The 110,699-nt window shown below is 41.0% G+C and overlaps 5 protein-coding genes across 5 annotated transcripts in view; 2 read left to right on the top strand and 3 right to left on the bottom strand.

The window, feature by feature from the left end:
- Positions 1-21,549: 21,549 nt before the first annotated feature.
- LOC139453880 (protein starmaker-like) lies at positions 21,550-27,588 on the top strand. Its single transcript, XM_071235329.1, has 6 exons — positions 21,550-21,648; positions 21,984-22,088; positions 22,133-22,485; positions 22,544-22,600; positions 22,811-22,937; positions 27,517-27,588. Exons 1-6 carry the CDS (start codon positions 21,550-21,552, stop codon positions 27,586-27,588), a joined length of 813 nt encoding a protein of 270 aa, XP_071091430.1.
- Positions 27,589-37,524: 9,936 nt separating this feature from the next.
- On the bottom strand, positions 37,525-68,376 carry LOC139452113 (PSME3-interacting protein-like). Its single transcript, XM_071233440.1, has 7 exons — positions 68,323-68,376; positions 65,589-65,730; positions 64,412-64,504; positions 62,398-62,518; positions 60,729-60,875; positions 47,835-47,875; positions 37,525-39,220 (listed from the first exon to the last, which is right to left on the bottom strand). Exons 2-7 carry the CDS (start codon positions 65,719-65,721, stop codon positions 39,003-39,005), a joined length of 753 nt encoding a protein of 250 aa, XP_071089541.1. The 5' UTR covers positions 65,722-65,730; positions 68,323-68,376; the 3' UTR covers positions 37,525-39,002.
- A 290-nt stretch (positions 68,377-68,666) lies between these two features.
- On the top strand, positions 68,667-71,260 carry LOC139454502 (guanine nucleotide exchange factor MSS4-like). The gene is made up of 2 exons (XM_071236248.1): positions 68,667-68,878; positions 70,936-71,260. Exons 1-2 carry the CDS (start codon positions 68,741-68,743, stop codon positions 71,173-71,175), a joined length of 378 nt encoding a protein of 125 aa, XP_071092349.1. The 5' UTR covers positions 68,667-68,740; the 3' UTR covers positions 71,176-71,260.
- Positions 71,261-77,689: 6,429 nt separating this feature from the next.
- Positions 77,690-87,970, bottom strand: LOC139454500 (uncharacterized). The gene is made up of 16 exons (XM_071236247.1): positions 87,855-87,970; positions 86,231-86,358; positions 85,549-85,601; positions 85,022-85,069; positions 84,710-84,826; positions 84,143-84,332; positions 83,763-83,889; positions 83,064-83,243; positions 82,592-82,660; positions 82,243-82,297; positions 81,704-81,823; positions 81,466-81,545; positions 80,854-81,034; positions 80,207-80,310; positions 79,834-79,940; positions 77,690-79,479 (listed from the first exon to the last, which is right to left on the bottom strand). Exons 2-16 carry the CDS (start codon positions 86,346-86,348, stop codon positions 79,421-79,423), a joined length of 1,608 nt encoding a protein of 535 aa, XP_071092348.1. The 5' UTR covers positions 86,349-86,358; positions 87,855-87,970; the 3' UTR covers positions 77,690-79,420.
- A 13,108-nt stretch (positions 87,971-101,078) lies between these two features.
- The window catches only part of LOC139452104 (uncharacterized), an 11,970-nt gene continuing 2,349 nt past the window's right edge, over positions 101,079-110,699 (bottom strand). The window contains exon 2 of the mRNA XM_071233426.1: positions 101,079-102,737. Within this exon, the coding sequence (XP_071089527.1) occupies positions 101,747-102,730 (984 nt within the window). The 5' untranslated portion in view covers positions 102,731-102,737 and the 3' untranslated portion in view covers positions 101,079-101,746. The remainder of the gene's footprint in view (positions 102,738-110,699) is intronic.

Here is a 110,699-nt window from a genome sequence, read left to right as displayed (position 1 = left end):
GGCATATACAGAGGTGACGCTTGGACATTGTTCGAATTTGAGACAAGAAGAGGTCAGGTAAAATGGGGTTATGGCATATTCAGAGGTGACGTTTGGACATTGGTCGAATTCGAGACAAGAAGAGGTCAGGTAAAATGGGCTTATGGCATATACTGAGGTGACGTTTGGACACTGGTCGAATTCGAGACAAGAAGAGGTCAGGTAAAATGGGGTTATGGCATATACTGAGGTGACGTTTGGACATTGGTCGAATTCGAGACAAGAAGAGGTCAGGTAAAATGGGGTTATGGCATATACAGAGGTGACGTTTGGACATTGGTCGAATTCAAGACAAGAGGAGGTCAGGTAAAATGGGCTTATGGCATATACAGAGGTGACGTTTGGACATTGGTCGAATTCGAGACAAGAAGAAGTCAGGTAAAATGGGGTTATGGCATATACTGAGGTGACGTTTAGACATTGGTCGAATTCGAGACAAGAAGAGGTCAGGTAAAGTGGGGTTATGGCATATTCAGAGGTGACGTTTGGACATTGGTCGAATTTGAGACAAGAGGAGGTCAGGTAAAATGGGATTATGGCATATACAGAGGTGACGTTTGGACATTGTTCGAATTTGAGACAAGAATAGGTCAGGTAAAATGGGGTTATGGCATATTCAGAGGTGACGTTTGGACATTGGTCGAATTCGAGACAAGAAGAGGTCAGGTAAAGTGGGGTTATGGCATATACAGAGATGATGTTTATACATTGGTCCAAATTCGAGACAAGAAGAGGTCAGGTAAAATGGGCTTATGGCATATACTGAGGTGACGTTTGGACACTGGTCGAATTCGAGACAAGAAGAGGTCAGGTAAAATGGGGTTATGGCATATACTGAGGTGACGTTTGGACATTGGTCGAATTCGAGACAAGAAGAGGTCAGGTAAAATGGGGTTATGGCATATACTGAGGTGACGTTTGGACACTGGTCGAATTCGAGACAAGAAGAGGTCAGGTAAAATGGGCTTATGGCATATACAGAGGTGACGCTTGGACATTGTTCGAATTTGAGACAAGAAGAGGTCAGGTAAAATGGGGTTATGGCATATTCAGAGGTGACGTTTGGACATTGGTCGAATTCGAGACAAGAAGAGGTCAGGTAAAGTGGGGTTATGGCATATACAGAGATGATGTTTATACATTGGTCCAAATTCGAGACAAGAAGAGGTCAGGTAAAATGGGCTTATGGCATATACTGAGGTGACGTTTGGACACTGGTCGAATTCGAGACAAGAAGAGGTCAGGTAAAATGGGGTTATGGCATATACTGAGGTGACGTTTAGACATTGGTCGAATTCGAGACAAGAAGAGGTCAGGTAAAATGGGGTTATGGCATATACTGAGGTGACGTTTGGACACTGGTCGAATTCGAGACAAGAAGAGGTCAGGTAAAATGGGATTATGGCATATACAGAGGTGACGCTTGGACATTGTTCGAATTTGAGACAAGAAGAGGTCAGGTAAAATGGGGTTATGGCATATTCAGAGGTGACGTTTGGACATTGGTCGAATTCGAGACAAGAAGAGGTCAGGTAAAATGGGCTTATGGCATATACTGAGGTGACGTTTAGACATCGGTCGAACTCGAGACAAGAAGAGGTCAGGTAAAATGGGCTTATGGCATATACAGAGATGATGTTTATACATTGGTCCAAATTCGAGACAAGAAGAGGTCAGGTAAAATGGGCTTATGGCATATACTGAGGTGACGTTTGGACACTGGTCGAATTCGAGACAAGAAGAGGTCAGGTAAAATGGGGTTATGGCATATACTGAGGTGACGTTTGGACATTGGTCGAATTCGAGACAAGAAGAGGTCATGTAAAATGGGGTTATGGCATATACTGAGGTGACGTTTGGACACTGGTCGAATTCGAGACAAGAAGAGGTCAGGTAAAATGGGATTATGGCATATACAGAGGTGACGCTTGGACATTGTTCGAATTTGAGACAAGAAGAGGTCAGGTAAAATGGGGTTATGGCATATTCAGAGGTGACGTTTGGACATTGGTCGAATTCGAGACAAGAAGAGGTCAGGTAAAATGGGCTTATGGCATATACTGAGGTGACGTTTGGACATTGGTCGAATTCGAGACAAAAAGAGGTCAGGTAAAATGGGCTTATGGCATATACTGAGGTGACGTTTGGACACTGGTCGAATTCGAGACAAGAAGAGGTCAGGTAAAATGGGGTTATGGCATATACTGAGGTGACGTTTGGACATTGGTCGAATTCGAGACAAGAAGAGGTCAGGTAAAATGGGGTTATGGCATATTCAGAGGTGACGTTTGGACATTGGTCGAATTCAAGACAAGAGGAGGTCAGGTAAAATGGGCTTATGGCATATACAGAGGTGACGTTTGGACACTGGTCGAATTCGAGACAAGAAGAAGTCAGGTAAAATGGGGTTATGGCATATACTGAGGTGACGTTTAGACATTGGTCGAATTCGAGACAAGAAGAGGTCAGGTAAAGTGGGGTTATGGCATATTCAGAGGTGACGTTTGGACATTGGTCGAATTCAAGACAAGAGGAGGTCAGGTAAAATGGGATTATGGCATATACAGAGGTGACGTTTGGACATTGTTCGAATTTGAGACAAGAATAGGTCAGGTAAAATGGGGTTATGGCATATTCAGAGGTGACGTTTGGACATTGGTCGAATTCGAGACAAGAAGAGGTCAGGTAAAGTGGGGTTATGGCATATACAGAGATGATGTTTATACATTGGTCCAAATTCGAGACAAGAAGAGGTCAGGTAAAATGGGCTTATGGCATATACTGAGGTGACGTTTGGACACTGGTCGAATTCGAGACAAGAAGAGGTCAGGTAAAATGGGGTTATGGCATATACTGAGGTGACGTTTGGACATTGGTCGAATTCGAGACAAGAAGAGGTCAGGTAAAATGGGGTTATGGCATATACTGAGGTGACGTTTGGACACTGGTCGAATTCGAGACAAGAAGAGGTCAGGTAAAATGGGCTTATGGCATATACAGAGGTGACGCTTGGACATTGTTCGAATTTGAGACAAGAAGAGGTCAGGTAAAATGGGGTTATGGCATATTCAGAGGTGACGTTTGGACATTGGTCGAATTCGAGACAAGAAGAGGTCAGGTAAAGTGGGGTTATGGCATATACAGAGATGATGTTTATACATTGGTCCAAATTCGAGACAAGAAGAGGTCAGGTAAAATGGGCTTATGGCATATACTGAGGTGACGTTTGGACACTGGTCGAATTCGAGACAAGAAGAGGTCAGGTAAAATGGGGTTATGGCATATACTGAGGTGACGTTTAGACATTGGTCGAATTCGAGACAAGAAGAGGTCAGGTAAAATGGGGTTATGGCATATACTGAGGTGACGTTTGGACACTGGTCGAATTCGAGACAAGAAGAGGTCAGGTAAAATGGGATTATGGCATATACAGAGGTGACGCTTGGACATTGTTCGAATTTGAGACAAGAAGAGGTCAGGTAAAATGGGGTTATGGCATATTCAGAGGTGACGTTTGGACATTGGTCGAATTCGAGACAAGAAGAGGTCAGGTAAAATGGGCTTATGGCATATACTGAGGTGACGTTTAGACATCGGTCGAACTCGAGACAAGAAGAGGTCAGGTAAAATGGGCTTATGGCATATACAGAGATGATGTTTATACATTGGTCCAAATTCGAGACAAGAAGAGGTCAGGTAAAATGGGCTTATGGCATATACTGAGGTGACGTTTGGACACTGGTCGAATTCGAGACAAGAAGAGGTCAGGTAAAATGGGGTTATGGCATATACTGAGGTGACGTTTGGACACTGGTCGAATTCGAGACAAGAAGAGGTCAGGTAAAATGGGATTATGGCATATACAGAGGTGACGCTTGGACATTGTTCGAATTTGAGACAAGAAGAGGTCAGGTAAAATGGGGTTATGGCATATACTGAGGTGACGTTTGGACACTGGTCGAATTCGAGACAAGAAGAGGTCAGGTAAAATGGGATTATGGCATATACAGAGGTGACGTTTGGACATTGGTCGAATTCGAGACAAGAAGAGGTCAGGTAAAATGGGGTTATGGCATATACTGAGGTGACGTTTGGACACTGGTCGAATTCGAGACAAGAAGAGGTCAGGTAAAATGGGATTATGGCATATACTGAGGTGACGCTTGGACATTGTTCGAATTTGAGACAAGAAGAGGTCAGGTAAAATGGGGTTATGGCATATTCAGAGGTGACGTTTGGACATTGGTCGAATTCGAGACAAGAAGAGGTCAGGTAAAATGGGCTTATGGCATATACTGAGGTGACGTTTAGACATCGGTCGAACTCGAGACAAGAAGAGGTCAGGTAAAATGGGGTTATGGCATATACAGAGATGATGTTTAGACATTGGTCCAAATTCGAGACAAGAAGAGGTCAGGTAAAATGGGCTTATGGCATATACTGAGGTGACGTTTGGACACTGGTCGAATTCGAGATAAGAAGATGTCAGGTAAAATGGGCTTATGGCGTATACTGAGGTGACGTTTGGACATTGGTCGAATTCGAGACATGAGGATTTCAAGTAAAAGGGGGTTATGGCATATTCAGAGGTGGCATTTGGATATTTAATTGACTTCGAGATTTGTTTTCTAAATTTATTTCATTGAAACTTGAAAGAACTGTTGTTAAATTTGATACCTTCACTCATTCCTGCAACAGTTTTTTAAAAGTTATCTGTGGCTGGCTAATATTCTGAAAAAGTAACTGGTTCAATGGAGACCTGTTAAAAAAATGCATTTGCAACCATTCGACTCCTGCCATGTTTAAAATGTGGTAGATTTCTGCCGAAAAAAAGCAAATTTATTGATTTTCAAAGATAAGATGTTTTTGCTGCCGTTGTGTATTATGGCAAAAAAAACTTTTTAATTTTGAATGGTTTTAAATCAAAATATATAATAAAAAAATAGAACCTATTTATTTTGATTTTATTATTTCACTAACTTAAGATATTTTCGATTTGAAATTAAACATATGATAAAATCAACTCAGAGGTATAGTTTCCTTTGCTAATCAGTTTATATAGTACATTTGGGTGAAGAGGTAAGGTGTTTGGAAATAGTTTCAGAATCAGTAACACCACTTCCGCAAAACAAACCAAACTCCTTGACAGTGCTTGACGGCAGTGTGGAGATACTGATAACAAACGTGGCATCGAAAACTCTTTGCAGTGTCAGCTTCGGCGTTAGGCATGACACGAGTGCATTCAACAATGGATGAGGCAGGCTTTTATCTAATTACTCTGCGGAATCTAATCCGTCGAGGTGCAGTGTTTACATGTGTATCGTCGAAATACCAACATCCGCGTCAAAAAACCCGAGGTGAATCTGTTGGTTTGTCGATTCTGTCGATCAGAGAAGACATTTGAACTGAGGGTTAACAGAAAAAGAAAAAAAACATGGAAAAAAGTGTTTAAGGGGATCGAATGATGTTCCACAACGGGTGGTCTTTGAGGGTTTAAAGAATAACGTACAAACATTGGCATTAAGTGACATGGTGTTACATGTTCTTAAAGCCCCGCGTGTTTGGACATGCGCCTCGTCGCGGCAATGCGTATTGCATAGCATCAGATTTTGTTTATTTTAAATGTTAAAATGTTTATCTTTGAAATATCATACAACTGGATTCTGTTTTTGTTTCAAATCAGAAGAGTGTATATATGTTGAGATAGAATTTCCCGCTTCACTGACATAAGCTAATTGCTGCGGTTTCAAAGAACAACGTGAGAAAAAAATCTTTGAATTGAACAATAATTATGTTTTTTGGTGTATATGTAACATGAAAAAGTTGTGTTGCCTATCATACCCACGTAGTTATTGGAATACGTCAGTTGCCAAGCAACGGTCTTCAAGACAATGGATCAAGTCAATAGCAATGTGTTAAAGTGAGTGAGTATTGTTTTACGCAATATTCCAGCAATATTACGACGGGGGACACCAGAAATGGGCTTCACAAATTGTACCCATGTTGGGAATCAAACCCGGATCTTCGGCGTGACGAGCTAACGCTTTAACCGCTAGGTTACCCCACCACCCCTCAATGAGTTTAAAAGTTTTTGAGGTTGAGGTACAAGGTTTATATCTGTTTACGTCTCTGTGGGGATTCCAGGTCAAGATAGGTTCCCCGTACCACCCAATAAAACGAGGGGCAAAAGAAAGTACGGACAACTACGTTTAAAATGAACACGCTTAAAACGAACTGAACGATATAACGAACTTTTTTTTTTGTCCCAGCCATATATATGCCGTATATATGCTTATAACAAACTGCAGTTATTACAAACTAAAATTAGTGATCCCTTTGAGTTACTGTATATATCTCAGCTGATTTTATCCTATGTTTGATTTTCAATTATGAATATCATAAGTTAGCGATATCATATCCTAAAAATGAACTGTACTGGCGCTTATTCAGAACTCAGAAAAATACTTCTAATGATCTTTTTTTAAAAACGATTTTATAACTTTTACAAATTAGAAAAAACTTTCGTAATACATAACAGCTGATGGGTGTCTTACTCATCTTGTCTTTTAAAATCAATAAATTTGCTTTTTTTCGGCCTATATTTACAGTTAATACGGCAGCAAAAGGCTAAAACGTTGTTAAAGTGCATAGCATAACGTGATTATGATACAACATTCACATTTTGTTTTCGTTTGCACATTATCAACTAGATACAGCTTGAATTTTATTATAGCTAGTTCGTCAGACCATCATGAATAAAACTAAACTGGCCCCCCGGGGTTGAATGATAAATGGTTAGATAATCATCCCTAATATCTGAAGCCGATTTCCTGAGGCGTGATTTTAAATATGAATAATAATCACGATTTATAAGAAAATGTTACCCAACCTTCCCTTTAATTCATATACATACACTGTGATGTAAGGGTGTAACAGGTTTAGAATATCTTACAATTTCAATTTTTAGAGGGAGAGTTCCTGACCTAACCTCAGCTAGAATACTTGATTTCGGTATCAACGTTTGATTTACGGTATCTCAGAGGCAAACATGTTATTATACGTATAGTTCTGCGGGAGATTAGAATTAAACCGTTTCCAAAAGCAGATACAGTAAACTACGGTTATAACGAACACGCTTATAACGAACTGACCGATATAACGAACTTATTTTTTAGTCCCGGCCTTTTGTTGTATATCTGTTTATAACGAACTACGGTTATAACGAACTAAAATTAGTGGTCCCTTTGAGTTCGTTATAACCGTAGTTTACTGTAGTTTCAATTTATTATTTAGTCAGACAAGAGAGCCGGCCCTTATCTCCACGAATTGTCAAATTATGTTCTTATTGCCTTCCCCGAGAAAGACGCTAAAGCTTTATTTTGGATCATATGAATAAAACTGAATTCTCTCCCTCCCCATATCGCAGAGCCATATATGGACATTCCCCCAACTACTTTGAATTTACTGGTAATTGTACAATGTGCTCGACTCGCAGAATAACAAAGACGACCACGTCCATTTGTCATGGTCAAGTTAATCTTTTGGTCAATTTCACAGCGGCTTGATCAAAAGTAGAAAAGTTTGAATCGCTGGAAGTATGACGAGCAGTCAATGAGGTTATTTGAAAGTTCCACACCACGGCAATAGGGTGACCGGTTAAAACACCATTGTGACCCCATGAGGCGGAACAGTGATAGAGAGCGTCATGGGGTCGTGTACTCGGGATTTTAATTGATTTGGACATCTTGTTTAGCTGCATTGCATCCCATATCTTGACAACTGGTCCTCAATACAATTGACTACTTCGCTCGGACACACTCGGCTTATTCCGTTACGTTGGTGAGATCCAGGCGATCCGAGTGTTGCACTGGCAATGATAATGAGATAGCTGTAGCGAAATAGAGGAGTTCGTTGATTTGGCACCATTTTTGCCGAATGTCTACCTTTAAATTTACCCCAAATCGGTCCAGACGATCCACAAATAAAATTATAGCATGAGGATTTAAAAAGATAATTACTGTGTAATAAATGATTTCCTAGTTTGGTGTTCGCAAGTTAAGTTTTTGCAAGAGGCGGGGTGTGTGAGGGGGTGGGGGATGGGGGGTGGGGGATGGGGGGTGGGGGTGATGTTACAAATGGTCCAAGCAGAACCCCCCATTTTTTTTTTAAATGCTGGATCCTCCCCTGACGAGTGTACATTCGGACAACAATCAGGTTGAAAAAAAGAAAAGGTCGATCCCTAACAAATGGAACGTATATAGTGTTTTAGAAAGTCCCAGTGTGACCTTGCCCTTGTCGTGTCCCAGCAGACTGGTGCGACCTTGTTGACAGTGATTTATGTCTGCGGTCCTCCATCATGTTGTCACAAACATCTGTTTCTGTCAAAGTAAGAAGAAGTGTGGGACGAGTTCGCCTTCATGTGTTTTACGATTGGTTTGTAACTGTCTCCGGAAGCTCAATTCAACAAACCCTCAACAAAGAGGGGTTGCCATAACACGCATATCTATACTGCGTTTAGTCGTGAACATACGGCCATAATAATTCATTATTCTTATGATTTACAGATACAAATAAAAAAATGCAGCAAAGATGGTTTGGATGATCATGGCACAGTCAGGTTTGTTAGGCTCATCATCAGCTCAGGGCCCCTGCCCCCTCTACACGCAGCCCAGACAGCGAATGGGACTTCTCCCAGGAAGCGCTGCCTTGTCAAACCCACCCAGAACTTTTCGGAGAGTGTGAAGACTCCCCAACACTGCAGCTTTCTGCATTACCCAGATTGTCAGAATGGTTGCATTCCTGGTAGCAAACCCGGATACTCTCCCAATGTCAGTCAACTTAGTACTTGTGATGCAAGCGTGACATTTCGAAAGCCAGGTCCGCATGCTGCATTACACTAAATCCGTGCTGCATCCGACTAAACCCGTGCTGCATTAAACTGAACCCATTCTGCATTAAATTGAGCCCATGCTGCGTCAAACTAAACCCATGCTGCATTAAACTAAACCCGTGCTGCATTAAACTAAACCCTTGCTGAATCCCACTAAACCCATGCTGCATTAAACTAAACCCGTACTGCATTAAAATAAACCCGTGCTGCATTAAACTGAGCCCGTGCTGCATTAAACTAGACCCGTGCTGCATTAAACTAGACCCGTGCTGCATTAAACTAAACCCGTGCTGCATTAAACTGAGCCCGTGCTGCATTAAACTGAGCCCGTGCTGCATTAAATTGAACCCGTGCTGCATTAAACTGAACCCATGCTGCATTAAACTAAACCCGTGCTGCATTAAACTAAACCCGTGCTGCATTAAACTGAGCCCGTGCTGCATTAAATTGAACCCATGCTGCATTAAACTGAACCCATGCTGCATTAGACTAAACCCGTGCTGCATCCCACTAAACCCATCTTGCATTAAACTGAACCCATGCTGCATTCCACTAAATCCGTGTTGCATCCCTCTAAACCGTGCTGCATCTCACTATTCCCCTGCTACATCCCCTAAAGCTGTGCAGCGTTCTATTAAACACCTGCTCAATCATTCTAAACCCCTGCTGCATCCTCTGTACCCGAGCAGCATCACTCTAAACTCGTGCTGCACCCCTCTAAACCCTTGCTGCATCCCTCTAAACCCTTGCTGCCCCCCCCCCCCGAAAACGTTCGGTATCCTCCTAAACGCCACAGGTTCTTGTTTAATACTCACAGTAGGCGGCAGTGATTTGACGACACGCATTTGCTATGATAACAAATCTTTAAAATATGTGAAATAATGATATATCATTCCAATATTTATTTCAATATGAAATCAACTTAACAATACACGAACCAGTGTTTATTTTAGATCTTTATTAACATTTCATACTTGTAAATAAATGTTGACGTTTATCTTGAAAAACCTTTTTCTCTTTTTACTATAATAACCAGTTTATAAGATCAGACAAAGTTAAAATGATTGATGGGATTATGACAGATATAATTTAACACAATAATAAAAAGTAAAACTGTTTAAACCAAATATTGGAAAAACGCTTATATCCGCCATCAAATGGCCGCAGCGCCAAATAACAGGCGGACAATCGTGGGTTTCCGTTACCGTGCTGCGATCATATAAATATACATCTTCTGAAAAATTGACAAAGAAAAATGTTATAAAAGTAGTGTGTTTATAGGTTGAACACATAATCAAAGAATTTGGTGTCAGTTTCCTTTTAAATATTTCAGTTTAACCAAGTGCGCCACGTGACGCTCTCCGTCCTTCTCAATGAAACATACATAGGAAACTACACATCTATTCACACTATAAATAAACAATTTCAATATGCCACGAATCAACGTTAAACATACAAACTTCTGGTTTTCTAGTTTTTAGCGGTGGTTTATTAACATTTTAGATCCGATTTCATTCTGTATTATTTCTTTACAATGTGCTCGGCTCGGATGGAAAGCACACTCCATGTTATTTTAAATACAGTCTTGATGGACATATTTATACATTTCTCTCGAGTCGTGGCAGCATCTGTGATAGTTCACTGTACGGATCGGAGAATAACGTCATTGGTGCCTCAGTAGGGGCCAGTTGTGATTGTGACGAGCCCTGACCATGGGTATGAAAATAGGCTTTAAACTTCAATAATTATACGTGCATTTTACAATGACGGCATGTAATGTAATTTGAGTTAATGTGTCGGACTTTGGTTTTGATGAAAACCAGATATTTGGTGTATTGGAAAGGTCGCGAAGGTCGAACAATTCCACAGCATTTGTTTAACGTTAGAGGAGCAATTGGATGGTGATCTCAAATTTCCATTTCAATAAAGTGCACAGCTACGTATTGCTATCAAAGTGAACGTATTTGATTTAAGTTACAAATGTATTCCATGTGAATATGCGCTGGAAGTGTAGTATTTTATAGACATGTTCGGGGCTCAATGAGGAACAGCTGCGTGCAGAGAACTGTATAAAGTGCGGGGAATGATGGCCCTGGTGAGAAGGGTTTTATGGACAGGATTAGTGTTGTAGGTTGTCAGTGCGTGTGTAAAGTCATGGTTTCAACAAAATGTAATCTTTTGGATGGAAACGTTTAAGTAAGTACGCGTGGGCTGATTGCCTCAACTTTGTCATAGCCCTATCTGTTCAAGTAGAATGATGAAAAAGGACATAATATGATTAATTGAAATTGCATTTCACACAATCTCATTAAAATCAGACCTTAGTTCTCGCTACCGCTGAACAAAGATCTTAAGACATCCAATTAGGGGTCACATCAGAACGACCTTTCATCCGACCAATCAGAGCGTCGCTTACCAGATTATGAAAGTGACTGTCGAAATGTTATTTCTAATCATGCATCCTTGAAAACTTTAACATAGGGTATTCCGAAAGATAGTTACGGGTTTAACGACTGAATCTTTACAATCTAGCCATACGAAGCATAGTCGCCAATTAGAAATTAGTGCCTAAAAGCACAATAAAGCTGCTTTCTGATTGGTCATGCCATTGGTCGGTCAAAGTTCGCGCAAGGTCGGTCTAACGTGACCCGTAATTAGATGTCCACAGATCTTTGTTTAGCGGGAGCGAGGACTAAGGTCTGATTTTAATGAGATTGCATTTCACAGAACAGACAGAATTTGCACGACTTTTAATCAGATGGGCGTTCTTTAGTGACCTATTAGCGATCGGTGTTTAAACTTTTCTCCGGACAACGTGTCACTGACACATCACCTGGACAACGTGTCACTGACACACCACCCGGACAACGTGTCACTGACATACCACCTGGACAACGTGTCACTGACATATCACCCGGACAACGTGTCACTGACATATCACCTGGACAACGTGTCACTGACATATCACCCGGACAACGTGTCACTGACATATCACCTGGACAACGTGTCACTGACATATCACCTGGACAACGTGTCACTAACATATCACCTGGACAACGTGTCACTGGCATACCACCCGGACAACGTGTCACTGGCATATCACCTGGACAACGTGTCACTGACATATCACCTGGACAACGTGTCACTGACATAACACCCGGACAACGTGTCACTGACATATCACCTGGACAACGTGTCACTGACACACCACCCGGACAACGTGTCACTGACATACCACCTGGACAACGTGTCACTGACATATCACCCGGACAACGTGTCACTGACATATCACCTGGACAACGTGTCACTGACATATCACCCGGACAACGTGTCACTGACATATCACCTGGACAACGTGTCACTAACATATCACCTGGACAACGTGTCACTGGCATACCACCCGGACAACGTGTCACTGGCATATCACCTGGACAACGTGTCACTGACATATCACCTGGACAACGTGTCACTGACATAACACCCGGACAACGTGTCACTGACATATCACCTGGACAACGTGTCACTGACATACCACCTGGACAACGTGTCACTGGCATATCACCTCGACAACGTGTCACTGACATACCACCCGGACAACGTGTCACTGACATACCACCCGGACGTGTCACTGACATACCACCCGGACAACGTGTCACTGGCATACCACGTGGACAACGTGTCACTGACATACCACCCGGACAACGTGTCACTGACATATCACCTGGACAACGTGTCTCTGACATATCACCTGGACAACGTGTCACTGACATACCACCTGGACAACGTGTCACTGACATACCACCTGGACAACGTGTCTCTGACACACCACCTGGACAACGTGTCACTGACATACCACCTGGACAACGTGTCACTGACATATAACCTGGACAACGTGTCTCTGACATATAACCTGGACAACGTGTCTCTGACATATAACCTGGACAACGTGTCACTGGCATACCACCTGGACAACGTGTCTCTGACATACCACCTGGACAACGTGTCACTGACATATCACCTGGACAACGTGTCTCTGACATACCACCTGGACAACGTGTCACTGACATATCACCTGGACAACGTGTCACTGGCATACCACCTGGACAACGTGTCACTGACATATCACCTGGACACCGTGTCTCTGACTTATCACCTGGACAACGTGTCACTGACATATAACCTGGACAACGTGTCACTGACATAACCACCTGGAAAACGTGTCACTGACATAACCACCTGGACAACGTGTCTCTGACATATCACCTGGACAACGTGTCTCTGACGTATCACCTGGACAACGTGTCTCTGACATATAACCTGGACAACGTGTCACTGGCATACCACCTGGACAACGTGTCTCTGACATAACCACCTGGACAACGTGTCACTGACATAACCACCTGGAAAACGTGTCACTGACATAACCACCTGGACAACGTGTCTCTGACATATCACCTGGACAACGTGTCTCTGACATATCACCTGGACAACGTGTCACTGACATATCACCTGGACAATAGGAAAAGGAAACACGTAGTAAGTAAACCAACCTCATCTACAGTCCCCATAGTCATACTGTCCACAAACGCAGTGACACTGAAGCGCCCGTATCGTATGTATAATTTGCCGACGGTCGTGTCAGAGAGCTATAGATCCACGCATGTGCACCTGAACCATTCTGAATGGGCCTGTACACAGTGTTTGTGGTGTGTGTGTGTGTGTGTGTGTGTGTGTGTGTGTGTGTGTGTGTGCGTGCGTGTGTGTGTGGAGGTACACAGCCTCCTCCACACCCACACCCACACCCACACCTCAACCCCTGCCAACCCCACCCCACACTGGATCAGCTAGTGAATATTACAACAAATAAATGTGTTGTCACTTATAAGTTCACCTCTTGAAAACACGAACCAATACATTTTCAAAAAACTCTAATTACGCTTCCGATATGTTCAAAGGAAAATGTCCCCATAGTAACAAAGACAAGTTGTCCCCAAAGGAGGGACATCTGTTTCGATTCACAAGCACACGTCTAGCAAAATTAAATGAGGTGTTTACTCAAAATTACCTCAAAGCTACAACAGACTCGTTAGTTTAATGACTTAGGTAACCCCCTTACATGTAACAAGCGCATCAGACATAACGTAACGAACTGCTGTATACACTGAGTGGCGCGTGCGATAGAGCTATGAATTCGGAGGCTAATTTGAAAAACGTTATGGTCCTAAGGGTAATGGAGTCCACAGAGTTATCTCCCTTTACCAACTGTTTCAATTCAAATTCATGGTCAGTGAGAAAAGAAAAAACGACATTTTCCCCCAAACTTGGATGCTTTTTGACAACCGGGAGTGACATATATCTTTTTACAACTAAGAACCCTATTACATATTTATCAGATTAGAAATGTTCGAAAGCAACTGAATCTTTTGTTATCAACTCACTTGTGGTACATACCTAGCGTCAGCAATTAAATGTTTGGTGTTTAGATATATATCTTCTAAAAACGAAACACGTATTACCTTTGAAAGATGGAATTCCATGGCAACACATTTCCTTAAAATCAAAGGAGTCATGCCGATCACGCTCCAGGAGTCGCAACCCCAGAGATCAAACTGTTTGCATATTTTGACAAAAAGATGCCAAAACCAAGCGCACCTTCCTAAAGATCAAAGAAAACCTATGTTAACAATACGACTGTTGTTAGGAGAGAAACGCCTTTGACAGTGCATCTTGAAATAGTATTCTCAGGCGATTGCGCACACACTCGCGGTGGGTAAACAATATGGTAAATTGCAAGAAAGGCACAGAACATAGAATACACACGCTATTACATACATATGTCTTTGTAAAGACACGCTCAAGGTCAGCAAGCTACGGACAAGGCTTAATTGTTCATCTTCGGCACACAGGGGCACGTTGTTTTTAAGGTTCGACTTAAATACTATGGTTATACAACGTGCTTTTTTAAATTGAAAGTTGACGAACTGAACACAAACTTAAGGTCTTAGTAACGTAATTCAACAAACGTGTGTTTTAATTTGAGGTTGCTAACGAACCCCAACGTGAAGACATAGATAGACAATGTGTGACTGTCACCTTTCTAAATAAGTGTCCCTTGACCTGATTTACATTTAAAATTATATATATATATACCTTCAGGCTTCAAACAGTTCCAGTTCGTCACAAACTTTCCGATCATCGCCATATATGTAAATTTCGGTGGTGTATGGAAGACTGTAAAGGACATTCTCGAGAACTTGACCTCGCGAGAATGTCCTGTACAGTGTCCCATAGTGGAGCGATATTAGTGAGTGAGTGAGTAAGTATGATTTTACGCGGCTTTTAGCAATATTCCAGCAATATCACGGCGGGGGACGCCAGAAATGGGCTTCACACATTTTACCCATGCCGGGAATCGAACCCAGGTCTTCGGCGTGACGAGCGAACGCTTTAACCACTAGGCTACCCCACCGCCCCCAGTGAAGAAGGAAGAATGCCTCTATATATACATATTTATATCAAAATGGTCTCCTTTGGGGCCAAATTGACAACTGGAAAAATTCGAAGCTATCTTGTCTTCTCTCTAATGTCTTTCATGGTACCTCTAAAGATAACACAAAAACATGAAGAACCCTAATAGATTTCTTGCATTTATGACAGTTTAATTACGACGGGCGGTAATAACATCCGGACTGACCAATTCTATCCAGACAGTAATTGGCTTCATCATAAAATAAAGAATACTCTAACAGAGCTATATAATTCACAGATGGAACTCTGACCTGGAAACATCGAGTAAGAGCAGAATCTACGAGACAGTTAAAGAAAATACTGAATGGAATTTTATCTGCAACATCTAATATAACTAGTTTATTTCCTTTCAGACATTCTTGTCCCCGTCGACCTGGTGGTGGCAGAACATTCCTCCTTTGGAAAGAAAGTGTAATTATTCACATCAAACGATACTGCAGATGAATACCATCATTTGTTTAATTCTGTGTATTTTAATGAAAAAAAGAAGGTTCTTATCTCCTTATTACATTAATCGACCGTCAGTTTTCAAAATGTCCAAGACATTTCAACGTAAAACATATCTACTCTAAGGAAACTGTCTGATTTCTTGTTCCACATTCATTGTACATTAAAATAGAATAGCTAATGTATATTTTGCCGCTATGTCAGATAACAATAGTCCTCTGTAAACTGCTCATTATGCTTTGTTCATAGCCTCAAGTGAATAAAGTTCCGTTCTGAATTTGGTTATAGAGGAGTGGGATTAGGAAATTATCACACTCAATTGGGTTATAGTTAGGTGAGGTTAGGAAATTCTCAAACTAAATTGGGTTACAGTGGAGTGGGGTTAGGAAATTCTCACACTCAATTGGGTTATAGAGGAGTGGAATTAGGAAATTATCACACTCAATTGGGTTATAGTTAGGTGAGGTTAGGAAATTCTCAAACTAAATTGGGTTACAGTGGAGTGGGGTTAGGAAATTCTCACACTCAATTGGGTTATAGAGGAGTGGAATTAGGAAATTATCACACTCAATTGGGTTATAGTTAGGTGAGGTTAGGAAATTCTCACACTAAATTGGGTTACAGTGGAGTGGGGTTCGGAAATTATCACACTGAATTGGGTTATAGTGGAGTGGGGTTAGGAAATCCTCACAATGAATTGGCTTATAGTGGAATGGGGTTAGGAAATCCTTACATTGAATTGGGTTATAGTTGAGTGAGGTTAGGAAATCATTACATTGAATTGGGTTATAGTGGAGTGGGGTTAGGAAATCCTCCCACTGAACTGGCTTATAGAGGAGTGGGGTAAGGACATCCTCCCATTGAACTGGCTAATATAGGGGGGGGGGGGGGGGGGGGGGGGAAGGGAAATCCCCCCATTGAATTGGCTTATAGAGGAGTGGAGTTGGGAAATCCTCCCACTGAATAGGCTTATAGAGGAGTGGGGTAAGGAAATCCTCCCATTGAATTGGCTTATAGAGGAGTGGGGTTAGGAAATCCTCCCATTGAACTGGCTTATAGAGGAGTGGGGTAAGGAAATCCTCCCATTGAATTGGCTTATAGAGGAGTGGGGTAAGGACATTCTCCCATTGAACTGGCTTATAGAGGAGTGGGGTTAGTAAATCCTCCCACTGAATTGGCTTATAGAGGAGTGGGGTTAGTAAATCCCCCCCTTGAATTGGCTTATAGAGGAGTGGAGTTGGGAAATCCTCCCACTGAATAGGCTTATAGAGGAGCCGGGTAAGGAAATCCTCCCATTGAATTGGCTTATAGAGGAGTGGGGTAAGGAAATCCTCCCATTGAATTGGCTTATAGAGGAGTGGGGTAAGGAAATCCTCCCATTGAACTGGCTTATAGAGGAGTGGGGTAAGGAAATCCTCCCATTGAATTGGCTTATAGAGGAGTGGGGTCTTGAATTGGATACTCAATACATTTGTAACCTGTTAAGTGTATTTAGGTTAAAAAGACACTTTATTTCACACACTTTCTTCCAATTCAAAACAACAGGTTGTGAGGTTTATTAAAATTGGTTACAAATCTATTAAAGTAAAAGTAATGCTAATGTACCGTGTGGCCTCTGTTGGCCACGCCCCCTACAGTTTGACGTGAGGAGAGTGAGATGGACACGAGACAGGCTTCCTCTGCGAATCTGATACACTATCAATGACACTGCGTCAGGAAAGAGCTGGAATTGGCAAAAACGAAATTTGAGTTGAACAATCTGTTTCTTAAAAGTACTTAAGAATTAACAAGTTATTTAGGGCGGGACAATTTCATGGGTGGATGGATGGGTCAAGAAACTAATACGATATTTATTTTAATAAACCGGATCATGGAATTATATTTTCAATACGTAAGGTGAATATATCGTCGACCACATCCTCACCACGCAGGTAAAACCATTTGTGGGTCATCTTGCAACACTGACACATATCTTAGATCCGTCAGTTATCACCAATCTTCATATTATCATTAAACTGTAACCATGGTTACATACTGGTGTCTACATGGAGTCAGATTCCAGCAAACAAACAAACATGATAAAGAACCCGTATGGAGGGAACATGTTTTTTAGAAATACGAATAACACTAAAAGTACTTATTCGTATACTGGCGATTTAGGAGGAATGGCGCTACAATTATTTACAACCCTGCAATTTCCCTATGGTTCTCAGAGTTAACGCTTTAGTGAAGCCTCATATTTTCTGGTATTTTCGGGAACAGATTTTATTTGTAGATCACCCACTCACTTACCCCCCCCCCCCCCCCCCCCCCCCCCCCAACACACTTTCTCACTGGAATACTGGTGAAAGCGGTATACATACACTGATATCCACACTCATTCATTCACACACTCCTACTCACTCTAACTCACCCTCACTTACTGGAATACTGGTGAAAGCGGTATACACACACTGATACCCACACTCACTCATTCACTCACTCACCCACTAACTCACCCAGTCTATCACTCACACACCCTCCCACTCACCCACTAACTCACCCTCACTTACTGGAATACTGGTGAAAGCGGTATACACACACTGATACCCACACTCACTCACTCCCACTAACTCACCCAGTCTATCACTCACACACACTCACACTCACTCACTCACTCTCCCACTAACTCACCCAGTCTATCACTCACACACACTCACACTCATTCACTCACTCACCCACTAACTCACCCAGTCTATCACTCACACACCCTCCCACTCACTCACTCACTCTCCCACTAACTCACCCAGTCTATCACTCACACACACTCACACTCACCCACTAACTCACCCTCACTTACTGGAATACTGGTGAAAGCGGTATATACACACTGATACCCACACTCACTCACTCCCACTAACTCACCCAGTCTATCACTCACACACCCTCCCACTCACTCACTCACTCTCCCACTAACTCACCCAGTCTATCACTCACACACACTCACACTCACCCACTAACTCACCCTCACTTACTGGAATACTGGTGAAAGCGGTATACACACACTGATACCCACACTCACTCACTCCCACTAACTCACCCAGTCTATCACTCACACACACTCACACTCACCCACTAACTCACCCTCACTTACTGGAATACTGGTGAAAGCGGTATACACACACTGATACCCACACTCACTCACTCCCACTAACTCACCCAGTCTATGACTCACACACCCTCCCACTCACTCACTCACTCACCCACTTACTCATCCACTCAGTCACCCTCCCACCTACTGGAATATTAGTTAAGGCGGCATAAACCACTACTAGCGTCTACAATAATTCATGACACATCGTTCTCCTAAACCGGTGTTTATGAGGAGACTCCTGTCTAATTCGAGTTAAGCTTTCCTTAAATAATCATGTACGCAGCAGCCCGTTTGCGTGTGGGATGGCTTTATTCCGAACTACGAGAACATACACAATTGAAGGTACATACACTGTAGATCAACCAGGTGGAGCAAGAACTGATCGCCCGGATAACTGTTTAAACAGGCAGTTCTCATATCAGTGACTCCATCCATCGAGGTAGCTTCCCATCCAAATAATACTTTTGTAAACGTATTATGTATGTGCAGTCTGGTGTACCATACTCCATGAAATAGGTAAAAGAGTGTCCAAAGCCACAATTATTTATGTTTTTCTTCTTTTACACTCGAAGGGGTGATACAACAAAAACTATACGACAGGGAGATCCATGTCTGTTTTTACGACAGACACTTTTTAATTATGTTGATATTCAAGTTGGTTCTCGACGTTGAAGGTCACAGCAGCGCGACTTTTACGCTTAAAGGGGGGTTTTGCTAGGGCTAATTGGCAGGCTAGTCAGTTTCAGGGTAAGTTTTACTCGTCTGCTAGTTTTATGACTTAGATGAGTTTAGCAATTACAGTTTGACAATGACATATAGAACGCCAACATCGGAGAATAACCAGTCTCGATTATCCAACGATACGGATTCAAATGGGCGTAAAAGGCAAAATAGCGGTGAAAATGATATGAATGACATTCATATTTTTGTGTGTTTAACGCATCACTCAGAAATATTCTAGCCAGATGACGGCGACTTGTAAATTGTTTGTTGTCTAACGCATCTCTTAGCAATGGTACAACTATATGACGGCGGTATGTATATAAATAATCGAGTCTGGACCAGACAATCAAACGATTGATATCATGGGCATTGATCGCCTTGTAATTAATTGAGTCTGGACCAGACAACGAATGATTGACATGGAGAGCACTGCTCGTCTTGTAATTAATCGAGTCTGGACCAAATATACCAGTGGAATCGAACCAAGAATTTGATAAGAGCGAACACACTAGCTACTTGGTTCCAGAACACCCATGTTGATTCATGGCTCAATGTACATATATTCGTGTAGCTTTCGCATACCAGTGTATACAGTATCCATGTATGGCGTCATTGTAATCTCATTCTCAGAGAATGAACAATTTATTAAAAAAGATTATAAGATCAACCGGATAAGATGTCTTTCACTGTTTACCTCTGTCGCGAAACTGTAAGGAAACACAGACTATTTGATATCGAACAAAAACTACATTTTATAAACCGTGAACATGACGATGTGTGGTAGGCCGGAGAGTCCCCTTATATCAACATCGTGGATGTTGTGCTTGTAATACCTCGTCTTTATCACCCTGGCTTTCTATACATATGACATGAGTGTGAACCAAAGCAAAACAAGTTCCCTTCTCATGTGCATACTTTATGTGTCAGGGTATTATCAGGCTTTTGATCTCAAAGGAAACGAAAGTAATACCGCGTTTACTGATATCGCTCCAGTCTGCACGTGTCTGGGTTTATATTATCTACCTTATCCAAAAAAATCTAATTTATTGTAATGTTGTAAAGAATTTATATGCTGCGAATTCAATTTTGTCACATTTGTAAACAAGTATGTTATTGATATGCAAGTTTAATTAACAATATAGGCAAAGGAGATCGCCCTTGGCGTACACCTTGACTGAAATGTATAGGGCGGAATACATCTGTATGCTGTAAATATTATTTTTCATATTGCTGGAATCTAACGATTGAGGCAATAGTTAAAGGTATGCATCTCTCTATCTTACTGACCTTCGATACACATGCATTGGCTGCAATAGATATTCTGTCGCATCATACGATAAAGCATTCTATAGTTGCTCATAAGTGTGAGCGATATGGTTGATGTTGCATTCATGCGAGATAACGGACATCACGAAAAACAAAAATGAAACTTACAGCGTACGCTCTGTTTGCCGTTTCCGTCAACATCTAGTAAAGGGTGGCTGACCTATGTAAGGGAGTTGATTAAAGCGTTGTTGATTTGGGTTTAACACCGCTTTGATCTATTAAAGGGACTCTAGATGTGTCGTTAAAAACATTGTTCCTACATTGGTGTATTTGAACTATCACTCATGTTCACTCTTGCGCTATATTGCGATCTTGTGGTTTAGTGTTGCTGTTATTGATGACTTGATTAAGAGAGTCCACTCGACGAACCCATTTGAGGTGGCATATGTTTTGTCATTCATTTGTGCAAAGGAGGGTCATTCAATGCATACTTGGGGGGCTAATAACAACACTTTAGATCACGATGATACTGACGGTGATGATGATAAGAAGGAGGACAGTGATGATGAAGATGAGGAGGAGGAGGACGCAGACAGTGATGATGATGGTGATGATGAGGACAGTAATGATGGTGATGATAATGATATGAAACTGTTTGTTTGTTTGTTTGTTGTTTTACGCCGCACTCAGCACTATTCCAGCTATATGACGGCGGTCTGTAAAATAATCGAGTCTGGACCAGACAATCCAGTGATTGACATCATGAGCATCGACTCACGCAATTGGGATCGATGGCATGTATCAACCAAGTCAGCGAGCCTGACCACCCGATCCCGTTAGTCGCCTTTTACGACAAGCATAGTCGCCTTTTACGGCAAGTATGGGTTGCTGAAGACCTATCCTACCCCGGAATCTTCACGGGTCTGATATGATAATGGCGATTTTGATGATGATGAGGACAGTGATGATGATGAGGAGGAGGAGGAGGACGACGACGCGGACAGTGATGATGATGGTGATGATGAGGACAGTAATGATGGTGATGTTGATGATATGATAATGGTGATTTTGATCAGGAGGGGGAGGAGGACAGTGATGATGATTAGGAGGACAGTGATGATGATGATGATGACAGTGATGATGATGAGGAGGAGGAGGACAGTGATGATGATGATCAGGAGGATAGTGATGATGATGATGAGGAGGAGGAGGACGACGACCCGGACAGTGATGATGATGGTGATGATGATGATGAGGACAGTGATGATGGTGATGATGATGATGATGAGGAGGAGGAGGAGGAGGAGGAGGAGGACGACGCGGACAGTGATGATGATGAGGAGGAGGAGGAGAAGGACAGTGATGCTGATGAGGAGGAGGAGGGGGAGGAGGGGGGGCACAGTGAGGAGGAGGAGGAGGAGAAGGAGAAGGGGGGGGGGGGGGGAGGAGGAGGAGGACAGTGATGGTGATGATGATGAGGACAATAATGATGATGATGGTGATTTTGATTAGGACAGTGATGATGATGATGATGAGGAGGAGGAGCAGGAGGACAGTGATGATGATGATGATGAGTGAGTATGGTTTTACGCCGCTTTTAGCAATATTTCGGCAATATCACGGCGGGGGACATCAGAAATGGGCTTCACACATTGTACCCATGTCGGGAATCGAACCAGGGTCTTCGGCGTGACGAGCGAATGTTTTAGCCACTAGGATGATGATGGTGATGAGGAGGAGGGGGAGGAGGAGGACAGTGATGCTGCTGATTTTCATGAGAACAGTGATGAAGATGATGATGATGATGAGGAGGAGGTGCAGGGGGACTGTGATGATGATGAAGAGGACAGTGATGATTATGATGATGATGGTGATTTTGATGAGGAGGACTGTGATGACGATGATGAGGAGGTGATGATGATGATGATGATGATGATGATGATATATAGACACGCAACAAAACAATTAAACAGGCGACGAGACGTATTTCATCGTCAATACGTCTACCATCTCCTGTCTGAATATGGAGAGTCGACATTTGGTGACCAGAGCATCTCGATAAACATTATGCACAACTGAACGCTGCTAAGTATTTGACGAGTATTTGACGATCTACTCATCCACGATATTGTATGTACGAGTGTAGCAACTACATATGTCTTTACTTACCTGAGTTTTTGGAGCCAGAGTGACAACGTACCTTAATTGCTCATGTATAACCGTGCGGTAATGTCTATCAATGAGACGGAAGGTAGCTCTTGTGTTACCCGACTAACGAAAACCGCAGCCCCCTCACACCTGCCCTATCGAGTGATACCTACTTCGCTATAACGCCATATACGTTTATATAAGGATATTTTATTATACATAATATAACCGAACACATACGATCCAGATGTATGATATCTATCCGATCCAAATAAAAAAGTAAGTGGTTTAGGACGTGTTGAGAAATAAACGGCGTTATATCGAGGGTGATATGGACAATTATACCATGTCTGAATCTACCTCTTTCCGTCCATTGTTTGGTTAACGTGCTACAAATACTGATTTTATTCTCAACGATAAGGAAGCTTAGCTGGAACGTCCCGCCAACATGACATGGCCGTTGCATTACTTAGACTCGACCCATGCATCATCGTCTTCCAAACGTGCACGAGGAATATTTAGAAATTCAAAAACGTGGAAACAATTTTACATCAAAAGCCTTCGACTGACCGGACGAAAATAACATCTAGCCTATAATCACATCTGAGGGGAATTCTGAACGAGTATGTCGGTAAATATGAAGTATTTAACAATTCTTCATTGTTAAAAATTTCACTAACCAAAACCAAATGTAAAAATAATCACGTTTTTATTCCGTGTTACGATATGACAATATGCACATATTGTGTTTATTACGTATAATAAATATACACTCGTGACATTAATGTACCTCCATTATAGGTAGGATATACATACAAAACATTTGTACACATATGGTTCGATGCACAGTTGAATACACATCAGGAAATTAATTTGAGGTGAAATGAAAAAAAATACCTGAGGACAAAATGAGATCCTCCTTAAGTTAAAATAAATATTTTCAGAGGCCGGAAATCCAGGAAGAATCAAGCTTTCGGGAAATAACTCGAAATGAAAGCAAATTTTAAAGATCGTACACCATACTCGCAAATGTCAGCACCTGTAACATTTATAAAAGGATCCTTCTAATTAGCAAAGCCGAGTTGGTCAACAAAAACTTTGAAAGAATACTTCCAAGTCAGTGTGAGACTAGAGGTAGGTAAACAATGTACGGAAATACCTGGATCTTTGACATTGCGGGTTTAGTTTACAACACTTAGGCGGCGCTTTTTAATTGAAAGTGAGAGAAATGAATAAAAGATATACTGAGCTACACAAATTTATTTCTTTTTCTCGAGAGAGGGAGAGAGAGAGAGAGAGGGAGAGAGAGAGGGAGAGAGAGAGAGAGAGAGAGAGAGAGAGAGAGAGAGAGAGAGAGAGAGGGGGGTTTGCTGGGTGAATGTACAAGTTGTGAGTTAGTTGACCCCGATCCATTGTAATTCATGCACAGGCAGTGTTTGACATGCTTTGAATCGTGTATGACTTAGCAAATTTGCGTGTATTTTTCAATGATAAAAAATGTGCGTGTGTGTGTGCGTATGTGTGCGCGTGCGCGTGCGCGTGTGTGTGTGAGCACGGATCCCGATACCGCCTTTGTGATGCAGGTCTCAGAGCCTGATGGTGTCGGAGGAGTTGCTTGACGCCACATTAACGTCAACCATGACGTCAGTGCCATCGAGCACGCAGAGAATGGATACAGATAGAGGACTATCTGATCAGCAACGATTTAGAGTTTATGCTGCATCGATCTGATGAGAGAACCAAGGTGTGCCGACGTCGCCATAGAGTTTTGACACCAACTGCAACTGCAAAGATAGGTCAATTCCACTGTTGTCCTGTTTACAATACGTTCAAACTCATCATGTGTTGGGGGGGGGGGGGGGGTGCGTGTCTCTCAAGATTGTGATTCTATACAATCTACAACATGTAAAGTTGCAACGAGATCATAGTTTAAAACTATCAATAAATGTCCTTTCGCTTTAAAACCATGCTTATAAATCTTCACAATCAATTGTATTTTTTTCACGAAACATTCGGTTACAGAAACTGTTCTGATGAAGTGACGTGCATAAGTAAGGGGGGTATTTCTAATATAGGGTTACTGATCGGCCGGCCGAATTTTACAAATGCGGAATAAAATCTGTTGACTCAATTTGGCACTGATGAAGAGTTCACATACAAAATACCGGGAGGCCAACATGGGACATAGGTGTACCTATAGAACCTTAAAGAAAAAAATATTAGAAACAAACAAACAACGTTTCAAAAACAAATACGTAAAACAAGTAACTAAAACAAATACCCCTTAGTGTCTGACAGTAATCTATCTTTAGCTCTTCGAAGTTGCGTTCCATAGATGTGCCAGAAATCTATGAATGACCTGGCCATGTTTCTTGGTCTGTCAGAACCATTGTCACAGAGTGACTTAACTGCACTCTGGAGAACGCAATGTTAAAGAATTGTAGCTTCTGAAAAACATCCCTTTTTGTACAGTATCGTTTAGGAAATCTGAACTATTTTAACATGATGTAATCCATGCGTAACGGCGGTCAGTTGAACCATTGTCTAACACAGCATTTCACATTATGACATTTATAGCCTTAATCCATTTTCCCCGGGCCGTGTCTGTAACCACATCCATAAGCCCCATATCAAGGGCAACGCCATTGTTTCATTGTCTGTCTATTGTTGTCCTATAGTGTATATATATGTTTTCATCTTTACTGTTAGTCAGTCTGGTATTCCGACAGCACCTGTATGTACAGCCGCGAGTAGGATACGCCTGCTTGCTGGACTTCACTTGTACTTGTTGAGTTGGAATTTCCGCTCGACATATTTCTAATTGTATTTTGTTTTATTGCCGACTAAAAAAAGTTTGGACTCAACGTATTCTTCGTCTTCAATCTGAGCTAATTTCCCCGTCAACACATGCGCGTTGACACCATACCCGTGCTGGCTGGTTTCACCAAAGCATCATCACATTGGGTTTTCATGATGACTTGAGGGGATGTAACTGAAAATCGACGTTAAACAAAAAAACACCCTCTCACCTACCAAAAAGAAACCTCGTTTGTATCTCACTGCGCCTCGCTTTGGCTTAGAATCGAGCCGAGTAGTTGACAGAACCGGATGTAGACGACAAAACGTCCTTTCCGGCACACTGCAGTACTGGAGTTGAAGAATCTCTTAGAGTTAAAATCCAATCGTGAAACGGGGCTATGTACTTTAGCGGCAATAACTGTATCCGAACCTTATCTGAATAACGACTTTAGGGTCATATAGCCAGCACTTGTAAGCCGAATCGTAATGTTTTATTAGTGTCATATTAGAACAATTCTCATTACGTGCTTCCACTAAGTCCATCCCGCTCTGTGTATAAATACACGGATATCCGTGGGAAGACCCATTGTAAAACCACCACGTTTTCCAAATTGCAAGCCTCCTAAAAACAGAATAGCGAAGGGTTACACCATGAAATATTCACAGAATTTCCCGACATATGGAAGCTACAACATTGGAATAAAAGAAACGTACTACGATTTAGGTCATTATGAAACTTGAAAAAAAAGAATATGTAAATTGATATTTTGTTAAAGGACGGACATACAGATTGAGTTGAGTCTGGTTCAAACAAGTTGCAGAGCTGCCCCGTGAAGATCCGGGATAGACTTGGTTATTAGCAGCCCATGCTAGTCTTAAGAGATCTTAACTAGAAATGCATTGCAGTTCTCCATGGGTTTATACATCAATAAAGTAGGAGTTTCAATAGGTATAACCAACCATGCCCTTCTACACTACCAGGCCGTGGGGTAGCCTAGCTGTGAAGATTCGGGGTAGAATAGGTCTTCAGCATCCCAGGCTTGCCGTGAAAGGCGACTTTGCTTGTCATAAGAGGCGACTAACGGTATCGGGTGGTCACTCTCGCTGACTTGAATTGATGCATGTCATCGATGCCAATTGCGTGGATCAATGTCCATGATGTCAATCACTGGATTGTCTGGTCCAGACTCGATTGTTTACAGACCGCCGTCACATAGCTGGAATATTGCTGAGTGCGGCGCTAAACAACAAACAAACAAACAAAAGATGCAGGTCTTGTTGAATACCTCTCCGGAAATAACGAGATGTCAATTTGATTATACATCAAGTATTATCAACATTTTTTCTTTTCTCGTTTCCTTTGCCAAGTTCTGTCTGGAATGAAGAGATCACAAACACGCCAAGCTTATCTCACGAGCCGACTGAAATATATGTGTCTTCTTTCTTTCAACAATGGAACAGTTTCGAGGCGAGGGGAATGATCACCACCTCAGAAGAGTTACCCAAGGTAGGTAATTGATTGTGCCTCTATTTTTCCCCTCAGAGACTTGACTCCGCGGGGTTTCCCCAGCATCCCGTGCCTCGCAAGAGACTAACATTCTACTCAATAGAGTGAGTGTGAGTGAGTTGGGGTTAACGCCGCTTTTTACAGTATTCCAGTCATATCACGCCGTGTCAGCTTAATGTTGGAGGAAAGCCCCAAGTGATGCAGGTCTTAGACGTTTACCACTTCGGTGAAACCGACGAGCACGGGTATGGTGCTGACAAACCTAGAAACATAATCGGTGCGAACCGGGATTCGAGCCCACAATCATAGGTTTCTGGCATGCCCAAGGGACGCAACTCTGCACAGCGAATCGCGGCGCCTTAGACGACTGGACCACCCGTGCCCCCTACTCAATAGAGACCCTTGAGTTGTATATAAAGCGGATCGGGTTGTTAGGCTCGGTGACTTGTTGAATTCATCGTACCCAGACCACGTTGAACGTTCCTTACAACACCAACCCCTAGTCTGTGCCATCAACTCGAAGGGGCGGTCGGGTAGCTATAGCCTAGTGGTTAAAGCGTTCGCTCGTCACGCCGAAGACCCAGGTTCGATTCCCGACATGGGTACAATGTGTGAAGCCCATTTCTGGTGTCCCCCGCCGTGATATTGCTGGAATATTGCTAAAAGCGGCGTAAAACCAAACTCACTCACTCATCAACTCGAAAATTTTAAAAATGAGTGAGTATGGTCGCTTTGTCGTCGTCCATAGGTTCATATCACTTCAGAATTATGTAGGGGCATGGCTGGCCCAGTCGTCTAAGGCGCCGCAATTCGCTGTGCATAGTTGCGTCCCTTGGGCACGCCAGAAACCTCTCGTGGGTTCGAAGATGTTCGAATCCCGATCCGCCCCGATCATGTTCCTAGGTTTGTCAGCACTATAACCGTATCACCAGATTTTAAAGGTCTGAGACCTGCATCACATCGGGCTTTTCTCCACATTAAGCTGACATGCCGTAATATAACTGGAATACTGTTCAACGCCGCGTTAAAATCAACTCACTCACTCAGTCATACTTATGCTTCTTGGGTCGCATTTTGGAATTCTCGAAGACTAAATCTGTCACCAGGTGGCCACTTGCACAGCATGAGATCGCTGCCCCTACACGACCCCAGGTATTTTTTGCGTGCAGGAATACATCCTGGGTGCGCCAACAGGAAGCATCATATTAGGATGGGCTTCGTGTTTTAAGTTATCGACGCACACAAAGAGCTGGGAACCAGTTTCAACTTCAGTTTCTCGATCTGCGTGCAAAATCGTATCCTTCGGAAGCTCTCACAATACACACACATTATATCTATGTATTTAAGAAATAAACGAGTGGGACTTGTTTATTGTACAAAAAAGTTGATAGCGCATGTTCGAATCTCCAGAAATGACGTCATGATAGAACAATCTGTGTTCGTGAAATAAACCAAAGTTCGTTCTTCATTGTTCTTTGCGATTTATCTTTAGCTGTCTCATATATATCAAATATGTGAATGGCAATCCTAGTGAATTCACATAAGAGAGAGAATATATGGATGTCAACTTCTTTTTTAAGAGGAACACAACGTTTCGGATAATATGGTTTTATGTATATTAAGAAGAGGTTTTCCGGATTTAACCGAAAGTGAATATGTAGCGGAATATGTGGAATTCATAAAATATATAAACTGATAAGCTACATAACTTGGACTCTGAGTCTATCGCGAGTAAACAAATATAAGGCTATCTTTGGGCCACAGACAACACATTCTATTGCATGACAAGTTGAGATGGGGAGGGTGGACTTTATCTTGTATTTCTTTACTTTAAAAAGAATTATTATTTCTAAACTATACACGGGTGTAGCAGTAAGTTGAAGCATGAGTAGTGTTGTTTTCCTAGTTACATGTGGAATGCGGGTCCAGCGGGCCACTAAAATACCAGGCTTTGACGTTGATGAGAATCCCCTTCTATAAAGCGATCGCGGCACTTCGACTATTGTAAGTCTTTGTGAAAGTATGGTATGACTGTCGTAGCGCTATCGTAAGTCTATGAGAAAGTATGATTCGATTGTCCTTGCCCTGCGACTATTGTAAGTCAATCTGAAAGTATGGCGCGACTGTCGTAGCGCTATCGTAAGTCTATGTGAAAGTATGATTCGATTGTCGTTGCCCTGCGACTACCGCAAGTCTACTTGAAAGAACGTTACGATTGTCGCTATCTTAGATGTATGTGAAAGAATGTTACGATTGGCGCTATCGCAGGTGTAAGTGAAAGTATGGTACGATTGTCGCTATCGTAGGTGTAAGTGAAAGTATGGTACGATTGTCGATATCGTAGGTGTAACTGAAAGTATGGTACGATTGTCGCTATCGTAGGTGTAACTGAAAGTATGGTACGATTGTCGCTATCGTAGGTGTAACTGAAAGTATGGTACGATTGACACTATCGTAGGTGTAAGTGAAAGTATGGTACGATTGACACTATCGTAGGTGTAACTGAAAGTATGGTACGATTGTCGCTATAGTAGGTGTAACTGAAAGTATGGTACGATTGACACTATCGTAGGTGTAAGTGAAAGTATGGTACGATTGTCGCTATCGTAGGTGTAACTGAAAGTATGGTACGATTGTCGCTATCGTAGGTGTAACTGAAATATGGTACGATTGTCGCTATCGTAGGTGTAAGTGAAAGTATGGTACGATTGACGCTATCGTAGGTGTAACTGAAAGTAAGGTACGATTGTCACTATCGTAGGTGTAACTGAAAGTATGGTACGATTGACACTATCGTAGGTGTAACTGAAAGTATGGTACGATTGTCGCTATCGTAGGTGTAACTGAAAGTATGGTACGATTGTCGCTATCGTAGGTGTAACTGAAAGTATGGTACGATTGTCGCTATCGTAGGTGTAACTGAAAGTATGGTACGATTGTCGCTATCGTAGGTGTAACTGAAAGTATGGTACGATTGTCGCTATCGTAGGTGTAACTGAAAGTATGGTACGATTGTCGCTATCGTAGGTGTAACTGAAAGTATGGTACGATTGTCGCTATAGTAGGTGTAACTGTAAGTATGGTACGATTGACACTATCGTAGGTGTAACTGAAAGTATGGTACGATTGACGCTATCGTAGGAGTAACTGAAAGTATGGTACGATTGTCGCTATCGTAGGTGTAACTGAAAGTATGGTACGATTGACACTATCGTAGGTGTAACTGAAAGTATGGTACGATTGACACTATCGTAGGTGTAACTGAAAGTATGGTACGATTGACGCTATCGTAGGAGTAACTGAAAGTATGGTACGATTGTCGCTATCGTAGGTGTAACTGAAAGTATGGTACGATTGACACTATCGTAGGTGTAACTGAAAGTATGGTACGATTGTCGCTATCGTAGGTGTAAGTGAAAGTATGGTACGATTGACACTATCGTAGGTGTAACTGAAAGTATGGTACGATTGACACTATCGTAGGTGTAACTGAAAGTATGGTACGATTGTCGCTATCGTAGGTGTAACTGAAATATGGTACGATTGTCGCTATCGTAGGTGTAAGTGAAAGTATGGTACGATTGACGCTATCGTAGGTGTAACTGAAAGTAAGGTACGATTGTCGCTATCGTAGGTGTAACTGAAAGTATGGTACGATTGACGCTATAGTAGCTGTAAGAGAAGGTATGGTAGATTGTCGCTATCGTAGGTGTAAGAGATGGTATGGTACGGTTGTCGCTATCGTAGGTGTATGTGAAAGTATGTTACGATTGTCGCTAGCATAGGGGCAAGTGAAAGTATGTTACGATTGACGTATCGTAGCTGTAAGAGAAGGTATGGTAGATTGTCGCTATCATAGGTGTAAGTGAAAGTATGTTACGATTGACGCTATCGTAGCTGTAAGAGAAGGTATGGTACAGCTGTCGCTAGCGTAGGGGTAAGTGAAAGTATGTTACGATTGACGCTATCGTAGCTGTAAGAGAAGGTATGGTAGATTGTCGCTATCGTAGGTGTAAGAGATGGTATGGTACGGTTGTCGCTATCGTAGGTGTATGTGAAAGTATGTTACGATTGTCGCTAGCATAGGTGTAAGTGAAAGTATGTTACGATTGACGCTATCGTAGCTGTAAGAGAAGGTATGGTACAGCTGTCGCTAGCGTAGGGGTAAGTGAAAGTATGTTACGATTGACGCTATCGTAGCTGTAAGAGAAGGTATGTTAGATTGTCGCTATCGTAGGTGTATGTGAAAGTATGTTACGATTGACACTATCGTAGGAGTAAGTGAAAGTATGGTACGATTGACGCTATCGAAGGGGTAAGTGGAAGTATGTTACGATTGACGCTATCGTAGCTGTAAGAGAAGGTATGGTACAGCTGTCGCTAGCGTAGGGGTAAGTGAAAGTATAGTACGATTGACGCTATCGTAGCTGTAAGAGAAGGTATGGTAGATTGTTGCTATCGTAGGTGTATGTGAAAGTATGTTACGATTGACGCTATCGTAGGGGTAAGTGAAAGTATGGTACGATTGACGCTATCGTAGGTGTATGTGAAAGTATGTTACGGTTGTCGCTATCGTAGGTGTAACTGAAAGTATGTTACGATTGACGCTATCGTAGGAGTAACTGAAAGTATGGTACGATTGTCGCTATCGTAGGAGTAAGAGAAGGTATGGTTGGATTGTCGTAGAGCTAATACAGCTTTGTGATAAAGGGCCTCATACGCAGTGCTTTTCGCAAGAACCAACTGACTGAGTGGTTACATAGGTGGGTGGTTCTGTGTCATCGAGGCGCAAACGGTCGTTGCTCATGTAGTCAATCACTGGTTTGCCTCGCTCATATCCGCGATACAGACAGACGTGATATAACAGGAATATAGATGCTTCAATATTTACTCACGCTGTCAGCTTCAGGGTTTAGGGGAGTTGATAAACATATATGATCTAAATATGGCTTCCTCAGGAGATATATCGCTTATGTCGTGTGATATAAAGAGATGTATGTTATACTGACTGAGTTTTTCTGAATTTGAGAAAAGGAATATTTTCATTGCATTGAACATAACGCTTGATATTTCACAACACAACGGTTTGAGGGAGTTATTGTCATACAAGAGTTACTCCCCACCCTCAAATTGTCTCCCTTTATCGTAAATGTCCAGCCCGTACATTTAACTGTTGACGTCCCTGTTACGTTAGTTTCACATTGACAAGGCAAAATAATGACAGATAGTCATTTATGAACTTGCTATTGCTTCTCACCGTTTGTTACTCTCTTGAAAATCTTTTTAACTCGTCAATCGAGACTGTTCGTTTCGCACAGCGCCGTTTTTGTCACTTGACCAGCATATTTTCTTTAGCTTCCAACAGCGGTCCCGTAGTTTTCAAGAATATCTTTTGTTAAAGTTGATTTTGTATACAATACTATCAAAATGTATGATAAAGAAGTTTCGGGACCCTAAATATTTTGTGATACATTTGTCTATATGTTTTAAGATTTTACAAACACGAAACTACTTTTTAAGTCTCAAATACAAGGTGTATATATATCATATAATGGGTAGGTTTCTCGGCAGGATAAAGCCAACGGATAAAAACGATATCCGTTAGGGTCATATGCGGATAAATATCAAAGGTCAAGTAGGGACTACTTTTAGTGTTTATAAACAAACATGGCGTCGCCCTTGTCATTCGGCGATCAAGTCAGAATTACCATCGGGAATCTGGATAAACTACAGGGATATTTGCTACCATTATCAAAAGAACAGTCTAATATATTGAAAATCAGTGTCTAACTGTGACGTAGCTAAGGCATTTTATAAGTTTTGGCAACTTTGGAGGTATAAATTTCGAAACAATTTTGCGAGTGCACTAGGCCCAGCCAAGCGGGATCAGTAGCCACATCTGTGCTTGTAGACCTCTGCCGCTTGAAACCTTTTCAACAAATTCAAATAGCTGGATTTAGCCGAAATATGTTTGAATTGTTACCTTGTTTCGTTTTGTCGCTGTGTGTACATCTGACTGCACTTCTTAACGTTATGACGGGACAGGCCGACTGTCAACAACGTCTGAACGTGGCCGTGACGTCTCACAGACTAGGGTTAGAGTAGCTTCCCTTTGAAAAAGGGCAGTTACTCTAGCAGACAGACCGATGGATTTTCGCGAAAGGAAAGTAAAAACAATTATTGTTTTGCGTATATGTTGCTTCGCCACTGTATAAGAAACAGATTTCAGTTGGAACTATATTGGCTACTGTCACTGTCCAACTGACACATCACTTACCCTGTGACGTAATAAATATTAATGCGAGCATGCCAGGAAAATGTTTCGGTAATGTTTGAGAGAGCGATTTTCAAGCACAGAATTAAAGAATGACATTATATGATAATGTTTATTCTTGATGCAGGATATTTACCATTCCCAAACACATCCGCGTGATAACCTCTCTCTCTCTCTCTCTCTCTCTCTCTCTCTCTCTCTCTCTCTCTCTCTCTCTCTATATATATATATATATATATATGAGAGAAACATGATATTTCCCTCGACACATGAAATATCCTCTATATCTCCTTGTATTGGAGATATCGCTACAATGATATTGAATCAAAATGCTTTGTTGACCTTTGTGACGACACCGTTACCTCGACGTCACAATTAATTGACATCATTAATCTCTCTGCCACTGAAGCTGGTCAGTTCTACCTTGCACACTCAAGACACTGGTCATTACTGTCTATTACAAACTGTAAACGTTGGAAGAATGATTTTGGATGATAAACATAATCTCATCTCAGGGCGAACCGGGATTCGAACCACACCTAACTCCTTACAGCACATTCCGACCTAGGCTTGACTGCCCCAGGTGTGGTTCGGAGTGACTGAGATGCCATGCCCCTGACATTGAAAAAGAATCCCATCAACTCACACATGCTAAGTAAGTCTTGTCTCCAGCGATGACCTCTTCACAGTTACCTCTGGCAGAACACAGAGGATCTGACAGGAATCTATAGAATTTCGTATTTTAAGGAATATGTGGGCGATTAATACAACACCACACACAATAGTTGCTGAATGTCAGTCCCCGACGATGTTATCAGAGACAAGCTCATCACTGCACGTAACAAGTGACAGTGCACTATGTGGACACACTGTACAACACGTAACTGGGAAAAAGGTTTTAAAAGTGGGGTCGTTATTTTTAAGCTTGTTTAACACCAAGTATTCGTAACGCAGCTCCGACATAGCGCTTCTAGACAGGGACATGCCAACTTCAGATTCATGTGTGTAAAGAAGTCGGTCTAAGGAGGCTTGAGATGTTTTCACAACGTACAGAGAAATGTTGAATGTGCTTAATCCGAACAATGTTAACTTAGTTCCGAAAAAAAGGATTTTCTGGTCGCAAACATATTCCTTACTTCAAGACGAGGCATGTGTTAGATATCAAATCTATAGTGAGTGAGTATTAGATTATTTAAGAAATAAACGACGAGTGGGAGTTGTTTATTGTACAATAAAACACTGAAAGGAGAATGAACCATGTGGGACGCAGCCTCTTAAAGGGATTTAAAAAAAATGTACAAGGTTTAAAAATATTTAACCCAATTGTAATAATGATGACTCCCTGAACAGAATCCGACCTCGGAAATGTTGGACAAGTCCATTTTACGAACAGGTGGGTTAAGTTTGATATTTCCTACATATTCTCACAATCCTCGCGTCCATTATCTGTACCTTTTCTCCTCATACCGATTGTCACATCTCTGCCACTTTTGAGTGCGATCGTTCGGCCACTGCGTTTATCTGCATAGCATCTATTGGGAACAACTTAATAGACCCTTCCCTTTAAAAAATAACATCGTCCTATTTACGACGTCATCAAGTTGATAGCGCATGTTCGAATCAAGATAGAACAATGTTGGGGTGGGGTGTGTGGGGGTGTGGGGGGGGGGGGGGGGGGGTGTGTGGGTGTGTGGGGGGGGGGGGGGGGGTGAGGGGTGTGTGTGTGTGTGTTATTTTGGCAAAAGAATTGGCACATAGGCTCTGTAGCTCACTTGAACTATGAAGAAATATAGGAGACCATGTGTGAAGTTGACTGATAACCTGACAGACAACACGCATATAAGCTCACTTGACTTTAAATCTTCTTCAAGTCACTATAAATTATACATACAAACGATGGTAAAACGTAAATTATTTCCTCATAAACAAAGACATTAGTTATATTCTTAGCACAAGGGCTGTCTAAGTTAATGCAGACGAATCCTGTAAAGTAAAGTAAATTATAGTGTGCATGCATTCAACACCTGGTTTTATTTGACCTTCATAGAGTTAGGACAAAACAGAACACGAGTCATATGCATTTCAACATTTCTATCAGTAGGTTAATTCTCAAATGTCAAACTCCGTGTGTTTATTTTGTACCTTGGGGGCATATGGGCCCTGTAAATAGCCAGTTCACATTTGAGAGAACTCTTTTTCTAAATGCATATGACATTGATGGAGAGAGCTGCATGCTGAATCCATCTCTCGGGAGTCCAAAACATCCTTGGCCCTAAATATCAGGATAAATACAGTTATTTCATGGAACCATTCATTACATTTCAGTATTAATCCTTGACAAATAACACTCACTGTGGATTACTACTTGCTGAATAGTATTTCAAAAGTTAAGAATAGATGCACGTGAAATAAATGTTTTCAGGTAACTGCTAACCGCTTGCTTGATTAAAAATTCCTTGCACACATTATCGTAGTGTCCATCCCCTCGGGATCAGTGTCCGTGTTTATCAGGGAAAATTCATGTTTATCAGGTCATGTTCATGTTTATCATGGCGTGTCCGTGTTTATCAGGGAAAATTGATGATTATCAGGTCATGTTCATGTTTAACAGGGCGTGTTCTTGTTTATCAGGGCATGTCCATGTTTATCAGGTCATGTTCATGTTTATCAGGGCGTGTTCATGTTTATCAGGGCTTATTCATGTTTATCAGGGGTTGTTCGTAATTATCAGGGCGTGTCCATGTTTATCAGGGCATGTTCGTGTTTATCAGGGCTTGTTCGTGTTTATCAGGGCTTGTTCATGTTTATCAGGGCTTGTTCATGTTATTAGGCCTTGTTCATGTTTATCAGGTCAGGGCTTGTTCATGTTTATCAGGTCATGTTCATGTTTATCTGTGCTTGTTCGTGTTTATAAGGCCATGTTGGGGTGTATCAGGGCTTGTTTTTGTTTATCAGGGCATGTTCATGTTCCTAAGGGTTTGTTTGAAATGCATCAAGTCACTTAAGTGTGATTCTTCAAGCTCCCCATGATGCCACATCTTTTGTCTAGTGGGTGCGACAAATCTGTCCCTGGATCCTGGCTCTTACCATGTGATACATAACGGTGGGGGTCTCCTAATTGTTAAAAGGTCGTGTCTTGCCATTGGCCTGAGTTTGATTCCCAACATGGGTACAATGTGTGGAGCCCATTTGTGGCGTGTCCTCCCACAATGAAATGGCTGGAATATTACAAAAAGCAGCGTAAAATACATACTCACTCACTCTTACTCTGATATAACCTGTGCATCCCTTAGATGTGTCCGAAACGATGATGAGTTCGAATCCTGGTTCAACCTGATTATGTTTCTAGGTCTGTCAGCACCATACCCATGCTCATAGGTTTCACCAAAGTTAAAAACGTACAAGACCTTCATCACTTTGGACTTTCCTCATCAAGCTGACATGAAGCTGACACGTCCTGAGGCAACCAAAAAACTGTTCAAAGTGATGTTTAATTAAATTCACTCACTCACTATTTTGAATCTTTTTTTTTAGCCTATTCCTGAGCTTAGAATGCCTTTCTTACTGTCTGATTTTACAAAAGTATGATAATTAATTTTAAAAAAGAAAAAAAATCAAAACAAAAACTACCAAGATAAAATAAGAACAAAAAACATTAAAATTAATTTTGATCTTGTAACTTCCGTGCCCAGACCTACTTTCCCTCTTCAGCTCCCCTTTCTTGATTTTCATACAAAGAGTAAAACATGGTAATATAATAATATGCTTTATTCAAGAATGTTTAATAATTTGCAACCTCAACAAAATACAGTTGAATATCAACACAGATTAAATTGAATGAAGATGGTAGCAATGATAATACACCTGTACATGTAATATGAATAGCATGAACAAGCACTGGCACATCCAATCAGCATCTTCAGCATTCCCCTAAATGCCATTATATTTACTGCCAGAACATAAGGCCATGAACATACTTCAATGTACATAATGTGATCAAGATAACGATGACAGTGTGTTAGAGGAGGACCAGGCAAAGTAGCTGTCCTCCTGTGGCTGAATCAAGTCATTCAAACAACACTTTCTTTAAGTTGAATTTAACAGTGTGTGTCAACCTAGTTAATGATAACGGTAATTACAGAGTGACAATGTCAATTACACAAGCAGTACTTACTACAACTAAACCTAGGGCCAGAGTTTTGTTATATCACAGTTTACAGATTGTTTTGTGAAACACCCTGACTGGTAGGTATGGGAAAATAACATTAAAAAACAATGATATTTTTTATTGTAGTCAAAAATGTTATCTGAATATGTGAAACAGCCTGATTGTAGGTATGGGACAAATATAATTACAAACAAGATATTTTTATATGTAGTTCAAAAACTTATGTGAATATGTTGCCACATGGGCAATTTCTTCTAAGTCTCATTGCTCATGAAATTACTGCAGTGTCCTGGGTACCTGAGGGTTGTTGCTATAGTAATTGAGTTTAGGGATCCCCACAATTAACATGACAAGGACCCCGGGTTTTATTCTTAATTTCAAAAACATTTTCCTCTATTGGAATAAAAAAAATATTTTTCCGATTTCATTCTGTGCCCATTTTAAACTTTATTAGAGCTGGTAGTCAATACAGTACTCTTTAATACACTAATGAACATTGGAGCAGGATACTGGATTATTTCATGTTGCTAATAGAGGTCACCAACTGTTGTACTTGAATTGTGTACTTACTTTTATCAACTTTAGATAAAGCAGAACATGCTCCAGTTCCATGGCAACATGGGATACTATTTGTATGACCCCATGTCATAGCAAGCAATCATTCATGTCCAACCTGGAGGGGTGGTTGGGTAGCCTGGAGGTTACAGCACACCGAAGACCCGGGTTTGAGTCCCCACACAGTTAAAATGTGTGAAGCCCATTTCTGGTGTCCCCTGCCATGATATTGCTAAAAGCGGTGTAAAACCAAGTCCAAACTCATTCACTCACTCAAACCTGGACAATCAGAATATCCCTATCAAATATTGAGACGTATATGTTTCAACAGGCTTCCTTACTAACATGGCTTTATTCCATAACTCAGAGCATCATATGCTGTTTTGATCCTATTGTTTACATTGCTCCTTAAAATCTCTGTATAACTAAAATCAACAGTTCTTTCACCCATGGTGACACTTTGTACAATGTTGTCCTGGAACGGATGTTGGGAGATGTGGGCGCAGCACCTGAAGGATGGCCGGACTAACATCCTTCCTTCGTCTGGATAATGATTCTCTTCACTTTTGGCCTTATCATGAACTCATCGAGATCAGAGTCACTATTGGAGGAGTTCGAGTCAGTACTGTCATCAGAGTAGTTGCCTATTCCAGGCAATATGCCGATGACCCTGGCCACACCGTTCACTCTTCTGGGTTGAGGCTGTTCCTCTGTTGAACTGTCCACTGTGGAACTGTCTGCATCTGAAACACACAACACATGATGTTACTTGGCAGTAGGGGCTGATGTAGGTTGTGAGTGGTTGTCAGTGGCAGCAAATGAATGAAGTACTAGTAAAATGTATGCTATCACTGGATTACTGTAATTTGAGTTATCTGCCCCTTGTTGTTTACAACCATCGCAGGGTTGATCATTCAAGAAGTTTTGGGGTTGGGACAGTTTCTAAAAGGTTGGCTGTACCTCCATATTTGCCTCCTATTTGACCTTGTATTGGCTTTTGATTGTAAACCTAAAACTCTGTGTTTGATTATAATTTGTTGATCACTCATTGGCCCTGTGTGGTCATTTACTGATTTCACAATTTAATTCCATACGAACCAGTTTCTGGGTTAACATTGCATGTTTACTTGGAAATCATCATGTGACAAAATTAAATGTTATGTTGGTTGTTTAATATTCAAGTTGTATTGTCCAGACCAGACAAACTAGTGGTTGATATGAGTGAGTGAGTGAGTGAGTGAGTGAGTGAGTATGTTTTGACACCGCTTCTAGCAATATTCCACCAATATCATAGTGAGGGACACCAGAAATGGACTTCTCACATTGTACCCACGTGGGGAAACGAACCCAGGTCTTTGGCGTGACGAGCAAACGCTTCAACACTAGGCTACCCCACCAGCCTGTTTATATGATGAGCAACATCTAATGCCATCAGGTTATGATGACAAAGCCACCGTGTCTGACAACATGGTAAAAAAAGTCACCTTTAATGAGTAGCATAGGTCACTATTGAGAGTAGGATCGAGGTAAACAGTAACACAATGTGCTATTCCCATCTCATTATTCTCTTGTGACAAGCATAAATTACAGGAACCTATTCCAGGCCCCAGTATTACCCCAAGAATTTTCTTTTAAAACTTTATGTTATGCATATTGTAAGTTTATGATGACAAATGACAAATTACATTGATCTTTATTCCAGGAGATCTTTTACTGCTTAACAATTCTTTTCTGTTTTCAAAAGGAGTGAAGAGGTTGATGTATTTGCGATTATGAGCGTGTGAAGTACACTGAAATTTCAGTTTCTGCAGCAGAAGCCATAAATTATTCTTCTGAAACCATAAAAATATTTTTCAGTTGTCATAATCGCAGTATGTTTTTTTAGGCTACAGTGACTTTAAGAGTTAGACTGACTAGTTATGGGGAACATGTCTGAAGTGTGCTCCATAGCAATGTATGTGATACATCAGATTGTGAACAGTTTTGATCTAAACAATGTAAGGAAGCCCATAAGACGTTGTGGTTCAAGTTACGTATTGCAAAATTTTGTAACAGTGTTATGCTAATTAGTGAGAGTGAGTGAGTGAAGAATGGGCTTCACTCATTGTACCTGAATGTCCTACCGAGTGAGTGAGTGAGTGAGTGAGTGAACATACATGCATGCATACAGTTTTTTAGTAATATCTTGGCATCTAGACAAAAAGTCTGTTTTAACCCCAGTCTTGTAAAAAGTATTATAAATATTCTTATATCATGACATGAAAATAAAAAAATAGGTCACAGTGAACTCCATGATGAAAAGCAGGTCAAAGCGATATATATTAGTAAGAAAGTGGGTCACAGTGTCAAAAAGTCAAGATGGAAAGTGTGAACTGGAAATTTGAATAAAGTGAACTAGAAAACATATTGAGGATTATGGTGATAAAAAGCATGTAAGACCTCCTTATGCATGTGTCAGCAAAGCAAAGTGAAAACAAAGTGCAGAGGCAGAATTTATCTCAGTGGGGGGCAAATTCCTACAAAATCCTTCAGCATTCCCAGATACATGTCGGCCTGCGCAGTAAATATCAGCACATTAACAACTAACTACACTCAGTGATTTATTCACATGTTTCAAGTGTTTTTACTGTGTAATATCAAGTGTGAATAGGGGTTTTATTGCAAAGTCAGCAATATCTCGAGAAACACAAACTATTATTTGATGACAGTGTAAAAGAATATTTGAATACATATATTCCTAATTATCGAATGTAAAGTGTGCTAATTTAATCATCATCTGTTTCATGATTTGAAAATCACAAATCCTTAAATACACCATTTCCAACTACACATTCTCCATGCTGGATGTGAAGCCAGTATTATCCCTAGTCTTTGTGAGTATAAATTGAGAAACTCATCCTTGAGACTTTGCATATCAAATATATCAACACAAGTTGGCAAAAGTTTAAATTTCTCAGCAAGCCTTTAAGTTTTATAAACATGACTTCAGAATCGTTATCTTATTGTTCCTTGCAATCGATGACAGAGAAAACCACTCATTGCGAGGTAGTTTCTTGGGTGAAGATTCAGGTTAGAATATGTCGTCAGCAACCCACGTTTGCCTTAAAAGGGGTCTATGCCTGTCACTGACTTGGCTGATGCATGTCATCGATCCCACTTGCGTGCCTTGATGCTCATGATGTCAATTATTTACAGACCACCGTCATATAGCTGTGATATTGCTGAGTGCGGCATTAAACAACAAACAAACAAAAGGTTTCTTGGGTGAACAGTCTATGGTCAAATCATTAGCTACAATTGTTGTACTCAAATGCCACCCTTAAGATGTGCAAAGTTTATGTGTAAATAAATAAATTACTACACTTGTCCCTGTTAGACACCATTTTTATTACAACTTGTGTTTTCATTTGTTAGATATGTTTTGAAATAGACTTGCAGGTCACACAATTTTTATTTTTTGGTTCATGGACCCACTGCCCCTACTTAAAAGCAGATTGTCTAAGAAACAAATTAAACATATTTTTACAAAAGAATTTTACGTCTCTCGCTAGTAATACCGACCCTCTTATACAATATAAAATGTTATATATACCTTCCACGTTTACATCACTATCAGTGATTCAAGAAGCCACCTACGGTTTGAACTCCACAGCAGAATGACTTTCATATAAATAAATAAGTGACATTTATTCTTATTTTCATTTTGACCGGCCTTGTGTGGAAAAGCTGGGAAAAATCTGTGAACATTCTGATTAAAAAAGTGTGGCCTCATCTTGTAACATGTCATGCTGCATGTATAAGGAGGCTGTTGACTATCTTGTTATAAGTCATGCTGAAATAATGCTGATGTGACGTTAAATTTTAACTGCTGCGTGTACAAGGAGGCTGTTGACTGTATCTTGTAATATGTCATGCTGCGTGTACAAGGAGGCTGTTGACTGTATCTTGTAATATGTCATGCTGCGTGTACAAGGAGGCTTTTGACTGTATCTTGTAATATGTCATGCTGCGTGTACAAGGAGGCTGTTGACTGTATCTTGTAATATGTCATGCTGCGTGTACAAGGAGGCTGTTGACTGTATCTTGTAATATGTCATGCTGCGTGTACAAGGAGGCTGTTGACTGTATCTTGTAATATGTCATGCTGCGTGTACAAGGAGGCCGTTGACTGTATCTTGTAATATGTCATGCTGCGTGTACAAGGAGGCTGTTGACTGTATCTTGTAATATGTCATACTGCATGAAAAAGGAGGCTTTTGACTGTATCTTGTAATATGTCATGCTGCGTGTACAAGGAGGCTGTTGACTGTATCTTGTAATATGTCATGCTGCGTGTACAAGGAGGCTGTTGACTGTATCTTGTAATATGTCATGCTGCGTGTACAAGGAGGCTGTTGACTGTATCTTGTAATATGTCATGCTGCGTGTACAAGGAGGCTGTTGACTGTATCTTGTAATATGTCATGCTGCGTGTACAAGGGGGCTATTGACTGTATCTTGTAATATGTCATGCTGCATGTACAAGGAGGCTGTTGACTGTATCTTGTAATATGTCATGCTGCGTGTACAAGGGGGCTATTGACTGTATCTTGTAATATGTCATGCTGCATGAAAAAGGAGGCTTTTGACTGTATCTTGTAATATGTCATGCTGCGTGTACAAGGAGGCTATTGACTGTTTCTTGTAATATGTCATGCTGCTTGTACAAGGAGGCTATTGACTGTATCCTGTAATATGTCATGCAGCATGAAAAAGGAGGCTTTTGACTGTATCTTGTTATATGTCATGCTGTGTGTACAAGGAGGCTGTTGATTGTATCGTGTAATATGTCATGCTGCGTGTACAAGGAGGCTATTGACTGTATCGTGTAATATGTCATGCTTCATGAAAAAGGAGGCTTTTGACTGTATCTTGTAATATGTCATGCTGCATGTACAAGGAGGCTTTTGACTGTATCTTGTAATATGTCATGCTGCGTGTACAAGGAGGCTATTGACTGTATCGTGTAATATGTCATGCTGCATGAAAAAGGAGGCTTTTGACTGTATCTTGTAATATGTCATGCTGCATGTGCAAGGAGGCTGTTGACTGTATCTTGTAATATGTCATGCTGCGTGTACAAGGAGGCTGTTAAATGTATCTTGTAATATGTCATACTGCATGAAAAAGGAGGCTTTTGACTGTATCTTGTAATATGTCATACTGCATGTATAAGGAGGCTGTTGACTGTATCTTGTAATATGTCATACTGCATGTATAAGGAGGCTGTTGACTGTATCTTGTAATATGTCCTGCTACATGTACAAGGAGGCTGTTGACTGTATCTTGTAATATGTCATGCTGCATATATTTGGAGGCTGTTGACTGTATCTTGAAATATGTCATGCTGCGTGTATAAGGAGGCTGTTGACTGGGGTCTTATAATATGTCATGCCGCATGTATTCGGATACTGTTCACTGTATCTTGTAATATGTCATGCTGCATGCACATGACAGGAATAAGAACACATATTGATAACATTTGGTACTTTTAGTTGTCATCAATGTTAAGCATATTTGACAAAATGACAAAGGAAAACAAGTTTAAGATAATTCAATATTTTTTAAATGGTGCCTCAGCCATTAATGAATGGCTGGAATTATAGGAGTAGTGGTTACTACGAAGATACCTGTTGGGAATTGTAATTGAATCTTCTCCCTGGGTTAATAGAGACTCTAAAGTGTAAAACATCTTACACTAGCTGTATCTACAGTTGCTTTGTGCACATGGGTCTCACAGTGTAAACAGGTCATCAAATAACACCCCCAATCCCAGCCCAGGAACAAAACCCCATGCACTATGTGCTGATGCAGCAAATTCCTTATTTCTATAAATTCCACATGCAGGGGATATAATTATAAATATAGGACAAATAGATGATTAGATTTTAACTGAATACTCTATCCCCATGACAGAATTTCAACTCATTATATAACTATTTAAAAAATTACATTCACTTAGTAGCCTTGACAAATTATTTCTGATCATGGACTCATGGATAGAACATGATATTCTCAACTGTGTGAACATGTGGTTCATATTTGCTGAAAACAGTAAAGCATTTGAGTTATTAAATATCAATCATGGCTCAACATTGGTTTCAAATGACAGAAGATTGTTATACAATTTTACCAGTTACCATTTGTGTCACTGGGCATTGTGCCACTGTTGCTACAGGGGGGTGCCCCTGATGTGGTTGCTACAGGAGGGTGGGCACTGTGCCCCATATGTGGTCGCTACAGGAAGGTGGGCACTGTGCCCCTGATGTGGTCGCTACAGGAAGGTGGGCACTGTGCCCCATATGTGGTCGCTACAGGAAGGTGGGCACTGTGCCCCTGATGTGGTCGCTACAGGAAGTCGGGCACTGTGCCCCTGATGTGGTCGCTACAGGAAGGTGGGCATTGTGCCCCATATGTGGTCGCTACAGGAAGGTGGGCACTGTGCCCCTGATGTGGTCGCTACAGGAAGGTGGGCACTGTGCCCCATATGTGGTCGCTACAAGAAGGTGGGCACTGTGCCCCTGATGTGGTTGCTACAAGAAGGTGGGCACTGTGCCCCTGATGTGGTCAATACAGGAAGGTGGGCACTGTGCCCCATATGTGGTCGCTACAGGAAGGTGGGCACTGTGCCCCTGATGTGGTTGCTACAAGAAGGTGGGCACTGTGCCCCTGATGTGGTTGCTACAGGAAGGTGGGCACTGTGCCCTTGATGTGGTGGCTACATGGTGGTGGGCACTGTGCCCAATATGTGGTCACTACAGGAAGGTGGGCACTGTGCCCCATAGGTGGTCGCTACAGGAAGGTGGGCACATCGCCCTTGATGTGGTTGATGGTAAAACAAGCCTTGTAGCGAGTGGGTGATTTAGGTTTACACCACTTCTAACAGTATTTCATTACATAAAGGCATGGAACCTTGATGTGGGAGGAAATCCAACTGTCTGTGAGTGTTACCAATTTGGTGAAACCGACAAGCATGGTGAAGGTGCTAGCAGTTCTAGGATCATAAGGGGTAGCAGTGGGGTAGCCAAGTGATCAAAGCATTTATTCGTGACGCCGAAGGCCTGAGTTCCATTCCCAACATGGGTACAACGTGTGAAGCCAATTTCTGATGTCCCTGTCGTGATATTGCTGGAATATTGCAAAAAGCGGTGTAAAACCATACTCAATCACACACTCACTGGAATCCCCATGGAAGCATGAAAATCAAAGGTGTGGTGAGGTGACATGGGGTTTAACGTCGCGTCCAAGATTATTGCACTTATATAGCGACGTGCATGCACGTGTGTGTGTTTGTGTGGCTGCTTGTACTAGTCCGGACTGATGCCGATTTATAGTGCTAGCTCACTGAGATACCATGCCGCAGTTTAACATGAATACCCCACTCAGACACAGTATACTGACTCCGAGCCGACCAGTCCTTGTTTTAGCCCCTTAATGCCGAGCGCCAGACAGGGTAACAACAAGTACCATCTTTTAACGTCTTTTGGTATGACGCTGCCGGGGATCGAACCGCGGACCTTCCGCTGTCCGGGCGGACGCTCTACCACTAGACCACAGGGGCGGTCTTGAAAATCAAAAATAAGGTGAAAAAATACAGGTGTGTTGTGGAAAAGTCAATATGTGTGTCTATGTGTGTGTCTGTATGTGGGAATTTATGCATGAGTCCTCTTCATAACCTAATCAATGTTAGAAGTTCAGTTTAGTTTTGTGGGTGGGTAGCAGGATTCAAACAATACAGCAGCAAACATAAAGGACCCCTCTTAACTTGTAACGTGTGTTTAAGTGTGTGTTTGTGTGCTGTCTAGCTGAGGACTTAATATGCTTCTCTGAATCTATAAAAAGCATCTTCAGCATTAACCTTGAAAATCCACACTCCTTGGACCCACAGGCTAATTCTTACATACAAAAATATTATTCAACGTACACAAATGGAATATCCATCATTTAACTGTCAGTTGCAGGGGGTTCCCAAAAATGATCTGAGCTATTGAGAATTTACTCACATATCAGGGTCCACACTTACACTGGTTATTGAGTTTTCAATGTTTATTCATTATATTTCTATTGGGTATATTTAAACCAATGAGTAAAGGTTTTACAAATAATTCTGCTTAAAAATGTTGTTTCAGGTGCCTTTACAGCTGCACCTGTTCATCTGCTGCCCCAAGTGTGTCCAATGTCGAAAAGCTCCCAACAGCGATGCACTTATCTACAATGGTCTAAGTTACATATTAATAAAGGAGACTCTTGTACATTATTTACTGCAGTGAGCTCCTGTATGCATGATGCCAGCATTCATCAGTCAATAAAGATCTCAAAAGAAATACAGGAACACAAGGTGAAAGGATACATAAAGGTATATTGGGTAATTACGCACAATGTTGTGATATGTTGGGGTAATTAAAATTGTTCATGTCTATTTGTATGCAAGCAACTCAAAATTAATTGGGAAATGGTGATTTATTTTGCGTATTTTACACTAATATGCAGCTTATCTGGAGGGCTGCAGTTGTTCGTACTTGATAGTGTTTTCATCCCATCTCAAATTATTGTGATGAACAAACTTTACCACTAGAGCTGAGTACCGCCTGTTATCTTGCGATATGATTTTTGTATCACGATATGGACTGAAGATACTACTCGTATCACGATCCACATCAAATAGTAAGAAATGATGAAATCACTGAAATACAGCTCTAAAACCTCTTTCTTCATACTTTTCTTTATTATCTAAAAAAAATGTTAAAGAAAACCACAAGAACAAAACTGTTTTAAATGAACGGATGGTCATTAACTGTAAAAGGTTGTCAGCACGTCCTCAGCTACTAGGTCCTTGTGTTCTGCCATGCTTACAGGTGGCGCTATGCCACTTCTGCCATTATATGGGAGGCAACTCTATTAGTTTCTGTTCTATTTATAGTGTATCGTGATCTCACAAACTGTCGATTCAAGTATCGTGTGTACCTAAGTATCGATGATACCATAGGTATCGGTGAATTGTTACAACCGTGCTACACTCAAGTCATTTTACACACAAGAACAATCAGCAATATAATTTCATCCATATGAACTTTGTGCTTCCTTTAAAATATTCTTTAAAAAAATATATACCAAGTAGCTTTCAATTTGGAGTATCTAAGTGATTTTTACTGTTTTACTGAATTTTTTTAGTTGGAACATGGATGCCTTATTCCCTTGTTTCAGCATTCTCACTACAAAAGACAGATGTACAATGGAGGATGGAGAGGCTACGGCAATATTAACCATAGCTTCTTGTGAAGTGATGACAGCTTCTTTTCACATAAAATGTCAACTCACCGTCTACTCTCTGTTTTTTACTTTCATCCAAAGATTCAGCACTGTAAACAAATATAAATCAAATGTAAATATATGAAGAAAAAGAAATGAAAAGGTGTAAATGTTGAAAGGTCAATAAGACCATTAAAACATGACAGGATGATTGGACTGATGGATAGATGGAAGGGTGGTGTGTGATAGATGGAAAAATTAAAGGATGGGATGAAAGATGGATGCAAATTGGAAAAACTGACGGATGCTGGAAAGATGGATGATAGATGGGTGGATAAATGGAGGATATATGTAAAAAACGATGGATGATGGAAAGATGGATGGTTTGGTATATGGATGATATATGTAAAATATATGATGAGTGAATGGAAAAATGGATGAATGGATGGGTTGAGGAATGGATGGTGATCTAAGAAAAGCGCTACATAACAACCAAGTTTATTGCCTGACATGCCATCAAGCTCCTTCGTACATGAGTTGTTGTTTAATGCTGTGTCAGCTATATCACAGGAAATAAAGTACCAGTGGTTGATATTATGAGCAGCGTAATCCTGTTTGGGTATTAAGGGTGAAACGATACACCGATATTCCGATGCATCGCGATACTTGACCCACGATACGATATACGATACACGTGGGCCCATTTATCGATACGCCACGATACGGAACGCAAATCTCAAGTAAAGCGTTTCCTCGCTATTGTGCCTTTCAATAAACCGCTAACTTGGTTATAGCGCGCGGTAACGCATGGCTCCCCAAAACGTACTAACATTTTTAAAAAGCTCAGGTTTTACACCGACATGTTTTTCCCCATCTCAAAAAACATTATCAGCTGATCCCCGCAAGCACATAACACCGGAAATACCTGTCAGCAAATCCGAACTGAAGTACGCAATTAAATACCATTACTATACTATCTTGTTATTAAAACGTGTTCATTATATATCTGGACTTGTGTTTGTAATATATTTTATTAATTTTATTCAAAATTTCATTTAATATTGTTTTCATTAAGTTATGTGAAATCGTGTGTGAAGAGATACTGCAACCACGGTCAGATTACCGCTTTTGACGTATTGAAACAAACTTTAGTTGCTAGAGAATGGATACATATATTAAAAATGCCATACTTTGACTCCTTAAAAGTCATCTGTGTGGCAATTTGGCGAATATATGTCAACATAACGTTTTCGCAATCGAAATACATGTAGCACGGGAAGTCCCTAGGGTGACTGATCAAATTGTTCCATACGTAAAAATATCCTGCAACAGCAATCACCAGTACCAAAATGCTACACTTGTGGTTCTTATATATAGTAAAAGCTGCAACTAAGGTAAAACGATATTGGAATATATTATTCCTGATAAAATTCTTTGAAGTTGTATCACCCGTGGAGTACATTAATTATTTTCTGGTGTTTGAACTTTGAATTGTTTTTAAGGAAAGTTAGAGAAAGTTCCAACTTCAGTAGTCTTGTTATTATAAAATAATTTTGACTGTTCCAAAATCATGAAAGGTTCAATCTTGAGATGCTTTAAGTCTTGTTTTATTTATCATTGCGTATCGAGATACGTATCGTATGGTGACCAGAATATCGAGATGCGTATCGTATCGTGACCTTCCTGTATCGTTGCAGCCCTATTGGGTATGATGACACACAATCAACCAGTCCCCAAACCGGACACTGATCCAATCATGATGCCTCTTCCAACAAGCAATAGAGTGCTGGGCCTCGTTCCACAAAGGGATCTTAGCGCTAAGTCGATCGTAACTCCCATTCTTTAACACTGACTTACTACAATCGTAGCACTAAGATCTCTTTGTGGAACGGGGCCCTGGGGACCAATTTTAATCAGGAGTCACATTGATGCAAAAACCGACAAGAATCTCTCTACACTGTGATAATAGTGACTGAGAATATCTCAATTATTTGAAAAGTTCATATTGAAAACATACCATTAAACATGTTTTACGAACACACCGTCTATTCATATTTTACATAATACACTTTCTGTTCACTGCAAATCTTCTTGCACAAATCACAGCTAGAATAAAACCAGAGTTTGCATACAACGCCTGTCAAACTGGTACAGTCAAGATTTCAAAGTGGAAACTGTTATTTTATCAACTGATCCATATTTTACTGCATTATCGTAAAACATACATTAAGTTAATACAGAAGTCATTAGAGAAAATAAGCCACTAATCAGTGCAGTCACCTCGAAGTAGGTCTTGCTCCACTTTCTCCACGGGGTAGAATTACAGTTTTTTCAGATATCTGTCATAACTGTTTTTCTTACCACATGTTTCTGATTGTGGGCTTAATGATATCAGTTGATGCTGACGATACTGGGATGCTGCTGCTCTCTGTACACGGACCAGTCAGTACACACAGCTAGGGTGCGTTGCAAGCCAAGAATTGCTTAGAGTAAGCATATTAATCGCTCATCCAGGGGTCTGCAAGGGCTTGAAGCGCTTGCACACTTTTCCAAAATGGCTGCGCAACTACCGCTTGGTTGCCTTGCCCTAATGAAGAACGTAATAGAAGAGGCTCGATGACGAACTGATGAATTTATGACTTTGCAGATGTGGAGGATGATGGGATGTTAGCTGCCCTTGCTCATTTCCCAGTTGATCCAGTCAATTTCTCAAATGTCAAACTCAGACGCCATTTTGGTTTGAGAACAAAGCGACCTCAGTCAGCGATTGGTATGATTGCAAGCGGCTGAAAGTTAGTGCCCCATTGTTAGGCGAATCACTGAACATCGTTTGCAAGTGATTGGCGCACCCCTGACGTCCTTCATCATGTTCATGGGATGGGAGGATTATTTATAGCACTGTAGGCTGGCAGTATTGATCTACTAAATCAGGTCTAATCATTGTTCCACCAGTTCCATATGGTTTACATCTGTGGTAATTGCATATCAGATACAACATGTATAATCAACTTATCCTGTTTTGGGTTTCACAAATTTAATGTGGAATATTTTCAGCTCTCAAAAGAACTTCAAACAGAACTGATAAGCATATGTGCTTTTGCAGAGACTGTAGCTCACATGGAAAGTCAAAAATGTCCACAATGATAGCCACAAAAGTTGCAGACAGCATTGATATTTTCTGTATATATACTGAGGAAATACAAGCACTTAAATCCAATGATCTGAATACAATATGTCATCATCATGATCATAAGGAGAAACATACATATCACAGTTGAGCTGTTGGTTCAGGCATTTTCAGAAGAGAAAAGGATTACAGAATTCATATTCATTTTGAGAGAAACAAGGCCAAAATTATAATTTAAAAAACAACAACCCAAAACAGAACATATGTGTCGAATCCCACAACAAAGTGAACAAATATTTATTTCACTACTTTTTGTACAAAAATGGTTGAATAGTGGCCATAAATAGCTTCATCAACATGGCTGCCATAAGGAAATCGGGATTTGAACCTCTTGAAGAAATTCGGGTGTCATCATTGGTGGGGATAAGCATGAAGTTTCAGTTTGATTGAGTGAAGTGGTTTCTGAGATGATAACATTTACAGTGAGAGGAAATGCAATTTGAAAGAGCATGGCCAAAGTGAAAAGGCCGAATGGAGATCAAAATTAAAAATATGGTGAATTAATGGAACATATGTGTTGAGCCCAACTACACACACACCAAATTTCATTAAATTTTGACCAAGAAAGACTGGAAATCACCATAAGACATTTCCACTTTGGTCGATGAGCGAAGGTCAAATCAAGGGCATAAAAAAAATTAACGAAAAAACGGAACTCATATGTTGAGCCTTAGTACGAACTACACATGTTCCAAATTTAAAAAATGACCAAATAACAGCTCTAGCATGCCATGACAAAAGCTCACTTCAGTCAGGTGAGCTACTAAATGAATGATTCCCTGATTCTTACACATTTGCAAGTTGTAATTTAATTTCAGGGAGCTCATCACTCTTGTAGGTGTGCAGAAACTTGTTCTCTAGCCAAAGGACAAATACATGCCAATTGCCAAACGCAGTAATGTTTAGTGACTAGTCTATCTTAATTTGTGAAAGCTCTGATCCTGGTTACAACAGCTTCCTGTACACATTGTGTGTGAATGTGGGTAAAAATTCTCGACAGCGTGCTGTTCTGCAAAACATTCTAAAATTAACACGATGCACTGCTCTACTTGTATGACATTATGTGTTTGGCAAGATTCATTGCCTTGCAGAACAGTATTTGACATAACATCATTACAGTGGCAATGACTTTCCTTGACATTTAAGTGCTGATATATTTGGGCCAAATTAAACGACTCGCAACAGCGTTCAGATGTACGCACTGCGGTACTTAGGTACTGTATGAAACTTGTGTGTCCCACTGTAGCATGGGATAGTGAGCTGTTGGTTCCATTCAGAATGGGTCGGTGAGTGAGTGAGTGAGTGTGTGGGTGTGTGTGTGAGTGGAGACAAGCGCTGCTTTGGCAGCATTCAGATGTATGCACTGCGTTACTGATGTACTGTATGAAACTTGTGAGTCCCACTGTAGCATGGGATAGTGAGCTGTTGGTTCCATTCAGAGTGAGTGAGTGAGTGAGTGAGTGAGTGAGTGGGTGGGTGGGTGAGTGAGTGAGTGAGTGAGTGAGTGAGTGAGTGAGTGAGTGAGTGAGTGATTGAATGGGTGTGTGTGTGTGAGTGGAGACAAGAGTTGCTTTGGCAGCATTCAGATGTATGCACTGCGTTACTGATGTACTGTATGAAACTTGTGAGTCCCACTGTAGCATGGGATAGTGAGCTGTTGGTTCCATTCAGAGTGAGTGAGTGAGTGAGTGAGTGAGTGAGTGAGTGGGTGGGTGGGTGGGTGGGTGAGTGAGTGAGTGAGTGAGTGAGTGGGTGGGTGGGTGGAGTGAGTGAGTGAGTGAGTGAGTGAGTGAGTGAGTGAGTGGAGACAAGCACTGCTTTGAACAATATTTTAGTTCAACTCAAGTAAACTATTATTACCCCGGACCAGGAACAGTGTAGGAGGAAGGCTTTTAGTGATGCAGGTAGTTACCACTGTGGTGAAACTCAGGGCAAATCTGGCATTCTAAACCATAATCATATGTTTCTTAGGGAAACATTGCACAGTAAATGACAGCTACTCAAGATGACTGGTCACCCTTTCCAAGGCTCTGTATAAAAATATTAGCACTAACAGTGTTTTATTCCTTATCCATTGATTGGCCTGGGAATGGACAAGCCCCCAAAGCACATATTTGAGACCCCTGAGATGTCAAAGAAACACCTACAAGATCTGAGTACATCAAATGTGAAGTAACACCTTTGTTAATTATGCATTGTTTGAAAGAAGGGAAATAGAATGTAATGATTGGTATCATGTGATACTTAATTTCTGGAAGCTTTTCAATGTTGCTTCATAACAACCTTTGGTTCCATATGGGTTGGAAATTGAGTCAATATCTCTGTGTATACCAGTATACCACAATTTCAAATACTAATAAATATTTGTCAAAATATCTGTATACTGTGTTTCCAAATCATGCATGTTTCAAAGTTTACATAAGTTTTGTTTGTTTGTTGTTAAAGGGCGCACCCAGCAATATTCCAGGTGCATGACGGCTGTCTGTTAAAAAAATTAAGTCTGGACCAGACAATCCAGTGATTGACGTCATGATCATCGATCCACGCAATTGGGATCGATGACATTCATCAATCAAGTCAGCGAAAGTGACCACCCGATCCCATTAGTCGCCCCTTATGACAAGCAAAGTCGCCTTTTATGGCAAGCATGGGTCGCTTTACATAAGTGACAATTCAAAGAGAAATCATGAAATTCAGAAATTAGCAACCGAATCCTGTGATCAGAAAAGTGAAACTACTGCGACCAGCTTCCTGTATATAATATGTTCTTACACATGTTTTGCGACTATAGCAACACCCAACAAAATGGCGGACGACTACGAAGTCGTAAAAAATGTGAGGTGAAAGTCTGATGTATGGGACTATTTCAAGCCATCAAGGTTCTTGTTATTAGGTTCATAACAAAACAGAGATGACAGAATGCATGCAGTGTATTGTGGTAGGTATGGCAATATATGAATGATTATGACAATAAATTGCAATACTGAATTAAAGGCCAGTACCAATCACTACCTATCAACAGTACTTTTCAGAGATCACACATAATTAATATGCGTTGACATATTGATTACACTGTGATTTTGAAAGAAACTAAAAACCATAAAAATCTACATATACAACACATGAGCCACTTATGAGATTAACTATAGTAATATGAAAGAATCAGATGATCCTTAACTTCTTTTGAGTAGTATATATAAGTAAGGCCAGTGTTCATCCCCGAGGTTTGAGTAAATGTGCCAGTTTATGCTCTCCATATCTTGCTTGCTCACTGGTGATGTGTGCTAGATGAGGGCACAGATAAACGTGTGTAATGTTAAAACAATTTGGGCATCATAGCTAGCAGCGATGTCAAAGATCTGTGTCATAGCTCTCATTTCCCAAAGGTTCACAATCAAACTGAATTTTGCTTACTGGCAGTGCGGTTTAAATGGAAAGGAAACGTTTTCTTATCAATTTATGAGTGAAGCACCTGTTCACATATTCGCTGATAGATCCATTCCCATTGCAAGAGCATAAACACATCTGGTGCATCAGTTTCAATCACGTCCCATCTCTTTTTTGCACTGTTTGGCATTACCCATAGAGACATCCCAAAGAAACTCAAACCTGTTGGTGATTAAGCAACACTATTTCACAATTTTCAATACATATCGCATGAGCCTCATTATAAACTCTTGGTATTCATTAAAGATTTTTAAATCCATAAATATCTGGTAATCCAGATGGAATCCAATGAACATGAGGAATAAGATTGAAAATAATCCTACTGTTTCAGTTCAGCATATGCAAGTGATTATCTGCTCCCAGCTATGTGAGGGCATTGGTGTCAAATAACAGGCAATGAACAAACAGTCTGAAAATATAATCCCAGTGTTCAAGATCAAGGGGAGCCCTGGTATCCTTGAGCTTGTACTATGGTATTTAAGTCTTAGGACCCCCAATATTGTTAACTCTTTACATTTATATAGGGTAGTGCCAAGGACTACATGCTTTATGTTGAACATTTCCGACAGTGCATTTTGCCTACCTTTTCTTATTTGTCGAGTGCCTACTTTATCTTCTGTGCCTACTATACCTTCTTTAGCTACAGTGCACTTTACCTTCTTGCTGACAGTGCACTTCGCCTCCATTGGACTTGTCTAATGCCTACCTTGCCTGCTTTGCCTACAGTGCACTTGCTGACTTCGCCAACAGCACCTACTCTGCCTTCTGTCTGGAGTGCATACTTTGCCTTTTCTGTCTGCAGTGCCTACTTTGCCATCACTGTCTGGAGTGCATACTTTGCCTCCCTGTCTGCAGTGCCTACTTTGCCTTCTCTGTCTACAGTACCTACTTTGCCTTCTGTCCACTGAGCACTTTGCCTTCTCTGTCTTCAGTGCCTACTTTGCCTTCTCTCTCTACAGTGCCTACTTTGCCTTCTCTGTCTGCAGTGCCTACTTTGCCTTCTCTGTCTACAGTGCCTACTTTGCCTTCTCTGTCTGCAGTGCCTACTTTGCCTTCTCTGTCTACAGTGCCTACTTTGCCTTATCTGTCAACAGTACCTACTTTGCCATCTCTGTCTACAGTGCCTACTTTGCCTTCTCTGTCTGCAGTGCCTACTTTGCCTTCTCTGTCTACAGTGCCTACTTTGCCTTCTCTGTCTACAGTGCCTACTTTGCCTTCTCTGTCTACAGTGCCTACTTTGCCTTCTCTGTCAACAGTACCTACTTTGCCATCTCTGTCTACAGTGCCTACTTTGCCTTCTTTGTCTGCAGTGCCTACTTTGCCTTCTCTGTCTACAGAGCACTTTGCCTTCTCTGTCTACAGGACCTACTTTGCCTTCTCTGTCTACAGTGCCTACTTTGCCTTATCTATCTACTGAGCACTTTGCCTTCTCTGTCTGCAGTGCCTACTTTGCCTTCTCTGTCTACAGTGCCTACTTTGCCTTCTCTGTCTGCAGTGCCTACTTTGCCTTCTCTGTCTACAGTGCCTACTTTGCCTTCTCTGTCTACAGAGCACTTTGCCTTCTCTGTCTACAGGACCTACTTTGCCTTCTCTTTCTACAGAGCACTTTGCCTTCTCTGTCTACAGGACCTACTTTGCCTTCCCTGTCTACAATGCCTACTTTGCCATCTCTGTCTACAGTGCATTCTTTGCCTTCTCTGTCTACAGTACCTACTTTGCCATCTCTGTCTACAGAGCACTTTGCCTTCTCTGTCTACACAGCACTTTGCCTTCTCTGTCTACAGTACCTACATTGTCTTCTGTCTACAGTACCTACTCTGCCTTCTCTGTCTACATTACCTACTTTGCCTTCTCTGTCTGCAGTGCCTACTTTGCCTTCTCTGTCTACAGTGCCTACTTTGCCTTCTCTGTCTGCAGTGCCTACTTTGCCTTTCCTGTCTACAGTGCCTACTTTGCCTTCTCTGTCTACATTACCTACTTTGCCTTCTCTGTCTGCAGTGCCTACAGTACCTTATCTGTCTACAGAGCACTTTGCCTTCTCTGTCTACAGAGCACTTTGTCTTCTCTGTCTACAGAGCACTTTGCCTTCTCTGTCTACAGGACCTACTTTGCCTTCTCTGTCTACAGAGCATGTTGCCTTCTCTGTCTGCAGTGCCTACTTTGCCTTCTGTCTACAGTGCCTACTTTGCCTTCTCTGTCTACATTACCTACTTTGCCTTCTCTGTCTGCAGTGCCTACAGTCCCTTATCTGTCTACAGAGCACTTTGCCATCTCTGTCTACAGTGCCTACTTTGCCTTCTCTGTCTACAGAGCACTTTGCCTTCTCTGTCTACAGAGCACTTTGCCTTCTCTGTCTACAGGACCTACTTTGCCTTCTCTGTCTACAGAGCATGTTGCCTTCTCTGTCTGCAGTGCCTACTTTGCCTTCTCTGTCTACAAAGCACTTTGCCTTCTCTGTCTACATTACCTACTTTGCCATCTCTGTCTACAGTGCCTACAGTACCTTATCTGTCCATGGTGCCTACTTTGCCAACTCTGTCTACAGTGCCTACTTTGCCTATGGTGCACTTTGCATAGTTCCTAGGTTACCTTCCTTGCCTACTGTGCCTTAACTATACTACTTTTCCTACAGTGTACTTTGCTAACAATGCCTACTTTTCCTACAGTGTACTTTGCTAACAATGCCTACTTTTCCTACAGTGTACTTTGCTAGTAATGCCTACTTTTACTACGGTGTACTTTGCTAACAATGCCTACCTTTCCTACAGTGCACTTTCCTAACAATGCCTACCTTTCCTACAGTTTACTTTGCTAACAATGCCTACTTTGCCTACAGTGTACATTGCTAACAATGCCTACTTTCCTATAGTGTACTTTGCTAACAATGCCTACTTTTCCTACAGTGTACTTTGCTAGTAATGCCTACTTTTACTACGGTGTACTTTGCTAACAATGCCTACCTTTCCTACAGTGCACTTTCCTAACAATGCCTACCTTTCCTACAGTGTACTTTGCTAACAATGCCTACTTTGCCTACAGTGTACATTGCTAACAATGCCTACTTTCCTATAGTGTACTTTGCTAACAATGCCTACTTTTACTACAGTGTACTTTGCTAACAATGCCTACTTTTCCTACAGTGTACTTTGCTAGTAATGCCTACTTTTACTACGGTGTACTTTGCTAACAATGCCTACCTTTCCTACAGTGCACTTTCCTAACAATGCCTACCTTTCCTACAGTGTACTTTGCTAACAATGCCTACTTTGCCTACAGTGTACTTTGCTAACAATGCCTACTTTTACTAAAGTGTACTTTGCTAACAATGCCTACTTTTCCTACACGGCACTTTGAATACATTGCCTTCTTTGTCTACAGTGCACTTTGCCAACTATATTGTCTATGTCTACAGTGCCTATGTTACTGTAATTGACTACTGTGCCTACAGTGTATACTTTGCCTACAGACTATTCTAACGTAATGTGTAATGTAAATTATGATCGTAAATATAAAACAAATACATTTTCCAAAATATTTTTTGAAACAGACATAAAATATTTAGTTAGCCCCCAATAATCATGGATTCCTGTGACTATGGATGTCATATCAAACAGTCAGTGGCAAATACTCTTGAGCCTGAACGTGGATCTCAGCATCATGTAGCTTTTAGTGAGATTATAGTCAGCTGTGCAGCTACCCTCAGGCTATGGCAAGGTAGTCACTCATGTTGCGGACTGATCAAGGTTTGTTTGTTTGTTGTTGAATGCCACACTCAGCAATAGTCCAACTATATGACTACTGTCTGTAAATAATCCAGTCTGGACCAGATAATTCAGTGACTGACATGAGAATCAATCTTGGCAATTGGGATACGATGACATGCGTCAACCAAGTCAGTGAGCATGACCACCCGATCCCGTTAGTGGCCTCCTGTGATAAGCATTGTCGCATTTTATGGCATGCATGGGTTGCTAAAGACCTATTCTACCCCGGATCTTCACGGGTTGACTCATCAAGGAGGGAGAACTACTCTAGCGACAGCGGCTGCCATGTAAGGGAGCATTATGAATGCAGGCTGGTAGTTTTAGATTTCTTGATGTATTTTCATAGTGCATTTGTAAATGATATTGCAGGATGAATATATACTACTCAACACTTGTCAAAGGTGTGGCCCTTAGCAAATATGGAGCAGTATATAACAACCATGTGTCTAGCACAAGTTATTTGATTGCTAGGGCACTCTGAATGAGTCCAATAAGTCAGCATGTACAATGTCGGCCTTATTCTCATTAAATAGATATCTTTGGGTACCATACATTCTAGAAAGTCTGTAATCAGTGTCCTTGCTGAAATGTCACACCTATCAGATGTTGACCCACTCTCGGCTTCCTGTGTACAAAGTGGTCTAAGTACGTCTTACACTAGAAGTAAGAATATTGAGCATTCTGAATTTCAACTGATTTGGTTGATAAGATGATATGCATACTCAGCCACCAGCACCCCTCCCCAACTTTTCAGAGCATGCTAAACATTTATACATATGGAAGTTCCAAAGGTGGATGGGTATATTTAGGTTAAATGACAATAAACGTACATCACAACTAAGTCCTTTGGTAAAATGAATTCAACAAAAATGATTCAACTACAAAACACCAAAATATCCACATATCGTGCATATTATCTGGATTAATTCACAGTGATAACACTTTCCAAAACAAGTTGTACCTGTGCTTAGTTTGTTAAGACTTAAAGGACTAGTAAACTCAACAAATAAACTTTGCAGATCTTAAAACTTTAGGGGATACTTAATCTCAAATACTTGACCAAACTTAAGTCTGTAAAAATGGCAATAGGGTAAATCATACGATAAAAAATGATTGGTGAACTCATACCCCATATGAAAATATCATTCATTTAGGAATTCTCCTCCCAGGGCTGACACACTTCGCAATTTCAACAATCATGCCAGGGTCTGTTCTTCCTGCTTCCGCCTGGGATATTTTAATCGCATTACAGGGTTTTTTCGTTCAATGTGTGGAATAGGATCAAGGGAAGAAGTTGTTTTATTTTACCCAGTCATAAAAAGCTACTTTGTTAATTATTATTTTAATTATTCATAATTTCAAGATCAAAGGGGATGTTTCACACATCAACAATGAATGAAACGTTGTTTCTTTTGTGGGATTAACATAAATAGCAGAAACAGTATAGGTCTAGCTAAGAATCACAAGACATATAGTGAGTGAGTATGGTTTTACGCCGCGAGTGGGGACACCATAAATGGGCTTCACACATTGTACCCATGTCGAGAATCGAACCCGGGTCTTTGACGTGACTAGCGAACGCTTTAACCACAAGGCTACCCGACCGCCCCCACAAGACAGATAAGCATGGTATACATGTCTCCATATTAGCCATTAAAGAGATCTGTCGCATCACACCCCAAATAGGTTTGTTTTGGAAGACGATTACTGAGGGTGCAACTTCAGCACATTCAATTGGACATTTAAATACTTTCTGCATATATTATGAATTTTTCTCTCTCGGACATTGACAAAATGTATCGGAGTTACATAGGACAGTGTAACCACAGAGCCAGATGGTCCACACACAGGTCTTATCAGAGCTCCATAGGACAGTGAAACCACAGAGTCAGATGGTCCACACACAGGCCTTATCAGAGCTCCTTAGGACAGTGAAACCATAGAGCCAGATGGTCCACACACAGGCCTTAGCAGAGCTCCTTAGGACAGTGAAACCATAGAGCCAGATGGTCCACACACAGGCCTTAGCAGAGCTCCTTAGGACAGTGAAACCATAGAGCCAGATGGTCCACACACAGGCCTTAGCAGAGCTCCATAGGACAGTGTAACCACAGAGTCAGATGGTCCACACACAGGCCTTATCAGAGCTCCATAGGACAGTGTAACCATAGAGTCAGATGGTCCACACACAGGCCTTATCAGAGCTCCATAGGACAGTGTAACCATAGAGTCATATAGTCCATACACATGCCTTATCAGAGCTCCATAGGACAGTGTAACCATAGAGTCAGATAGTCCATATACATGCCTTATCAGAGCTCCATAGGACAGTGAAACCACAGAGTCAGATGGTCCACCAATAAGCCTTATCGGAGCTCCATAGGACAGTGTAACGACAGAGTCAGATGGTCCACCAATAAGCCTTATCGGAGCTCCATAGGACAGGGGAGCCATAGTCTGATGGTCCACCTATAAGCCTGACAGTGGAATGATAGTGTCTAGGGGATGGAAAGGTGATGATGGGAGGATAAATATTATCAAGAGTTATAAGAGGCCGGAGCGTACCTTTTTCTCTTCACTGCTCCCAGCAGTAAGGACTGTTGTGACTTTCTGCTGGAGGCGGTCGGTGCACTCTTCCCTGCTGCTGCTGCTGTTGACTTCTCTCCATCTTTTGTTGAAGCCTTCTCAGGGAGTTTTGCCACATTTGCATCTTACAGTTGGTCAAGAAATCACAACAATTCTGACGTTAACAATAACAGTGTATGTGAATGTTGTTTTATGCTGCAGTCATCAATATCACAGCAAACCAGTGGAAGTTATGAGTAACAACCAATGCAATAAGGGCAAGATGACACATACGCAGGTCACACATTATTGGGCTCTAACAAGGAACATGGTGTACTGGGGACCTTTCTCCCAGCCAATACAAAAAGTGCTCTTCGATAACAAAAGGACACATACACAAATTGTTTTTTGAACATATGTCATCACTGATTTAAAACTTCTATATATATGTGAAACTGACTGTATTTAATCAGAACAAAATTTAAAGAAGAACAACTGAAGTAATTATAGATCATTAGGCAAAATTATAGATAAATTATATCAACCATGAGTCAGACTCAGGGCTCGTTGATTCTACTTCCGGAATCAACAGATTCTCAAGATATTTCCATATCATATTATACACTCTGTGAACATTGCAAGTCATTAGGTTTCCTCTCCAAAACGTTTTGCCACACATGCTTATATAACCTCGGAACCAAAATGTGGCATTTCTCAAACTACTGTCAGTGATCGAATATGAAACTGCCTCCATCTGTATTCTCCAGTCATGGTACAAATAAGAGTGTCAGTTATTTGGGAACATCCTACACATTTTAATCTTCACCATGCTAATGATTCATTGATTATTGAGATATATAAATTGTTGTGTAACATTTTTGGTATTTGCCGAATAGTTGTGGTGTGACATTTTTTCAATAGATTTGCCATGAACAATAACTGGTTATCAGGAAATATACAGTGTGAAGGCACAGGAGTTTAGTCAAAGGGAAACAACTCTGCATAAACATTGTCTGTGAAACAAAGCTGCTCTGGCAAGAAAAGAAATTCTATACATATGAACAGTGAGGTGAGGTGAAATGGGGTTTAATGTTGTGTCCAACATTATTGCACTCATGTAGTGATGTGCATGCACGTGTGAGGCTGCTTGTACTAGTCCAGACTGATGCCGATTGCATAGTGCCTGCCCACTGAGATGCCATGCTTCAGTTTAACATGAATACCCCACTCAGACACAGCATACTGACTCCGAGCCGACCAGTCCTGGTTTTAGGCCCTTAACATGCTTAATGCTGAACACCAGGCAGTGTAACATCAAGTAGCATCGTTTAACGTCTTTTGCTATGACGCAGCCAGGGATCGATCCCCAGACTTTCCACTCTCCGGGTGAACGTTCTACCACTTGTCCACAATAGCAATACAAGATATACTACTAAGAAAAGGTTAAGGATCACCTAATTCTTTCATATTACTATCGTTAATCTACCATGACAGAATAACTATAGTAATATGAAAGAATCGGGTGATCCTTAACTCTTTTTGAGTAGAATATCTTGTATTGCTACTTTGTTATATTTGTGATTCCATTTTGTTGTTGTTTGTATTCTACATTCTACACATTAAAACATTGTAAATCCTGTGTGAGCTGCTCAGTCTGATCAAGGATATTCTCATCTCTCTGAATATCGAGGTCTCTTCAGTCAGTCTGTCTTTCTCTATCTGCATCTGGCGCCGAGACACTTCATCCAGGAACTCCGCTTCATCGTCCTCCAATCCCTTGACAGCATTACCTATGAAGACATAGTACTCATTGGTGTTTGAAATTAACCAGGAATGTCTAAGTGTTCTTGTCACAACACTAATGTTAACAGTTAAGGATGTAGGGGTCCCTAGATTCAATTACCACAGAATCAATTCTAAAGGACCCCTATATTTTGAACACTGCTCATATATATATTCAATCAGTTTGGATAAGATCAGCACATCTATACACTAGTATCTGGTATTTGAGTGACTTAGGTTTAACACCATTTGAACAGTATTTCAGTTATATCAGGTTATGTCAGCCAATCTGGGAGGAAAGCCAAACTTGATGCAGGTGGTACACCTTAACCAACCTGGTGAAACCCACAAATACAAACATTGATCAGGGTATATCTGAGATTGGAACCAACAATCACAGGTATCCAGCAGTCTTAAGGGATAAAACTTTATTGTGGTGCCAAAGACAACTGGGCCTATACAGCCTGTATCACTTTGGGATACCCATATACATATCTGAGATATCTACGCCATAAATCACAGAGAACAATTAAGAACAAGTATTTCATGATAAAACTTTGTTCTATCATGACAACATTTCTGGAGATTCGAACATGTGCTCGAAACTTGATGACATCATAAATTGGAGGATGTTATTTTTTTAGAGGGAAGTCCCAAGTGAGTTGTTCCCCATAGATGTAGCTGGGCAATGTAGATAAATGAAATGGCCGAATGATCGCATCCAAAAGTGGGAGAAATAAGACAATTGGTATTGGGTGAAAAGGTACAGATAATTAATCGACTTGAAAATTTTGAGAATATGCAGGAAAGACCAAATTCATCCCCCTGTTCATAAATTGGACTTTTCCTACATTGCCAAGATCAGATTCTATTCAGGGAGTCATCATTTTTTAAATATGGGTAAATATTTTTAAAGCTTGTACATTTTGTTAACATTCTTAAAGAGGCTGTACATAATCATGATAATATTGATATCTCATATAAGAAACAAATGACATGGTGGTTGTTTACCGAACAATAAAACACTGCAGGGAGAAAAAAAACACAAGGGGCGCATTTCTTACATATGATATGATGCCGAGCCCCAATAATTCCCTCTACAATACTCTGTAAATTCACTGTACAAGGAGGACAAAGGTATTGTGTTGGCCAAGGATCATAATCAGAATGGACCTGGCAGTAGCACCTATGATCAGCAGATCCTGGCATGCCTAAGGGAACCCAACTCTGCAGAGTGAAGTGTGTTCTCATGTGCCACTTGGTCACTGGTGACCACTGGTATTCAAGTGATTTTATCTTGGAAAACTACCACATTATTAGCCCTTGAGGTGTCTTAAGCCACAGGATCTAATTTATGATCGAGTCTAATTTTAGACTGGAACTTGTCATTGTTAATAAATGATCTAGAAAATCACATATACTACTCAAAAGAAGTTAAGGAACAACCGATTCTTTTATATTCCTTAAAGTTAATCTGTCATGCTATGAGTAATATGAAAGAATAGGGCGTTCTTCAACTTCTTTTGAGCAGTATACTTTAACCTTATCCCTGGCATGCTTGGTGTGTGCACAATACATAAAAACTTCTGGAATAGGAACAATGTTTCACATCATTATTTTGTTGTTGCCTTTTGTTTGGTTGCTTCTTTTAACAAATGTTTAAGGTTATAAAGACATTGTTTCCACTCATTGTAATTGAATGCTGCTGTCTAGTCAAATCCTTGAAGACTAAATTCATCATATTTATTAGGGGCCATATTTGATAAACACAAGATATTTTACTGCTAACCACCAACATTACAAACAATATTCCAGCATATTCAGTTAATATTACAAATACTATTTACAACATGTACAAATACCAACTTACTGTTAGTAATAGTCTGATTAATGGGACATACTAAATTTAAACTGTTCTTCGTAGTCTTGCTGTTTCTTGTCTTTTTGTTCCTGGAGCTTCTCGAACAGTGACCGTGCGTCTTCCTCTGGGCATTCTGGAAACATAAGACACAGTCCTGCACATTTCTTTACCATGTATGGTAGGTAAACACTGCAGCATAGATAATCAGGTAGATTTGTATGTAGCCAGCAGGGCTTGCTCCTCTTAAAAGTTACTGGCCCTTCTCTAAACTAAATGGCCTATAACTAAATGGTGGAGCACTCTGAGACTAAATCTTGGCTCCAGTTTACCTCACTTCAAGACAATTAATGAGCTAATAAAGAAGTTAGGTCTTTGAAAGGCATTTAGAAGTGATACACATAAGGAGGAGAATTTATGGATGTCAACTTCTTTTTTATGAGGAAAACCAGGTGGTTGTTGGACTTAACACTTTTGCTGATGGTCTTGTTGTACTTGTTGATGGATGTGTTCCTCATAATAAAGAAGTTGACATCCATAAATTCTCTTCTTTCAATAAAGAGTGAGTGAGTGAGTTGGGTTTAACGCCGCTTTTAAAAGTATTCCAGTTATATCGCGGCGTGTCAGCTTAATGTGGGAGAAGCCCGAAGAGATGCAGGTCTCAGATGTTAACCACTTTGGTGAAACCCGCGAGCACGGGTATGGTGCTGACAAACCTAGAAACATAATCGGGGCGAACCAGGATTCGAACCCACAATCATATAGGTTTCTGGCGTGCCCAAGGGACACAACTCTGCACAGCCAATCGCGGCGCCTTACATGACTGGACTACCCGTGCCCCCTTCAATAAAGAAGTTGTTGTACACAACATTACAAAATGGCGGCCGGATGTCATTCTACCCCAATTTAAAAGCATTAAACATACACGGAGAAGGGGGGAAACTCTGACTAGCCAGATGGCTATGTATCAGTAAGCCCTTTGTAATTTTAACTGGCCAAAGTCGTAAGGCTACCATCACGATCATCGCTTGAGTGAGTGCATTAATGAGGACCATTTGAGCAATATCAGGGCAGGGGACACCAAGAATGGGCTTCACACAGTGCAACCACATTGGGAATAGAGAATTAGTTTTCAAGGTGGTGAGAGAAAGTTCCACCAAGCTATCTCATGGTTGAGAACCTATCATTTCGACTTTTCAGTTCATGTACATTATGTTTACCTAATGGATCATCAGCTTTGCGAACTTTGTCCCAGTGCTCTTGCCGAATACGCTTTTTCTCCTCCACTTCATCCTCTGTGAGAAACTTCTTCAGCGCAAATCCAGACGATGTACTCTGTCCGCCAAAGCTCATTGTGGAGGTCTTTCCTAAAATGATACAAGAACTTCATCATAACTACAAGTAACCATGGTAATTGTTGACAAAATGAAAATACAGAGCTGTATTAGCATAAGGGATATGTTCATTATTTAGTACATCAATGTACCATGTTTCCCATGTCTACTGAAGTCAGTTTCAGTGTTTGTCTTATACCCCGTTCACATGCACAACATTTATTAACGTAATTTTGTGTAACTATACATACGTGTGTATATGTAAATTCACTATGCGTTCACATGAAAAGCATCTTAGGTGTGTAAATAAAGTATGTAAATTGTGTAAGGCACACATATTCGTCAGTCTGTTCACGACTTTCAACACAAAACAGGTTGTTTTCCAATCAAAGTTGAATGAGAAGAGAGTTACTTCACCGAAAATTTTCATGTTTGAAAATGTGTGTGAATTATTTTGTTCACAAAGTTTCGACTCCTTGAAACCAAATGAAAACACTGTCCATATATCATGATATATACTCATAAAAGTTGGCAACTGTTGACAATTTGTTTGGTGTTGGCAAAAGAACAGATATTAATTAGGTCATCCAACATTCATATTGCAACATATGTGTACACAGCACACATTTACACCTGCTCCAGACATGATGCAAATTTTCTCCTGGTGTAAATATACACACATGAGTAAACGTGTTCAAATGACAAGTATACACACGTATGTATTTCTATACATGTATGCACATATACATACATATGTATAGAAGCGCATGTGAAGGGGGTATTATACTTCTGTTATTGTAATAATTAAACAGATGGTTATTGCATGTTGACAACACAAATGAATATCAGCTAGCAGAAGAATGATAATGAACATACTGACAAGTATCATTTGCTGAGCTAGAAGAATAAATAATTCATTTATGAATTTTTCATAATTTCCACCAAACAAACAAAATAATGTTACAGCACATTGTGCATGTGACAATTTGGTTCTACCCGACATACAAGAGGATGGAGAAGTGCGCATACAGTGATGACATAATTGGCAAGCCACCACTCATCATGGATAGTAGTCTGCAACTTCAGCCACTAGTCCGAAGCTCGAGTCTAATAAAATTCTGTTCAGTCTAGTAACATCAGCTAACATTAGTCCATATGATAACACTAAAATTTACAAAAAAAATAATGCAAATTAAGAGACAAGTTTTGGCTTGTGGGCTCAAAAGTTTTGGCACAGACTGGTAGTATCTGTCAGTTAATATATTTATGTAATAGCAACTGTGGTAGAAACTAACAATTTTAGTCCACTAGTCCTTATAATGATAACATAGCAAAACCCTTAAAAATGGCAAGTTTCTATTAGTCCTTATGATACCTCAACTATTGGGCAGTTTGGCAAGGACTACAGGACTAGTGCCAATTTATAACCTAAACAAGTGATGATTTTTTAGACTTCCTATGTTGTTATGGAGCATGTTCAGGGTAAAATGAAATATCCATAACAAATTGTCATGCGAGTGGTCTGTCCTACTTGCAAAAAAAAAATATAACAATCTAGTGTGTAGGCCCATGTGTGACATAAATACAATCAATCCCATTAAAATAAGACAATATTATCCTAGTATGATATCTCTGTGAATTTGAGCACCATGACATCCAAAAGGAAGAACTATTGAAGACAGATTTGTGTTCTTTCTGAATCAACATGATCAAGTAGGTAAAGAATTGGAGAAGAATTGGCTCAAAAATTCATGTATCCCTCGTTTAGATATGCTGGTCAAGTTTGCCTGACGCTACCTATGGTGTTCTGTGTGGGCGTTCTCTCTGAATCAATCTGAATCATGATCAAGGTGGTAAACAAGTAAAACCAAACAGGGTTAGAAACTAACAGTTTTTTCCACTAGTCCTTATAATGATAACATATAGCAAAACCCTTAAAATGGGCCAAATTTCTACTAGTCCTTAGGATACCTTTACTATTGGGCAGTTTGGTAAGGACTATAGGACTAGTGCCAATTTCTAATGCTGCCAAATTGTGTCAGAACATGTAGAAAGCTGACATCTGATTGGCTCAAAAATTCATGTATCGTTCATTTAGATTTGGTGGTCAAGTTTGCCTGACTCTACCCTTTGCGGTGGCGACGTCAGATTTCAAGGCAGAGTGGGATCATGTCATAAAAAGTAAAAGATCTGATTGACTCATGATAATGAGCAAATTATTGTTATCAAATATCTTTTGTCGTTTTCGTGAATTTGGTGCCGACTTGTCCGGGCCATTTGATACCGCTGTGATGCATGGTCGAAATGGCAAACCAACGTGATCATCTGATAGGAACAGTGCTGGTCAGACCGTAGCAGCCTAGTTAGTAAACATGGTAATGAAGGAGCATTTCAGACGTACGGTATGCTATCCACAGCTAATACCCGCCTTCCTGACCGGGAAGACAGGCAGGCAGTGATTCACAATCACAGACACCATCAGACGACATAATCCTTATCATTCTTATTGCTACCCGTCATCGAAATAGATAATGAGTGAAAGTTTTAAAGATTTCGCGGACCATCACATATGGTTCTCTTCGTTTTTTCTAGGTCATTGGCTAAAGCAGAAAAGTAATACCGGTGAATAGCCCTTCCAAACGATCTGCAAAACGCTGTCGTGTTTACAACAGGAAGTACATTTCGCGCTGTTCCAGTTTCAAAAATTGAAACATGCATCGGACAACGCCGATAATTAAAGAACGTACCTTTTCGGGAAGGAATAACGAATACAAATATAGCCTGTATCCCTCTGACAGACATATACAGTATGCGTTGATCACACAAAGAACATATTCACACAAATTCATTAAACATGTCGATTTTATTACTGAATTCGTTTTAATATTTTGCTCAACTTTAGAGATACCCGAACACTAAGATCGCGTGTAATACTACAAAGAGAATTTCACTTCCGACTTCCGTTTGCGTCAATGAAAAGAAGCGGAATGCATTTGCGATAATAAATTCATACTTTAGTCGTGATCAGAGGATTCATAATGGCAGAAGGGTCTTCCTCTGTCCCTAGCAACAAGGGTGATTTGATTGAAAATGGGAAGAACAAGACAAAGATTTGCTGTAAAAGGTGTCCAAGCTTAGTCCTCTCACCTAATCAAGCAACGTTGACTGAAAAAGAGGTATGCAGTTTTCTCATTCTTAATATGTTCTTGTATGCCACTTTCAAAACATGTGATGACTCTTGTCACTAAAGTCACTATGGGAGGACTTATGCAAGCATTCTCCTTCAGAATCTGAAATCCACATGAGTTTGTTATCATTTTTCAGCTCAGAACAACCACTGAATGAATTTTTAGGTCAAATATTGTAATGACAAAACTATATCCACATACTTATAATTACATCAAATTTGATTGAATATCATGTATATTGTTGGTAATAATGCAGTTTACTAGGTGCAGCTTACTATAGCGTTAATTGGCGCAGACTCCCTTAACAGAACTTGCGTGCCTCTTAGATCCATAGGGTTAGTTGTGTTAATATTAGCGTAGGTCACCCCCTACTCTATCCTCAGCCCTTGGTTCCCTTTTCTGAGCAAGTACCCGTTTACTATCATTAGGGTTGGGCACCACTTGCCAAACAAACACCTCTTTATGATCCTTAGGGTTAGGCACCACTCTAGGGTTACTTGTGATGTAGGGTATGGGTTAGCTGGAGCACCTTTAGAAAACAGCACCACAACTTCTTGTGAGGACGATCTCTGCCGTAGGTCACATGTCACTCAGACAAGCAACCAGTTTTTGTGAGAATCTGTTGGATGTGAACTCGCTTCGGTTTGTTAGTCCGACAGGTTACGAAGTGAGGTACTTCCTCACTGTTAAACATGTAAAGTTAGTGCAAGTTTACCAAGGCATGCCCAAGATTTTAGAAACAGAAAGGGTCAGATAGGTGACGGACACTTGTGAAGGTCATGGGGAGGCATGGTGTCTCATGACTTTAGTATACAGACACTTAAGAGTGATCCCCATGCCATTTGGCACACTCGTCTCATTCCTTAATCTGCAAGATACCAAATGGTGAGGAATGAGCCGAAAGACACAAACTGAAAATGGTGTTAGGTGTCGAGAGGTCAAATTCGCAGGTGTGCATGAATGACATGGTATTTGTAAACCTAATTGATTGTTTGCAAAAGATGTCAAACAGTAGACCCGCAGCATTTAGATGTGTGCAGCGTCAATATAATATTATTTGATACAGTGATAGAAACTAACATTTTTAGTCCCTAGTCCTTATGGTAGCATATAGCAAAACCCTTAAAAATGGCAAATTTGTACTAGCCCTTATGATACTTTAACCGTTGGGTTGTTTTTCAAAGACTAAAGGACTAGTGCCAAATTCTATCACTGATTTACCTGATCAACTGCATTTTCGTGCATAATAATGACAATTAATGGATTGAAAACACAATATAAGTATGTACATATATAATCCTTTTAGCCCATGAATTGAAGACCGCCACACTGGTCTGGTGATAGTGAGTCCGCCCGGAGAGCGGAATGTCCGGGGTTCAGTCCCCAGCTGCGATTCCCTGCTGCGTCATACGAAAAGACGTTAAAAGATGGTACTTGTTGTTACCCTGTCTGGTGCTTGACATTAAGGGGCAAAACAAGAACTGGTCTGCTTGGTGTCAATATACCGTGACTATGTGGGGTATTCATGTTGAAATGCGGCATGGTATCTCAGTGGGCTAGCACAATAAAAACAGCAGGAGTCCGCACTAGTACAAGTAGCCAAACACAAACACACACACACACACACACACACACACACACACACACACACACGTGCATGCACGTGGCTCTATAACTTAAGTGCAATAATGTTGGATGCGACAGTAAACCCCATTTAACCTCACCTCACCATGAATCGAAAGAGATTGCTGACTTTGTGTGCTGGCAATTAAATGCTTACTCTTAGAATATGGGTTCATATTTGTTATATTGTTATATTTGACAACTTTCTAAATGGCATTGTGTATTCATAGCTTTTGGACCCGTGAAGATCCAGGGTAGAAAAGATCTTCAGCAACCCATGCTTGCCATAAAAGGCAACCATACTTGTCGTAAGAGGCGACTGACAGGATCGGGTGGTCAGGCTCGCTGACTTGGTTGATGCTTGTCATCGATCCCAATTGCGTGGGTATGATTAACCTGCTGGTGTCTTGTTTAATTTTCAGTTTTTCCTGCCATACATGTATAAAAAGAACAAGGAAAGCCAGCCTCATGATGGAGAAACCTTGACAGATTACTGGTTGGTAGAGGACATGTTTACGTTCGACAATGTTGGTTTCTCGAACACTGTGGGCTCCATGAAGTATCTTATATGTGCGGACTGTGAGATTGGACCGATAGGCTGGCATGACTTGACCAACAAGAAGGCGTTCTACATCGCAGTGGACCGAGTACAGCATGTTTAACAACAGCTGGGAACTAGGAATATGTATCATAGACTGTTGTTAAATGAGTCCGAATTAACAAGAACGACAACCAGACCATGAAGTCAACTTTGAAGATAAAAATGAAATACATTCCCTAATTTCCATTCATCATCTTATGCAAAATCTGTTGTTATTCATTATAAGGTGTTCACCATATAATGTGGTTTTAGTTCACTGGGCATGTTTTATGACCTTTTTTAGATGAAAAGTTTGAAATCTAGCACTTTCTATCCATATTTAACAACTTACTTGAAAGTCATAATAATGTTAAACCTGCTTTTCTTTTCGGAAGTAAAAGCTATAAAAGGATTTAGCAAACACTTATATCTCAGAATGACTTTAACTTGTATCCTTTGGCATGGAGAGGAATGTAATGTATAGGCATGTCTACTATCATCTTCCTGAGGCAAGGGAGTTAATTGACTATAAAAATCCAGTTTCCACCCTTGCCGAACTAGGCTGGAATTCCTGGGCTCTATCGTAGTGCCACCAGTGGCTATTACGAGTTACGTCCTTTCTAAGCCTCTCCTATGGACCAATCACATTCCACCTCTCGTATCACTTGCATTTGCTTCAAACAAAATGGCGAAGCCCAGTCAAGATGATCTGATCAATAATCTAAGATCTATATTGTAATGTAGCAGGTCTTAAATCACGCAGTGCATCAAATCATGTGAGCACATTGATTAAAAACATGAAAAGATTTGGAAAATAGCTGTTGACAACAAGCTGGCGGTGCAATGCTTTGCAAGTCCTGCAATCGACCGAAATCTGCATGAAAGTTTACGAACCGGATTTCGATTTTATTGCTCGATTTTGATTGGACTATGCATAGACTTGTTAGTCCAGCCAAAATGTAACTCCATAATACCAGCCTAGTTTGGCAAGGGTGGAAACTGGACTTTTGAAGTCACTCTTTTGTCTCGGGAAGATGGTTTACTATCCACCAGTATATTTTTACCAAAGTTATTCCAATATGAATGTTGGAATTCTGGTGTATAGCCGTTGCTATTCAGTATATATTATTCCCTGGAAGACAGATACAGGGTTTTCTTTTCTAGGACGTTAACTGATTGTCATCCAAAATGTCCTCAAGATATTTTTTAAATTTGGAAATGGTATATAAAAAAACTTTAAAATGTCCTGATGCCATTCATCTCGAGCAAAAATACTGCAGATTTGGTTTACCCTGTGGGATTCCGGGTGTGAATAGGTTCCAAGCAACCTGTGCTGGTTGTAAATGGAATGGATTGGATTGGGTGATTAGACGCGGTGACTTGGTTGATAGGGTGTCTTTGTACCTAGACTACATGGATCATAGCTCTCAACATCGATCACTGAATTGTCTGGTTCACATTCGATTGTTTACAGGCCGTTGTCACTAAGATGTAATATTGCTGAGTGCAGTGTTAAAAACACAAAACTAATATGACCTTGAACAAAGCCTCTTCCAACTGAGATTTCCTTGCGAGTCATGGCATTGAAACCACATAATTATATGGACCTACCATTTTTGTTTTGGTTTTCATTTATTTTATTGTTCAAGCTCAATGTACAATACTTAGATTGTCCATTCTTGATAGCAATGTGATTATGTAACTCTTACATTGGGTTTCTACCAACCAAATAGATTTCATTGTCAACCAACTTGCTATTGACCAATGACACATGAGTTAAGCGGGTAGTTAATGTGTAGTTCTACACAGCCTAAACCAAAGTAGACAATAGACGTAGGGAATATACAAATTGAACTGTCATGTCAAAACTTACAATGAAATCCTAAGATCATGTATGAAATAGCATGTCAATATGTACCATGTTTCTACATTATCAAGCTGTAAAATCTTTATTTCTAGTCCACTGTGTTACCCTGATGATGTCATTCAAATATTACTCTTCTGAACTCCATGACAATGTGTTCTTGTTTATATATATACATGTAACTTCATTCCAACGGAGCCTGTTATGTTTCTGTGTTCCACCCTTGTGTGCTGTAGTCAGTACAGAGTTGTGTCCCTTGGATTATCTCTCCCTAAGCTCCTCACAGCGCTATCCTGTTAGGGGAGCTCTGCCACCAGTCAAAACTCCCCGCTGTGATAGGTGACCACAACCATGCTTAGAGTTGAACTCTCAGGCCATCGGCCGTTATGTTTACAAACAATGATAACTGCCGTGGTGCTGAAGACCCTTACTCCTGCTAAATTAGTTTCTTTGTTGGTCAAATTGTATTTTGGTTTCATTACAACTACCATCATGTATCATGTAATTGGCATAGTAAGAATGTAAGGGGGAAGTTGGTTGATTTTCCGTTCATCTGCAATCTTAACCAACCTGATAAAAAACAAAAGGCTAAATTCATCTGGGAAATATGGACAGTCTTAAACATTTTCAAAATTCACCACGATTGCATTCCCAAAGACATAAACAAAAGTATAAACGTTACTACATTTGGGGTTAGAGGGCAAATTTCCAGATTCTTGTAATGGCCGCGCCCACAGTGGTGGCAGTGATGATGAGCTTGATCCCTCTCAGTACAGATCATGATCCCGGGTTGGTTAGCACTTGGGTTGTCATGGATTGGAAAGTTTAGTGTTGATAAAACAAACCCAAAGCATCACAATTCGTTGATATATCAATTAATAACAAAATTAGTTATTCTGTAAGTATATAGATAAAATGCTTCCTACCTAGACCTGCAATTGGACAGTTAAATGCTAAATAGGAACTGGGTTGTTTCATTAATTGTTTAAAATAGAATTTTCTGCCTTCTCATTGTCCATCGTAACCATGGTAATCTTAACAAATGTAAACCCTTCCCTGGTGATGAATTATTAAGTTAGTATCAATGTTCATGTAGTTTTACGGATAATTTATTGATGTTTACAAATTTATCAATATCACTATATACGATGACATTCCTAGTCAACACCATACTCATGCTCACTGGTTTCAAGAAGATTATAAATCTCTGGAATGTAATCATCCTGGCTTTCCTCCCACATAAGCTAACCATGATATACAGTGAAGTACTATCTAACAACCATATCAGATGCTCATACTGTCTGCTCGTTAGTTGTCTTGAGTTTTTATGGGGTTAGGAAGGGATTATGATGTAGCTTTTGTTTGCAAGCTGGTTGATTGTATTTCCCTAAAATGTTAGTTGTGTTTTGACTTCAATTCCCTTGTAGGACAATGAAGAAATCTGATCCGTGGTACAAGCATTTTGAAAGAATAGCCTATATTTTTATGATAGCAAAAGAAGTTATTAGTCAACCATTTTTTGCCTCTTGTGTATTCGCACTTTCATCAAGAATATTTGGTAAAGGGAGATAACTCTGGTCTGGCATAAAGAAAATAAGACAACAGTAAAGGAGAATGAAATATCGTTGATGTTTTTGTTCTTTTTCTCATGTTTGTATGTATAAATATCCATCTGTAAATGAAATGATAAATATCTGCCAAATATTTCTTTATGTGCCAATTAATTTTGCTTTTATCAGCTTGTGAATAGCTAACCATGCTAACGGAAGTAAACCATTAGGACAAAATAAAACTGTTTCTATTTACTGATAAATTGTTGTATATTACTGACCCTTGGATATTGGTTGCCTTTTAGTTCTAGGAAACTGACAGAGTTGCATCCCTTAGTCATGCCAGGATCTGCAGGTCGCATGTTCATTGCTAAGTTTCGGGGGCCTGGTAGCCTAGTGGTTAAAGTGTTTGCTTGTCACGCCGAAGACCCGGGTTCGATTCCTGACATGGGTACAATGTGTGAAGCCCATTTCTGGTGATATTGCTAGAATATTACTATAGGCGGAAAACCATACTCACTCACTCACTCATTGCTAAGTTTCAGCCTGATTATCATACTTGGTTTGAGAGCATCATACCCGTACTCGTGGGTTTCTCCAAAGTAGTAAATATCTATGACCTGCCTCACTATGGGCATGATGGGCGTTCCTTTCTCGTTAGGCTGACTGTTATTACTGTGATGCCCAGGAAAATCTTGAGCAGCCATCTTGAATCACAGAAATATGTATCAGGTGGTCTTCTTTTCATGTTCATGATAATATTCTTCGAGTTGTAATGGTCCAACATATGTGGAGACAATATTATATCATATACTCAATATGTTAAGGATAATGCTGTGTATGTGTGTAGAGGCAGTTGTGAATACTATAGGTATGTAAAGCAATAAGGAACCAATCCTGTTAACTGCCAGTACTGAGTACACTGATACAGTATCTATTGATTGTCTGTAGCAGATTGTCTCAGTTGTAGCAGAAATGTACACACACCGTCATATGTTGCCATGCCCAAGGTGAGGTCATGCCCAAGGTGATGTCATGCCCAAGGTGATATCATGCCCAAGGTGATGTGATGTCATGTCAAAGGTGATGTCATGCCCAAGGTGATGCCATGTCAAGCTGAGGTCATGTCAAGGTGAGGTCATGTCCAAGGTGATGTCATGTCCAAGGTGATGTCATGCCCAAGGTGATGTCAAGACAAAGGTGATGTCATTCCCAAGGTGATGCCATGTCTAAGGTGAGGTCATGTCCAAGGTGATGTCATGCTCAAGGTGATATCATGCCCAAGGTGATGTCATGCCTAAGGTGATGTCATGTCCAAGGTGATGTCATGCCTAAGGGAACATCATATATTCAACTGAGGACATCATTTATGCCAGGATGTCATGTTGATGTAATTAAGGGAAACTGCCTGTTACATGTTTGTGACTTGTGCTTGTGTTGTTCTATTTTTTCATGTACCTAAGGGGCGGTCGGGTAGTGTAGTGGCTAAAGCGTTCGCTCGTCCCGATGAAGAACCGGGTTCGAATCCCGATATGGGTACAATGTGTGAAGCCCATTTCTGGTGTCCCCCGCCGTGATATTGCTGGAATATTGCTAAAAGCGGCGTAAAACCAAACTCACTCACTCACTCACTCATGTTCCTAAATCACTGGTTGCAAGTCTGTTTTCATGTCTCGGTTTCCATTTCAGGTTAAGCAATATTTAAAAAACTGAAAGACCCTTCACCAAAACTACATGATCTTCATTCATCATGTTCATGGTTATCACCCATTATCTGTTTCCCTCACAAGGTTGCATCCAAACATTTGACAGGCTCAGAAGTGACTTCGTGAGTGAAACAAACAAAGGGACATAACTGTGCTTGCTGGTTAATGCCAGCTAATATCTGCAAACAACATGTAGCTGACATGCAATAATAGAACAGTTAAATACTGTTCAAAGCAGGGTTGAACCCAAGTCACTCAGTATAAACATACAAGTGGGTGTATGTCCTCAAATGAATAAATTTATTTTTACGCATTTGAGATGCTGTTTTTATCTGGGGGGCACTAGTGGCCCAGTCGTCTTAGGCGCCGCGGTTCGCTGTGCAGAGTTGCGTCCCTTGGACATGCCAGAAACCTATGATTGTGGGTTCGGATCCCCGTTTGCCCCAATTATGTTTCTAGGTTTGTCAGCACCATACCCGTGCTCGTGGGTTTCACCGAAGTGGTAAACGTCTGAGACCTGCATCACTGCGGGCTTTCCTCCCACATTAAGCCGACACGAATACTGTTAAAAGCAGCGTTAAACCGGACTCACTCATAACACAACTGTATTAACTAATCTCTGCCTGTGGTTTTCTGAAGAAGATCTTGAAGATCAGTGACAAATATATATGGTCCTATGTACAGTGCACAGGTTACCAATCAGGTCAAGATGAGAGGAGATGGATGGTGACCGTGTTTGGCAATTTGTCTGATGAGTTTCTAGGGCTTCGGTCCTGCCCCACTCAGAAGCACATGTTGTCCTTAGGCAAGTGACTTTGCTCAAAATATACTTCAGTTTAGCCAGCAGTGAATGGGTACCCAGTAGGATGAGATGGTAATGGTGACTGTTGACAGTTGAATGTAGACCCCAGAAGTGCCACCCTTCATCAGTTAAACTGAATAATCTGAAAGGTTGTATAAACTTCTTTATCATACCTCCATGTCAGAATGATGAGATCTGATTGGTTCTCGTGATCTTGATAAAGTATGATGTATGCTGCCTGCAAGGGGAATAAATTTCTGAGATGGAGAATAAATCCCTTATACACCGCCACAAAGAAAACAGGTTGCACTTGGGTTTTTAAGCGAAAGAATAAATCCCTTATAGCCACTTCAAAAAAAAAAGCTGCACGCTTTTTCCGAGTCAATGAAAGTCACATGATATCGCACAAGTAAACCTCAGTGCAATCAAACAGCTATTTTCTATCAGTGTTGAATTTGTTCTAATTCTTTCACAGTAGCAGATTAAAACATGTCGGTAAGATATATTTGTTATAGCAGTATCACGAGGGGTATATGTGTTTTTACGCCTCCCTCGTTAGTTTATACCATTTTATACCACTCGCCTATGCATTAAACCCCATGTACCCATCGTGATCGATCCGGCTACAGCCATGTTTTCACTGTGAAACGGAATAAGTATCACAGACAAGAAGCCCTGATCAATTAGTTTATTTGTAAATAATACAAGTAAAAATAACATGAAAATAAAAATTGAATTATTCGGAGCAAATGAATTGATGGCTCTCCACTGTACACTCTTTCATAGTAATGGAATATGGTGGTAAATGTTCAACATGGTAATGGGTAATAACGATCAAAGTAGCATCTCTAACAATATCACAAACATATTTACCCCTAAAAAAAGATTTAATATCACATTTGTAATTTTATTATGCTTACAATACCAAGAAAACAAAACAAAAACTGACTTTCTTAACGGTTGCTGAAGTGTAGGAGGTTCAAACATCATTCTGTTGGAGGGTAAAAACCAGACCCAGACATCTCAAGTACTTATACACTAAATGTATAGGTATTTATGGCACTTTTCAACAGCATTGGATGGATTATTTGTTACAATATTATACAATTATCTCCAATATCATTGAAATCAGATCTTAGCTTTGTTTAGTATAGCGAGCTTAGATCTGATTTTAACGAGATTGCAATTATCACATAATTTATGCAAAAAATTGCATAGAAATTTTATAAATCTAGAAAATAATTTAAACAAACAATTTTGTATATGACACATTACATTAACAGGATGACATGATAAAAATATGCACATCAAAAGTACTGAATAAATATTAAAATTCATTTAAATAGATACTCAATAACGATAAATGTATCGTAAAATGATATTCATGAATAAAAGGCAAACGGTGTAAGTGAAAAGACAATAACAATGCAAATGATATCTCTCATCTAAAAAACACACACACATACACACACACACTGCAATACACATCATGTGGACCGTGACACCTGTCACTCAACACTATTGCTAAGTACATGAATGGATAAGACAAACTGAACACCCACCCAGAAACAAAGGCACCGACCACTTAGTATTCTGAGAGGGACTGGGAATTTCGGGGGAGAGGTTAATTTATTTGAAGCTGGACCGATTATTTTAGAATGTGCACTAAACAAGTGCATTTTAAAAACTTCAGGCAAATTTAATTTTCAGTATTTTCTGGGACATTAAAACAAAATAACCATCGACCCCAAACTCAATCCCAAAACTGGCTACCTGTTATTTATATGAGACAAATATATGATGCCTTGTTTATCGATGAACATTGTCTGAAGCACACATAAAATATTTTTTATGAGTTTTTTTTCCCATGAGACCATGGCACTTGAGCAAAATTGTTACTTCCTGTGTTTTCATCTCATTGAGTCACCAGAGAGTCTGCATCAATATCTGGTGGACCAGATCAGCCATTTTATTATGATATAATTTAATAAACTAAACATTATGACGAACAGACAGAGTTAAAAACGTAATAATCTTTCCAGTGGAGATTTCGGGGTTCACAGAACACTGTTCTTGTCATAAGGGTTGATTAATGAGGATATGGTTACAATGTATGATCTGAATGGTTCTGTGTCATGGTGCCTGGCCGCTGCTCATGCTGAGACTGTTTTCCTGGTCCTGACATGTAGGTAGTGTAACATTCAAATATTGTTGCAGCATAAAACAACATTCATTCATGATCCACTTGGTCCACTTGGTACTGACAACACTTCTCAAAAGAAGCAACTTGATGTAACAGTTCCTTGATGTTGTATGAAGATCTCTGATCAATGAATGCATGAAATCTTGTCAAGGCTTGTCTTTTTGTTTGGCAGTGTTTCACATTCCCCTTACCAAGTCTGTCATCACTCGGGTTTGTCGGGAAGTATTACATCTTTAGGTCCATCTGCATCAATTCTGATTCCTGTGGAAAAATATGAATTAAGAAATTTCAAATATTTCTTATATATTTATGGGGGCGGTCGGGTAGCCTAGTGGTTAAAGTGTTCGCTCGTCGATGCCCGACATGGGTACAATGTGTGAACCCCATTTCTGGTGTCCACCGCTGTCATGCTGATGGAATATTGCTAGAAAGCGGCATAAAACCATACTCAATCACTCACTTATATATTTCTGATCACAATATTTCTTAGATATTTATCACTTTATTGAATTTATATTGAGATTTTTTAACTCATTGCAATGCAAATTTGAAATCTGTTATGACGTGATCTTATGATGAGTATTTTGTGTTTAATATGGTGTCAGTAATACGTACCAACAAATGTGGGGAACCGAGGCGAGCCGCTGTTCGTATATTCCTGGAATCGGTAGGTGATGATGGCGCCAATCTTAGGGGGTTTCCGCCGCTGTGCATCACTCAGGCTTTAACAACAATGGGGGGAAATAATATACTAAACTTCTTTTAAAATACTGGTAAACATGAAGCAAGGATCAATTTGGAATATAATATGAATTTGCGATATTGTATTTTCAAAAAAAAATTCTCAGATATTAAAATACGGATCATGTTTTTGTGGTTTTAAGATATGTTATAATTCAACAAACAACTCCTGACAACGTCTATAAACTGATCTATATGACAAATGATGGTTATGCCTATTAAATGATAATGTTTTGATTGAACTTACCCGGAGCCTACAGAGAATTCCTTTCCACACTCCATGCGACAGCGAAGTGCCCCACACACAAACTGATTCCTCCCTTTTCCCTTCTCGTGGCCTATGACTACAGCCTAAACAACACACCAATAGTTCATGAATAAATCATACAATAGCTACTGAAAATACACACTAGTTCATGAATATCTTGGATAATAGTTCAGGAAAATGTCATACGGCAGTTCAGGAAAATATTCAACAGTTCATGAATATCTTCTTAGATAGGCATTTAGAAGTTGGGAGTACTAATTAAGGATAAGAATGTATGGATGAACAACTTCTTTATTAAAATTAAGAGCGACGTTTCAGTATAGGTTCTAACACCTTTATCAAGCAAGTCATCATTTCTTATCCTTACTTAGTTCATGAATATGTTGTAAAATACTCATTAAACTATACAGTAGCTCATGATAAATCGCACAATAGTTCATGAATAATAAACTGTTTAGTAATACAATTCTAGTACATCTGTTCTTTGGTCTGACTGGCATAGAGTGACCTTCACTTTCATCCAGCAGACAAGAGTGCATGGGTTATCTGCCCCTGAATGAGGGGACATAATCCAACAAACTCCCCAAGGAAAGATGCAGATGAGGGTATTCTTGATGGCTGTTTACCTCTGCATCATGGAACTTCTTCATCTTCAACAGTGTCGGTGACCGCCGTCTCTCGTACTTCGACTTGGGTTCCCGCAACATCACACCCTCTCCGCCAAGGTCAAGGGCCTTCTCAAGCTCTTCCTCGACATGTTCCTTGCTCGTACACTTGGTCTGCTCACACAGTATTGCATATTTCGGTCTGAAAGTACACAGGGATTACAATTAACATTAACTAGTTTTCTGGTTTATGAAACGGTTTATAACAGTTGATAGTATTATATTGGTTAATGCCTTATATTTCTTATGAGTTTTTTTCGTATTTTTTTTTCTAATTACTTAAAATGATTGCATGTATGAGTTTATTATAATTAGGCCAAGTGGTTCAGGCTCATCACTTTGTGCAGAGTTACATCCCTTAGCTGTGCCTGGATCTGATGGTTGTTGATTTGAATCAAGATTCATCCTGATCCTTGGTCTGTGAGTATGATTCCCATGTTCAGGGTCTCAACAAGACGGTAAATGTGTAGGACGTACATCATTTTCCAGTTTCCACATTAAGCTGATGTTCCACGATTTAACTGAAATCGGGCAATAATGCAACAGATTCGCCATAACGGGAATGAAACTCACTTGGCTTTGTCGAAGTACCCCTGGAGTTCCTCATAACGTTTCTCAAAGGGTTGTTTTTCTAGGTGTGGAGCATCAAATACCTGGAAATATGATGATAATTGGCATATTCCTTCTTGTAAAAATTGGTTTGTTTCGTATTAAAATTATATATGAAATTACACATTTTGTAGAAAAACCGATATCTCGATCTTAACTTAGACATAATGTTAGATTGTCTGGTAGAGTAGTGGATACTCACATGATATGAGATCTTCTTCCACCTTTCGTCCTCAGGTGTCTTAACGATGCTGACGGTCGACTGAAACTTGCCACGCCCACCAAACAGTTCACCATCCAAGTGCATATCTGTCGGCAGATCCTGAAACACACCAGATAACAATAAGCTTATAAAGAACACATGCACCACAAATTTGATATATAGCCACTTGTTTTTCACATATATCATGTATATTAATTTCGTGAAAACAAAGACTTTTTCAAATCCTTTGATTTACAGATATTGTTTTAAAAAGACAGGGTTGTTGGTCAAAATAAGAAATGACTAAGGCTTTCTTCACTTTCTATATTTACCTACTTTGAACATGTCGAAGTAGATTTTATAACTGAATTAAGAAACTCAATGGGAAGAATGTGAAAAAAATCTACATTGGCCAATTTGGGGTTTGTGAACCCGTAAATCAAGTAATCAAATAATATAATGATAACATATATTTCATCATTTACAATAATAGTTTAGAAAGTAATTAGAACTGAAACAACTGAACTAAAGTACCATACCTTTGTGAACCACTCCGGTGCAATGAAAGCATTGCCCAGTCTGGAGTAGAAACACCTGAAAATATACAGACAATGGCATAATAATCTAGGAGTTTAATTGCTGAGAGGACAGGGGCTGACCATTTACTATTTAGAGGGAGCCAAACCCTTTTTTATATTACCAAAGAAATTTTTTCCTAGTTTATTTTTGTCTAAAAAATCTAAGGCAAATTTATTTTTCTGCTGTATTTTCTGGAACCAAACTATAAAACTCCACCACCCCCTTCTACAATTATTAAATGGTTGGTTCTTAATTACTTGGTAATCTGATTATCTTGTTATCTGGTTATTAGAGTCGGTCATCAAGTACCTTCCATTCCAAAATGCTCGAACTCCATCCAGCTTTTCACTGATCCACCATCCAACTGGGTTCACTGCCCTGGGGGAAAAAGGCAAACTGTTTAGAAAACTGATCTGACTTGGAATCATCTTTATCATAATCATCGTGACCATTATTAACAAATCTAAAAATAATATCATCATCGTCATCATCATCGTGAGAAAAGGAGAAAATGTTCAGAAAACTGATCCAACTCAGAATCATCTTAACCTAATCATCATGACCATTATTTACAAATTTATAAATAATATCATCATCATCATCATCATCATCATCATCATCATCATCATCATCGTGAGAAAAGGAGAAAATGTTCGGAAAGCTGATCCAACTCAGAATCATCTTAACCTAATCATCATGACCATTATTTACAAATTTATAAATAATATCATCATCATCATCATCATCATCATCATCGTAGTAGTTGTGTGCAGTTACTCACTCTGGGTCATACTTCTGGGCCAGCAGGACGCTGACACTGATGTGACCAGGGATGTGAGCCTTCTTCTTTTTGGCTGGTTTGTCTGTCCTCTTGTTCTCGAATTCTTCTCCGAGGTACTCCATGAGATGCTTGCACGTCCTGGAGTCCGGGGCACCCTTCTGCTTCTTCCACATGGGACAACTGTGAACACATGGCACCAGCGTTTAGTGTCCAGTCTGCATCAAACAGCCTGACAGTACATAGATGCAGATGGGGATTTTGAATAGGGGTGGGGATGTTTGAGACTACATTATGTAATTTTACATATTTTTGGACAGAAAATTAGTTGATAGTTGTTTCTGTAATTTACATGGGGAATGGTTTAGTGTAGGTAGCGGTTGGGTGGGATATTAGTGAGATGAACCCTTAAATATTTTTATGATAAATTAATAATAAAAATATGATTTGATTTTAATCAATCCTACATATTGTGTTCTATTTGGGTTCACCTTGACCTTGAAGGACCCCCAGGATAGACTTGTTATTTCTTCAATAACAAACCTTAATTGTCACTTACATTAAAATTAGTTTCATTTTTAACATAAGTAGTAATGAATATGCTACATACTGAATTAGTACATCTATTAACATGACTTTTGTATAAATAAGGTGGGATCTGTCTTGACGAGGTATGAGGCTATGAGTGATGCTGGTACTCACGTGCAGGAATAGGTGTCGCCGGTCCTCTTGATCCTGAATGTATCAACATCAATAGTCTCTCCATCCTTCATCTCATTGATCGGGGCCTTCATCTTTGTTCTTGTCTGCCTCTTTTCGAGCTCTTCATCTGTAATAATTCAGAGAAACTTAAAACTCACATGTTTAGTCTTTGTAAAAAATGGAGGCAAAAAGCATACCGGTAGTTAAACATGTTAAATATTTTTAAGATAAATTAATAATAAAAACATAATTTGTTTTTAATCAAATTTCAATCATATATGTTGTGTTCCATTCGTACAAATATGTTGAATATGAAGTGGTCAGCTTAAAATCATTAGTATTAATAATGTAATAATGTATTTTGCAAAATATTTGCATACCATCAGGAGCGTCGTTGTCTCCAGGGTGTATGTACTGCTTGACATGAGCATTGCCTGTCTGGTAACACTCGTCCCAGTACTTGCATCTCAGTCGAACCTTCTTCACCACACTCGGCCCCGCCCCCTCATCCTCCTTGTCCTCTGACTCTGTCTTGGTTTTCTTGGATGGAGATTCAGCAACTGGTTCATCCTGCGAGCAGATAAATATGTATTGCAAATGTTTATATTAAATTAATCTATTTTTGAAAGAAATCCTTCATTTAGGCATGTTTGGTTAATGGAATTTAAGTTAAATTTTTAATTGACTCATCATCATGATCACATTTTTATCATCATTATTTTTTTTATGTTATTTATTCAAATTGTAAATTATAATTGATGTTATGATGATGATGATGATGATGATGATCACATCACTTGTGTTACTATACCCATGTTTATATAATTATTGTCACCCCTGTATCTAGGCCGGGGTGACAATAATTATGTTTAGGTGTATATTATCCCAGTATTACCATACATCAGCAACCTAATCATCACCATCATCACATTATCATGACGACTAACCTCTTCATCTTCTCCATCACTCTGACTCATGGCATGTGTTTTCCTCTTCAATGTTTTCACTTCTTTCGCTGGCGTCGTGTCCATATCGTCCTCCTCTGCTTTGGGGGCACAGCCCATCTGACGTACACACAGTATATATACTAAGCATGGCTCTTACATCCTGCAAGATTCTTTCTCACATTTGAGAGAGATAAGTAAATACAATTATACGTATTCATAATCACGATTAGCACACCAATTTATTCATTAGACATCTGAAATCACGATTGGCAATTATACCACAGCTGGGAAATATAAAGGGAGATAACTCACCTTTACCAACTTCTTCGGGGTTTTTGGTTCTGCTGAGGCACCGCCAATCTATCATGAAAATATTAAATGTTTTAGACAACAGCTGTGATAGGCTATTCCAATTTCTTCTGTACGTCAAATTCTCAGCAATAAACAAAACAAGGAGTCATCCTTCAAAAGTTGAAAATACTAATTAGATACAACCAAGAGTGAGTGAGTGAGTGAGTGAGTCTGGTTTAAAGCCGCTTTTAACAGTATTTCAGTCATACCACGGCGTGTCAGCTTAATGTGGGAGGAAAGCCCGAAGTGATGCAGGTCTTAGACGTTTACCACTTTGGTGAAACCCACGAGCACGGGTATGGTGCTGACAAACCTAGAAACATAATCGGGGCGAACCGGGATTCAAACCCACAATCATAGGTTTCTGGCGTGCCTAAGGGACGCAACTCTGCACAGCGAATCGCGGCGCCTTAGACGACTGGGCCACCCGTGCCCCAATACAACCAAGAAGCATGCTGAAGGGATCATGTTCTGTATCCGCTGCCTACCTTTTCCTTTGGTGCTCCTGCTTTCTTTGTGACATCCTCCTTTTTTCCAGTGTCTAAAAAACACAACACAGTTAATAAAACACTGTCTCAAGAAGCCATGTGTGGCATGCGCACAGATATAAGGTTTCCTATAAGAGTAATTTTCAAAAGATGTCACTATATTTGTGCAAACCCATTACAAAATTTAAGCTGTATATATTTACATTGCAATTTTTACAGATTTCCACTTGCAAAGTTATGCAAATTTTGATGCATTTTAAATGGTTGAAAATGCATTAATAATGGAATGGTGATTAGTCATACAAACACTAAACCCTTAAGGGAGCCAAGGTTTGGATCAATTATGAATTTTGGATAAAAAACCTAATTAACGACAAACAAGTCTTTCACTTGTGTCGTTCACGTGTCGTTTCGTGTTTTAGATTTCCCATCACCCCGTATATGTACTATAAAAGCACAGTGAACGTGCAGTTCACATTTTCACTTAAAATCATTATGGTAAAGATAACATTTCAGTTACACGCTGCCGTATCCGATCAGTATTGGCGTCTATATCTGCACTGGTTAACGAACGTCTTCCCGATGCAAGGGAGTTAACTGACTGTAAAAGTCCAGTTTCAAGTTAATTCCCTTGCCTCGGGAAGATGGTGAACGAATAGCTGTAGGTTCCCATGTAACCCACCTTCCTTCTCCTCTTTCGCCTCTTCATCATCCGACGGATGCAAGAACTGTTTTCGGTGCATCTCGGAGTTGCGGAAACATTTGTCCCAATACTTGCACTTCTGTTTGGAAGGAGGCATTATGCGGGATCTGTTCAAAATAACACGTATTATTCACCGCTGAAAACAATTCGACCTACGCCGGCGTTAAATTATGGGAGTTACCATCACCTTACCGCTAAGATGGCTTTGTGGAACGGGGCCCAGGCCGTGCAGGGCGCCATTCCACAAAACGATCTTAGCGCTGAGTGGATCTTATGTCATACTACATAAACACAGACAGGACAGAATTTAACCAAGACGGTCTAACAGGACCTAGGACCCGTTTCACAAAGCGATGTTAAGTAGCACTAAGACGATCGTTTCTACTTCACTTAAACACACTTAAGACAGGCGTAGTTTTGTGGAACGGGACCATGTCCTGTAGAGCCTGGTTCCACAATGCGTTCTTAAAGGGAGACAATCATCTCTGACAATCATGGGCCCATGAAGATCCGGAGTAGAATAGGTCTTCAGCAACCCGTGCTTGCCGTAAAAGGCGACTATGCATGTCGTAAGAGGCGACTAACGGGATCGGAGGCCAGGCTCACTGACTTGGTTGATGCATGTCATCGATCCCAATTGCGTGGATCGGTGTTCATGATATCAATCACCGGATTGTCTGGTCCAGACTGGATTATTTACAGACCGCCGTCATATATAGCTCTAATATTTCTGAGTGCGGCGTTAAACACCAAAACAACCAACTGACAATCATGTCTGATGTACATTTCTGTATGGATCTTGACATGCGAAATTACGATATTGTATCAGTGTATTTAGCTTATTCATTAACGTCTAGATGGATATATACCATACACAATAAGTTAGCAGAGAAATAAAGCGGTATTTGAATGACTCGCCCGGACTGGCAATGTTCCCGAGTCGAGTTCTCCTTTAACACAACGATAATCCTAACTCCCATAACAAAGCCACATTTACTAACATTCTAATGTGTTTTTCACACCACTGATCCACTATATATGCATTCTAGGTCAACAGATAAGTTTACCGGGTACTTCGGTATGCGTGCTTTGGCCTACAATCATGTCAGATTACAACGCTTAGGATACGGACGGTTGAGTTGTAAGATCCCCGTTTATATAAAATGTATGATATAGATCAATGTTCTATGTATCCATGATACCCCGACGATTATCAATCAATCTTTCATATAATGTCACTTAATTTGACACCGAGAGATTCATAGACCCCGGTTATTCAGTTGAACGTGCAAGTATTTATGTCGAGGAAAACCTATCGCCCAACTAAAGCGGTAAAGTTTATCTGTACATACTTATGCGTAGCTAGAAATAACGGTAACAGTGCGTCAAATATATCTGTAAATCATAATCCTGATGTATGGTATCCAGGTAGATAGTCGTACATTTGGAAGTAGGTTAATTTATTAATCAATTCGCCGTGAACGCCTCGGGTAGTTTTCAGTGTAACATCATACTGACATGGACGGATTATGACAAAATGTATGCCAGGATTATATGCACGTTCTTAATCTAACCATGAATCGAGTCAGCCATAAATTCTTACTTTGTGGTTGCTGAGTTTGCTTTGGCTAGCTAGTTCCCTGTTCGAAGTGTAGCCTGTGTCTAACTGAGACTCGCTCCCAGGGCTATATATACAGCGAATCATAGCCCTGTTATCGTGTCGATACATGTTGGCAAAAGTCCACTGGAGGAAACGCCCACTCGGCTGGTGTGTCATGCGGTACACATCGATTATCTGGTGAAGCGAAACCTAAAAACTATTAATGCTTCAGGACATTTTGAGTGCAGAATTACTTTAACATATATTTACACGCTGGTTGTAAAAACACATTCTTCAGGATATGGAACAAATATTTAGTTTGAAAATATTTTTATCGGCCACCACGACATAACAGCCACCATCACCGGGTCCAACGTCACATCCGCTTCTATTTATACATAATGACGTCGCTATTTGGGACGTGTATTTTTAGCCTGGGAAACACCTTTACATGTTTTAACATGACAGTTTTCGGTTGTCTCACAAATGTGTACTTTATCAATGACCGCATTCGTAAACAGGCCGAGTTTGCTTGTTTTAGCCACCGTGTAACTGGATATTGATTGAACCCATTGACACGGTCTCGTATTTCCATGTAGTCTTGGGTGAAAAGTGGTCACATGAATGTGTAAATACTAGGGCTGGGACGGGTAACTCGGGTACTCGGGTAGGGTCGGTAATGAGTTGTACTCGGGTACCCACAGGACTACCCGGACCCGTGGTCAGTCACGTGATATATTGTTTTAAGACAAAAATTATCTAGAACTCTATGGTTACACTATAAGTCACTAATGTTCGCAGTTCTTTCTGAGAGAAGCGCTATACAATATTGTCATTATTGTTGGCACACCAACGGTTGTGCATAAACAGAACTAATTTCAATGAGATAATTGTCCCTTGAACGACATGCAGTCGATGTTTTGTTAATGTGTGTCTTTTGTTTTTATAAATTATTTGGTTCAAGCAAATTTAATAGATTCATGTGTTCCAGCATGTTGTTTGCTGTTTTCCCTGGGTAAGAAGCTTAAAACAACAAATAGATGAGGGAGTTTTTATTCCTCATAATCACAACTCATTCGCACTGATGAAACTTTTATTGTCAATTAAATGTTTCTGACAAAAAAAGAACCGATAACAAGTGTTTGAAACTGTAACAGTTGTACATTCGTTACCCTTGCTGCTGTGATGTCTTTAACGCAACAATTGAATTAATGTTGTTATTGTTTCTCTATACTGTACAGAGTTGCGCCCCTTACCCGTGTCTGATTCCGCTGGTCGTCGGTTGAAATTATTTTGGTTGGTTGGTTTGTTGTTTAACGCCGCACTCAGCAATATTCCAGCTATATATGGCGGCGGTCTGTAAATAATCGAGTCTGGACCATACAATCCAGTGATTGATAGCATGAGCATCGTTCCACGCAATTGGGATCGATGACATGCATCAACCAAGTCAGCGAGCCTGACCACCCGGTCCCGTTAATAGCCTTTTACGACAAGCATAGTCACCTTTTACGGCAAGCATAGGTTGCTGAAGATCTATTCTATCCCGGATCTTCACGGGTCCGGTTGAAATGAAGATCCTTTCCAAAAATTGATTGTGTTCCTGTCACCACCAGACCGTGGTTTTATACGAGTTGTGAACGCTATGGTACATCTGAAATACTGCTCACAGTTTCGGCCCTGGTCTGCATTCATCATGATGTTAGACAAGTGCATGGGAAATGATGCAACCAAATTATGTACATACTAAAGAAATACCGAAACACACACAAATATGATTTATTGCCAAAACTATATTCTTGAGACTTCGATAAATTGATACGTACCCAAGAACTATCATGCCTCTCAAACAGTTACTCTTAATCGTCGTGTGACCATAGAATGTCCCTTACTTTTGGAACTATATTGTACACCATGGTACTTTAATAAATATACGGACACAAGGAAGTATACACTCATGTGTGATAGTGGCTTTAAAACGAAACAAACAAGAAATGGTTATACGATGGTGATGCTGTGTCTTGGACCATATGTTTGTGTTTCGGCAACTGTTTTCAGCCTGGTAACGTTTGTAACAATTTCAACAATTTAAACAATTTGAACAATTTTACAAAGCACATGTATAATCCCATTCATTTGCCTATCAGTTCCACAGTCTAATATTATCACCGCCAAAGACTCCCCCCAAAGCGAATAAAGAGAATGAACAACTAACAGTATATTGGGAATCTTACGAACAAGTAGATTAATAACGACATGGTTTTAACCACGTAAGGGGCGATCGGGTAGCCTAGTGGTTAAGGCGTTCGCTCGTCTCGCCGAAGATCCGGGTTAGATTCCCAAAATGGGTACAATGTGTGAAGCCAATTTCTAAGGTCCCCCGCCGTGATATTGCTGGAATATTGCTAAAAGCGGCGTAAAACCAAACTCACTCAGTCACCATGTAAAATAATAATAAATGCATTGTACTTTATATTTGATTACCCATAAGTCCCATAGACTTTTCAGAAAACTTTTACAAATAGACAACGACGTCCTGGAATAACGTGGGCATTATGTATAGTCTAATGATACACACGTTCAGTCATTTCAGCTTGACCGTTTCGCCTATCTTCAGTTCCACATTGCCGGTTACAACGCCCTTCCACGTACCGGCTCTGCAGTACCGACTTCCGCCCATGTCGAACTCCATGAAATAGGGAACTTCTGCGGTCGTTTCTTGAACCACGCCCTTCGCTTCCACCGTGGATTTTGGCCCCACCCGAACTGGGAACGTGTACGTCTTCACCTCACCACTTCCGGTTGCACCATCTCCGCTGAAACCTTTATCCAAATTAAAGATGCCAATGTAACCCCCCAGAATGTTGAACAGACACGTGATGACACCCCCAGCCACGGTGAACCCCCAACGGACGTCACGTCCCCATGACTTGGTCTGTGTTGTGTAATGGGAGAACTGCACAGACATTTCCTGGGGGCTGTCACTCCTGTTCTCAAGCTTCTGCTGAGCGAAGAACTTTGGTGCGACGGTGTCTGTAATCTTGGCCTTTTCGTTGATGAACTCTAGCGACACGAGCTTACATTCACTTCCGATGTTGTTGTAGTGGTGCTCTATCCTCTCGGCATCTCTCGCTGCGTCGCCCGAAGAAAACAGTCCCCAATGAGCGCGTGTGTTGGCACAATGCCATGCCGAATTCCAACACAGATGTTTAAGCTCATCGGCTATACGAATCGTGGTCTCTTTCGTTCTAGTCAGGGCTTGATGATACAGGTTCCAGTTGTCTTTATTTTTAACTGCTTCTTCAGTGGTGCCCATTCTTTCATTAGCTGTGCTCCAAGCTGCCGCCCAGGCCATGTCCTTGAAGAGCTCACAGAAGCGGTTGCTGAATAAGCCATAGCAGCGCAAGGTGTCGTAATGACAGCCTGCTGCCTCTACGTCGCGCGCAGCGTCTCCATCTCTTCCCGCGAAATGATTTGCTGCATGCCACGAGGCATATGCCGCCACTTCCTTCATTGACTTAGCAACATCCCAGGGAATTCTGTTCAGAGGTGCACACTTATAATCAGCCATCTTGATTTCACGTAAACATCCATTCGTCACCGAATGTCCCGGAATAACGCGAGTTGGTCACGAATGGTAAACATCAACAACAGCCTTTACATCTTAAAATAGATTTTGGTGAATTCCGCTTTTGTTAAGACCGACATGCAGTGACTGAGCCCCGGTCTATACTTAACATGTGTTGGGCGGCTGCTTCATGCTCAGGTGACAGCTGTCGCTGGTATGGCCTCAACCTGGCTCCCTGGGCATGCTGCGCTGGCGCTACACCGAGTAGCGCCAGCGCAGCATACCCAGGGAACCAGGCTGGTATGACCTACCAATAACATATAAAGACGGTGGTCTTGTATAATTTTTCGTGTTTCGATATGGAATATGAGTCAAATGAAACCAAAATGCTCTTCCTAGCTGAAAAAACCACGTATGTTAAACACCCATGTTAGTAAACCCCATAAGAAGGCTGTGATAGAAACATTGCTCATGCTAGACTAATATGTGAGTGAGTGAGTATGGTTTTACGCCGCTTTTAGCAATATTCCAGCAATATCACGGCGGGGGACACCAGAAATGGGCTTCACACATTGTACCCATGTCGGGAATCGAACCCGGGTCTTCGGCGTGACGAACGAACGCTTTAACCACTAGGCTACCCGACCGCCCCTAGACTAATATGTACAACGCCTCTGTGGTCAAGTACACGTGGTTAGAGAGTCTGCCAGGAAGCTCGGTAGTTCGGTCCCAAACCGCGTCAAACCAAAGACGTTAAAAGATGGTACTTTTTGTTACCCTTGCTACGGTGTTGTCTTTAACGCAACAATTGAATTAATGTTGTTATTGTGTTTTTTCTGTGTTTATTGATTGTGTTCCTGTCTGCGCCTGATCCGTGGTTTCATGAAAGTTGTGAACGTTTAAGAGATCTACGTAGCTTAGGGATATCCTCCCACATTACGCTGACGGGCTTACGTTATGGTGTAGCGCTCGGTTCCAAATTAAAGTTATAGGTATCTACTCTTCAGTGAAACAACATCAAATTTCGAGGGGCGGTCGGGTAGCCTAGTGGTTAAAGCCTTCCCTCGTCACGCCGAAGACCCCGGTTCGATTCCCGACATGGGTACAATGTGTGAAGCCCATTTCTGGTGTTCCAAGCTGTGATATTGCTGGAATATTACTAAAAGCGGCGTTAACCCATACTCACTCACCATGTAAAATGATAATAAATGCATTGTACTTTATATTTGATTACCCACTTATGACTGCTTTTGCACCAACCCCTAACTTCACAACTAACAGAGAGACCGTCTGTGATCGCAATTGTCAGTGATGTTCAAGCCATGTACTTCCTCCAACATCAACACAACTCGCCGCTACACATATGAGCCATTGTGGAGGCTAATCCTATATCGCAACACAGAAATAAAAGCAGCAAAGAGTTGCTTCCATTCCAAGTTTCAACAGTACACTTAAAACTGTCATGTATATACAAGACCGTGGTTTTTCAATACATTGTGAAAATTGATACTTTCTCAAGAAGCGGTATACAATTACAGTCGGATTATTCAGGATTAAAAAAAAAATAATTGTATTCTTTCGGCGGGAGGAAAATTTGTGGGCGGCGGGAGATGAGAAACTAAAAAAAGAGCAAGGACAAAACAAATTAGACAGAGTTGTCTCCTCCGACAACTCTTCACTTTCAGTACGTATGTTCGAAACGAAACATAACTGAGTGAGTGAGTTGAAACGTCGCATCGGCATTATTTCAGTCATATAGCGACGAGAACAAGTTGATATATATACACAATTGAGACATTTCAAAACAAATTTGTCAAACATATTTGGGGAAAACATAACAGATGACCATGATGCCACTTTTATGGATAACAGCCATTCTGTTCCGTGTAAGGAGGTCTGCACATGGCCTGTGTTGAGTAACTGTATGTACTATTAGTTATGGTGTCTTCAGTTGCCGTATACGGTGTCTTATTATGCCTCAAAGTGAGATTGGCCAATCAGAAAGCAGAACTACTGACCCGACATGAGCCCTTATACCGTCAGTAAAAATCCAAGATGGTTGATACTGACCCTATATGAGACCGTATACCGTCAGTAAAAGCCATCTTGGATTTTCCAACACCCACCTCACATATTTCACATGGAAATGCTGGTACCGAAATTCGTTATTTGACACTGTTTTGTGTTTTACTGTCATTAATTGTGATGTGTAAGGACCTTAATCTGTTTTTTTTTATCACATTCATGACTTTATTGATAAAGATTGAAGTTAAAAATTTCAACAAGGTTTGGCTTCTAAAGGTTGAAGAGTGGTATGGAAGCCAGTACTTAAGTTATCATAGATAAGTAATGCCTTTCAAAGACCTAATATTGTGATCATTTTTCCGGCTACCCACTATGGCTACGTGGCTAATGAGCAATCCTTAGACTTACTTACTTACATTGGAGATTTTACGTGCGCTTTCCGACTGAGAGCGTATTTCGCACACGGTTCATTCTTAGAAAATAAGGTTAGGTGAGGTGAAATTTGGTTTAACGTCGCGTCCAAGATTATTGCACTTATATAGCGATGTGCATGTGCGTGTGTGGCTGCTTGTACTAGTCCGGACTGATGCCGATATATAGCACTAGCCCACTGAGATACCATGCCACAGTTTAACATGAATACCCCACTCAGACACAGTATACTGACTCCGAGCCGACCAGTCCTTGTTTTAGACCCTTAATGCCGAGCGCCAGACAGAGTAACAACAAGTACCATCTTTTAACGTCTTTTGGTATGACGCGGCCGGGGATCGAACCGCGGACCTTCCGCTCTCCGGGGGAGACGCTCTACCACTAGACCACGGAGGCGGTCTTAGAAAATAAGAGGCGCAGATCAATAATTAACTTAAACATGATAAATTAATATCATTATTATCATTTTGAGGGACAAATGGGCGTCAAAGGCCGAAAATGGTGTGACTTTGCAGTTTCCTCACACATCACGTTTTGTTTTATTTTGTAAGATTTAAAGAAGAGGGAGTTTGGTGGGGAACTTTATTTCAGGTGTTTTTATGACATATACCGCCAGTTATAACAGGACATTGAACTGAATAGGGACTTCCAGGAATGGCCGCTTCTACTGTGAAAGGTAGGCAAACAAATGAAGGGTGTTGATTGGTAACCCAAAAGGCAACTGCAGGCAACTCCGCTATGTTAACGATGGTGAGCATCACCAGTTAGTGAGGGGGTGCGGGGGTCCCAGTCGTTCAAGGCGCCGCGATTCGCTTTGCACAGTTACGTCCCTTGGGCACGCCAGAAACCTATGATTGTGGGTTCGAATCCCAGTTCGCCCCAATTATGTTTCTAGGTTCGTCAGCACCATACCCGTGCTCAGGGGTTTCACCGAATTGGTAAACGTCCGAGACATGCATCACTTCGGGCTTTCCTCCCACGTTAAGCTGACACGCCGCGATATGACTGGAATACTGTTAAAAGCGGCGTTAAACCCAACTCACTCACTCAACTGTTAGTGTCCTCCCATTTGCTAGATACCCCAGTTGTCAGACACTTTAAAATCACACACGTCGTGGTTGAGTACCCTTATTACCAATAGTTGTTACCCTTAAGAAAAATGGGCTCGTCCCACTCATACCCCTGTTGTCAGGCACTGTACAAAACAAATAAGACAAAAGAGAAAGATTTATACTGCATGTTATAATTTTATTTACTTCATATATTTCAGGGGGCACGGGTGGCCCAGTCGTCTAAGGCGCCGCGATTCGCTGTGCAGAGTTGCGTCCCTTGGGCACGCCAGAAACATATGATTGTGGGTTCGAATCCCGGTTCGCCCCGATTATGTTTCTTGGTTTGTCAGCGCCATACCCGTGCTCGTGGGTTTCACCGAAGTGGTACACGTCAGAGACCTGCATCACTGCGAGCTTTCCTCCCACATTAAGCCGACACGAATACTGTTAAAAGCGGCGTTAAACCGGACTCACTCATAACACAACTGTATTAACTAATCTCTGCCACGCCGTGATATAACTGGAATAATGTTAAAAGCGGCGTTAAATCCAACTCACTCACTCACTCATATATTTCAGCACAAAAATCTAGCACATGTGTATAAATAAGCCAAAGTAGTCATTGAAATACAAGAATATAACATATAAGAGTGCCTACATTAAAGCCACCAACAGAAATGCACTTCCCAGTGAGCACAGTCTTGTTTTTCTTGAAGAGATGACGCTGAAACAGCACACGAGGCGTACATCTCTGCGACGTGATTAACTCAACCGTAATACACCGTTGAGTTCCAGCCTTACATTATTATTTCCCCCTGTCAATGGATCAGTGTACTCTCGATTTTCATTCTCAGCTTCCTGAGGAGTATATAATCCAAGCTACCTTTGAGGACCTAAAAGGTTAACATTGAATACGACCTTCGTCACTTGGGCCCCTATCCGAAATATACTGACACGTTTTGACATCGCTGAAATATTGTTCAAAGGGGCGTAAATCCAAGTCGCTCAAATACTGTCTCTTTCGATCAGCACCCTGTATAAAACAACGATACAACACGGTTGAACTTCATTCAGGGAACGTGATGGAAACGCCGGACCTCAATCATGAGTGTTAATGACGTGGTAGGTCGGTATAAAAGAAAATGCAAATTACACACGGGAGTTGAGTCAGCCATATTGTCTGGGTGTCAGTCTCATCATAAAGGAAACATAACGAGAAAGAGACATTTCTTCTTCCCTTGCCGCTTAAGTGCCCATGTACAATGCCCATCTCGTTCAGCATCTCCGTATGTCCTTAAGGTGAGGTGAAATGAGGTTTAACGTCGCGTCCAAGATTATGGCACTTATATAGCGACGTTCATGGTCCGGACTGATGCCGATTTTATAGTGCTAGCCCACTGAGATACCATGCCGCAGTTTAACATGAATACTCCACTCAGACACAGTATACTGACTCCGAGCCGACCAGTCCTTGTTTTATCCCCTTAATGTCGAGCGCCAGACAGGGTAACAACAAGTACCATCTTTTAACGTCTTTTGGTATGACGCGGCCGGGGATCGAACCCCAGACATTGCGCTCCCCGGGCGGGCGCTCTACCACTAGACCACGGAGGTTGTCGTATGTCCATATGATGGCGCACGTCTCTGATGATACTTTAAGGTGGTACGCTACTTTCATGAGAGTTTGAAATTGTTATATACTTGTTACAACTGCTGCTCAATAAACCGTGTTTGTGTTTATATTCAGGTTGGTATTTCCAGTGAGCAGTGAGGCCGTCTTATTGTCGATATTCATTTTGGAGCTATAAATGCGAAGTTTCATTTATGCGAATAATGACTACTCGCATTTTGTAGAAATTAATTCACGCTCGCGTTAATTTCAAGATTCACAGTATCTTTTTTTGCTAGATCTAACAGTGTTACTTAGCAGTTGACATCACGTTCTCTTTCTCTACCGACGTATACGTCACTTTGAAAAATACGTATGGGGCGTATTCAGCAACATTCCTGTTAGATTGGGGCGGTCTGTACATAACCCAGACCAGACCAATCAGTGGGTCTAGAGGGCCACGCCCCAAGCCATCGGGGTCGGCGAGTCTGACTACCCGATATAATTTAGATTACTGGTAACATGTTCCAGGAAGCTTGTCATTATCGTAGGGTATCTTAGGAGGCAAGTCTGCAATCAGATAATGCCATTTTGGCCTTCAAAAACCTCCAAGCGTAAAAAAACTCCCGACTAAACTCTTTCTATATTTATGAGAAAGTTCGGCGTTTATATCTTCTAATTAGTGAGAGAGCGAGTGAGTGAGTTGGGTTTATCGCCGTTTTTAGCAGTATTCCAATTATATCACAGTGTGTCACCTTAATGTGGGAGGAAAGTCTGAAGTGATGCAGGTCTCAGACGTTTACCACTTTGGTGAAAGCAACAGCCACGGGTACCATGTTCCATGTTCTAATGAAGAAATCCAGAGCTGGAAAAGAGTTGTCGGGTGTTGCCAACGATCAAGTCCTGTGTGATTCACCACATTGATGCAGTGTGTGAAGCCCATTTCTGGTGTCCCCTGCCGTGCTACTGCTGGAAGATTTCTTAAAGAGGCGTAAAACCATAATCACTCACTTACTCAAGTCCCATGTAATCATAAGTCCCCGAAAGAAACAACACCTTGAGTGACTCGGATGGGCACCGCGCCTCCTTGTGTACAGTTGTTGTTTTTCGCTGCCTTAGTACCTGAAACATTCTCCCTACCCCGCACGTTGTACAGTTCTCCCTTCCCCGCACGTTGTACAGTTCACCCTACCTCGCACATTGTACAGTAATCCCTACCCCGCACGCTGTACAGTAATCCCTACCCCGCACGTTGTACAGTAATCCCTACCCCGCACGCTGTACAGTAATCCCTACCCCGCACGTTGTACAGTACTCCCTACCCCGCACGCTGTACAGTAATCCCTACCCCGCACGTTGTACAGTAATCCCTACCCCGCACGTTGTACAGTAATCCCTACCCCGCACGTTGTACAGTTCTCCCTACCCCGCACGTTGTACAGTAATCCCTACCCCGCACGTTGTACAGTAATCCCTACCCCGCACGTTGTACAGTAATCCCTACCCCGCACGTTGTACAGTACTCCCTACCCCGCACGTTGTACAGTAATCCCTACCCCGCACGTTGTACAGTAATCCCTACCCCGCACGTTGTACAGTTCTCCCTACCCCGCACGTTGTACAGTACTCCCTACCCCGCACGTTGTACAGTACTCCCTACCCCGCACGTTGTACAGTAATCCCTACCCCGCACGTTGTACAGTAATCCCTACCCCGCACGTTGTACAGTAATCCCTACCCAGCACGTTGTACAGTTCTCCCTACCCCGCGCGTTGTACAGTTCTCCCTACCCCGCACGTTGTACAGTACTCCTTACCCCGCACGTTGTACAGTTCTCCCTACCCCGCACGTTGTACAGTACTCCCTACCCCGCACGTTGTACAGTACTCCCTACCCCGCACGTTGTACAGTACTCCCTACCCCGCACGTTGTACAGTTCTCCCTACCCCGCACGTTGTACAGTACTCCCTACCCCGCACGTTGTACAGTTCTCCCTACCCCGCACGTTGTACAGTACTCCCTACCCCGCACGTTGTACAGTTCTCCCTACCCCGCACGTTGTACAGTACTCCCTACCCCGCACGTTGTACAGTTCTCCCTACCTCACACGCTGTACAGTACTCCCTACCCCGCACGTTGTACAGTAATCCCTACCCCGCACGTTGTACAGTTCTCCCTACCCCGCACGTTGTACAGTACTCCCTTCCCCGCACGTTGTACAGTACTCCCTACCCCGCACGTTGTACAGTAATCCCTACCCCGCACGTTGTACAGTAATCCATACCTCGCACGTTGTACAGTACTCCCTACCCCGCACGTTGTACAGTTCTCCCCACCTCACACATTGTACAGTTCTCCCCACCTTACACATTGTACAGTTCTCCCCACCTTACACATTGTACAGTTCTCCAGATTACACGTTGTACAGTTCTTCACCTTATGATAATGCTCTCTGCGCGAACATGATGGATAACGCTCTTTACCTAACATGCCGGATAATGATCTCTGCGGGAACATGTTGGATAATGCTCTTTACCTTACATGTTGGATAATGCTCTTTATCTTACATGTTGGATAATGCTCTTTACCTTACACGTTAGTTAATGCTCTTTATCTTACATGTTGGATAATGCCCTTTACATTACACGTTAGTTAATGCTCTTTACCTCACATGTTGGTTATGGCTCTCTTTACCTAACATGTCGGATAATGCTCTTTACCTTACATGTTGGATACTGCTCTTTACCTTACATGTTGGATAATGCTCTTTAACTTACATGTTGGATAATGCTCTTTACCTTACATGTTGGATAATGCTCTTTACCTAACATGCCGGATAATGCTCTCTGTAGGAACATGTTGGATACTGCTCTTTACCTCACATGTTGGATAATGCTCTTTACCTTACATGTTGGATAATGCTCTTTACCTTACATGTTGGATAATGCTCTTTACCTAACATGTTGGATACTGCTCTTTACCTCACATGTTGGATAATGCTCTTTACCTCACATGTTGGATAATGCTCTTTACCTGACACGTTGGTTAATGCTCTTTACCTTACATGTTGGATAATGCTCTTTAACTTACATGTTGGATAATGCTCTTTACCTTACATGTTGGATAATGCTCTTTACCTAACATGCCGGATAATGCTCTCTGTAGGAACATGTTGGATACTGCTCTTTACCTCACATGTTGGATAATGCTCTTTACCTTACATGTTGGATAATGCTCTTTACCTAACATGTTGGATACTGCGCTTTACCTTACATGTTGGATAATGCTTTTTACCTAACATGTTGGATACTGCTCTTTACCTCACATGTTGGATAATGCTCTTTACCTCACATGTTGGATAATGCTCTTTACCTTACACGTTGGTTAATGCTCTTTACCTTACATGTTGGATAATGCTCTTTAACTTACATGTTGGATAATGCTCTTTAACTTACATGTTGGATAATGCTCTTTACCTAACATGCCGGATAATGCTCTCTGTAGGAACATGTTGGATACTGCTCTTTACCTCACATGTTGGATAATGCTCTTTACCTTACATGTTGGATAATGCTCTTTACCTAACATGTTGGATACTGTTCTTTACCTTACATGTTGGATAATGCTCTTTACCTAACATGTTGGATACTGCTCTTTACCTCACATGTTGGATAATGCTCTTTACCTTACACGTTGGTTAATGCTCTTTACCTTACATGTTGGTTATGGTTCTCTGTCGTACATGTTGGATAATGCCCTCTGCGCGAACATGTTGGATACTGCTCTTTACCTTACATGTTGGATAATGCTCTTTACCTAACATGTTGGATACTGCTCTTTACCTTACATGTTGGATAATGCTCTTTACCTAACATGTTGGATACTGCTCTTTACCTCACATGTTGGATAATGCTCTTTACCTCACATGTTGGATAATGCTCTTTACCTTACACGTTGGTTAATGCTCTTTACCTTACATGTTGGTTATGGTTCTCTGTCGTACATGTTGGATAATGCTCTCTGCGCGAACATGTCAGATAATGCTCTCTACCTTACATCTCGGACAATGCTCTCTGTCGTACATGTTGGATAATGATCTTTACCTTACATGTTGGATAATGCTCTTTACCTTAATTGTTAGATAATGCTCTTTTCCTAACATATTGGATAATGCTCTCTACCTTACATGTCGGATAATGGTCTCTGCGCGAACATGTTGGATAATGCACTTTACCTTACATGTTGGATAATGATCGTGGGTTCGAATCCCGGTTCGCCCCGATTATGTTTCTAGGTTTGTCAACACCATACCTGTGCTCGTGGGTTTTACCGAAGTGGTATACGTCTGAGACCTGCATCATTTCGGGCTTTCCTCCCACGTTAAGCTGACACGCCGTGATATAACTACAATAATGTTAAAAGCGGCGTTAAACCCAACTCACTCACTCACTTTTGAATCAAACCCTTGATAATCAATAATGTAACTCATTCTTTTCAAATTCAGTTAATGAGAGAACAACAATTTAACAGGTAGTCAAATATTTTATTTTGCAATATTGATTTTGATGACCAACTAGAACTCTATATAAGGTACAATAATGTTTGGTAACAACAAAATATATATTCTTTGTTCGTACTGAAACTGAAAGAACACATTGCCAAGAAGCCGTACACAACTAAGTTATATATGCTATTATATTTCTTTATTCTTTAAGATGTGGTGCAACGACTTATCAAAGTATCGATACGTTGCAATTATTCCATGACACGAACAAACATCACACATTCGTCCATGAAATGTTATCTGGAAGACTTGGTGGTTTGTGGTAGGTGATCTCGGAAAATATAATTCGACATTGAATGTACTTTGTTTTGCTTGGTTTATGCACAACACAATTACATGAAAGAATTATTTTCTTCTTTTGTACGTTAAGGAAAATGCACGTGTTAAAATAATAGTGAACAAAATATAACAAATCTCTAACAGATCCTTCATCATCACTAATCGAATGTGAAATGGTTGACCCCTGACCTGTCATCAAACATGGAAGTAACCACATAGTCCCTACAGATTTACAAGACCAGGGACACGCTGCTGATGTTTGGAGACGGTTACACTGTCCACTCATTCTAATGTCTCTAAGGATACATTGATGCTAAACTGGCATTATCAATGGTCTAAAAGTCATTACGGAATCTCCTCGGGTCACTAATCAAGGGGGATGGTCTCCCCAATCTCGTACTCCACTCTCCCAGCAACTATTCCGCTCCAAAGTCCTTCCTTGCAGTATCTTTTACCACCGATGTCAAAGATCATGAAGTAAGGAACTTCGGCTGTAGCCTCTTGGACAATTCCCTTTGCGGTGACCATGCTCTTTGGCCCAACTTTTACATTGAAGTTATAGGTTTTTTCTTCTCCGTCTGTGATGCTTCCGCCTTCAGTTGTTTCCTTGCTGTACGACATGGAGGCCATTATACCGCCAGCCACGAAATAGAGACCCGCTATTGCGCCAGCCACTGTGAACTTCCACTTGATACTGGTGCTCCAGGATTTTGTCTGTGTGTTCCAGTGCTTGAAGGAACAGGACATCTCTTGTTCGCTATCGCTTTTATTTTCCAGCCTTTGTTCTGCAAAGAACTTGGGTTTCGTGGGATTGATCAAGGTACATCTGTCTTGGATAAAATCGATACAAACGAGACGACAGTCTCCTCCGATGTTTTGATACAACGATTCTACCCGCTCAGCATCTTTTTGGGCATCATCTCTGTGGAAGAGACCTAAAAACTTCCTGGTGTTTGCGGAGTGCCAGCCAGAGTACCAACACAACTCCTTGAGATCATTTGCAAGACCTGCATCGATTTCTCCTGACGCAACGATCTCTTTACACTTCTCCTCCCAACGGGCTTTGTTGGATGCAGCCTCGCTCTTTTCTCCCATTCGCTCGTGGGCTGTGGACCAGGCCGCTGCCCAGGCCATATCCTTGAACATAAGGCATACCTTTTCTGTCGGAAGCCCGAACTCCATGAATTGCTTGTAATGGAGGTCAGCCTTCTTGAGATCCTCCGCAGCATCGCCTTTCTTTCCCGCCAGTGTGTTGGAGGCGTGCCAGGAAGCGTATGCGGCCAGTCCGACCATCTCCTTGGCAATTTCCCACGGGATTTTGTGCAGGGGGTCGCATACACAGCCGTTCATCTTGGATCTGAAAACAAGAGACCGACCATTTATTATTCCAGGCCCTGTTCCACAAAGCGATCGTAGCACTAAGATGATCGTAACTCCCATACTTTAATAATTAAATTTTCGTTGTGTTCATTGATATTCCTGCATTCTGATTAGCTGAATTGGTCACGTGTTACTGCATGAATTTAAGGATTGACTGTGTATTGTCTTCGGTTCATTGAGGAATGAATCGAAAAACCGATATGCCAACTGTATGAATTCGCGTAGCTGACCATGTCATTTGAAACAGCCGCCTTCTCCCTGACATATTTGTTCCAGTTCGTTACAGACTAACTGTTGCAGTTCTTCTGGCCTCTTGCCTTGATTGACAGGTCCTATGAATCGTTTTTCATCCTACTCTCCGTTGATTGGCTACTGATTGTGTAGGCGTATCAAGTTATGTGCATAAATTAAACAATCACCTGATTCATGTCACTCCACAGTATGTATCCATACACCTGGAATGTTGTTTATCAATCTCGTCATTTTTGTATGCTTTGATATATACAACCGTCTTGGTTAAGCTATTGTAGATAAAACATGTTTTACGTTGTCGAATTTAATTATAAGCAGCGATCTGCATAATGCTACCCCTGCGTCACAGGGCCATATGACACAGTTGAACCAATCAACTCAACTCGAAAGGGTGCACGGGAATCACGCACGTTGAGACGCCAAACGCTTACGCCGTATTCGTGAGTGCGTGACCCTTTCGAGTTGAGTTGATTGGTTCAACTGTGTCATATGGCCCTGTGACGCAGGGGTAGTATTATGCCAGAAACCTCGTGGCGGTTTGTGATGAGTTGGGTAAAGGTTCATACAGCAACTATCAAGACAGAAACCCAATGGCGGTTTGTGATGAGTTGGGTAAAGGTTCATACAGCACTATCAAGCCAAACGCCCTATGGCGGTGTGTGATGAGTTGGGTAAAGGTTCAAACAGCAATATCAAGCCAAACACCCCATGGCGGTGTGTGGTTAGTTTGGTAAAGGTCCATACAGCACTATAAAGCCAGAAACCCAATGGCGGTTTGTGATGAGTTGGGTAAAGGTTCATACAGCAATATCAAGCCAAACACCCCATGGCGGTTTGTGATGAGTTGGGTAAAGGTTCATACAGCACTATCAAGCCAGACACCCCATGGCGGTTTGTGATGAGTTGGGTAAAAGTTCATACAACAATATCAAGCCAAACACCCCATGGCGGTTTGTGATGAGTTTGGTAAAAGTTCATACAACAATATCAAACCAAACACCCCATGGCGGTTTGTGGTTAGTTTGGTAAAGGTTCATGCAGCAATATCAAGCCAGACACCCCATGGCGGTGTGTGGTTAGTTGGGCAAAGGTTTGGAAAATAATATCAAGCAACACCCCTCAGATTAAATGTTTTTTTCGGCGATGCTGCAACGCTTATCAACCCAAAGACACCCAATTTCCTTGCCGAACAAAAGCTGGAGAACATGAGTGATCAGGTCGGCTTCCTTCTCCCATTTCAACACACAGACGAAATTGTAGAACATGGTCGCAGTTCCTGTCTATGACCCTTACCCTGAGCGTGAACAATTGGTGCCATCTTAAGGAGTGGCTCGTTCCGTAATGGTATAATTGGTTGGTTGTTGTTTGACGCCGCGGTGTAACTAACCGAGACAAATCAATGACCAAATGTAGCCGCTACTTACGATACACTTTGGACACCTTTAGACTTATCCCAACCCGAGTCCCGAAAGGTGAGGTGAGGTGAAATGGGGTTTGACGTCGCGTCCAACATTATTGCACTTATATAGCGACGTGCATGTACGTGTGTGTGTTTGTGTGGCTGCTTGTACTATATCCACTCAGACACAGTATACTGACTCCGAGCCGACCAGTCCTTGTTTTAACCCCTTAATGCCGAGCGCCAGACAGGGTAACAACATGTACCATCTTTTAACGTCTTTTGGTATGACGTGGCTGGGGATCGAACCCCGGACCTTCCGCTCTACCACTAGACCACGGAGGTCCCGAAAGAGGCAAAAAGGTAACATTATACCACGGATATTATCTTTCCCTGGGATTTTACTGATGTGTGTAAATGTACAGTTAGCAGTTTCGGTGTGTATTTAATATATAGTGGATGTATTGTTTTTTATCAATATGAACCTGCACAGATGAAGCGAAGGTGATGGTTCGTGAGTGAGTTAGTGAGTATGGTTTTACGCCGCTTTTAGCAATATTCCAGCAATATCACGTCTTGGGGACACCAGAAATGGGCTTCACACATTATACCCGTGTGGGGAATCGAACCCGGGACCTTCGGCGTGACGAGCGAACGCTTAAACCACAAGGCCACCCACCACCCCGAAGGTGATGGTAGTCATAGGACTAAAATGAAATGAATATCCAATTCTCTTGATATAGTATATGGCCCTACCAAAGAAATACATGTACATGTGACACTGTGTTACGTACATATATTTAGTGTAAGTGTTCCGTGGAACTTGATGACGTCTAAAGCTCTCAGATCAGATTTATCATATACTGAACCGCAAAAGAAACGTCACCCCAAGTAACATTGCATGAAAAGTTGTCATTTAAATATCTGGGTAATTTTGGTCAAAGTTTCTAAACTTAAACATTACCTTGTCCGGAAAAATTAAATTTGATGATAAAAAAACAAAGCAGATGGCAATAAAACCGATCGCCCAAACACATCACGGCAACGGCCATGGTACCCCGATGCACGTGAGTTCCGTGCAATTTGAAATGCACATGCGTTCCCCCATTTCTTGCCCTATAAAAATCCACCCAGATCGGATAACATTCATTCGTTATTGAATTGCTACCACATGCCAAGATTGACAAGAAATCAGCGACACCAAGCCCTGGGACGATTGCAAGCTGGACAAACCGCCCGGTAAGTAGCCAAGGCATTTCAAGTCCACGTAAGGACCATATACAGGCTCCAGCAACGGTACCAGACCACCAACACTACAGATGACCAACCACGTAGTGGAAGACCAAGAGTCACCACCCGACGTCAGGATCGCCAGATTGTGCGACAGCATCTTCAAGATCGCTTTGTTACTGCTACGGAAACTGCTTGACAGTCCATGGGGACACACCAGCGACACATTTGTGCGGACACCGTGCGTCGACGACTGACGAGCAGACACCTGCACTGTCACAGGCCACACCGAGGACCCATTCTGACTCCACGCCATCGCCGGGTCCAGGGACAGACAACGGTGGAACAGCAGCTCGGTACATTGATCAAGTCTTGAGACTACACGCCATACCTCATTTGGCACGTCACCGTAACCACAAGGTTCAGCCTGATAACGCCCGTGCCAACACTGCAAGAGCAACAAGATACTTCCTCCAGCAGAATGGCATCAGAACCATGCAATGGCCCGCCCCCAGTCCCGATTTAAATCCCATTAAGCACCTGTGGGACGAGATTCAAAGACGGCTGAATGATGTCCGACCAAGGCCGACAACTGCAGCTGAACTGCGTCAGGCGTTCCTTACAGTGTGGGCTCAAGTGCCTATGGCCTTCATCAACCGCCTCACCCATTCCATGTATCGACGTTGCACGATAGTCATCAATGCACGTGGCGGACACAAGAGATACTGACTTGTGATGCCATTTTCTCAGAGACTACTGTTGTGTTTCAACATTTGACACTTTCATTTTAACCTTGGTGATCAGTTTTGCCAAGTTTCATCTTTTTAATATGTCTCAAAGTATGTTTACAGTGTTTGGGCAAATAAGGTTTCTCATGGTGACGTTTCTTTTGTGGTTCGGTATATAAACTATATTGGCATTTGTACCAATGCCAAACTCACATTTCTGCTTTCCAAAAAATGATGAACAAGCCCTACACGTGCGTAATGAAATCAAACGCCCGTGCGTCAAATTCCGCGAAACATTGCATGAGTATCAATTTCGACTCATCAGTGCAAACTATGCTAAGAGTTCTGTATACAACTTGATGAAAATGACTACAATATCGCCGACTCGACCAAAACACAACTATCATACTTTTATCAAATACATTACCATTTCTTGTTTCACTTTTTGCCACCATCAAACATGGGTGTATACTTTCGTTTGCCCGGCAGTTTGTTTGTTTGTTTGTTGTTTAACACCGCACTCAGGTATATTCCAGCTATATGACGGCGGTCTGTAAATAATCGAGTCGAGACCAGATAATCCAGAGATTGACATCATGAGCATCGATCCACGCAATTGTGAAACGATGACATGCATCAACCAAGTCAGCGAGCCTGACCTCCCGTTCATGTTAGACGCCTTTTACAACAGGCATAGTCGCCTTTTAAGGCAAGCATGTGTTGCTGAAGACCTATTCTACACCGGATCTTCACGGGTCGGCAGTTTGTTTGACAAACTCATACATAAGTATGCTCCTTTAGTAGAAGTAACATTCAAAGAATCGCTTTTTCGGATGTATTTCTTCTGTTTTATTCCATGTGACACACTAGGTGTATCTAAACACATCTCATGAATTAAACTCACTGAGACAAACAATTCTTCAAACCCTTTGCTTTAATAGATGTGTCCTAATGCATATTTGCTTTTACTGTAAATGCAAGATTTTAGTGGGACCTTCTTTTGTTAACGTGTCTAATGTTTCGTGTTTATTCCGTCTGAGAGTGCTTGCGTTCCCTCATCAAATACAAGCGGCTTGAAAAGATGTTTGTTGAGTAATTCAGTGCGAATCAAGATTGTTTACATCATCCATGTTTTGAATTACCCAATGCACATATTGAGGAACAGCAGTTGAGAAACACAAAAAGGGGCCTCTGTATAATGTATACGAGCCCATATCGAGGTTATTCATGACGAAATATTTGCTTTCTTTTGTGATAAGGTTCAAGTCAGCAACAGGAGAGGCAGATGTTCGGTGGAATTTGGACCGCCATCTTGGAATTTTGGATAAAATTACCAAAAAAATACTTGTTTGAGGTAAGGAACATAACTCTTGACGCCCCCAAACCTAGTTTTTTAAAAATATAATCTACCTGTGTTAACTAGCCCTGATATGGTCATGCATACAGGTTTATTGGCATGTTTTTGGCAGCCATCTTGAATTTGTGGCTGCTTCGAATACCGTCTGCAATATATTTCAGACTTGACCCAAACTCTTTATTTAACTGCGGTGTTTTGCCAACACATGGCTTGCTCTCATCAAACGATATTCAGGTGGTGTTATACTGATAGCTAAAATATACTACTTATATACTACCATATCTTACTCGCACAAGAAGTATCTCACAGCCTGAAGGTATCTATGAGCGGGAAGTCGATGTAAGAATTTGATCTTTCAAAACAGGGTTTGATCTATGCTGATTATATTAACTGGTGTACCCAATTATGGGATGACTTGGGATGATTATTATGATGAAGGAAACGATAATGGAAATAAACTACGAACATATCACTTGTTTAAAAATCGTTTGCATGTAGAAGCTTATGTTAACTCTCCTCTTGATAGAAGCGAGAGACGTATACTAATTAAGTTCCGCTGTGGAACACTCCCGCTGCAGGTAGAACTTGGTAGGTTTTCACGTCCAGTTATCCCCCTTGGGGAGAGAATATGTAAGTTCTGCAACAGTAATTCTGTCGAAGATGAACTTCATTTTCTTATGTTTTGTCAACTTTATGCTGATTTGCGTTACGACCTCTTTCAGTTTGCTTCTACTAGTAATCCTTCTTTCCCTCAGCTGTCCACAGTTGATCAGTTTCTCTACCAAAGTCCAATAATTCCCTGTGTAAGAAAATAGCCGTATCATTGTCTAAAATGTGTAACCGTCGTAAGTCCTTCATTATATAATTGATAAAACACCATGGTTCGTAACTCTAATTTTCTTAGTATTTCAAATGTAATTAAGTGGTTTTAAAAAATTCTTCTTTATATTACATGCTTTTTACTGTGTAACATGTGTCGCATAGGCCTTTATAGGCCGGCTGGCGTTATTATTTTTATATATATCTGCCTGTATTTTACCAAATTGAAGTATTATTGTATACAACGCCGGGTGACACTTAAATAAAACAATTTTCTTCTTCTTCTTTCTTCTTCTTGTAAGACTTCTATAGACTACCTGCAAAAAGTAATACTCGAACACATACACATACGTGTATATATATATAAGATTGCAAAGAACATTGAAGAACGAACCGTGATTGATTTCACGTAAAGACGTTGTTCTATCATAGCGTCATTCCTAGAGATTCGAACATGCACTCGCAACTTGGTGACGACGTTATATTTAAGAGGGAAGTGTCTAGTGAGTTGTTCCCCATAGATATATACCTGGGTAAAGCAGAAAAACGCGACGGCCGAACGATCGCATCGAAAAGCAGGAGAGATATGACAATCGGTAAGGTATAGGAAATCAAAGTGAGGATTGTGAGAATATGAGGAAAATACCCACCCGTGTATAAAATGGACTTGCCCCACATTGCTGGAATCGGATTCAATTGAGGGAGTCATCATTATTTAAATACGGGTAAATATTTTTAAAGCTTGTACATTTTATTTATCATCATCCTTAAAGACGCTGTACTTACTATTGATATCTCACATAAAAAATAAACAATCTGATTAAAATCAGATCTTAGTTCTCGCTATCGCTGAACAAAGATCTGAGGACATCCCATTACGGGTCACGCCCCAACGACCTTTCATCCGACCAATCAAAGCGTCGCTTACCAGATCGTGAAAATGTAGTCGGAATGTGTTTTCTAATCATGGAACCAGACAATCCAGTGATTAATATCATGAGCATCGATCCACGCAATTGGGATCGATGAGCCTGACCACCCGATCCCGTTAGTCGCATTTTACGACAAGCATAGTCACCTTTTACGGCAAGCATGGATTGCTGAAGACTTATTCTACCCCGGAATCTTCACGGGTCGTTAACCAACATGGGCTACTATAAATTGACACCATAAGATGCACACATCGATAGGGCCTAGCTATTGAAACTAACTATTCAAATCCATTTTGAAAGGGTCACTTAATTTAATTCAAATCAGTATATTTCAAGTTTGTCAGTCGTAGATGGCCCGTCACGCACCCTGTACTCGCTGACTCGGCAGATAAAGGCGGGCAAACACCCACGACGTGACAAAGAGCTGCGCTGAGCTGCGACGTGACATAGTGTAAACATCGTGCCCTTACCTCTCTACACCCAGGTACGCCCTGGCGTCAACGCAGTGAATCACTGAATTAACGGGTGAATAGATTGTCTTACTGTCTCTACTTAACAGTATTTCGACATCTGGTAGCTTGAGGGTGTCAGAATTAAGAACAGTCCAGTTATATCACTTCAGCAAGAAATAATAAAGTCGGGACCAACCAAACCGATGACTGAAAGCATGAGCAAAGAACCATGCCATCAGGGTTCGATGACACACAACCAGCCAAGGGACAGCAACTTGACTTGAACACTCTATCTCCGACCGCCTCCAAGGTCTAGTTAATAGAGCGTCTGCCCGGAGGCCGCCTCCGTGGCCTAGTGGATAAAGGGTCTGCCCGGAGGCCGCCTCCGTGGTCTAGTGGTAGACCGTCCGCCTGGAGAGCGGAAGGTCAGGGATTCGATCCCCGGCCGCGTCATACCAAAAGATGGTACTTGTTGTTACCTCGGCATTAAGGGGCTAAAACAAGGACTGGTCGGCTCGGGGTCAGTATACTGTGTCTGAATGGGGTATTCATGTTAAATTGCGGCATGGTATCTCAGTAGACTAGCACTATAGGCATTAGTCCGGACTAGTACATGCAACCACACACACACACACGTGCATGCGCGTGCTACAATCTTTAACGAGACGTTAAACCAATTGTCATCCCTCCCCTCCACCCTTCTCTTTCCGATCCCCATGTAAGTCGGGAGGGCTCATGAATTGCGTCTGAGGAACTGTACCAGAGACTAT

This window comes from Haliotis cracherodii, unplaced genomic scaffold (genome assembly GCF_022045235.1).
Source record: "Haliotis cracherodii isolate W230 unplaced genomic scaffold, xgHalCrac1.p SCAF_10, whole genome shotgun sequence".
NCBI classification, from domain to species: domain Eukaryota; kingdom Metazoa; phylum Mollusca; class Gastropoda; order Lepetellida; family Haliotidae; genus Haliotis; species Haliotis cracherodii.
This window is presented reverse-complemented; position numbering and strand designations above follow the sequence as displayed.

Excerpts from the sequence above, each read along its gene's own strand:
- LOC139454500 (XM_071236247.1), bottom strand. The coding sequence starts at position 86,348 with ATGCCTCCTTCCAAACAGAAGTGCAAGTATTGGGACAAATGTTTCCGC. Across the intron at positions 82,661-83,063 it reads GCCCAGAAGTATGACCCAGA|GGCAGTGAACCCAGTTGGAT; the intron begins GTGAGTAACTGC and ends TTTTTCCCCCAG. Across the intron at positions 81,546-81,703 it reads GGAAGAAGATCTCATATCAT|GTATTTGATGCTCCACACCT; the intron begins GTGAGTATCCAC and ends TCATATTTCCAG.
- LOC139454502 (XM_071236248.1), top strand. The coding sequence starts at position 68,741 with ATGGCAGAAGGGTCTTCCTCTGTCCCTAGCAACAAGGGTGATTTGATT. Across the intron at positions 68,879-70,935 it reads CAACGTTGACTGAAAAAGAG|TTTTTCCTGCCATACATGTA; the intron begins GTATGCAGTTTT and ends TTTAATTTTCAG.
- LOC139453880 (XM_071235329.1), top strand. The coding sequence starts at position 21,550 with ATGATACTGACGGTGATGATGATAAGAAGGAGGACAGTGATGATGAAG. Across the intron at positions 22,089-22,132 it reads ATGTTGATGATATGATAATG|GAGGACAGTGATGATGATGA; the intron begins GTGATTTTGATC and ends GATGATGATTAG. Across the intron at positions 22,486-22,543 it reads GGGGGAGGAGGAGGAGGACA|TGATGATGATGATGATGAGG; the intron begins GTGATGGTGATG and ends TGATTAGGACAG.
- LOC139452113 (XM_071233440.1), bottom strand. The coding sequence starts at position 65,721 with ATGAGCTTTGGCGGACAGAGTACATCGTCTGGATTTGCGCTGAAGAAG. Across the intron at positions 47,876-60,728 it reads GGAGCAGTGAAGAGAAAAAG|TGCTGAATCTTTGGATGAAA; the intron begins GTACGCTCCGGC and ends ATTTGTTTACAG. Across the intron at positions 39,221-47,834 it reads TAAAAAACAGAGAGTAGACG|ATGCAGACAGTTCCACAGTG; the intron begins GTGAGTTGACAT and ends TGTGTGTTTCAG.